Source organism: Coregonus clupeaformis, chromosome 12, assembly GCF_020615455.1.
Source record: "Coregonus clupeaformis isolate EN_2021a chromosome 12, ASM2061545v1, whole genome shotgun sequence".
Classification (NCBI taxonomy): Eukaryota; Metazoa; Chordata; class Actinopteri; order Salmoniformes; family Salmonidae; genus Coregonus; species Coregonus clupeaformis.
The window spans coordinates 40815687-40959865 of NC_059203.1; the positions used below are offsets into that span (position 1 = coordinate 40815687).

A 144179-nucleotide genomic window follows, 5' to 3' on the forward strand; every position below is an offset into this window, starting at 1 on the left:
TATGCATCTATTTCATGTTGCACTGTATGTGCTCCGTCCACAAGTAAATCAGTCAATTTATGAGGTTGAGTAGTGGTTGACATTGTACACGCCGTTCCATAGACCTTTAAACCTAATATTGCGGTGATCATTAATGGCTGGGGTCATTTTTGTTTGTTTTTGCTGTTCTCCAAATAGCATTTTAGAGTTTTTTAATTGTGAATAAATGCAGTAAATGAGCTTCAACTTCCAAAAAATTCCATTCCCCCTCCCACACCCCACTTTGCCATACCCTAGGTTTAGCTGAACTGACGCCACTGCTGTGGCAGGTGGGGAGGTGCAAGTTACCTGAATGTCTTGTATGGTATTTATATTGTATTGGCTTTTGAATATGACATACTTTTTTTTTTTTTTACCTTCTTATTATATTTCATCCTTCAATGTTCATCTCAAAGTCCACCATATTGATGCATTTAGCTGTTGAATTATATATTTTTTTCTTCCAGGGGAGACCCCCAGACCCCACTACTAGGGTTCAACCTCTGGCTTTGGGCTAAGCCCCCAATGTCCTCAAATCGTAGCAACGCCCCTGCTTTTGACAGTAGGTTACAATAGGTTGACTACCCTGCCATCTAGCGGCCATGTGCTACAATGACTATTCGTCTCCTCATTGTCCGAGCCTTCGAGGCCGACGACATTCCTGCAGTGCGCACGGCAACTGTCCTCTTGAGTCCGCTCCCTTCGTCTCTGCCTGTCATCACATAGGCTCACTGCACTAACCAACGATGGTTGAAAAGTTGCATCATTGGGACATCTGCCAAGTTTACAAGCCCTCAGAAGGCTCATAAAGCCTGCATAAATTAAGATTAGCTCATGTTATGGTTGCATATTATTATATTCCTTGCAGCTCGGACACCATTGACATCTGAGGCTTATATTAGGAATATAAATCCCCGTCCTTGGTTTTTCTCCAAAATAAAACCGCATAGGCCCATGTCATGACTCAAAATCATACTAGGCCTATTTCCCCTTTGATTTATTGATGATTATCATATCTGCAGCTACTTCTTGTTGGGAAAAAAATATTTAAGAAAGATCAAATCGAGTTTGTAAAATTGGAAAGAAATAGGCAAAAAATTGTTGTTGTTTTAATGTTCAAGCCATTCATACATGTTCATTCTAGCGAATGGATTATTGTTATGCCACATTAATTGAATATTAGTTATGCCATTTCCATTCTCAACAACTGTGAGACATCTCAGACATTCTTTTTTTTACCAAATGGATTGGTATTTGTGGGGATTAAGCTTTAGCCTATAGAGTCCAAAGCGTACTGGGAACCTGCTTTTAACAAACGGGGCTCTTTATAACGATTTTCAAATCTAGAACACATTGGGTTCGCCATGAAAGCATATTTCTAAAAGCTCTACACCCAAACATTTAATAAACACCTTATCACGCCCAGGTCCGCCCCCCCTCCCCCCAAAAAATAAACCCTTAAATGCCCTGTCATTAGTGTCTCTCTTCAATTTCATAATCTGCTGATATTATTGTGCATTCGGTTGTTAATTAATAAGAGGACAAATATTTTTCTCAATTATAGCCTAATAGATCAATATGTATTTATGTGCCGAACAATGGAGCAAAATTAAGCAACATCGAGTTCTTTTATGCGGTTTCAGGCAAAAGTCGATATCACCTTTACAGTTTTGGGGAGAAAAAAATGCCATTCAACGAAAGTGGCTCGATTATATAGGCCTATGCAATCCATATTCTAAATTAGTTCAACGATTAACTAAGTGTTGAATCCATAAGGGAACTTGCCAAACGTAGGCTAAAGGTTCCGTCTAAATCAACGTTCAAGAAGATAAACATTATTTCCCTCCTCTGAAATAGTATATTTCTGAATAAAAAAGAAAACATTGTTTTCTGTTTCTTTGCATCTGTTAATTCTGGTGTTGGATATTAGATTTTTATTGTGTTTGAAGATGGAAGTCATGTTTTTATTCTCAACGCCGACAATATCAGCTACTCGGGTTTAGAACGTAGATATAGGCGGCAGAACATGCGCAGTGGCAGTTTGTGCCATATTGGAATGAGGTCGTGAACGACTAGGCGGAAAGAGACGGCATCTAAAACCGACTTGAAAAACTATTTACTGGTAAGAATCAGATTTTGTGACCAAATACTCACATACAATATTTTGTTTATTAAGATCTTAATATGATATAATACATTTTGGTGCTGTCTGCGTCTTTTTTCCCGTCTCTATAAAAGATGACTCGGGCTCGGTCGAGTGCAAGCGCCGGTATTGCTTAGTATAGCCTATCGCTCAAGCCATGACGTTCAGTAACTTGACTTAGTCACAGGCGTTTTTAGCATGTGCGGAATCAGCCGCATTCTACTGCGGTGCGGTTGGCATCTGAACTGACCTATATGGCATAAACACAGAGAGGCTATGAAATACATGTTCTTTATTGCGTTCGGTGTTCTTCTCTTTAGTGCACGTTCCAGTGTGAAAGTTGGATCATCGGTGCTCGTGCGTTCAAAGCTATTGCGTTAACATCCATATTGCGCTAAGTAACCTATTGAGCTTCTATTGGAAATTCCCTCAAATTTTGTTAATGTACTTAATGCATTTATTTAGTTGGATATCGCTCCTATATAATAAAGGTTGCACAAGCTTGATGGACATCTGCGGGTGTATTTTACAAATAGCCTAGCGATCTTTTTTTTTTTTTTTTTTTATTGTAGTTGATTGAATAAGCCTAACAGATAGGGCCTAAATTATCCTATACACATTGCCATTTCCACGTAGGCTACCCTAAGCACTAAGCTGCCTATTTCTCTACAGCTCCAACTTCCCAGTTATGCAACTTGAGTGATCGCAGCAACATTGTTTCAATTGACCTGCCGCAATAAACCGCAACATTGTTTCAATTGACGTGCATCTATAGCCTAAAATGCTAAATTGTTTCTTCTGACTTGTCGATGAAATAGCAATACGAAGTGTTTTTTCCTTAACTTTTATATTTACATCTGCCATTGGTTAATTAAGTTGGAACTATTTATGGTCAGGCTCTTCTATGGCCATTTACACGAAAAATCCAGTTCAAATAACAGTTTAAACACTGCAACAACACTGGGGCAACAACATTGGGACACCAACACTGCCCTCTGACGTGCGAGGCCCCTACTTGACATAGGCAACATGTAACCCTGAAATACAATCTCTCAAATAACAAGTAGCCTATGTGAAGGCGAATTGCTGACAATAAGGAATCATAAACACACAGGCTAATATTATTGTAATTGTGTTACACTTGATGAAAATACTCCCAATAGTCTAACTTTATTCTTGACATAAACCCATGTCATCAAGACTTCACTTTAATTTAAAGTACATTTCTCAAACCCTTGTGTGTCCAATTAATGCATTTATTTTGCTTGCATTTCCTGCCCAGAGATCACTCAGGACTTCATTCAGTCAGTGGCATGTTAAAAATCTGCTTGTGTTTGTGTATGCATTCTAGTTTCTCTTTCAGGGCGAGTCAGGGTATTTCTGCTGGTGTATCTTCTGGTGGAGAGAGTCAAACAGGCAGGCATCCTGGTGGTGTGTGTGGGTACTGGCTAGGTCTCTTTAAAACGATAGGGGAAGTTGTTGGTCTTCCTGTTCACTTTGGTGATGAAGTGACAGTTTGTTAAACAGAATGAGCTATGAAGTCCCAGAAATGTCAGCATAATAAAATAATATTTCATCAACCCCCTCATCCTTCCCTTCTCAGCTTCATTCTAATTTGTCTATATCATATTAAAATAAACTTGCTGACATTTTCAATCTTTATCAACAACTTTTAGAATACTTTTTTGGGCTCATCGGGTATTAGAATACACCTCAACACTGAGGGCTGGCTCTTTGAAAATGGCTAAATGGCTCTGCTGCTCTTTTTATCCTCCCTAGTGTGAGACCAGAGTATGACCTCCAGCACAATGAGGCCCTTTACGCTGTCTGTGAATGTCCAAAGATTCAGTTGGGCTTGGTTGGATAGCTCTGTGTGTGTGTGTGTGTACTCTGAGGGCAGCAGGGTTGTGGGTGAAAGGATGGGCTGATCCTGGGTCGCGGTGTCCGGGCGGTGGTCAGAAGGACCCTGTCTGACGGCTGTCTCTACTTTAATAGAGACATCAGATTTGACAAAGACTGGTCTGACAGCCCTGCTGAATGGAGCAGCAGTGACAGAGCAGCTATCCTCCGCATCCTTTACACAAACCTATCAGCTATTGTCATCTCCAATGCTCTCTCATGCTCAGTATATAAATGCCATTTCTCTTTTATGTTAAATGATTTAATCTGCTTTGTTGTCACTCTGGCTATAAGCCTACAGCTCAACTTTGGTTCAAAGTTGTTGTCTCTTTAAGAGGCCTCACTCATGCTTTTAGAAATTTAGCAAGAGGGATAATTAGTATTTTCAAAACCCTTATCTAAATATTCTCAGTTTCACTTCTCTCTCACACATTAACTAAACTTTGTTTATGCTTTTATTTCGCAAGCCCCCTCACCTTTCACAAAAATTAAATGTAATCACTGGACAAATTACATCCCTTTCACCAGCTATACCACTTTTAACAACCACCTACTATTCTTACTTGCTCTCCTGATTTTTGCTGTCAAACACAAATAATAATCCAGCTCTCCTTTCTTCCCCAGAGCTTCTAGACTTGGCTTGTAGGAGGAGCCGACATGAGTCATGAGTCGCTGGAGTCTGGTGAGAAACAACATGGACCTACAGCTTTGTTACTGGTGAAGAGGGCTTTCAACATAACACAATTAACTGAACTGGTGTGTGTGTGTGTGTTGCAGATGGGGACTCTAGTCAGCATGTGTCTGACTTTAACTGGGATGACTATCTGGAGGAAAATGGGACAGTGTCTGTGCCCCACCATGCCTTCAAACACGTAAGTATTGAGACTGCTCACACTCCTCTCATAACCACACACAATATTCACACTCTTAATCCCAAATTCACCTTATAAGATATTTTCCTATTTAATTCTCCCCAGGTGGATCAGGGCATGCAGACAGGTCTGACTCCAGGTATGAAGCTGGAGGTGTGTGTGCGTTCGGAGCCCGACCAACCCTACTGGCTGGCGACCATCATCACCACCTGTGGCCAGCTGCTCCTCCTGCGCTATGAGGGTTACCACGATGACCGCCGCGCTGACTTCTGGTGTGACATCATGACGGCGGACCTCCACCCCCTGGGCTGGAGCCGGCAGCAGGGCAAACCCATGAGACCCCCCGAGGGTAAGAGAACTATGGCCGGGGAGGGAACTCAGTTGGACGGGTGTTGTTAAAAAATTAATAAAGTTCATCTGAAGAAGTTGTATAATTATCTTTCCACTCCCTGTTATTACAGTGAAATCTAAAACGTGGTTTTCTAAAGAAATTCCGGAGGCTTCTTTCCATATTCTGTAACCGTGCCTCTCCATCGCCCCCCTCAGGTGTGAGAGAGAAGCAGCCAGACTGGCAGGGTGTCCTGGAGAAAGCCCTGGCTGAGAAGTGCAGTGCACCTGCCAACCTTCTGGAAGGGGTAAGGGGGTGCTCAGTTATAAACTGGAACAACTGGGAAGGTATGACAGATAAGCATGGGTTTTGAACTCCTTACGTGAGTTCTTACACGTCTGTGTGTGTGTGTGTGTGTGTATGTAGCCCCAGCGTGGTAAGGACCCGGTGGACCTGCTGTCTCCAGGCTGCAGTGTGGAGCTGCAGGACCGTGTTGACCCTGGGGTGGCGTGGGGTGCTGAGGTGGAGGAGAATGTGGGTGGCAGGCTGAGACTACGCCTAGTGGGCACAGAGGGGCTCCCTGAAACACACTCCACCCTCTGGCTCTACTACCTGCACCCCCACCTCCACCCACCTGGCTGGGCCAAGGAGCATGGCTGCACCCTCAGGCCTCCTTCAGGTAAGCTGATCATCTTTTCAAAAAGACCTTGGGGAAATTCAATTTTAACCTTTTCACGCGTGAGTTCCAGAAATCTCTAACGGTCGCCCCAGCGTGAGTTTTTTATGCGCGTGATGTCAGAATGCACTCACTGTTCCAAAATGTGATTGTTACGCAACAGGACAGTTAACCCGCGCTGTCCTCAAACCAAAGCACGCTGCCTGCTAATTATCTATAGGCTATGTTTCAACTTGTCAATTTCAAATGATTTTCTAACAAGTGTTTCTTTTGAACAACAGTTTGAATTGAGGTGTGTTCTGCCTCCTCATTAATTCACATAGGAGTAGCCCGTTTCACTGTTGCGGACAATTTATGTTTGAGGCTTTACTGAACTGGACAAACTTCTCCCTTGGAGGAGAGCCCAAGCACTTCCCCAGTGTTTCCAGATCAAGTATGCAGACATTTGCGCATCTCCAGTCATCTCCTGGGACATTATCCAGCTTGCGGCCACATTGCCTTGATTGTTGTTTTCCTTACAAATAATAACTTTGGACGTGTGCGTTCCTATCAAAGTAAGTTCCTTATTACTTTATCATTATAGTTTCTGTATCGTCTTGTCATTTCTACTGTAGCACACTGTATGTATGTATGGAGCATAATGTATTTACTGTTTTATTCACGTTTTCAAGTACTGGTGACAAATCATGCATTCCGATTCTTGCATAGATTGTAATGGAGACACACTATATATACAAAAGTATATGGACACCCCTTCAAATTAGTGGATTTGGCTATTTCAGCCACACCCGTTGCTGACAGGCGTATAAAATCGAGCACACCACCATGCAATCTCTATAGACAAACATTGGCAATATAATGGCCTTACTGAAGAGCTCATTGACTTTCAACGTGGCACCGTCATAGGATGCCACCTTTCCAACAAGTCAGTTCGTGTTATTGTGAAGTGGAAACGTCTTGGAGCAACAACGACTCAGCCGTGAAGTGGTAGGCCACACAAGCTCACAGAACAGGACCACCGAGTGCTGAAGCGCGTATTGCGAAAACATCGTCTGTCGTTCGTTGGGAGCTTCATGAAATGGGTTTCCATGGCCGAGCAGCCGCACACAAGCCTAAGATCACCATGCGTAATGCCAAGTGTTGGCTGGAGTGATGTAAAGCTCGCTGCCATTGGACTCTGGAGCAGTGGAAACGCGTTCTCTGGAGTGATGAATCACACTTCACCATCTGGCAGTCCAACGGACGAATCTGAGTTTGTCAGATGCCAAGAGAACGCCACTTGCCCTAATGCATAGTGCCAACTGTAAAGTGTGGTGGAGGAGGAATAATGGTCTGGGGCTGTTTTTCATGGTGTGGGCTAGGCCCCTTAGTTCCAGTGAAGGGAAATCTTAGCGCTACAGCATACAGTGACATTCTAGACGATTCTGTGCTTCCAACTTTGTGGCAACAGTTTGGGGAAGGCCCTTTCCTGTTTCAGCATGACAATGCCCCAGTGCACAAAGCGAGGTCCATACAGAAATGGTTTGTCAAGATCGATGTGGAAGAACTTGACTGGCCTGCACAGAGCCCTGACCTCAACCCCATCGAACACCTTTGGGATGAATTGGAATGCTGATTCCGAGCCAGGCCTAATTGTCCAGGCCTAATTGTCCAACATCAATGCTCAACCTCACTAATGCTCTTGTGGCTGAATGGAAGCAAGTCCCCGCAGCAATGTTCCAACATCTAGTGGAAAGCCTTCCCAGAAGAGTGGAGGCTGTTATAGCAGCAAAGGGGGACCAACTCCATATTAATGCCCATGATTTTAGAATGAGATGTTCGACGAGCAGGTGTCCACATACTTTTGGTCATGTAGTGTATGATGTGTGTAAAATACTTTCTGGAAGGTTGTACTGATTTATGATGAGCTAATGCTATCGTTACTCCAGGTTGCCAGCTCATACCCCCCTTAAAGAGTTTAAGTTTATTTAGCTGATAAACTTATCCTGTGTTTGCCCCCCATTTATTGATATATCCCCCCTCATAGTAATATTTCCTGCATCATTTCCCCCCACGATACCATGAACCCCACCACAAACCATCCTAAAATGGTTTCAACTATATCTGGCAACCCTGTTTAGCTTTCGCACTATGGTTAGGCTAGGCAGTAGGCTTGTATTTGGGGTGATGATCTGTGAGGTGATAACATTTTATTTGCTTTGTGATTTGTCAAACACTGTAAACGACTTACCAGGTCATGTGCTCCGGTTCTTGTATACACTGTAACAACTACATCGAATATTTATAATATGCTGAAAGTGGCCAAACTAAGTTCATATTTGGCGCAGCCATCTTTCACTTTGACTTTATTTATTTGTGTCTTATAGTGAATGGCATTCTGGGATTACGGAGTTTTCACTTGTCAAACATAAACAAACATGGCTGCCATCATAAAGAATTTAGCCGCTGTTAGCTTAGCTGACACGCATCTCTTTTCTAAACAATATTACGTTTCTGCATGTGCTCACCAGAGATGTGGTACATTGTAAACAATTCTAGCTGTTAGGTCGCTAACCGGTTGTTGTTGTTTTTGTCAGCGCAACCTGTTATTTAGACTGGTTTATGGAATGAGTTTGGCTGTGGATGCGTTCCGTGTGACGCTTGGATGATGAAGTTCGCATTTATCTTTTACAATAAAAGGTGAAATTGAGGAATAAAGTTGTGAATACCTTTATTTCCCATCAGTACAAAACAATGTTTAGATGCTTTTCAGACAACAATGCCGTTTAGGCACGTTTGTGGCATCATGCGTTCTGTTGCTACTGTTCCAACCACATATTTGCAATGGTACGCTGCAGGGACCACTCAACAATGATCACAAATATGTCATTTTACGCATCAAAGGGTTACGATGCAGAAAGCAAAATATGATTTTTGAATAAATCGGAGGTTGCGGTTTTTACTGTTTAACATGATAATTTGTGTGTGTGCTTGCTTTTTTCAGCCCTGGTCCCCCTGCACACAGAGGAGAAGTGGGAGGAGGTCAGACAGAGGATGATTGATCAGCCTCATGGTGAAGCCCTCTTTGAGGAGTTCTATAAGGTGAAGGCACTACCAAGCATTATGTACTAACATTACAAGTCTGTGGAATACCTGTGCAATATTGATATAACAAGCCATCACTGTGTGGTGTGTGCATGCTTCAGGACCGGCCTCCCATCGCTGCCCACTGCTTCACTGAGGGGATGAAACTGGAGGCTGTTGACCCTGCATCCCCTTTCTGCATCAGTCCTGCCACCGTTACCAAGGTAACAACCTCTTTACTGTCCTCCTCTCTCCTCAGGCTCCTGGATTTGTCTGAATACGTCCTTCCCAGACCAGAATTAATATGACTGGGTTGGATGATGGTTGTACAGTAGTGAAGGCACTCCACCCAACAGTTTCCACCATATTGTTGCTGCCTATTCGGTCCACTCAGATCAGTGTTCATCTCAGGGCTAGGAGAGTAGAGATGAATCCTGACATAGTACCCATGTACACTCTGGGAGTCTATCCACTCCAAGCAGAAGTGTGTTGTCAGTGAGATACAGTATGGTAGTGTATGTAAGGCTAGCTTTGGTTGTGATATGGTCATGGAGGAAGGGTAGAGTAACTACTGCATAGTGCCAACATGAGTATGATGTGATACCCGACCTCTCCTCTTCAGGTGTTCAATGACCAGTACTTCCTGGTAAAGATGGACAATCTCTGTGGTAATGATTTGGTGTCAGATGGCGGTCGGAATTCCTTCCTGTGTCACAGGGACAGTCCTAGGATCTTTCCCGTCCAGTGGAGCCTGAAGAACGGCCTCCCGCTCAGCCCCCCACCAGGTCGGGAAACACTAACATTTACAGAGCTACTTTTAAAACTGTGCTCAACTTTCTTTTAAAACGTTAAGCTAATTGTATTGTGGTATCTCTCCTATCTCTCTCTCTCTCTCTCTCTCTCTCTCTGTCTCTCTGTCTCTCTCTCTCTCTGTCTCTCTGTCTCTCTGTCTCTCTCTCTCGCTCTCTCTCTCAGGGTACCAGGGGCAGGACTTTGACTGGGCAGACTACCTGAAACAGTGTGAGGCTGAGGCAGCACCCCAAAACTGCTTCCCCACAGTGAGTCAAGCGCTGTCTGAAAAATGGCCTCATAGAACAATGCATGTTATAACATGAATTGTGGGGGGAAAAAAGTATTTAGTCAGCCACCAATTGTGCAAGTTCTCCCACTTAAAAAGATGAGAGAGGCCTGTAATTTTCACCATAGGTACACGTCAACTATGACAGACAAAATGAGACAAATTTTTTCAAGACAATCACATTGTAGGATTTTTAATGTATTTATTTGCAAATGATGGTGGAAAATAAGTATTTGGTCAATAACAAAAGTTTCTCAATAGTTTGTTATATACCCTTTGTTGGCAATGACACAGGTCAAACGTTTCTTCAAAAGGTTTTCACACACTGTTGCTGGTATTTTGGCCCATTCCTCCATGCCGATCTCCTCTAGAGCAGTGATGTTTTGGGGCTGTCGCTGGGCAACACGGACTTTCAACTCCCTCCAAAGATTTTCTATGGGGTTGAGATCTGGAGACTGGCTAGGCCACTCCAGGACCTTGAAATGCTTCTTACGAAGCCACTCCTTCGTTGCCCGGGCGGTGTGTTTGGGATCATTGTCATGCTGAAAGACCCAGCCACGTTTCATCTTCAATGCCCTTGCTGATGGAAGGAGGTTTTCACTCAAAATCTCACGATACATGGCCCCATTCATTCTTTCCTTTACACGGATCAGTCGTCCTAGTCCCTTTGCAGAAAAACAGCCCCAAAGCATGATGTTTCCACCCCCATGCTTCACAGTAGGTATGGTGTTCTTTGGATGCAACTCAGCATTCTTTGTCCTCCAAACACGACGAGTTGAGTTTTTACCAAAAAGTTCTATTTTGGTTTCATCTGACCATATGACATTCTCCCAATCCTCTTCTGGATCATCCAAATGCACTCTAGCAAACTTCAGACGGGCCTGGACATGTACTGGCTTAAGCAGGGGGACACGTCTGGCACTGCAGGATTTGAGTCCCTGGCGGCGTAGTATGTTACTGATGGTAGGCTTTGTTACTTTGGTCCCAGCTCTCTGCAGGTCATTCACTAGGTCCCCCCGTGTGGTTCTGGGATTTTTGCTCACCGTTCTTGTGATCATTTTGACCCCACGGGGTGAGATCTTGCGTGGAGCCCCAGATCGAGGGAGATTATCAGTGGTCTTCCATTTCCTAATAATTGCTCCCACAGTTGATTTCTTCAAACCAAGCTGCTTACCTATTGCAGATTCAGTCTTCCCAGCCTGGTGCAGGTCTACAATTTTGTTTCTGGTGTCCTTTGACAGCTCCTTGGTCTTGGCCATAGTGGAGTTTGGAGTGTGACTGTTTGAGGCTGTGGACAGGTGTCTTTTATACTGATAACAAGTTCAAACAGGTGCCATTAATACAGGTAACGAGTGGAGGACAGAGGAGCCTCTTAAAGAAGAAGTTACAGGTCTGTGAGAGCCAGAAATCTTGCTTGTTTGTAGGTGACCAAATACTTATTTTCCACCATAATTTGCAAATAAATTCATAAAAAATCCTACAATGTGATTTTCTGGATTTTTTTCCCCTCAATTTGTCTGTCATAGTTGACGTGTACCTAGGATGAAAATTACAGGCCTCTCTCATCTTTTTAAGTGGGAGAACTTGCACAATTGGTGGCTGACTAAATACTTTTTCCCCCCACTGTATAGCATGGGTGAACCGGGACAATGAATAATCTCTCTCTCCTGATGTCTCTCTATCTCAGGAACAGTCTGATCACAGCTTTAAAGAGGCCATGAAGCTGGAAGCGGTCAACCCACTCTCACCTGAGCACATTCACGTGGCATCAGTAACCAAGGTCAAAGGGCAACATATCTGGCTTGGCCTGGAAGGTGAGAACCTGTAGCTATGCCTCATATCTGGGCCCTGCATTTTTAAAGCTTAGTTTGAGACCATTTAATTGTGAGCTTGTTCACAATGATGGTATTGATATTAGATCATTAATAAGTCATGTGTGTCTACATCATTTTTCTCTCTGTGTGTCCAGGGCTGAAACAGGCTATGCCAGAGCTTATAGCTCATGTGGACTCGTTGGACATCTTCCCTGTCAGCTGGTGTGAGACCAACGGTTACCCTCTGCTGTACCCCATCAAGCCCGAAGGTGGGCGTCCCAAAATAGTATCCCTCTGTGTTCCTCTCTAATCTGAAGGGGTGCCATGCCACAATATGCATGGAAGTGTTAATATTGCAGTCACCATATTTGACAGTACCGTGTATAGTTTTAGTAGTTTTATTCATGGTGATTATACATTGTCTTACAGTTGAGAAGCAGAGGAGGATTGCTGTGGTGCAGCCTGAGAAACAGTAAGTAGGCCTATGGGAAAGGAAGGACTCTATCATTGGCTGTTTGTCCACTTTTGATTGGTTAACATTCTAATTCCATGCACTTTGACCCCTAACCTGTATCTTTGTCCCTAAAGCCGAGCACCACCCAAATCCTCAACACCTGACTCACTCAAGCAGCAGATGACCAGCCAATCAGCAACTGGTGAGAGTTCTCTTTCTCATCTAGACATCCTGGAGAAATACATTAGGATTGTTTCTAAGGTGAGGCACAGCTCTTACATTGTGTGTGTTGTTTTGTGTACAGGACAGGGGAACGGGAAGTACTGCTGTCCCAAGATCTACTTCAACCACCGCTGCTTCTCTGGCCCCTACCTGAACAAGGGCCGCATCGCTGAGCTTCCCCAGTTTGTCGGCCCTGGCAACTGTGTTCTGGTGCTCAAAGAGGTGAGGAGCACCTGAGTGGGATTGGAACAACTATACTATACAGTGTTATAACTATATATTACAATATACTCCAAAGTAAACTAAAATCTCCTAAGGGCAGTTGGTAATAGGGCGAAATTGTAGTATGCCAAAAGATCCCTTCTCACGTCCCACTTAGACTGGGAATAGTATCCATGCTAACCCCTTCATGTCTCTCTCCGTCTCCCTGTGTGCTGTCCAGGTGTTGACTCTGCTGATCAACTCTGCCTACAAGCCCAGCCGGGTGCTCAGGGAACTGCAGCTGGACCAGGAGGGCCGCTGGCACGGCCATGGAGAGACGCTCAAAGCCAAGTGAGGAACACATTCTCTATCATAACGCCATTAAGATCACCTCATGCACTTTGTAACTTTTCTGCTCATATTTGTGATTGAGTTGATGATTAAAGTGTGTACTTGGCCTGGCTAAGCGTTCCTAGCGTTGCTAACCTGAAGATCTGTTTTTGACCGGCAGGTACAAGGGAAAGAGTTACCGGGCTACAGTGGAGATAGTGCGTACAGCAGACTGCGTGGCTGAGTTTTGTAGGAAGACCTGCATCAAGCTGGAGTGTTGCCCAAACCTGTTTGGACCTCGCATGGTTCTGGAGCGCTGCACAGAGAACTGTTCTGTGCTCACCAAGACCAAATACAGTATGTGTCACCAGTGCTTGACTTGGACTGAAATACAGTACCAGTCAAAGTTTGGACACACCTACTCATTCAAGGGTTTTTCTTTCTTTTTAGTATTTTCTATATTGTATAATAATAATGAAGACATCAAAACTATGAAATAACACATATGGAATCATTTAGTAACCAAAAAAGTGTTAAACAAATCAAAATATATTTTAGATTCTTCAAAGTATCCACCCTTTGCCTTGATGACAGCTTTGCACACTCTTGGCATTCTCTCAACCAGCTTCATGAGGAATGCTTTTCCAACAGTCTTGAAGGAGTTCCCACATATCCCAAACCATCTCAATTGGGTTGAGGTCGGGTGATTGTGGAGGCCAGATCATCTGATGCAGCACTCCATCACTCTCCTTGGTCAAATAGCCCTTACACAGCCTGGAGGTGTGTTTTGGGTCATTGTCCTGTAGAAAAACAAATGACAGTCCCACTAAGCGCAAACAAGATGGGATGGCGTATCGCTGCAGAATGCTGTGGTAGCCATGCTGGTTAAGTGTGCCTTGAATTCTAAATAAATCACAGACAGTGTCACCAGCAAAGCACCCTCTCACCACCTCCTCCATGCTTCACGGTGGGAACTACACATGCAATGATCATCCGTTCACCTACTCTGCGTCTCACAAAGACACGGCGGTTGGAATCAACATTCTCAAATTTGGACTCAGACCAAAGGACAGATTTTCACCGGTCTAATGTCCATTGCTCGTGTTTCTTGGCCCAAGCAAGTCTCTTCTTCTTATTGGTGTCCTTTAGTAGTGGTTTCTTTGCAGCAATTCGACCATGAAGGCCTGATTCACACAGTCTCCTCTGAACAGTTGATGTTGAGATGTCTGTTACTTGAACTCTGTGAAGCATGTATTTGGGCTGCAATCTGAGATGCAGTTAACTCTAACTTATCATCTGCAGCAGAGGGAACTCTGGGTCTTCCTTTCCTGTGGAGGTTCTCATGACAGCCAGTTTCATCATAGCGCTTGATAGATTTTGCGACTGCACTCGAAGAAACTAAAAGTTATTGAAATTTTCCGGATTGACTGACCTTCATGTCTTAAAGTAATGATGGACTGTCATTTCTCTTTGCTTATTTGAGCTGTTCTTGCCATAATCTGGACTTGGTCTTTTACCAAATAGGGCTATCTTCTGTATACCACCCCTACCTTGTCACAACACAACTGATTGGGTCAAACGCATTAATAAGGATATAAATTCCACAAATTAACTTTTAACAAGGCACACCTGTTAATTGAAATGCATTCCATGAAGCTGGTTGTGAGAATTCCAAGAGTGTGCAACGGGTGGCTACTTTGAAAAATCTCAAATATATTTTGATTTGTTCAACACTTTTTTGGGTTACTACATGTTTCCATATGTGTTATTTCATAGTTTTGATGTCTTCACTATTATTCTACAATGTAGAAAATAATCAAAAGAAAGAAAAACCCTGGAATGAGTAGGTGTGTCCAAACTTTTGACTGGTACAGTAGGTGCCGGTACTCATTTTGGGTACTGTTTATATTTAGATGCAGGTGCTCCACAATACTTTTGAGCTAATATTCTAGAAGCGGGACAGGAGCTCAAGCAGTAGAACATTTGAGGTGCCTTACTCAGCTCCGGTGAGCCCCTGCCCAAGTCAAGCACCTAATCAGTCACTCTAGATCAAATGCATATCTGTGAAAACTGGTATTAAAACATCTGGTGTTATTGAGATAAAGGGGAACCAGTGTCTGTTTTTATGTGTACTTCGTTATGCATCTGTCTATGGTAAAGTATTGGATGCATAATGCTCAGGAGGACTAAGATTGTAATATTGATTTGTTCTCTGCAGCTTATTACTATGGTAAGAAGAAGAGTAGGCGAGTTGGCCGCCCACCAGGGGGGCACTCTAACCTGGAAGGGGGGGTGAAGATGAGAGGTAGGAGGAGGAAGAGGAGGAAGCAACTCTTCGTCCATAAGAAGAGACGCTCCTCAGCCTCACTTGACAACACACCTGCCGGTTCACCACAGGTAACACACACACACACACACACACACACACACACAGACATCTTTAAACTGAACCATCCCTTTTCTCTAACACAGGGGAGTGGAGAGGAGGAGGATCTGGATGATGACTCTCTGAGTGACGATACTGGCTCTGAACTCCAGGATGATCAGGATGATTCAGAATATTCCATTGGGAAGTCACAACCACCCACCCCGTCCCCGTCTCCTCCCACAACGCCCAGGCCAACCCGAAAGCGCAGGAAACCTCGCTCCCCATCCTACTCTGATGATGAAAATCACCCACCTTCACCAAAGGTAAACTACTGTGCTTTGACTTCTTGTTTGTTCACTGTTAATATATAGTACGTTGCATTGTCTAGACCTTATTGTCCCTGTTAAAGATAAACACCATAATTAACTGCATCTTTGTGTCTTGCATGTGTTTTGCAGCACTCGAGAGGTGAGGCTCCCCAGAAGCTGTGTTTGGACACCAGTCCCCTGGAGTGGAGTGTGACTGATGTGGTGCGTTTCATCAGGACCACCGACTGTGCTCCCCTGGCTCGCATTTTCCTGGATCAGGTAATAATTGTATATATATATATATAGACAGACAGAGAGACAGACAGAGAGACAGACAGAGAGACAGAGCAGAGCGAAGGCGACAGTACCAGTCAAAGGTTTGGACACACCAACTCATTCCAGGGTTTATTTTCTACATTGTACAATAATAGTGAAGACATCAAAACTATGAAATAACACATATGAAATAATGTAGTAACCAAAAAAGTGATAAACAAATCAAAATATATTTGAGATTCTTCAAAGTAGCCACCCTTTGCCTTGATGACAGCTTTGCACACTCTTGGCATTCTCTCAACCAGCTTCATGAGATAGTCACCTGGAATTCATTTCAAATAACAGGTGTGCCTTGTTAAAAGTTAATTTGCGGAATCTATATCCTTATTAATGCGTTTGACCCAATCAGTTGTGTTGTGACAAGGTAGGGGTGGTATACAGAAGATAGCCCTATTTGGTAAAAGACCAAGTCTATATTATGGTAAGAACAGCTCAAATAAGCAAAGCGAAACGACAGTCCATCATTACTTTAAGACGTGAAGGTCAGTCAATCTGGAAAATGTCAAGAACTTTTCATGTTTCTTCAAGTGCAGTCGCAAAAACCATCAAGCTTTATGATGAAAGTGGCTCTCATGAGGACTGTCACAGGAAAGGAAGACCCAGAGTTACCTCTGCTGCAGAGGATAAGTTAGAGTTAACTGCACCTCAGATTGCAGCCCAAATACATATTTCACAGAGTTCAAGTAACAGACACATCTCAACATGAACTGTTCAGAGGAGACTGCGTGAATCAGGCCTTCATGATCGAATTGCTGCAAAGAAACCATTACTAAAGGACACCAATAATAAGAAGAGACTTGCTTGGGCCAAGAAACACGAGCAATGGACATTAGACCGGTGGAAATCTTTTCTTTGGTCTCGATGAGTCCAAATTTGAGATTTTTGGTTCCAACCGCCGTGTCTTTGTGAGACGCAGAGTAGGTGAACGGATTATCTACACAAGCGTGGTTCCCACCGTGAAGCATGGAGGAGGAGGTGTGATGGTGCTTTGCTGGTGACACTGTCTGTAATTTAAAACCCTGGAATGAGTAGGTGTTCTAAAACTTTTGACTGGTACTGTATATTCACACACACACACACACACACAAACAATTATCTTGACTGTGTAACTGTGTTTACACCGTGGTCTAAATCCATGACCATTGTTGTCTAACCCCATGGCTGTGCTTGTGTTTTCAGGAGATTGATGGACAGGCTCTGCTCCTTCTCAACCTGCCCACGGTGCAGGAGTGTATGGACCTGAAACTGGGACCAGCCATAAAGCTGTGTCACCATATCGAAAGGGTCAAACTGGCATTCTACCAGCAATTTGCTACGTAGCTGAGGGTTCTAAACTAAGAGAAACATTACGTAGTCAGTAACCTGAAATGATTCCATAACTGATTTACTGGACATCCTTTGGACCCTGCACCCAGGCCCAGCTCAACAGCAGCAGTCAGGCATGGACATCAGATGAGTCAAGACTTCCATTGTTTCCTGTTTCTTTGCTATTTCTACTGTATGGTCAGAGAGGGTTTTGCCCCGCTTTATTCTAGGTAAAGACACCTCACATGGAAATTCATATTCAGGTTTATTTCGCCCACAGTCTCAAAATGACTCCTGGTTTCATTTAATCAACTTGCAAACATGGACAATGCAAGGATCTAAGCACAAAGACAAATAAACCACTGGACTAAATTGTGGTATGCAATGTGTATCTAGCAGGGTGTATTTGTGTATAGTGTACATATTTAAAAGTTATTCTAGTACAACAGGGTGATTAATGGTTATAGCTTGATTTTCTACAAAACATATTTGCTTTGAAAGTATCTGTGAAGGCCTTCTTTCAAAAGAGCCTTTCATCTTCTCTGAGAAAGATTTGAACTTATCATATTGAAGACATTAGGGCATGTGGTAAAAGCATTTGGATGTAGGTGTTTTTAGAGCAGAATTCAAATTTGATAGTTTTACCTTTTTACTACAACCCTTGGTAGACTACTGGATATTGTGTGGTATTTTATTTTTGTGAGCCAACTAACTCTTTGCTGTTTTAGTTTTTAGTTTCCCTCATTTATCCATCTCTGCCACTGAGATCAAATATATTTTACAGGAGATAAAATAGTGGAATTGATTCATTTGATTGTATCTATATGTTTGTGGAATATGATATTTAAGAGAATATGGAATAAAAACCTGACTCTCATCCCCATGAGTTTCAAGATCTTTACTACACTTCCCATGATCCCGTTGGCACGTCGAGCACATTAACCTTTACGTCATATCAACATGAGTGGGCAGTATGGGAACAGAAGGGATGCAGCTTGGAATTCTAGTGGTAGCTAGCTATGCAACGAATGGACTGGATACTCTGGTCATCGAGCGAAGTATTCATAGTTATTTTATGCTAAACAGCTTTTTCAAAGAAACAAGTAGAACGTCTGAAGTCGTGAGAAGATCAATATCATGCATTTCATACATGCAGGAGGGAGGGATCAATTGCAAGTACTTGGACTGAACCAGACTAGGTAGCTAGCGCTCTAGCTAGGTAACTAGCCAGCCTAGCTAAATTACCGGCGTTAGCAACGACTTGCATCACCCTGGTAACATTAGGCTAGCTAAAATGATAACTGGTGGTTTGTACCTGACGCGATATTAGAGCGAAACAGTTGTATTTACTCAAGAAGCTTGATAACATAGCTAGCTAATTGGTACAGACAGCCGAAATTAGCCAACAGTAGCTAGCTAGCTTCATTTGTTAGCTAACGTTAACCCTCTCGCGCACTGCTAAAATGACATGAAGAACATCTATTGGTAATGAATCCTCATTTTTTGCACGACTGATGTTAAATGCAACTTTGTTGCTAATGTTTCCGTTAGTAAAACATTGCGTCGCTACATGCATGTTAGTGTGGTATATGCGTGAAGCATAGCTAAACCTTGTCCATGCTTGCCTGTGTATCTGGCTAACTAGTTAACGTTAGGTAGCCACAGTTTGGGTTTTAATTTGTCATAAAACCAAGAAGACGCTGACGCATGGTATGTAACTCGTTCTTTTGTGGCTATTCGAGATTAATATGGATTATCAGTAATGACATGTGTTTGCTGACACTGGCTACATAGGCAACGAGAAGATATTGATCCGCAGTTAAAGGGAGAATATTTCATTACTAGTGGCTAGTTAAGTTAACGTTCTGTTTTTTTTTTTACCGATATTGTCTGCATAACTAGCTAATCGATTGCTAGCTAACAACAACTGGATAACGAAGAAACCCATTCTATGTGGATGAGACATTTAAATTGAAGTTATTGCTTGGCTATCTACCTATATGCCATCACCCCAACAACCCATTTGTTTTATCTGGTCATCTATGGCTGTTAGCGGGGTGAGTCTTATTTCTCAGGCCGGGGACGTGGATGCCCCGGGAGCGGCTCTGGCTGCTATGTCCTCTTCCAATACGTCATTGTCCGCCAACCCCACGCCAGATGCGGACACCCGTGGCTGCGAGAACGGTGCCTTGATGGACTCTTTCGGCATCTTCCTGCAAGGCCTGCTAGCGATGGTGGCCTTCAGTACGCTGATGTGTGAGTACATCCAGCCAGACGCCCACTCTGACTGTGGAAATGTGACTTCTTTATTGTAGTTTGTTCAGTATAGGCTTAATGTAAAATTGAATTTCACTGTGCAGTGTTGAAATTGGATAACCTGCTTAGGCTACTTGTTTTTAATTGATGTCTGTCTGTTTTCGATCGGCAAGAATCACTGGCAGTCATGGCATTCACTGTGTCTCAAAAGACTGGATTGGACAGTTGCCTGTTCTGTCCAAAGTATCTATGTTGTCCCATCCCTGTAGTGTTCCTTTTTGGCAATGTAGTTTGTCCTCCTCTTTGACCTTTGAGTCATTGTCAGTGTTGCCCTGGTAAAGAGGAACTTCAGTCACAGCAGCAAGAGTTGAGGAATGTTCAGCTCTCAGAGCAGTGTTGATGCCTGATGCAGCTTTCTTAGCAGGAATTGATTGGGCCTAGGCTTGCATCAGTCACACAGCCCAGCTTACATGCAGGGTGTGTCAGTAGTTACACACTCCATACAAATAACAGAGTAGTATGAGGGAGCCTGAAGTCACAGCATACCCATATTAACATTCCACTGTAAACATTTGTTTGGGCATCACACTAGGAAAACCAGCTCCCATTTTGACAGGCGACATAGACACATACTTTACACACATGCACGCACACAGTAAAGTGCTTAACACACACTAGGAGATTGTTGTCTAGTGGTACCATAGCTGAAACACAAATTGAGGATTAGGGAATGTCCGGTAGATTAGTGACTAGTTGAGTCATATAGCATTGAACCACTTCTCACCCAGCAATCAATCGTGTGTAATGGAGGTTAGGAGAAGGGGGGGGCATGGAAACAAGATGACTATTGTTGGGAACAGCCAGAGCTTTATTTGTCAGCCATTACGTCACGTTGAGAAAATACACACACTCACACAGGGATTAATTAAAGTGTAGGCCTAGATTTTAAAAGAACCCAGTGGCTTGTGCGTCTTGTACACATAGGGGCCTAAACCCCAGAGTAGCAGTCAGGCAGTTTGTCTTTCATGTAGGCTATTGTGTCTGTAGGGAACAATGTTTGAACACACTCTCCAACCTACAGTATCTCATCCCCATTCTTCCATAGCCAGGTTGGTAATCCAGGTGATAATGCTGAAAGATTCAGGTCACTGATATACCAGTCACGTGGTCAGGACAGTGTGATATGTAATATGACAATGGCTGGTGTCACATACTCTTAGCAATAGCAGGCCCTCTTGATTAGTGCTAAAGGCACTAGATGGCACATTTCTTTTAGCTCATAAGAAATAACCCAAGTATTTCCTCAGATCACAGGACGAGCGAGATTTGGCTGATAATGATAGGCACAGTGACATCAGCTTGACTACAATTTTAGTACATAATATACAGTATAGTAGTGTGCCATTTCCTCTTTTACCATTCACCCTTCGTCTATAGTCTCACCTTGTGTAAACATGGCATCTCAATAGCTGACTTGTTAAGAGAATATAGCCTAATGAACATTGTTTGCTTCAGTCTTAAGTGTATTAGTTAGGCTATGGTGTCAGGTGTAGCCTATTTAAAAGCGAACACTGAACTGCATTTCCCATCACACTGGCCAATACTCATAGAAATAGGCCCCTTACATTTTGTGCTGATATGTTGACCATCATACTAAACTTGATGATGAAAGTATAAAGCCTATTTAAGTTCAGACTTGAGCTGTCCTAAATTAATTTACATGAATAGGATGATTGAGTTTGCTCCTTGATATAATTAGGTACACAAAGAGGTACTGATTCATCCTACTGCTGTCGTGTGTGTCTGTGTGAGAAAGACTACGACAGGCCTATATATGACTCTCTGTCTCTCTCCTGTCCACAGTAAAGCGCTTCAGGGAGCCCAAGCATGAGAGAAGACCCTGGAGGATCTGGTAAGACAGCAGCCATCTCACACCCACTCCCAACCAGCGTATTCAAGCTTATCCTCTTCAATATTGCTTATGTCCTAGTTACAATGTGTATACTGAAATGCAACTAAGATAAACACAAGACTGGTGCATGTTTGTAATGTTATGTTCAGCTTTTGAAGTAACTTGAATGCTCAAGAGTTTTTAAAATATCTTCCTGTCCCGGCCAACTCTTCCAGGTTCCTGGACACCTCCAAACAGGCCATTGGGATGCTGTTCATTCACTTTGCCAATGTCTACCTGTCTGACCTCACAGAGGAGGACCCCTGCTCACTGTGAGTGTGTCTGTCTATATTTGTATGTGTCCATCAGTCATTGTGTTTGTCTGTCTTTGTGCGTATGACTATGCCTCTGTATTTGTGTGTATGTAGTATAGTCTCTTTATAACATTATGTCCACCTCAACTTTGAAGTGGATAATGTCTCATCTCTCTTCCTCAGTTACCTTATTAACTTCCTCCTGGATGCGTCTCTGGGCATGCTGCTGATCTATGCCGGGGTGAGGGCTGTCAGTGCCATTGTAGAGTGGAGGCAGTGGGACGCTCTACGCTTTGGAGAATACGGTGAGGATCATGAGTGTGTGTGTGTGGATGAGAGATCCTTTCACCCTGTAGTACACATGATGTCCAGAAGAGGGCAGAGGCTACCTCGTGCACTGCAGTGCTGCAATGTCATCCAGATCAAACACAGTCGATCACTGTTAACTTGTTCAACTCGGGCAGAGTTGGTTTATGGATGCCACATTAAGCGAAAACTTTCCCTGGTTCTTTGATTTAGAGGCGCAATCTGCAGTTGAAATAATAACAAGGCATTCGCCCTGCTTCTGTTTTAGTAAAAGGCTGAGATGGACCTGGAGAAATGTAACCATTCTCAACAAAAATTCAGAGAAGTGAGGACATTTTTGCCAGTCCTCACTTGTAAAATACTATTTTAGAGTTAGGGTTAGAATTGGGGTAAGGGAAAACAGGATTTTGAATGGGAATCAATTGTTGGTCTCCAAAAAGTCCTCAAAGGTATAGTAAGACGTGTGTGTGTGTGTGTGTGTGTGTGTGTGTGTGTGTGTGTGTGTGTGTGTAGGAGAGCCGGTGCAGTGCACTGCGTGGGCGGGCCAGTGTGCTCTCTACATCCTCATCATGATGTTTGAGAAGGTCCTCATCATCCTGGTCCTACTCATCCCACAGTGGAAGAAGGTGAGTAGGGGGCATAATGGGCAGGGTCCTGACCTATGACCATTTGTATCAGTTTAGTTATTATGCCTGTGGAAAATGTATGAATAATAACAGTACTGTAAACTGTCTGTCGTTTTAACTCATCTGTGTTAATGTTTGTATTTCCTGTCTTGTTTGTGTGCTTGTTGTGCTCATATTTGTGTGTCTGTGTGTCACAGCTGGCTCTCCTGAACCCCATAAACAATCCTCAGTTGGAGCTGGCCATCGTCATGCTCATCGTCCCGTTCTTCGTTAACGTAAGTTAAGTGTGCAGTGCCTCTGTGAGGCAGGGCTCAATTAAGAACATAGTATCATATGTAATGGTATTACTTCATGGGTTGTTGTTTGCTACAACTATGTGTATTTTATGTTTGTTGACAGATTTTAGCCAATTAGGCTTGTGTGTGTGTGTGTGATCAAACTGTCTGTCATGTGTGTGTCTGGTGGTGTTCTTGCTCAATGGGCTGTGTATCATATGTTGTCCTCAGGCCCTGATGTTTTGGGTGGTAGATAACTTCCTGATGAAGAAGGGGCGGACAAAAGCCAAGCTGGAGGAGCGGGAGGTGGGGGAGGACGTGCGGGGCAACCGTAAGGTGCGCTACAGACGGGCACTCTCCCACGACGACTCAGAGTCTGAGGTAAGACCTTACCCCACCACTAACACAGGGTCATTTATAAAGTCATGGACACAAAATGCTTAACGCACAATCATACACTCATTCACATACATTACACACACAAAAGCAGGTTTAGGGAAAGAGCTCGGGAAAATCCTTAGGAGGAATATAGACTAAAGTCCTTGATTTGATTCTGAGACTTGTCCACCTCTCCTACTTACCCCAAAAGCCCTCTCCTTGCAAACCCTGTGTTGGCCTCGCTCTCCTCCATTGCCTCAGGCTGACGTAGCCACTGGGCTAAGCTACGTCCTCCTTGACCTCCACTGGCTATGTAGACAAACTCTGCCCAGCACCAGCAGGAGCCTGTCTCTGGGCTGTGGATCGTTCCACCCGGTGCCCATGGCCAGTCACTTTACTGGCCTGTAAACCTGGTGGGCCTGGCCCTGCAATCTGCTCCACAGACCAGAGACAACAACCACACTCACAAACATTCATACATTAAGTAATTTAACAGTCTGCCTCAAGCAGGGGGAATTCTTATGAATCAGAAACTGTAAAAACAAACTGTCCATCCGTTATAAGGAGTGTTTTTTCAAGTCCAGAGTTGTGAGTTGCTTTGGTATCAAAGGTTGAGCTTATTGTGATACCTAGGTGATTGGTTTCTTCAGTAACAGAGGGTAACTCATGAGTCATCCATAGCACTTAGAGATGGGACGATAAACCGAAAATTACAGACACCGACATTTCCTCCTCTTATTGAAGCAATTTTGCTTACATCTGTAATTTTCGGTGATTAGGCTACACAACTTTTCTGCAGATTTATTGGTTCCAAAACAATTATTTGTTAAACAGTAATATGCATTTACCTGCTTCCTGCAATGAAAGTATCTGCCCTGTCCCTGTTTCACTGCCAGCTCTCACTCTCTCTCCCCCCTTTGTGCACAGAGTGAAGGGAGAGATGCATTCTGATAAGCGCAAGAACATGACCGTTGAGCAACAATTTAAAATATAATTGCGGGAAAAACACATTCTTTAAAACAACTACTGTTAGGGTAAGCGTACCTATTATGCCCACTTACACATTAAGCCCACTTCCGTCTTTGGATAGAGATATTTTTCTTATAAAAAATCTCTGCTGTTTAATGTTTTAACCAATTCATCTGGTTGTTATATCCATACGTTTTTATTCCAAGCCAATCAGATGTTTTGTTATTGACAGTTGTGTAAGTTCCCACTAGTAGCCAAAGCTGCAAAAAGTGTGGACTAACAGTGAAATGCTTACTTACGGACCTTTCCCAACAATGCAGAGAGAAACAAAATAATAAAAAAGTAAAACACATAATAATAGATACACTATGAGTAACAATAATTTATACAAGGGCTACCAGTGCTGAGGTAATTGAGGTAGATATGTACATATAACTAGGAATAAAGTGACAGATAGTAAACAGTAGCAGCAGTGTATGAGATGAGTCAAAAAAAGTTAGTGCAAAAAGGTCAAAGCAGATAGTCCAGGTAGCCATCTGGTTAACTATTTAGTCTGGGGTTCTGCTAAGCTTACATATGGAATTGTTTTAAGATAGCTAAATGATCCTTCGCATTTTAGGACCCCTATGATTTGATGAAACATTAAAGTTGTCCTCACTGCTATTAGCACATAGAAACACATTGAATAACAGATTAAAACATGGAAAAACTGTCAAATAATAAATCAAAAGGAAGTTTGTTTTAAAGTCTGTCCTATATCTGAGAGATATGACAGATCATAATTATATATTTTTCTGACAGTACTTAACCCAACATTTTTGCCACTTAACCACTACCATATATACACTACCGTTCAAAAGTTAGGGGTCACTTAGAAATGTCCTTGTTTTTGAAAAGAAAAGCATTTTTTTGTCCATTTTAAAATAACATCAAATTGATCAGAAATACAGTGTAGACATTGTTAATGTTGTAAATTGCTATTGTAGCTGGAAACGGCTGATTAGAGTCCCATAATCAGCAACCATCAGTCCTGTGTTCCAATGGCAAGTTGTTTGCTAATCCAAGTTTATAATTTTAAAAGGCTAATTGATCATTAGAAAACCCTTTTGCAATTATGTTAGCACAGCTGAAAACTGTTGTGCTGATTAAAGAAGCAATAAAACTGGCCTTCTTGAGACTAGTTGAGTATCTGGAGCATCAGCAATTGTGGGTTCGATTACAGGCTCAAAATGGCCAGAAACAAATAACTTTCTTCTGAAACTCGTCAGTCTATTTTTGTTTTGAGAAATGAAGGCTATTCCATGGAGAAATTACCAAGAAACTGAAGTTCTCGTACAATGCTGTGTACTACTTCCTTCACAGAACAGCGCAAACTGATTACACTTGATTAATATTTTGTTATTTGTATTTTTCCCAAAAACAAATCTAACCTTTGAGACCATGTTTGTGTAAATATTTGAGAAAGTCCTTCGCTCTTTGCCCAGGTTACCCTACTCTCTATTTCAGTAAATACAACAGTATCATTGGCACCTAGAAGTTTCAGCCACTTGAAAAGTTAAAAATGTCTAAGTCGTACAGTGTACTCTGTAAAAAAAGAAATTAATAATACTGTGTCTAAATGTTTTTCTTTTTTTACAGAAAAGAAGTACTGTAATTTTCGGACTATAAGCGCGCCTTTTTCCCAATTTTCGACCCTGCGGCTTATATAACGGTGCGCTAATCTATGGATTTTTACAGCTAACGGCCACTAGAAGACCTCCTAAATCTATGGATTTTACAGGTTACAGTCCACCAACTTTAACTCTATGGGCTCTATGACCGGTCCCGCGCCCCCACCTTTAAGCGCCGGGCTCCAGCAGGAAAGCTGGAGGCCAAAAAGAGTGAGACAGGTAGCGCGTAAAAGTGGAACCGAGAGTGGTACAGAGACAGAACGGGAGAGCAAGACAGACAGACATTACGAGAGCGAGACAGTTTGTCTCTTTCCCGACAATCCCCTCTGTGCACGAACCCTTACATATGGTAATTAAACATTAAAACACCTGCGCTTATAGTCCAGTGCGGCTTATATATGTACACATCATTCAATTTAGCTGCTGCGGCTTATACTCAGAAGCGCCTTATAGTGCGGGAAAATACGGTACAGATAATGTGGAGGTAAGGAAATGCACTATATTTACATTCTATGTGTGAGGATGATGATAATGATGATGCACTGCCACCACCATCTTCATCACTAGAAATCTGTACCTTTGCTCACCCAGATTGACTCATCTAGTCTTTTTACTGGAACCACTGAGTTAATGTTTTTCACAAGAGGACAGCGGTAATAATTTGTTTTGGCAGTAATCCTGTAGTCAATGCAGCATATTCCACACTATTCAGCTGTAACAGGAAAATATTTTTTGAGAAAGTGTGTGAATGTTTTACAGGCACATTAGACAATCATTACTCACACAAACAAACATTTCAAAACACTTCAGTTTCTGTTGCTATTTCTCTTTCTCTCTTCTTTCTTTCACTCTCTCTCTCTCATTCTCTCTCATTCTCTCTCTCTCTCTCTCAATTCAATAAAATGTAAGGGCTTTATTGGAATGGGAAACACACTACCGTTCAAAAGTTTGGGGTCACTTAGAAATGTCCTTGTTTTCGAAAGAAAAGCATTTTTTTTGTCCATTAAAATAACATCAAATTGATCAGAAATACAGTGTAGACATTGTTCATGTTGTAAATGGCTATTGTAACTGGAAACGGCTGATTTTTTAAAATGGAATATCTACATAGGCGTACAGAGGTCCATTATCAGCAACCATTAGTCCTGTGTTCCAATGGCACGTTGTGTTTGCTAATCCAAGTTTATCATTTTAAAAGGCTAATTGATCATTAGAAAACACTTTTGCAATTATGTTAGCAAAGCTGAAAACTGTTGTGCTGATTAAAGAAGCAATAAAACTGGCCTTCTTGAGACTAGTTGAGTATCTGGAGCATCAGCAATTGTGGGTTCGATTACAGGCTCAAAATGGCCAGAAACAAATAACTTTCTTCTGAAACTCGTCAGTCTATTTTTGTTTTGAGAAATGAAGGCTATTCCATGCGAGAAATTACCAAGAAACTGAAGTTCTCGTACAATGCTGTGTACTACTTCCTTCACAGAACAGCGCAAACTGGCTCTAACCAGAATATTAAGATTGGCAGTCTGAGATATGGCTTTTTCTTTGCAACTCTGCCTAGAAGGTCAGCATCCTGGAGTCGCCTCTTCACTGTTGACGTTGAGACTGGTGTTTTGCGGGTACTATTTAATGAAGCTGCCAGTTGAGGACCTGTGAGGTGACTGTTTCTCAAACTAAACACTCTAATGTATTTGTCCTCTTGCTCAGTTGTGCACTGGGCCTCCCCACCCCTCTTTCTATTCTGGTTAGAGCCAGTTTGCACTGTTCTGTGAAGTTAATTTGTGGAATTTCTTTCCTCAATGCCTTTGAGCCAATCAGTTGTGTTGTGACAAGGTAGGGGGGGTATACAGAATATATCCCTATTTGGTAAAAGACCAAGTCCATATTATGGCAAGAACACCTCAAATAAGCAAAGCGAAATGACAGTCCATTACTTTAAGAGATGAATGTAAGTCAATACGGAAAATTTCAAGGACTTTGAAAGTTTCTTCAAGTGCAGTCGCAAAAACCACCAAGCACTATGATGAACTATATTTTATATTTGAGATTCTTCAAATAGCCACCGTTTGCCTTGATGATAGCTTTGCACACTCTTGGCATTCTCTCAACCAGCTTCACCTGGAATGCTTTTCCAACAGTCTTGAAGGAGTTCCCACATATGCTGAGCACTTGTTGGCTGCTTTTCCTTCTCTCTGCGGTCCGACTCATCCCAAAACATCTCAATTGGGTTGAGGTCAGGGGATTGTGGAGGCCAGGTCATCTGATGCAGCACTACATCACTCTCCTTCTTGGTAAAATAGCCCTTACACAGCCTGGAGGTGTGTTGGGTCATTGTGTGGTCCTCTGTAGCTCAACTGGTAGAGCATGGCGCTTGTAACGCCAAGGTAGTGGGTTCGATCCCCGGGACCACCCATACACAAAAATTTATGCACACATGACTGTAAGTCGCTTTGGATAAAAGCGTCTGCTAAATGGCATATTATTGTCCTGTTGAAACACAAATGATAGTCCCACTAAGCACAAACCAGATGGGATCGCGTATTGCTGTAGAATGCTGTGGTAGCCATGCTGGTTGTGTGCCTTGAATTCTAAATAAATCACAGACCGTGTCACCAGCAAAGCACCATAACACCACCACCTCCGTGCTTTATGGTGGGATATACACATGTAGAGATCATCCGTTCACCCACACCGCGTCTCAGAAAGACAAGGCGGTTGGAAACAAAAATCTCCAATTTGGACTCCAGACCAGAGGACAAATTTCCACCTGTCTAATGTCCAGTTGCTTGTGTTTCTTGGCCCAAGCAGGTCTGTTCTTCTTATTGGTGTCCTTTAGTAGTGGTTTCTTTGCAGCAATTCGACCATGAAGGCCTGATTCACACAGTCCCCTCTGAACAGTTGATGTTGAGATGTGTCTGTTACTTGAACTCTGTGAAGCATTTATTTGGGCTGCAATTTCTGAGGCTGGTAACTCTAATGAACTTATCCTCTGCAGCAGAGGCGGTCCTCATGAGAGCCAGTTTCATGATAGCGCTTGATGGTTTTTGCGACTGCACTTGAAGAAACTTTGAAAGTTCTTGAAATGTTCCTTATTGACTGACCTTCATGTCTTAAAGTAATGATGGACTGTTGTTTATCTTCACTTATTTGAGCTGTTCTTGCCATAATATGGACTTGGTCTTTTACCAAATAGGGCTATCTTCTGTATACCCCCCCCACCTTGTCACAACAAAACTGATTGTCTCAAACGCATTAAGAAGGAAAGAAATTCACAAATGCACTTTTAAGGCACAACTGTTAATTGAAATGCATTCCAGGTGAAGCTGGTTGAGAGAGTGCCAAGAGTGTGCAAAGCTTTCATCAAGGCAAAGGGTAGCTATTTGAAGAATCTCAAATATAAAATATATTTTTGATTTGTTTAACTCTTTTTGGGTTACTACATGATTCCATATGTGTTATTTCATAGTTTTGATGTCTACACTATTATTCTACAATGTAGAAAATAGTAAAAATAAAGAAAAACCCTGGAATGAGTTGGTGTGTCCAAACTTTTGACTGGTACTGTATGTATGTGTGTATATTAGTTGTATTTATCGTTATCAAGCAAAATGGGTCAATTTATATTGATATTACTTTTTGTCCATATCACCCAGCTCTAATAGCACTATTGACATTGTTGAGTCACTAAAGTCGCTCTGGATAAGAGCGTCTGTTAAATAACTCAAATGTATACATTGTAGGAGTTATTAAAATAGCGGTGAGAGCGTTGAATCCTAACCTATAGACCACCAGGAAGCTGTATCTAATATTAGGAATGCATGTCCTATGGAATTTCCATTACATAGAATTTGTAGCACTATACACGACTGGCCGTGGCATGTGTGACGGGTGTCGTTTCTCATAGACATCTGGATGTAGTGTAGCAGACTGCCAACTGGTTGAGCACTTCCTCCAATCAGAGGAACTATCTGCAATCCACCAGTGGGCCTAAACCCACTATTAAATAAACCTTCCTGTACAGGTGTACACAGAGCATATATAGCTTTGGGAATCTGCCACAAGCAGAAAACATTTAGTCTGTTTGTCTACATAGAGATTAAGAGCAGTGATCTTACAGAAGATGGCAAATAGCAGGCTAGTTTTTTAGTGATGAGTTGGACCTAGTTGTTGCTTAAGTTACAGATGCTGACATATTGGTTTACACTGCAAACAAGACTGATGGCTACCTTCTATACTACACCCATATCCCACTCAGACAGACCTCTCCCCTGTATGACATTGTCAAGTGATATTTGTTCCTGCTGCTTTCACACCTCCCTGGTGGTCTAGTGGTTAGGGTTTGGCGCTCTCACCGCCATGGCCTGGGTTCGATTCCCTGTCAGGGAACACACTTTTTATTCATTTTTTTTTTTTAGGGGGTGGATCAGCTTTAATATTGTAGATAGATTGTAACTTCCATCAATGTAATTGTCTGCATCACTTCCAATCCCCCATATATATACACTGCTCAAAAAAATAAAGGGAACACTTAAACAACACAATGTAACTCCAAGTCAATCACACCTCTGTGAAATCAAACTGTCCACTTAGGAAGCAACACTGATTGACAATAAATGTCACATGCTGTTGTGCAAATGGAATAGACAACAGGTGGAAATTATAGGCAATTAGCAAGACACCCCCAATCAAGGAGTGGTTCTTCAGGTGGTGACCACAGAACACTTCTCAGTTCCTATGCTTCCTGGTTGATGTTTTGGTCACGTTTGAATGCTGGCGGTGCTTTCACTCTAGTGGTAGCATGAGACGGAGTCTACAACCCACACAAGTGGCTCAGGTAGTGCAACTCATCCAGGATGGCACATCAATGCGAGCTGTGGCAAGAAGGTATGCTGTGTCTGTCAGCATAGTGTCCAGAGCATGGAGGCGATACCAGGAGACAGGCCAGTACATCAGGAGACGTGGAGGAGGCCGTAGGAGGGCAAAACCCCAGCAGCAGGACCGCTACCTCCGCCTTTGTGCAAGGAGGAGCATGAGGAGCACTGCCAGAGCCCTGCAAAATGACCTCCAGCAGGCCACAAATGTGCATGTGTCTGCTCAAACGGTCAGAAACAGACTCCATGAGGGTGGTATGAGGGCCCGACGTCCACAGGTGGGGGTTGTGCTTACAGCCCAACACCGTGAAGGACGTTTGGCATTTGCCAGAGAACACCAAGATTGGCAAATTCGCCACTGGCGCCCTGTGCTCTTCACAGATGAAAGCAGGTTCACACTGAGCACGTGACAGACGTGACAGAGTCTGGAGATGCAACATCCTCCAGCATGACCGGTTTGGCGGTGGGTCAGTCATGGTGTGGGGTGGCATTTCTTAGGGGGGCCGCACAGCCCTCCATGTGCTCGCCAGAGGTAGCCTGACTGCCATTAGGTACCGAGATGAGATCCTCAGACCCCTTGTGAGACCATATGCTGGTGCGGTTGGCCCTGGGTTCCTCCTAATGCAAGACAATTCTAGACCTCATGCGGCTGGAGTGTGTCAGCAGTTCCTGCAAGAGGAAGGCATTGATGCTATGGACTGGCTCGCCCATTCCCCAGACCTGAATCCAATTGAGCACATCTGGGACATCATGTCTCGCTCCATCCACCAACGCCACGTTGCACCACAGACTGTCCAGGAGTTGGCGGATGCTTTAGTCCAGGTCTGGGAGGAGATCCCTAAGGAGACCATCAGCCACCTCATCAGGAGCATGCCCAGGCGTTGTAGGGAGGTCATACAGGCACGTGGAGGCCACACACACTACTGAGCACCATTTTGACTTGTTTTAAGGACATTATATCAAAGTTGGATCAGCCTGTAGTGTGGTTTTCCACTTTAATTTTGAGGGTGACTCCAAATCCAGACCTCCATGGGTTGATACATTTGATTTCCATTGATAATTTTTGTGTGATTGTGTTGTCAGCACATTCAACTATGTAAAGAAAAAAAGTATTTAATAAGATTATTTCATTCATTCAGATCTAGGATGTGTTGTTTAAGTGTTCCCTTTATTTTTTTGAGCAGTGTATATTTTTTTTCTCTCCCATATATATATATATATATATATATATATCCTTTAAAAATATATATATTTCCCTTTATTACTTTCCAACCCCACCATCCCCTCCCGAATTGGAGTAAACTAGTGGACAACAATGCTTAGGCCTCTACTTCATGCTTATACATACTATATACATTTTATGGACACAGTCAATAATTATATTTGGTTTGTTTTTACTCCTGAACTTCCTCCGATCATTTTCGCATGTCTTACACTAGTTATCTTGTTGTTATTAGTTGTTGTTATTAGTCCCATCCTTCAGCTCCATTCAACACATCCTATCTATATCTTAACACCATCCATATAGGATTTCTATTTGCCATATATTTTTCAACTGTGATGTTTTACAAAAGTTCTGAACCTTTCTATTCTCATACTTTCTACAGTTTGTGAATTGAAAATAAACATATTTTCTAAAAGTATTATTATATTATTGATTGATTGACTATGACTTTTCAGATCACCCAGTAGTGCTATCTGCAGGGTTAGCTCCAGGTAAATATTGCAATCCTTCAGCCATTCCTGGACCTGTGTCCAAAAACAAGCTACAAATGGACAGTACCAAAACAAATGATCTAATGATTGTCTCTTCACAGCCAAATCTGCAGAACTGGGAAGATTGTATCCCCCATACTAATAACATTCTATTGGTAGCAATAATTTTATATAATAATTTAAATTGAAAAATTCTAAGTTTTGAATCCGGCGTCGTTTTGCGTATCAGTTCATAAACACTATGCCCTGGAATCGGTACGTCAAAAATCTCTTCCCAACTCTTTTCTCTTCCCAACACTTTTTATTCTTTCCAAGAATGACTGAAAACCGTAGCCTAGTCAGCACAACTATTTTTTTATTTACACTCTTGAGTACCTCTCCTTTTACCCATTCATTCAGATCTTGAAATAAACATGCATACAGTGCATTAGGAACGTATTCAGACCCCTTGACCTTTTCCACATTTTATGTTACAGCCTTATTCTAAAATGGATTAAATTGTTTTTTTCCCACATCAATCTACACACAATACCCCATAATGACAAAGCCAAAACAGGTTTTTAGACAATTTTAAAAATGTATAACACATTTAACTGAAATATCACATTTACATAAGTATTCAGATCCTTTACTCAGTACTTTGTTGAAGCACCTTTGGCAGCTATTACAGCCTCGAGTCTTCTTGGGTATGACGCTACAAACTTGGCACACCTGTATTTGGAGTTTCTCCCATTTTTCTCTTCAGATCCTCTCAAGCTCTGTCAGGTTGGATGGGAAGCGTCGCTGCACAGCAATTTTCAGTTCTCTCCAGAGATGTTCGATCGGGCTCTGGCTGGGCCACTCAAGGACATAAAGAGACTTGTCCCGTAGCCACTCCTGCATTGTCTTGGCTGTGTGCTTAGGGTTGTTGTCCTGTTGGAAGGTGAACATTCGCCCCCAGTCTGAGGTCCTGAGTGCTCTGGAGCAGGTTTTCATCAATCCAGAGCGACTTACAAATTGGTGCATTCACCTTATGATAGCCAGTGGGACAACCACTTTACAATTTATTTTTTGGGGGGTGGGTTAAGGGGGATAGAAGGATTACTTTATCCTATCCCAGGTATTCCTTAAAGAGGTGGGGTTTCAAGTGTCTCCGGAAGGTGGTGAGTGACTCCGCTGTCCTGGCGTCGTGAAGGAGCTTGTTCCACCATTGTGGTGCCAGAGCAGCGAACAGTTTTGACTGGGCTGAGCGGGAACTGTGCTTCCGCAGAGGTAGGGGGGCCAGCAGGCCAGAGGTGGATGAACGCAATGCCCTCGTTTTGGGTGTAGGAACTGATCAGAGCCTGAAGGTAGATGGATGAAGAATGATACATTTCTTCTGACACAGGCTTTCTTTGGTCTCATTTCCTCTCTCTTGCTCTCTCGCTCTCTCTCTCTCTCTCTCTCAGATCCTGTTCTCGGCTGACGATGAGATGGACGACTCAGACGAGGAGGATGTGCGCCGGCTCACCGGCCTCAAGACGGTCAAGAAAAAGAAGCACCGTATGGGGATCCCTGTTTAACCTGGGCCTACCCAGGCTGACCTGGTCTAACCCACTCGTGTCCACTCGCCTCACGTCCCCACTCTCTCCCTCTCCAGGCCCCGCTGCCCTGACTGGAGCCTCCTGGGAACATGTCTAGATTCCTCTAACAGCAGGCTTGTATTGGTCTCTTTGTGGAGTGAGTAGGGTGCCTCTGTAGGGAGGTGGGATCATGGAGGACTGCAGATCATGGAGACTATTGGACTGCATTTACTACACATTCACATGGGACTCCTGCAGCCTCTACACTGGGAATATAAACACTTGGAAAAGTATTTTGCTGCAGCTAACAACATACCATGTCTGAGATTTCACCATAGATCTATCACTCGTGGTTGTGACACTCATTGGGGAAATTAATTATTATGATTGGGAAAACCGTTAACACTGGTGTATAGTAGGAACATTTGGATGTGGGTGATGCAGTATAATTGCTTGCACCCCTTCACTGTGGTTCCACACTGACTCTTAAGAGGCCCAGGATAATATTAACTGCATCAGGTTAAGCTGTGAATGGTTGTTACTTTTTCTGTGGTTTAGCAGGTGACCCCTGTTGGATGTAGAGGGAGAGAACAGGCACCTGGGATTGCGCTCAGCGTTTTCCCCTGCCTTCAAGCAAACCTCTGTCATTTTAACATTTTAATGCATTTGATACTTATCTTCCAAATCTAAAAGTGATTGTATTCCTCATTTAGATTCCATATATAAAATGTATGTGCTCCTCAGCTAGGCTGACTGCAATGGCCTGTCATAAGAGTTGGTGGAGGTGTGTGTCTGTCTGTGTGAAGTTCCCATTCATGCATGTAAGGTAATGTGGGAAGTTTAGGATGCTCCTATGGAGGCTTTGCTCTGTAAACATGCAGTGTTTTATAATAACCACAGCACTGACGTTTCTAACTCCTTTAAGCCTATATCATGACTGCAGAGGGAGGACAGGTCAGGACAGTGCAGCTTGGCTGTGCGTGTCTCAACCATGCACCACCCAACCTTTAACCCAAGGGACCAAGACCCCTATTCCAGGCGTACCCAGTGATGGTACAGCCAGGGTTTAGGTCTGCAGGCCTGGATCGGACCCTTCTTTCTCTGTGTATGTGTGTATGACTGTTAAATGGGATCTCTTCTGTTACCTATTTATTCCTTGTCTTTGGTGTGTCCTGTTTATAATTTTTTTTTACAGTAAGTAATTTTGGGCCAAAACCATGAGGCTGAACCAACACCATGCGTTCTTAATTCAGAGACGGAGTAGATATGGGACATGAGGGTGTGTCCTCACAACCTACTCTCTGCTCTTGACCACATTACTGGTCTAAGGATGTTCTTTGTTTGTTTTGTATTTATTTTGTGTTGTTCATACTTTGTTTTCGACAATGTGCCTGTGTGAATTTACCGTGTTTGTGGGTGTTTATCTTGTGCCTCAGATCTTCAGACTTGCAGTAGCATTCAGTTGGTTTGGCTCCGATGTTGAGAACTTGACAGAAGCTCTTACCTCTAGACTGGGAGTGACTTTTGGACCGGTGTACAGCCTACAGTACGGTGGAGAGAGCAGAGCGGGTATGTGTCAGTGTGTGCAGTGTTTTAGTACTCGACTGGTCTCTGTCTCGAGTCCAGTCTCGAGACCACATATTGAGTGTCTCGGTCTTGTCTTGGTGTCGGGAACATTTGTACTCTGTCTTGACTCGGTCTCGGACAGTGAGGACCCGTAATTTCTTGCCAAGACCAACAGAGTAAAAAATTTATAATTATCAGCTTCCATTCAGTCAGCGCATAAATCCGCTTCGCCAGGCCAAATATACAGTGCATTCGGAAAGTATGACGTTTTCCACATTTTGTTACGTTACAACCTTATTCTAAAATTGATTACATTTATTTTTTCCTCATCAATCTACACACAATACCCCATAGTGATAAAGCGAAAACAGGTTTTTAGGAAGTATTCAGACCCTTCGCTGAGAGACTCGAAATTGAGCTCAGGTGCATCCTTTTTCCATTGATTATCCTTGAGAAGTTACTACAACTTGATTGGAGTCCACCTGTGGTAAATTCAATTGATTGGACATGATTTGGAAAGGCACACACCTGTCTAAATAAGGGCCCACAGTTGACAGTGCATGTGAGAGCAAAAACCAAGCCATGAGGTTGAAGGAATTGTCCGTAGAGCTCTGAGACAGGATTGTGTCGAGGCACATATCTGGGGAAGGGTACCAAAAAATGTCTGCAGCATTGAAGGTCCCCAAGAACACAGTGGCCTCCATCATTCTTAAATGGAAGAAGTTTGGAACCACCAAGACTCTTCCTAGAGCTGGCCGCCCAGCCAAACTGAGCAATCGGGGGAGAAGGGCCTTGGTCAGGGAGGTGACCAAGGACCCGATGGTCACTGACAGAGCTCCAGAGTTCCGCTGTGGAGATGGGAGAACCTTCCAGAAGGACAACCATCTCTGCAGCACTCTACCAATCAGGCCTTTATGGTAGAGTGGCCAGACGGAAGCCACTCCTCAGTAAAAGGCACATGACAGCCCGCCTGGAGTTAGCTAAAATGCACCTAAAGGACTCTCAGACCAAGATTCTCTGGTCTGATGAAACCAAGATTGAACTCTTTGGCCTGAATGCCAAGCGTCACATCTGGAGAAACCTGGCACCATCCCTACAGTGAAGCATGGTGGTGGCAGCATCATGCTGTGGGGATGTTTTTCAGCGGCAGGGACTGGGAGACTAGTCAGGATCGAGGGAAAGATGAACGGAGCAAAGTACAGAGATCCTTGATGAAAACCTGCTCCAGAGTCTCAGGACCTCAGACTGGGGCGACGGTTACCTTCCAACAGGACAACGACCATAAGCACACTGCCAAGACAATGCAGGAGTGGCTTCGGGACAAATCTCTGAATGTTCTTGAGTGGCCCAGCCAGAGCCCGGACTTGAACCCGAACAAACATCTCTGTAGAGACCTGAAAATAACTGTGCAGCGACGCTCCCCATCCAATCTGACAAAGCTTTAGAGGATCTGCAGAGAAGAATGGGAGAAACTCCCCAAATACAGGTGTGCCAAGCTTGTAGCGTCATGCCCAAGAAGACTCAAGGCTGTAATCGCTGCCTATGGTACTTTTCTTTTTTATTTAACCAGGTAAGCCAGTTGAGAACAAGTTCTCATTTACAACTGCGACCTGGCCAAGATAAAGCAAAGCATTGCGATTAAAAACAACAGAGTTACATATGGAATAAACAAAATGTACAGTCAATAACACAATAGAAAATCTATATACAGTGTGTGCAAATGTAGTAAGTTATGGAGGTAAGGCAATAAATAGGCCCTAGTGCAAAATAATTACAATCTAGTATTAACACTGGAGTGATAGATGTGCAGAAGATGATGTGGAAATAGAGCAAAATAAATAACAATGTAAATAACAATATGGGGATGAGGTAGTTGGGTGGGCTAATTACAGATGGGCTGTGTACAGGTGCAGTGATCTGTAAGCTGCTCTGACAACTGATGCTTAAAGTTAGTGAGGGAGATAAGTGTCTCCAGCTTCAGAGATTTTTGCAGTTCGTTCCAGTCATTTGCAGCAGAGAACTGGAAGGAATGGCGGCCAAAGGAGGTGTTGGCTTTGGGGATGACCAGTGAGATATACCTGCTGGAACACATACTACGGGTGGGTGTTGCTATGGTGACCAATGATCTAAGATAAGGCGGGGATTTGCCTAGACGTGATTTATAGATGACCTGGAGCCAGTGGGTTTGGCGACTAATATGTAATGAGGGCCAGCCAACGAGAGCGTACAGGTCACAATGGTGGGTAGTATATGGGGCTTTGGTGACAAAACGAAGTACTGAGTAAAAAGTCTTAATACTTACGTAAATCTGATATTTCCGTTTTTTTTATTTTTCTAAATTAGCAAAAATATTTAAACCTGTATTTGCTTTGTCATTATGGGGTATTGTGTGGAGATTGATGATTTAAAAAAATGTAGTTTTCCAATTTAGAATAAGGGTGTAACGTAACAAAATGTGTAAATAGTCAAGGGGTCTGAATACTTTCCGAATGCGCTGTATACACTCTTTTCTGGAAACATTAATATCTTAACAGCCTTTATATCTATTATAGACATGTTTGCGCAGTGACAAACCTATAGGCATCCAGTGTGTGACAGGTTCGTGATTCTGTAAGGACAGCAACCGTAATACCAGCGCACTCATGTAGGAGTGCATTTTTTGTAAAACACAAAGGGCCAGTGGTATAGTTGAGGGTATACACAGGTATAAGCCGTATGTGTCTGTGTGAATCAGAAATCTATAGGAAAACCGTTTGGGAACTTTTAGGCAAAATTTGAGTATACCCACTTCACCAGGCACCACTGCATAGGGCCAATGGAAAGACAACAGTCACACACAACATGATGTTAAAGGATAAGCAGTCCATAAACTCGGACATAAAAAGCCAGTAGGTCCCAATCATAAGAATACAAAAACACAACCATTAATCATTTCCCAATCGAAATGTACAACTATTACTTCCCATTGCAACACTTCACGTTTAGCACACAAAGTAACCGGTGACCTAAAGTTTAAAGTGGAACTGACAGCGTTTTAACTACTTTGCAGATATGAAACAAAAACGACAATCATAATATCAGTAAAAAATATCAAATTACCAGTTCATGCTACAAAACCAACTTTTAAGAGTTTTTTAAAATAAGTTATATTTGACTCAAAGTTCCATGATGTACACTAAGGCATTGTTGGCAGAATAGATGGATGCAGTTCAATTCATAATTAATATAATTCACCAATACATTTGTTGGTAGTCCAAAAATATTGCTATCAGGTTGTAAATCACAGCTGGCCTGGTACATTGTTTGCTGCCTCGATTCGGGATGCACTGTTTCAGTTTCAATGACTCAATATTCTGGACAAAAACGGACGAATGTAACTAAGGCTGGGAATGTCAATACAATTAAACTAGCAAGGGCAATGATCACAAGTCAGTCATAACGTGGCTATAATGAACATCGTTATGTTTGGAGGAAAAAGGGGGTGGCTTGCAAGCCGAAGAACACCATCCCAAGCGTGAAGCATGGGGTTGTCAGCATCATGCTGTGGGGGTGCTTTGCTGCAGGAGGGACTGGTGCACTTCACAAAATAGATGGCATCATGAGGAAGGAAAATTATGTGGAAATATCGAAGCAACATCTCAAGACATCAGTGAGGAAGTTAAAGCTTGGTCGCAAATGGGTCTTCCAAATGGATAATGACCCCAAGCATACTTCCAAAGTTGTGGCAAAATGGCTTAAGGACAACAAAGTCAAGGTACTGGAGTGGCCATCACAAAGCCCTGACCTCAATCCTATAGAAAATTTGTGGGCAGAACTGAAAAAGCGTATGCGAGCAAGGAGGCCAACAAACCTGACTCAGTTACACCAACTCTGTCAGGAGGAATGGGACAAAATTCACCCAACTTATTGTGGGAAGCTTGTGGAAGGCTACCCAACACGTTTGACCCAAGTTAAACAATTTAAAGGCAATGCTACCAAATACTAATTGAGTGTATGTAAACTTCTGACCCACTGGGAATGTGATGAAAGAAATAAAAGCTGAAATAAATTATTCTCTCTACTATTATTCTGACATTTCACATTCTTAAAATAAAGTGGTGATCCTAACTGACTTAAGACAGGGAATTTTTACTAGGATTAAATGTCAGGAATTGTGAAAAACTGAGTTTAAATGTATTTGGCTAAGGTGTATGTAAACTTCTGACTTCAACTGTATGTAAGTGTTTTTTTTTAAGTGTCATTCTTCCTGGGGGTGTATATGAACAGATTTTAATCAGATTTAATGTTGCTAAAATGCTTGTCAGTTCCACTTTAAATGCAACAATGTTTCACACTAAGTTATTTTCAAGAGATGGCTAACAGCAAGCACGCTGCAATAAAAAACAGTTCCACTCTCCAGATGATAATTTGAAACTTAACTTCTTGTTGAAAGTTATTATTGAAAGGGGAGGAGCTAGCAAATTAGCAACAACATCCTCTTTCATAACACCTGCTGCAAACTAGCTGACAACAAAAGCTAGCTAGCTAGACCGTGGGAAAACTACTGCTCGCTATTGCGCAGTGTTCTGTTGGCCTTCAAGAAGGCAGAAGTTACCATATGTTTTTGTAAAAATGGCCCCACTCATTAAGTCAAAATGTAATTGGTTGATTCTACTGTCACTACAAAAATGTTCCCTTATACAGCTGAATGGCAGATGCCTTTATCTAGCTTCTAATGGCCTAGCAAATGGCTGACTTAGCTAGCTAGATTTATCTCCCCAGAGACCAACAAAGAAAAATCCTGATTGGATCTTTTTTTCTCTTCAGTGTTAACCCTTTCCTTCCATCAAACCTGATGATTAAATCAGAACATTATTTAAAATATTATTATTATTATAATCATTATTTTATAAATCCTTAGCCCTTCTCTGAAGGCGTGGAAGGCCCATTGTTCCCCAGTGTGTTTGGATTAGTAATAACTTGTAGAGTGGCTCTATTTTCCCTCAGAAGGCATTGTTTAATGATTCTGAATGTCTAAAGTATCCATAAGTTGTTCTGAAATATGAACACAGAAATACTGGACATTTTGAACTCTCATTATGGTGGTGATTTGACAATTGCAATCATGGTCTTGAATTGGACTCACATTTTTCTGGTCTTGTTCTTGACTCGGTCTCAGACCCCTTGTACCCCTCACGGTCTCGGGCTTGACTCGGACTCGATTTGCTCCGGTCTTGGTCTTGAATCGGACTCTATTTGCTCCGGTCTTGGTCTTGAATCGGTCTCGCTTTAACACAACACTGAGTGTGTGTTTGTCTTAATGCTCCTGTAAGTAAGGAGTGGTGATAAAGTAAATGTGATGATGTTGAACGGTTTGAGTAGGATGTTGTTGGCTGATACAAAGTAATAACTGACTGAGGGGTTTGGTAAACGGTGGTACAGGTTGTCCTTAGTTCAACAGAGGGATTTTAGTACTTTACAAAAACTAAAATGACTGGCAAATTATGGACTTACATTACCATTAAAAATGTTTTTACAATAAAGTTTTGTAAAACACTGAAATAACAGATTTTGTCTCTGAACAAAGACCTTTCTGTTTTGTCAATTTAGTAGGGTTGTAATGCGTTGTAGCAGAGTTTAAAAAGGTATGTTCCCTGGAATCGAACCCGGGCCGCGGCGGTGAGAGCACCGAATCCTAACCACTAGACCACCACTGCTGGAGCATAGAATACTTGCACAAATAAGTCTCTTGGAATGGAGGGGGCAGACGATGAGAGTTATGAGGCAGGGGGAGGATTCTCTGAGATCATAGGTCTCGGTAATACTCTAGACTGCCAAAAGGGTACACATTCTCACAGTGACAGTGGGCCCTCAGTAAACATTAACAGGTGCAGTGAGATGTACGTCACTGAGTGAGGACACATTTCTCCCCATAGAGTAGACTGACTCAGAGAGTAATGTCTCAGTACCCGCAAATAGACCCCTCACATAATTCCCTCACTACACTGACTTTTCAAGCATTCAAAATGACTCATAGACTTATCATTGAAACACAAGCCTGGCTCTCAAACACTTTTTGACTCCTGTCCTTACTCGCTTGCCATTATTAAATCTCTAAACCTTTAGGTAATCCATTCAGAAAAGTATTTTTGACCTCAGGGTTAATGTGATGGAAGAGGAACTCTGCAGGGTAGCCTAGAGGTTAGAGAGTAACCGAAGGGTCACTGGTTCGAATACCTGAGCTGACAATGAGTGATAAATCTGCCAATGTGCAATTGAGCAAGGCACTTAACCCTCATTTGCTCCAGGGGTGCCATACTATGACTAAAACAACACATTTTACTGAGTGGTGTGGCTTCCCAGAGTGATTTCTGTTCCTTGAAATCACTCCTAGCAGAATGTTGTGGGGATAGGACTATGTGTTGTCTCGTTCACTCAGCTGTTCGCTGTATCCACATCGTAAACGAAGGAAGACCCGTTCCAGCTGCACAATCACTCACGTCAGACCTAATAATACACCCTGACAACGGACACAGAGCGAGAGAGGGATGGAAACAGAGGAGAGTGGGGGTCCACTGACTCACTCCCAGGGTCAATAAGCGAGAATAGCCCCCTGAGGATCTGGGGACATAAATACAATGGACTGGACAGAGCGGAGCAGTCCAAACACACACACACACACACACAGCTCCACTGACCAGAACTCTGGGATTAAGACACACAACCCACACACCATGTCTCAGGTAAGCAAACTTCCATGTATCCTACTGTGCTGACCTACTGTATCATCTATATGTCGCAGTTTTTGATGACAGCTACATTTACATATATTATTTCCTATGTTAAGGATTCCACAATGTTTACTTTAGAATAGAAATATTGTGAGACAAATCAGAGGGAGAGTTGGAGGATAAGGGGAAATCCAGAAAGGTGTGAGATTTTGCCCTGTCTTTAACCTCCATTCTCTCTCCTGCCCTCCATAGCCCGGTGAGGTAAAGAAGAAGAAGCGTCCTGTGATGAAGGAGGAAGACCTGAAAGGAGCCCGCAGCAAACTGGGGCTAAAGGGCGAGCCCAAGAGTAAGACTTATGAGGTCATGGTAGAGTGTGGTGAGTAGGAGCTTTACCACTCCACAGTGTGTAATCGGCGCAGCGTTTTACACACTGGCACTACTGTAGGTTTCCATTCTGGCTCTACAGACTCAGTATCTATAGTACTGTCGCTTGCCTAACATAATTTTTTCCACTTGTGTGAGCCTGTCAAATACAAGTAATGAATCACTTTCATATGAAAGGCAACTGACCTGCATTCACCCTTTTGATATTGATCAGTTGTAGACACGAGTGTAGGGAACATATCAGGGAGAATAAAGTGAGACGTGAGCTTGGTTATACTTTTTAGAATGTTATCTCTGAACTCTGGCATGTATTCGGCCAGAGCCCAGCTCGGACTGAGTTGGTGACAAATAGTTTCCACTCCTTCTATGACTGAATCTTGTATAATCAGTCTGTAATACTGAGGGTATATACATTTAGTTGGTGGCAAGATTAGAGAACTAGGAAGGAGGATAAAATACAACACAATACAGCATTTCTTCTAAAGATTATAGACACATTTCAGTGTATTGGTTTGTCAGTATGTGTGTATATTGCATCATGTTTCTGTGGTAGTGCTTGGCACGCCCCACTATCTTTGCTGACAGCCTTGTCTCTGTCCATCCACAGAGCGTATGGGGGAAGGTGGCTCCCTCTGTTTTCAGTGGGGTGAAGTCTGGAGGAGAGACAGTACTGGAGAAGCCTAAAGCCCCAGGAGCCAGCATCTTTGGCAAGTAGAGCCATCCAGTGTGGAGGAGTGTTGGCTATCATCACTGCACTAGAGTCTAGAGGAGAGACAGGACAGACATGAATGGACAAACGGCACCGAAGAAGCCAAACCTTGCTGTTATTCAATGGACTGATACCTGTTGTTTTTTTCATTTTCAGCACGGAAATAGGCCCATGTCGTTTTGAGCTAGTTGTTCATAGTAGGGTTTGTTCATACTGTATGATGACTGTTTTTGATTGAGAATTTCAAATTGTATGTCAATTGTCATTTGTAAATGCTGAAATATTGGTTTTATGTTTTTATAAACAAATGAATGACCTCCCTACTTATTGGTTCTGTATCCTGTTGTTTGGAGCATTGAGTCACTTGTCATAGGGACATGGGTAGTGAGTGAAGTGTTTCATTTTTAATATATTTTTTATATTGCAATATCATCACAACATTACTACACTACAATGTTTTTACTACAAGATTAGCGTCTTAAACACATGGACAGGGTCATGTAAAAGTAGGGGTGTCAAACATATGTCCCACGGGCCGGATCCGGTCTGAATCTAGACAGGATTTAGTGAGCTAACTTTGGTCAGCTCTGCGTTCAACTCGGGATAACCGGTCCGGTGACATGAAAGTGGCTCACCTTTTAGCCAGGTACATTTCTGCAGGCTGACGTTTGTTGTCATGAATCTTGCTTTGGAGGCAGAACTGAACGATTTACGCTAGATGGGCCAGCTGCAAAGTCAAAACTGACAATCATAAAAATTCATGAAAACAAAAATTAAATGTTGTCTTAATTTAAGGTTTGCAGTGTGGTGAAGGTTAGGTTTAAAATCAGATTTTACGACTTTGTGGCTTTACGTTTGCCCACTGACAAAGAAATGATCAGTCTATAATTTTAATGGTAGGTTTATTTGAACAGTGAGAGACAGAATAACAACAAAAAAATCCAGGAAAAATGCATGTCAAAAATGTTATATTGATTTGTCTTTTATACAGGTAACGAGCTGAGACTAGGAGCACACTCTTAAAGGGAGTGCTCCTAATCTCAGCTTGTTACCTGTATAAAAGACACCTGTCCACAGAAGCAATCAATCAATCAGATTCCAAACTCTCCACCATGGCCAAGACCAAAGAGCTCTCCAAGGATGTCAGGGACAAGATTGTAGACCTACACAAGGCTGGAAATGGGCTACAAGACCATCGCCAAGCAGCTTGGTGAGAAGGTGACAACAGTTGGTGTTTATATTTGCAAATGGAAGAAACACAAAACAACTGTCAATCTCCCTCGGCCTGGGGCTCCATGCAAGATCTCACCTCGTGGAGTTGCAATGATCATGAGAACGGTGAGGAATCAGCCCAGAACTACACGGGAGGATCTTGTCAATGATCTCAAGGCAGCTGGGACCATAGTCACCAAGAAAACAATTGGTAACACACTACGCCGTGAAGGACTGAAATCCTGCAGCGCCCACAAGGTCCTCCTGCTCATGAAAGCACATATACATGCCTGTCTGAAGTTTGGCAATGAACATCTGAATGATTCAGAGGAGAACTGGGTGAAAGTGTTGTGGTCAGATGAGACCAAAATTGAGCTCTTTGGCATCAACTCAACTCGCCGTGTTTGGAGGAGGAATGCTGCCTATGACCCCAAGAACACCATCCCCACCGTCAAACATGGAGGTGCAAACATTATCCTTTGGGGGTGTTTTTCTGCTAAGGGGACAGGACAACTTCACCGCATCAAAGGGACGATGGACGGGGCCATGTACCGTCAAATCTTGGGTGAGAACCTCCTTCCCTCAGCCAAGGCATTAAAAATGGGTCGTGGATGGGTATTCCAGCATAACAATGACCCAAAACACACGGCCAAGGCAACAAAGGAGTGGCTCAAGAAGAGGCACATTAAGGTCCTGGAGTGGCCTAGCCAGTCTCCAGACCTTAATCCCATAGAAAATCTGTGGAGGGAGCTGAAGGTTCGAGTTGCCAAACGTCAGCCTCAACCTTAATGACTTGGAGAAGATCTGCAAAGAGGAGTGGGACAAAATCCCTCCTGAGATCTGTGCAAACCTGGTGGCCAACTACAAGAAACGTCTGACCTCTGTGATTGCCAACAAGTACTAAGTCATGTTTTGCAGAGGGGTCAAATACTTATTTCCCTCATTAAAATGAAAATCAATTTATAACATTTTTGACATGTGTTTTTCTGGATTTTGTTGTTGTTATTCTGTCTCTCACTGTTCAAATAAACATACCATTACAATTATAGACTGATCATGTCTTTGTCAGTGGGCAAACGTACAAAATCAGCAGGGGATCAAATACTTTTTTCCCTCACTGTATATATATATATACAAACAAAAAAAGTATGTCTGCTCAATATAAAGGATCAAAACTGGCGGAGGAATAAAAATAGCATAAATAAGAAAGTATATCAGTTTCATTTGAGGACCAGGATGTTGACAGCTGTGCCATACAGATTGCAAAATAGTTGGGAAGAGATTTTTGATGTACCGATTCCATGGTACAGGGTGTAAGAGTTGATATATAAAACGACACAAGATTCAAGACTTTGTGCTTTTCAGCTAAAATTATTGTACAGAATTCTTGCCATCAACAACATTTTGAATATTTGGGGCATACAATAATCGAAGCTCTGCAGAGTTTGTTGTGAGGATACAGAATCAATAGACCATTTATTTTGGTATTGCCCTCAGGTAGCCTGTTTCTGGTCTCAGGTTCAGGAATTGAACATTGGCTTAAAATTGACCCTAGAAATAGTACATGTACATGTACATTTACATTTACGTCATTTAGCAGACGCTCTTATCCAGAGCGACTTACAAACTGGTGCATTCACTTTATAGCCAGTGGGATAACCACTTTACAATATGTTTTTTTCTTTTCTTTCTTTCTTTGGGGTGGGGTAAGGGGGGGTAGAAGGATTACTTTATCCTATCCCAGGTATTCCTTAAAGAGGTGGGGTTTCAAGTGTCTCCGGAAGGTGGTGAGTGACTCCACTGTCCTGGCGTCGTGAGGGAGCTTGTTCCACCATTGGGGTGCCAGAGCAGCGAACAGTTTTGACTGGGCTGAGCGGGAACTGTGCTTCCGCAGAGGTAGGGGGGCCAGCAGGCCAGAGGTGGATGAACGCAATGCCCTCGTTTGGGTGTAGGGACTGATCAGAGCCTGAAGGTACGGAGGTGCCATTCCCCTCACAGCTCTGTAGGCAAGCACCATGGTCTTGTAGCAGATGCGAGCTTCAACTGGAAGCCAGTGGAGTGTGCGGAGGAGCGGGGTGACGTGAGAGAACTTGGGAAGGTTGAACACCAGACGGGCTGCAGCATTCTGGATGAGTTGTAGGGGTTTAATGGCACAGGCAGGGAGCCCAGCCAACAGCGAGTTGCAGTAATCCAGACGGGAGATGACAAGTGCCTGGATTCGGACCTGTGCCGCTTCCTGTGTAAGGCAGGGTCGTACTCTCCGAATGTTGTAGAGCATGAACCTACAGGATCGGGTCACCGCCTTGATGTTAGCGGAGAACGACAGGGTGTTGTCCAGGGTCACGCCAAGGCTCTTTGCACTCTGGGAGGAGGACACAACGGAGTTGTCAACCGTGATGGCGAGATCATGGAATGGGCAGTCCTTCCCCGGGAGGAAGAGCAGCTCTGTCTTGCCGAGGTTCAGCTTGAGGTGGTGATCCGTCATCCACACTGATATGTCTGCCAGACATGCAGAGATGCGATTCGCCACCTGGCTATCAGAAGGGGGAAACGAGAAGATTAGTTGTGTGTCGTCTGCGTAGCAATGATAGGAGAGGCCATGTGAGGATATGACAGAGCCAAGTGACTTGGTGTATAGCGAGAATAGGAGAGGCCCTAGAACTGAGCCCTGGGGGACACCAGTGGTGAGAGCACGTGGTGCGGAGACAGATTCTCGCCACGCCACTTGGTAGGAGCGACCTGTCAGGTAGGACGCAATCCAAGAGTGAGCCGTGCCGGAGATGCCCAACTCGGAGAGGGTGGAGAGGAGGATCTGATGGTTCACAGTATCAAGGGCAGCAGACAGGTCTAGAAGGACAAGAGCAGAGGAGAGAGAGTTAGCTTTAGCAGTGCGGAGAGCCTCCGTGACACAGAGAAGAGCAGTCTCAGTTGAATGACCAGTCTTGAAACCTGACTGGTTTGGATCAAGAAGGTCATTCAGAGAGAGATAGCAAGAGAGTTGGCTAAAGACGGCACGCTCAAGAGTTTTGGAGAGAAAAGAAAGAAGGGATACTGGTCTGTAGTTGTTGACATCGGACGGATCGAGTGTAGGTTTTTTGAGAAGGGGTGCAACTCTCGCTCTCTTGAAGACGAAAGGGACATAGCCAGCGGTCAAGGATGAGTTGATGAGCGGGGTGAGGTAAGGGAGAAGGTCACCGGAGATGGTCTGGAGAAGAGAGGAGGAGATAGGGTCAAGCGGGCAGGTTGTTGGGCGGCCGGCCGTCACAAGTTGCAAGATTTCATCTGGAGAGAGAGGGGAGAAAGAAGTCAAAGCATAGGGTAGGGCAGTGTGAGCAGGACCAGCAGTGTCATTTGACTTAACAAACGAGGATCGGATGTCGTCAACCTTCTTTTCAAAATGGTTGACGAAGTCATCCACAGAGAGGGGGGAGGGGGAGGAGGCAAAGAGCTTCCTAGGGTTAGAGGCAGATGCTTGGAATTTAGAGTGGTAGAAAGTGGCTTTAGCAGCAGAAACAGAGGAAGAAAATGTAGAGAGGAGGGAGTGAAAAGATGCCAGGTCCGCAGGGAGTCTAGTTTTCCTCCATTTCCGCTCGGCTGCCCGGAGCCCTGTTCTGTGAGCTCGCAATGAGTCGTCAAGCCACGGAGCAGGAGGGGAGGACCGAGCCGGCCGGGAGGATAGGGGACATAGAGAGTCAAAGGATGCAGAAAGGGAGGAGAGGAGGATTGAGGAGGCAGAATCAGGAGATTGGAGGGAGAAGGATTGAGCAGAGGGAAGAGATGATAGGATGGAAGAGGAGAGAGTAGCGGGAGAGAGAGAGCGAAGGTTGCGACGGCGCATTACCATCTGAGTAGGGGCAGAGTGAGTAGTGTTGGAGGAGAGCGAGAGAGAAAATGATACAAAGTAGTGGTCGGAGACATGGAGGGGAGTTGCGGTGAGATTAGTAGAAGAACAGCATCTAGTAAAGATGAGGTCAAGCGTATTGCCTGCCTTGTGAGTAGGGGGGGACGGTGAGAGGGTGAGGTCAAAAGAAGAGAGGAGTGGAAAGAAGGAGGCAGAGAGAAATGAGTCAAATGTAGACGTAGGGAGGTTAAAGTCACCCAGAACTGTGAGGGGTGAGCCATCCTCAGGAAAGGAACTTATCAAGGCGTCAAGCTCATTGATGAACTCTCCAAGGGAACCTGGAGGGCGATAAATGACAAGGATGTTAAGCTTAAATGGGCTAGTGACTGTGACAGCATGGAATTCAAATGAGGAGATAGACAGATGGGTCAGGGGAAAAAGAGAGAATGTCCACTTGGGAGAGATGAGGATTCCTGTGCCACCACCCCGCTGACCAGATGCTCTCGGAGTATGCGAGAACACATGGTCAGACGAGGAGAGAGCAGTAGGAGTAGCAGTGTTTTCAGTGGTAGTCCATGTTTCCGTCAGCGCCAAGAAGTCGAGGGACTGGAGGGTAGCATAGTACTGTCTGGAGAGACCGGGTCAGTCAATTACAAATACTTTTACTAAGAGTATTAGTATATTAATCTTCAACTCGCAATCTGTGGATTCTATTAGATTAGATACAGTCAAATTGTATGTTAAACATCACAGCATAGTTGAAAGATATATGGTGCGTAGAAATCCGAAGAGGGTGGCCAGCAGAGATGGGTGGAATGGGCTGAGGGAAGCTGAGGGTTGGGATGTGGAATTGGAGACGTGGGAGTGGAGTTGCTGGGCGGGGGATAGAATGACGGTCAAAGATAAAAGTAAAAAATAAAGTACAAATAAAACAGAACAAAAAGTATGTTTGAATGACAGTGTTGTTACAGCTAATGCCTGTTAGCCTGAGGCTGATGCCGTGCAGGTGTTTGTACACATGCATATACACACACTCTCATTCAAATGCACACACACATAGACACATGTAAATAGTGCCATACATGCACTCAAACATATTAAGTTGGCCTTGCTGTTATGATTTTTGTTGTCCTTGATGTCTTTAGTTTTTTGCATTGTTGTTTTCTGTTTTCCTTTGTCTCTCTTTTTTCATTTTTTTCTCTTTTGTTCATTTTGTTGGTGCAATGGGGGACGGGGACGGGGGCTCGGGCTGGGGAATCAAATTATTTAATTTTTCGCGGGGGGGTTCTCGGATGGTTGAGGTGCAGATCTTGGGGAACTGTGGGGTTGATCTTGGAGGGCTGGTGGCCTGGAGGTTGGGAGCTTGGGCCGGTGGCTGATGGGTCGCTGGTTCGGGTCCCCGTTTTTGACCTTATGGGAGATCTGTCGACATGCCCTTGAGCGGGATGTTGACCCTGGTTGCTTCTGTGGGTCGCTCTGGATGGGAGTCTGTTAGATGGCTAATGTGATGTAGATGTTGACAGGCATGTTGTCGGCTTCACTGCAAGGAGATTATATGATTTAAATATTTTAAAAAAATTTAATCATAATATATACCAAAAACTATTTTGTCCAATCAACGTAAGCTAAATATGTTGCTGTCCATGGTTCTGATTTCTATGTGTGTGCGTGCATGTGTAGTGTGGTTCGTTCTGCGTTGTGTACTTTTATTTAGGACACGGCCACAACTGGAGGTCTGCTGGTTGGATTATTTTTATTTGCCCTGCACACGAAGAGACAACACACAATATGTTAGCCCTTGGTGCAGTCACGGCTCTCGGGCACCTGCGTGAGCACATGGAAACTCACTCAAACACTGTCCCAAGTACTCACAAGTTACAATAGGTACCCTAATTAGCGAGCTCGGTGAAACTTGTTAACATAAATCTTTATATTGTCGACATTGTAACAAAACCTATACCATTGTAACAGCACTTTGTGTAACACTACCACAGTTTTATATTGACAAATTACGGAGCCAAGGACAACATACCTTGCTAGTTGAAGGTCAGGCAAAAGAGAACAATAAGAGGGTACGTAAGTACAGATAACCCGCGATGGACCAAACCAAAATATACAAAAACTTTTACAATCAGGTGTATTTACAATATAGATATTTTTAAAAAATTGTACACCAAAAAATAACATTAGCTATGCAGCTGTAATTAGATAAAGAAAACACATTGAATTATTATTATTATTATTAAATTATTAACATCCCCTCTTGACCTGGCCTACTTGAACTGGTCCTTGTGTGCAACTTGGTGCATAATCTAGGGGAACAACATCACACTACTACACGTGCATGCGTTTCGTGCAAGTAGAAAAACATGTTCACTCACCCTACTTGTAGAGAAATGCCAATGCCATCCTCCTCTCTTTATAATAATAATAATATGCCATTTAGCAGACGCTTTTATCCAAAGCGACTTAGTCATGTGCGCATACATTTTTACGTATGGGTGGTCCCGGGGATCGAACCCACTACCCTGGCGTTACAAGCGCCATGCTCTACCAATTGAGCTACAGAGGACCTTCTTTCATGTTGACGAAACGGTCTATGACTGTCATACAGTACATGCTTTTATTTTTTGTTGTCCTAGGCTACCTGGCTAAAATGCTTGCTCGCTAGCCTAACTTCCATTAATGGGAAATGTTCGCTAGTTAACATTAGCCTTCTACATCTAGCTACATATTGAACTTCCATCCTCTCAGGCCAGGGGCACAACAATGTTTGAATTAATGGTTGGATCAGAATCGCTGTTTTTTGGGTGCGCCAGGACCATTCAAAGTTGAGCTCGCTCAGTTTATATTGGCTAATTTTTATACTTTTGTCAAGGGAGGCCAGATGCTCGCTGGCTTCCCTTGCCTTCAATGCTACGGGCGGGAACAATGTCATACTCTTTTGGACCAGACAGCATCAGATAGATGGCCTACACGTAGAGAGACAGAGGGGAACTGTTTCGCTCGCTCGGATGCTTTCTCCGGTGAGATACATTCAGCCTCTTGCGAATTGAAGGAAACACAGAGAGACAAAATATCAATTTCTTTAATTTTTTAATTTTTTGGGGGGTGGGGGTGAAGCCTGGCTTCCCTTGGCATCTGTGAATGCACGGCACTGAGTAGTGGGAAAAAGGGACTTGTGCATTGATAAGCACACTAAATAAACAATATGCGTAAGAAAGACAGCACTTCTAACAGGCCATTTCACACCATAGCCTGCTGAATTTGCATGTTAACTTTTCTTTCTTTTTGATTTCGGCAACAAAATAACATGTGGCACTGACTCGCCCATGGATTGATGTTTTAGCGTTGTCTCAATGAAGAGTTTGGTATTCGACTAGCCATGTGCGACATGCACACGCAGTTACAAGTGCGGCTGGTGCCCGATCAATATCTACCTTCATAACATGGATGAAGCCTGATCTGGAATGTGTAACTAACTAAAACTAGGTCAATTCAGAAAAGCCTGAGTACATCTAGCTAGATTCATAGTATACCCCTCTGGTCTGAATGAGGCTTCAGTATTGGGCACACAGAGCCCTCCTTGATATGGTGGTTCACATATCTGTCTCTCTCTACCCTCCAGGAGTCAGCAAATGTACTCATTTTGTTAGCATTTTGCAATCAACCCTCTGAGGGAACGTATAGCTACCTACTGTACATGTATGTACACACTTCTCTGGTAATGAGTGAGAACAGGAACACACATGCAGTACTGTATGAGTGTACCATGTGTAAGCCAAAGAGAAGGACAGAAATGGGTGGTGAATACAGCACACTCATGTTAGGACTTCGGTGTGGATTGATTTTAGTTTCACTAAATTGCTATGTTTGCTGGGAATAGTCCATTGGCATGCAACGGAATATGCATAGAGTGGAGAGGCTAACCCTAGTCTGGTCAAAGGCCACTCTACTGACCAGTTAGGATAGAGCCTTCTCAGAAACTTGGTTTGTCAACAGAACTAACAAACAATGGACAAGCAGAGGTTGATGGAGCCTGGTAGACGTGTGTTATATTGACCGATGGAATGAAGTCTATACTTGTTGAATACTTATTTACTTATTATCCTTACCAGATTCCAGGCAGTCAGGATAAAAAGCAACCTCAAATTGTTTTACTAGGTAGAGTGAGTAGGCTATGTGGACTGTTAGACTAACAAATATATGTAACCACACCCACACAAACATCCCTGGAGGCATATACAGTGGGGAGAACAAGTATTTGATACACTGCCGATGTCACAAGGCTGATGTGGATGCGGTGTTGGAGTCAGGCTCAGGACACAGAAGCTTAGTTGATCCGACTTTTAATAGTCACCGGAGCAAAATTCTAAATACATCAGGCGAATACGCAAAACAGTGCGTAAAGTGCGCACGGCACTAACAAATAGTAAACTCATACACAAAACCAACCCGACAGGAGAACAACGACACACAACTACAAACAAAAACCAGAGGAAACTTATAGGTGACATAATTAAGACGTGATGTGGAACAGGTGCACTAAACAGACAAAACAAAACAAACATAGATAACATCAAACGGTGGAAGCTAGTACTCCGGGGACGACGAACGCCGAAGCCTACCCGAACAAGGAGGAGGAGCAGCCTCGGCGGAATTCGTGGCAGCCGATTTTGCAGGTTTTCCTACTTACAAAGCATGTAGAGGTCTGTAATTTTTTATCATAGGTACACTTCAACTGTGAGAGACGGAATCTAAAACAAAAATCCAGAAAATCACATTGTATGATTTTTAAGTAAACCATTTGCATTTTATTGCATGACATAAGTATTTGATACATCAGAAAAGCAGAACTTAATATTTGGTACAGAAACCTTTGTTTGCAATTACAGAGATCATACGTTTCCTGTAGGTCTTGACCAGGTTTGCACACACTGCAGCAGGGATTTTGGCCCACTACTCCATACAGACCTTCTCCAGATCCTTCAGGTTTCGGGGCTGTCGCTGGGCAATAGACTTTCAGCTCCCTCCAAAGATTTTCTATTGGGTTCAGGTCTGGAGACTGGCTAGGCCACTCCAGGACCTTGAGATGCTTCTTACGGAGCCACTCCTTAGTTGCCCTGGCTGTGTGTTTTGGGTCGTTGTCATGCTGGAATACCCAGCCACGACCCATCTTCAATGCTCTTACTGAGGGAAGGAGGTTGTTGGCCAAGATCTTGCGATACATGGCCCCATCCATCCTCCCCTCAATACGGTGCAGTCGTCCTGTCCCCTTTGCAGAAAAGCATCCCCAAAGAATGATGTTTCCACCTCCATCCTTCACGGTTGGGATGGTGTTCTTGGGGTTGTACTCATCCTTCTTCTTCCTCCAAACACAGCAAGTGGAGTTTAGACCAAAAAGCTCTATTTTTGTCTCATCAGACCACATGACCTTCTCCCATTCCTCCTCTGGATCATCCAGATGGTCATTGGCAAACTTCAGACGGGCCTGGACATGCGCTGGCTTGAGCAGGGGGACCTTGCGTGCGCTGCAGGATTTTAATCCATGATGGCGTAGTGTGTTACTAATGGTTTTCTTTGAGACTGTGGTCCCAGCTCTCTTCAGGTCATTGACCAGGTCCTGCCGTGTAGTTCTGGGCTGATCCCTCACCTTCCTCATGATCATTGATGCCCCACGAGGTGAGATCTTGCATGGAGCCCCAGACCAAGGGTGATTGACCGTCATCTTGAACTTCTTCCATTGCCTTCTCACCAAGCTGCTTGCCTATTGTCCTGTAGCCCATCTCAGCCTTGTGCAGGTCTACAATTTTATCCCTGATGTCCTTACACAGCTCTCTGGTCTTGGCCATTATGGAGAGGTTGGAGTCTGTTTGATTGAGTGTGTGGACAGGTGTCTTTTATACAGGTAACGAGTTCAAACAGGTGCAGTTAATACAGGTAATGAGTGGAGAACAGGAGGGCTTCTTAAAGAAAAATTAACAGGTCTGTGAGAGCTGGAATTCTTACTGGTTGGTAGGTGATCAAATACTTATGTCATGCAATAAAATGCAAATGAATTACTTAAAAATCATACAATGTGATTTTCAGGATTATTAAAAATTACAGACCTCTACATGCTTTGTAAGTAGGAAAACCTGCAAAATCGGCAGTGTATCAAATACTTGTTCTCCCCACTGTAAGTAGACACACATTCACACACCTCGGGCCTCCTGCCACGCTGAGGTCAGGTCTTCCGGTCGTTGCTCCAGTATAAAGCAGACAAACACACACAGTCTGCCACTCCTCCTGTGAGCGGCGTGGTAGGAAACAGTTGAGTTGTTTTCAAAGCAGTGAAGTCAGTGTTTAGCTGCAGTTTGATCATGTCTGGAGTGTGGACTGTGCTGTTGCTCTGGGGATGTGTCTTTCTCCCGGCTCTGTCGCATGGAGCTCTGGTTATCTCACGGGATGCCTCCACACCACAGGTGACTCTCCATTGTTACTATACAGATGCAGGATTCTTAATTTGATCACCCTGTTGCAGGAGAACTTCCTGCATTGCAGGACATGTAAAACCTGTAGTGTATTTGAGGTTTAAAAAGGCAATTCAATTTCAGACTTGATTTTCCCTCATGAAAAATGTGTCTACACCTACAAAATGTCCATTTTTGTAGGTGTAGGTTGCTGCAGGATTATTTTCCTGCTGTAGCAATATGGTTGAAATTAAGATCCTACATCTGTAGTATCTACTCTCCTGTTACTACATCTCTCCCCTGCTGCCATCTCACCCCGCCTGCTATACTGCTATATACTGTTACTCTATTTACTGTATATGTATCTGTACAGTATCTACTTTTCTGTTAACACATCTCTACTTTGATTCATCTCTGTTCTACTTTTGTGTATGTGGGTGTGGGTGTGTTTGCATGCGTGTGTACATTAATCGATTTATAGTCAAGCCAATATCTATATGCATTACAATGAATTAGGCTATGAGATGTTAAATTAGTTTGGATGACATTCTGACCCTAAATTCAAACTTCTCTCTTGTGCTTTGTATCCCAGGGCTCTGATGGTGCTACAAGGCTACTAAAGGTACCGCTCAGCGTCGACACAAACCGTACTGTCTGACACAAATCCAAACAGGAATCTGTCGCAGAATCAGTCAGACTTCTACTCTTGAACACCCAGTGGTGCATCTGATTACACTTGATTAATATTTTGTTATTTGTGTTTTTCCCAAAAACAAATCTAACCTTTGAGACCATGTTTGTGTAAATATTTGAGAAAGTCCTTCGCTCTTTGCCCAGGTTACCCTACTCTCTATTTCAGTAAATACAACAGTATCATTGGCACCTAGAAGTTTCAGCCACTTGAAAAGTTAAAAATGTCTAAGTCGTACAGTGTACTCTGTAAAAAAAGAAATTAATAATACTGTGTCTAAATGTTTTTCTTTTTTTACAGAAAAGAAGTACAGATAATGTGGAGGTAAGGAAATGCACTATATTTACATTCTATTTGTGAGGATGATGATAATGATGATGCACTGCCACCACCTGTCACGATCGTCTAAATCAGGAGACCAATGCGCAGCGTTGCGAGTGAACATGATGACTTTAATAAGAAAAGCACGTCAATACAAAACAAAAGACGAAAGTGAAGTCCAACAGAAACAATGCCTGAACTTGGAACAAAAACCCACAACCCACATGCGAACACAGACAGTTTAAATATGGCTCCCAATCAGAGATAACGAGCCGACAGCTGACACTCGTTACCTCCGATTGGGAGTCACACACTACAACAATCAACAACCTAGAAATAGACACACAGAACTCCCAACCTAGAAATAAACGTGACAGACATGCAAACATAAAAAATCACCCAAAACCCAACAAAACAACATACACCCTGGCTCAAATACACAAGTCCTGGAGCCAGAGTGTGACAGTACCCCCCCCTAAAGGTGCGAACTCCGGGCGCACCAGCATACAGTCTAGGGGAGGGTCTGGGTGGGCGTCTGTCCACGGTGGCGGTTCTGCCCCTGGTCGTGGTCCCCATCCCACCTTAGTCACCACCCGCTTCCCTAGCCTCCTCCACATTACCACCCCCCAACTACACCCCACTGGGTTAAGGGGCGGCACCGGACTAAGGGGCAGCACCGGACTACGGGGCAGTACCGGACTAAGGGGCAGTACCGGACTAAGGGGCAGTACCAGGCTGAATGGCGGATACTGGCTGGACGGCTCTGGTGGCTCCTGGCTGGTCGGCTCTGGCGGATCCTGGCTGGACGGCTCTGGCGGATCCCGGCTGGACGGCTCTGGCGGATCCCGGCTGGACGGCTCTGGCGGATCCCGGCTGGACAGCTCTGGCGGATCCCGGCTGGACGGCTCTGGCGGATCCCGGCTGGACGGCTCTGGCGGGTCCCGGCTGGACGGCTCTGGCGGGTCCCGGCTGGACGGCTCTGGCGGATCCCGGTTGGACGGCTCTGGCGGATCCTGGCTGGACGGCTCTGGCGGATCCCGGCTGGACGGCTCTGGCGGATCCTGGCTGGACGGCTCTGGCGGATCCTGGCTGGACGGCTCTGGCGGATCCTGGCCGGACGGCTCTGGCGGATCCTGGCTGGACGGCTCATGGCTGGCTGACGGATCTGGCTGCTCATGGCTGGCTGACGGATCTGGCTGCTCATGGCTGGCTGACGGATCTGGCTGCTCATGGCTGGCTGACGGATCTGGCTGCTCATGGCTGGCTGACGGATCTGGCTGCTCATGGCTGGCTGACGGATCTGGCTGCTCATGGCCGGCTGACGGATCTGGCTGCTCATGGCTGGCGGAAGGCTCTAGCTGATCCTGTCTGGCGGAAGGCTCTGGCTGATCCTGTCTGGCAGAAGGCTCTGGCTGATCCTGTCTAGCAGAAGGCTCTGGCTGATCCTGTCTGGCAGAAGGCTCTGGCTGATCCTGTCTGGCAGAAGGCTCTGGCTGATCCTGTCTGGCAGAAGGCTCTGGCTGATCCTGTCTGGCGGAAGGCTCTGGCTGATCCTGTCTGGCAGAAGGCTCTAGCGGCTCCGGTCTGGCGGACGGCTCTGAAGGCTCATGGCAGACGGGCGGCTTAAGCGCCTTTGGGCAGACGGGCAGTTCAGGCCCCGTTGGGCAGACGGCAGACTCTGGCCGTCTGAGGCGCATCGTAGGCCTGGTGCGTGGTGCCGGAACAGGAGGTACCGGGCTGAGGACACGCATCTCAGGGCTAGTGCGGGGAGAAGCAACAGGGCATGCTGGACCCTGGGGACGCACCATAGGCCTGATGCGTGGTGCCGGAACTGGAGGTACCGGGCTGAGGACACGCATCTCAGGGCTAGTGCGGGGAAGCAGCAACAGGGCATGCTTGGCCCTGGGGACGCACCGTAGGCCTGATGCGTGGTGCCGGAACTGGAGGTACCGGGCTGAGGACACGCATCTCAGGGCTAGTGCGGGGAGTAGCAACAGGGCATGCTGGACCCTGGGAACGCACATAAGGGCTAGTGCGGAGAGCCGGAACAGGGCATGCTGGACCCTGGGGACTCACATAACGCCTAGTGCGGAGAGCCGGAACAGGGCATGCTGGACCCTGGGGACTCACATAACGCCTAGTGCGGAGAGCAGCAACAGGACGCACAGGACTCGGGAGACACACAGGAGGCTTGGGGCGTGGTGTAGGCACTGGTGGGAAAGGGCTGGCGACGCGCACCGTATCCCTGGTGCGAGTGGCCGGAACAGGTCGGGCTGGGCTGGCGACGCGCACCGCACACTTGGTGCGGGTGGCAGGAACAGGCCGAACCGGGCTGGCGACGGGCACCGTAGGCTTCCTACGAGGCTCAGGAACAGGCCGGGCTGGGCTGGCGACGCGTACCGTACACTTGGTGCGGGTGGCAGGAACAGGCCGAACCGGGCTGGCGACGCGCACCGTACACTTAGTGCGAGGGGCCGGAACAGGCCGTACCGTACGGGGAACACACACTACTGGCTGTACCTCGGGATTAGGAACGGGCCGGACCGGACTGGTTACACACCCCAGTACCTCTCGCCGAGCCTCTACACCTTCTGGTTAGAGCCAGCGCAAACTGGCTCTAACCAGAATAGAAAGAGGAGTGGGAGGCCCCGGTGCACAACTGAGCAAGAGGACAAATACATTAGAGTGTCTAAATTGAGAAACAGTCACCTCACAGGTCCTCAACTGGCAGCTTCATTAAATAGTACCCTCAAAACACCAGTCTCAACGTCAACAATGAAGAGGCGACTCTTCATATCTCAGACTGGCCAATAAAAATTAAAGATTAAGATGGGCAGTCTGAGATATGGCTTTTTCTTTGCAACTCTGCCTAGAAGGTCAGCATCCCGGAGTCGCCTCTTCACTGTTGACGTTGAGACTGGTGTTTTGCGGGTACTATTTAATGAAGCTGCCAGTTGAGGACCTGTGAGGTGACTGTTTCTCAAACTAAACACTCTAATGTATTTGTCCTCTTGCTCAGTTGTGCACCCGGGCCTCCCACTCCTCTTTCTATTCTGGTTAGAGCCAGTTTGCGCTGTTCTGTGAAGGGAGTCTCAAGAAGGCCAGTTTTATTGCTTCTTTAATCAGCACAACAGTTTTCAGCTGTGCTAACATAATTGCAAAATGGTTTTCTAATGATCAATTAGTCTTTTAAAATGATAAGCTTGGATTAGCAAACACAACATGCCATTGGAACACAGGACTGATGGTTGCTGATAATGGGCCTCTGTACGCCTATGTAGCTATTCCATAAAAAATCTGCAGTTTCAAGCTACAATAGCCATTTACAACATTAACAATGTCTACACTGTATTTCTGATCAGTTTGATGTTATTTTAATGGACAAAAAAAGTGTTTTTCTTTCGAAAACAAGGACATTTCTAAGTGACCCCTAACTTTTGAATGGTAGTGTATATATACAGTGTTGTAACAATGTGCAAATAGTTAAAGTAGAAATGGGAAAATAAATAAACGTAAATATGGGTTGTATTTAAAAAGGTGTTTGTTCTTCACTGGTTGCCCTTTTCTTGTGGCAACAGGTCACAAATCCTGCTGCTGTGATGGCACACTGTGGTATTCCACCCAGTAGGCATGGGAGTTTATCAAAATTGGGTTTGTTTTCTAATTCTTTGTGGATCTGTGTAATCTGAGGGAAATATGTGTCTCTAATATGGTCATACATTTGGCAGGAGGTTAGGAAGTGCAGCTCAGTTTCCACCTCATTTTTCTTCAAATCAAATCAAATCAAATTTTATTTGCCACATGCGCCGAATACAACAGGTGTAGACATTACCGTGAAATGCTTACTTACAGCCCTTAACCAACAATGCATTTAGTTTTTAATAAAAAAGTAAAATAAAACAACAACAAAAAAGAGCTGAAGTAAAATAAAATAACAGTAGGGAGGCTATATACAGGAGGGCACCGGTGCAGAGTCAATGTGCGGGGGCACCGGCTAGTTGAGGTAGTTGAGGTAATATGTACATGTGGGTAGAGTTAAAGTGACTATGCATAAAAAATCAACAGAGTAGCAGCAGCATAAAAAGACGGGGTGGGGGTGGGGGCAATGCAAGTAGCCATGACTAGCTGTTCACAGGAGTCTTATGGCTTGGGGGTGGAAGCTGCCGAGAAGTCCTCTGGACCCAGACTTGGCGCTCCGGCACCACCCGCCGTGCGGTAGCAGAGAAAGTCTATGACTAGGGTGGCTGGAGTCTTTGACAATTTTGAGGGCCTTCCTCTGATACCGCCTGGTATAGAGGTCCTGGATGACAGTGTGCACATAGCCTGTCATTTCTTGAGAGCCAGGTCTGCCTACGGCGGCCTTTCTCAATAGCAAGGCTATGCTCACTGAGTCTGTACGTAGTCAAAGCTTTCCTTAAGTTTGGGTCAGTCACAGTGGTCAGGTATTCTGCCACTGTGTACTCTCTGTTTAGGGCCAAATAGCATTCTAGTTTGCTCTGTTTGTTTGGTTAATTATTTCCAATGTGTCAAGTAATTCTCTTTTTGTTTTCTCATGATTTGGTTGGGTCTAAATGTGTTGTTGTCCTGTGGGTCTGTTTGTGTTTGTGAACAGAGCCCCAGGACCAGCTTGCTTAGGGGACTCTTCTCCACGTTAATGTCTCTGTAGGTGATGGCTTTGTTATGGAAGGTTTGAGAATCACTTCCTTTTAAGTGGTTATAGAATTTAACGGCTCTTTTCTGGATTTTGATCATTAGCGGGTATCGGCCTAATTCTGCTCTGCATGCATTATTTGGTGTTTTTCGTTGTACACTGAGGATATTTTTGCAGAATTCTATATGCAGAGTCTCAATTTGGGGTTTGTCCCATTTGTGAATTCTTGGTTGGTGAGCGGACCCCAGACCTCCCATCCATAAAGGGCAATGGGTTCTATAACTGATTCAAGTATTTCTTTGCCAGATCCTAATTGGTATGTCAAATTGTATGTTCCTTTTATGGTATAGAAGGCCCTTATTGCCTTGTCTCAGATCGTTCACAGCTTTGTGGAAGTTACCTGTGGTGCTGATGTTTAGGCCGAGGTATATATTGTTTTTTTGTGTGCTCTAGGGCAATGGTGTCTAGATGGAATTTGTATTTGTGCTCCTGGCAACTGGACCTTTTTTGGAACACCATTATTTTTGTCTTACTGAGATTTACTGTCGGGGCCCAGGTCTGACAGAATCTGTGCAGAAGATCTAGGTGCTGCTGTAGGCCCTCCTTGGTTGGTGACAGAAGCACCAGATCATTAGCAAACAGTAGACATTTGAATTCAGATTCTAGTAGGGTGAGGCTGGGTGCTGCAGACTGTACTAGTGCCCTCATCAATTCGTTGATATATATGTTGAAGAGGTTTGGGACTTAAACTGCATCCCTGTCTCACCCCAAGGCCCTGTGGAAAGAAATGTGTGTGTTTTTTGCCAATTTTAACTGCACACTTGTTGTTTGTGTGCATGGATTTTATAATGTTGTTTGTTTTTCCCCCAACACCACTTTCCATCAATTTGTATAGCAGACACTCATGCCAAATTGAGTCAAAAGCTTTTTTGAAGTCAACAAAACATGAGAAGACTTTGCCTTTGTTTTGGTTTGTTTGTTTGTCCATTAGGATGTGCAGGGTGAATACGTGGTCTGTCGTACGGTAATTTGGTAAAACGCCAATTTGACATTTGCTCAGTACATTGTTTTCACTGAGGAAATGAACTAGTCTGCTGTTAATGATAATCCAGAGGATCTTCCCAAGGTTGCTGTTGACGCATATCCCACTGTAGTTATTGGGGTCAAATTTGTCTCTACTTTTGTGGATTGGGGTGATCAGTCCTTGGTTCCAAATATTGGGGAAGATGCCAGAGCTAAGGATGATGTTAAAGAGTTTAAGTATAGCCAGTTGGAATTTGTGGTCTGTATATTTTATAATTTCGTTGAGGATACCATCAACTCTCTCTCTCTCTCTCTCTCTCTCTCTCTCTCTCTCTCTCTCTCTCTCTCTCTCTCTCTCTCTCTCTCTCTCTCTCTCTCTCTCTCTCTCTCTCTCTCTCTCTCTCTCTCTCTCTCTCTTCCTCCCTCTCTCTCTTCCTCCCTCCCTCTCTCTCTTCCTCCCTCTCTCTCTCTCTCTCTCTCTCTCTCTCTCTCTCTCTCTCTCTCTCTCTCTCTCTCTCTCTCTCTCTCTCTCTCTCTCTCTCTCTCTCTCTCTCTCTCTCTCTCTCTCTCTCTCTCTCTCTCTCTCTCTCTCTCTCTCTCTCTCTCTCTCTCTCTCTCTCTCTCTCTCTCTCTCTCTCTTACTTTCTCTCTCTCTTACTTTCTCTCTTACTCTCTCAGGTGGAGGTGTACAGTGTAAAGGTGGAGCATAAGGTGGCTTCTCGTTTCGCTCACACGGTCATAACCTCCAGTGCTCTGAACAAGGCCAACTCCTCTCAGGAAGTGTTCTTTGATGTGGATCTGCCCAAGACCGCCTTCATCACCAACTTCAGCATGTCAGTCAGCACCCATGGCATGTGTAGAAGCCACGTTATGTGTAAAAATGATAACATCAATCCATAGGACTGTTACTCTTCGGTGTATGTGTGTGTCTGTGTGTGAGTGCATATGTGTTTATGTTTGTTTGTTTGAATGACTGTGTTTTTGTATCTCAGGGAGATAGAGGGTCAGACATACACAGGTAAGGTGAAGGAGAAGGAGCAAGCCAAGAAGCAATATCAGAAAGCTGTTTCCACAGGGCAGACTGCAGGACTGGTCAAGTGAGTCGAACAGGGTAATGAGGAGGGGGCAAACATGATGTTTCCATTACACCAAGCACTCCTATACTATTTTATCACAGCCTGTGTTTGAGTGTTTTGTTTCAACTGTGATCCTCCTACTGGGCCTGTGTTTGTGTACTCTAGGGCATCAGGGAGGAAGATGGAGAAGTTCTCCGTGTCTGTGAACATCGCGGCCAATAGTAACGTCACCTTCATTTTGACCCACGAGGAGTTGCTTCAGCGTAAACTGGGCCAGTACGAGATCATGACCCATGTCAAACCCAAGCAGCTGGTCCAGCACTTTGAGGTCTGTAGATGTGTACACTCTATACCCCAAAACAAAACTTTTGTCATCATCTTGACTCCTCAGTCCTGTGTCTCATCAGTCCTGTCCATGTCTCTGTGACAGATTGTGGCAGATATCTATGAACCCCAGGGAATTGCCTTCCTGGATGCCTATGGAACCTTCATCTCCAACGAGCTTCTCCCCCTGGTGGAGAAAACAGTCACCGACAAAAAGGTAAATTATGCTGTTCTGTTCTATGAAACAAATGCATGTGGAACATATCCTCCCAAAGAGATTAATACAATTCTGTGTTGTTTTGTGTTTAATTGTGTTGCCCTCCCTCACTCAGGCACACATCTCATTCTGCCCAACACTGGACCAGCAGAGGAAGTGCCCGGGTTGTGACGGCACCCTGATTGACGGGGATTTCTTCATCAAATATGATGTGAACCGAGCTGAGACCATCGGTGACATCCAGGTCAGCTGTGTTGAATATAATATAGGATCAGTATTTGGGTCAATTCCATCAATTCAGGGTGTTCATGTCATAATGATGTTCATTATACATCTTTTTCAGATAGTGAATGGGTACTTTGTGCACTTCTTTGCTCCTCCGGACTTACCCCGAGTTCCAAAGAATGTGGTGTTTGTGATCGATAGGAGTGGGTCAATGGGCGGAATCAAAATGCAGCAGGTAATAGAGAGAAATAGTGTGTCTGAGAGAAAGAAAGAAAGAAAGAGAGAGAGAAGATGAAAGTGAGAGAATATGAGAGAGGGAGAGAAGATGAGAGGGAGAGAGAAGGGTAGAGGAAACATATCACTTGGTTACAGTGCTGTAAAAGTAGTTCATGCTCAGATTGACCTGAGAGCCTTTGATCCCTCATAGACAAAGGAAGCTATGCTGAATATCCTGAATGACTTGGATGAGGACGACTACTTCGGAATTGTCATATTTGACTATCAAATCTCAACATGGAAGGAATCTCTGACCAAGGCCAACACGGAAAATGTGTCTGAAGCCCAAAAATTTGTCAAAGAAATAGATGACAGGGGAGGTGAGCCATTATGTGTTTATTGGGAATGGGGTGACTCATACAAAGAGAAATAATTAATGATGTTTCTGTCACTAGGACTTTAGTAGTGAACAATGGCAGTACAACACTTGGGCAAGCAGTATGATAAAAGTGAGGTGCATTTATGAGGGAACTTGCAAAAGGATATCTATCAAACATTTATTTTTGATAACACCTGGATTGATTTTGTGTGTTGTTCTCCTTTTAGTCACTAATATAAATGATGCTGTGATGAAAGCTGTGGACATGATAATGAAAGACATACAAGACAAGAAGGTCCCGGAGAAGAGTGTGTCTATGGTTATCTTACTGACAGATGGAATGCCCAACTCAGGTGCCATTTTAACATTGAAGTAGCCATCTGATGTATTGCTCTATATTAGATCAAGCCAGTAAGGTCATGGTACATATGTTTACTGGTCCAGCCATGTGTGTTTGTGTACAGGAGAGTCTTCTGTACCACAGATTCAGCAGAATGTCCTTGGTGCTATGGGTGGGAACATGTCTCTGTTCTGTCTGGGCTTTGGGAATGACGTGGACTACTCCTTTCTGGATGTGATGTCTAGACAGAACCAGGGACTGGCCCGGAGGATCTACGAGGGCTCTGATGCCACTGTCCAGCTTCAGGTGTGGACCAGGGCTCTGTCCCAAATCTCACAATAGTAACTTTTCTGTGGTTTTCTGGTTTGACCATATCACTGATAGGGAGCATCACTGGATAGATGAAACTATTTAGGTCCTTGAGAGGTCTTATATAGATCCTACGTTTTGGCATTATTGATAATGTACTGTAAAAAATTATAATAGACAAATGACTAGGTGATGTGTGCATTTGTGTCCCAGGGTTTCTATGATGAAGTGGCCAGCCCCCTCCTCTCCGAGGTGGACCTGCGTTACCCTGACAACCTGGTGAACTCTCTGACCACCAGTCACTACAAGCAGCTGTTCAACGGCTCAGAGATTGTGGTAGCTGGCCGGCTCACTGACAATAGCTTGGATAACTTCCTGGTGGAGGTGTTTGCACAGGGGGTGAGGAACAGGCAGGCACAACACAACACACCACACCACCCTGATACTGAGCTTAGAAAGATGGATCTTTCTTTGCACCTGAAGGGCATTGTGACTCAAGTATTGTACAATGCTCGACCCAACTAATGCTTCTCTCTCACTCCTTCTCTGTGTATAATACCTCTTTCTCTTCTCTCTCACATCGTCACACTCTTTTTAGATCGAGGAGGACTTTATTGTCAAAGGCCAGGCCAGTGCCCAGGAGTGGGACATACTGTACCCTGAGCAGGAGTACATCTTTGGGGACTTCACTGAGCGTCTTTGGGCCTACCTCACCATCCAAGAACTGTTGAGCAAGAGGTCTGTGTGATCAGCTAACTGCTTTTAACTGCAAGTCTGGTGAACTCTCCAGAACTAAATGGTGGTTAAGCATTATCCAAATGCCTAAAACATACTGGTAGTTGAGAGCTTTGGGATCTAATGAATGGAGCTGGGTATATTAAAGTAACTCAATTCGTAAATATTCCATTATTTTCTGCCCCGCGGTGTAAGTTCAACCAAACCTAACCCAAGTTAAACCGAACCTAACCTCTAATCCAAACCTAATGCAATAGCACCACTCATCCTATGTTTCTATTGTCAGAGGGACTGGTACTGCGGAGGAGAAGGGAAATGCCACTGCCCAGGCTCTGGAGATGTCCCTGCAGTACAGCTTCGTCACCCCCCTTACCTCCATGGTGGTCACCAAGCCTGAGACTGACAAGGGGCCAGAGGGCCCCCTCATCGCCGACAAGCTGACCGAGGGTATGAGACCCAGTGGGTTGGGAGTGAAGAGGGGGCAGGGGGAGACAACCAGTACATCTGGCGTGTCTTATCTGACATGTTTATCTCAGTGGTTATGGAAATCCTTGCATCGATTGTCAAAGGTGTGTGTCTGACTGCTTTCTCCTGCTGCTGTTTGACAGATGAAAGGCAGAAAGCCCAGAAATTTGGTAAGCACATGCCATGAATGGACATGACTGTATCCTTCATCTAAATGGGTTTCTATGTCATTATAGTGGATCACCTGAATTTATGACATGGAAAGCTGACACCAAATTATTTGTGGTTAGAAACTGAGGATATTGCATCGTACTATACACCCTGTTATATTCAGAGTAAATCTATTAAATGCATTTTACCACTTTGAACGTGAACTTTATTTGCCATCTGACATCTTTGGTGTGATTTTCAGGTTATGCTGCACCCCAGCTGATGAGCAACACCTGGACGCACAGCAGGATCTCACCCACATACTTTGGTGAGTCCCACTTAATTCAGAGTGACCCTCCTGTCAGACATGGGTTACTTCGGGATTTTCTATCTGGTGGAACTGTCCCAAAAATGGGTTGCTTCACCAACTACAGTAATTTAGTATTTATATTTAGTATGTTCAATGCCCACCATGCTGTCATGCCACGACAAAAAAAAAAAAAAACATTGTAAAGTGGTTATCCCACTGGCTATAAGGTGAATGCACCAATTTGTAAGTCGCTCTGGATAAGATCGTCTGCTAAATGACGTAAATGTAATAAATGTAAATGACTATAATAGAGTGATCCAAAGTTTGGATGGGCTTAGCCTCAACCAAATCAAATTTCAAAACTGTAACAATCTGTTGTTGACTCTGCAGTGGATGGAGACCCTCATTTCATGATTGAGTTGCCAGAGCAGGAGGATGCATTGTGCTTCAACATAGATGACAAGCCTGGTACCATCTTCAACCTAGTGAGAGACCAGCTGGCAGGTGAATATGTAGAAATTAGGCATTATTTGAAATTGACCAACCTTTGACAGCAATGTGTCTTTGAAGGCATGAATTCAAACCATGACACTTGTTTTATAAAATATACACTGCTCAAAAAAAGAAAGGGAACACTTAAACAACACAATGTAACTCCAAGTCAATCACACTTCTGTGAAATCAAACTGTCCACTTAGGAAGTAACACTGATTGACAATAAATGTCACATGCTGTTGTGCAAATGGAATAGACAACAGGTGGAAATTATAGGCAATTAGCAAGACACCCCCAATCAAGGAGTGGTTCTGCAGGTGGTGACCACAGACCACTTCTCAGTTCCTATGTTTCCTGGCTGATGTTTTGGTCACTTTTGAATACTGGCGGTGCTTTCACTCTAATGGTAGCATGAGACGGAGTCTACAACCCACACAAGTGGCTCAGGTAGTGCAGCTCATCCAGGATGGCACATCAATGCGAGCTGTGGCAAGAAGGTTTGCTGTGTCTGTCAGCGTAGTGTCCAGAGCATGGAGGCGCTACCAGGAGACGGGCCAGTACATCAGGAGACGTGGAGGAGGCCGTAGGAGGGCAACAACCCAGCAGCAGGACCGCTACCTTCGCCTTTGTGCAAGGAGGAGCAGGAGGAGCACTGCCAGAGCCTTGCAAAATGACCTCCAGCAGGCCACAAATGTGCATGTGTCTGCTCAAACGGTCAGAAACAGACTCCATGAGGGTGGTATGAGGGCCCGATGTCCACAGGTGGGGGTTGTGCTTACAGCCCAACACTGTGCAGGACGTTTGGCATTTGCCAGAGAACACCAAGATTGGCAAATTCGCCACTGGCGCCCTGTGCTCTTCACAGATGAAAGTAGGTTCACACTGAGCACATGTGACAGACGTGACAGAGTCTGGAGACGCCGTGGAGAACGTTCTGCTGCCTGCAACATCCTCCAGCATGACCGGTTTGGCGGTGGGTCAGTCATGGTGTGGGGTGGCATTTCTTTGGGGGGCCGCACAGCCCTCCATGTGCTTTCCAGAGGTAGCCTGACTGCCATTAGGTACCGAGATGAGATCCTCAGACCCCTTGTGAGACCATATGCTGGTGCGGTTGGCCCTGCGTTCCTCCTAATGCAAGACAATGCTAGACCTCATGTGGCTGGAGTGTGTCAGCAGTTCCTGCAAGAGGAATGCATTGATGCTATGGACTGGCCCGCCCGTTCCTCAGACCTGAATCCAATTGAGCACATCTGGGACATCATGTCTCGCTCCATCCACCAACGCCACGTTGCACCACAGACTGTCCAGGAGTTGGCGGATGCTTTAGTCCAGGTCTGGGAGGAGATCCCTCAGGAGACCATCCGCCACCTCATCAGGAGGATGCCCAGGCGTTGTAGGGAGGTCATACAGGCACGTGGAGGCCACACACACTACTGAGCCTCATTTTGACTTGTTTTAAGGACATTACATCAAAGTTGGATCAGCCTGTAGTGTGGTTTTCCACTTTAATTTTGAGTGTGACTCCAAATCCAGACCTCCATGGGTTGATAAATTTGATTTCCGTTGATAATTTTTGTGATTTTGTTGTCAGCACATTCAACTATGTAAAGAAAAAAGTATTTCATAAGATTATTTCATTCATTCAGATCTAGGATGTGTTATTTTAGTGTTCCCTTAATTTTTTTGAGCAGTGTATAACACATATCAAATCTACACTATACCAACAGCTTGCCTCAATCCCATGCTGCCTTGCAGGTATTTTGGTCAACGGCCAGACCATTGGGGATAAGAAGGTGGCCCCTGATGGCAAAGTGAACACCTACTTTGGTCGCTTTGGCATCGTTCACCAGGGGCTGGGGGTGAGACTGGAGGTGACCACTCATGACATCACTGTGTCCCAGGATGGCAAGCAGGCCAAGCTCTTCTGGTCAGACACCGCCTCTCTCAAGGGAGCCAAGTAAGCACCCTTACCCATTACGGTTTTGCTGTTCTGTCTTCCATATAACTCCTATAACTAATAACTAAGGCTAGATACGTAGAGACCAGAGTTTATATCTGTAATGCAACCTCCCTACCACAGAAGGTTGAAGGGGCATCTAACGTTTCATTCTGTCATCATGGTTAAACTACCTCCATCTCCCTCTCCCCCTCCTATAGTATGGACCTGCAGGTGACCAAAGACCGCAGCTTGACTGTCACCCTCAGGGACTCGGTCCGGTTTGTGGTCATCCTACACAAGGTGTGGAAGCAGCACCCCTACCACCAGGACTACTTGGGCTTCTATACCCTGGACAGCCACCTCCTCTCCCCCAGCGTCCACGGCCTTCTAGGTAAGACAGCCACCTCCTCTCCCCCAGCGTCCACTGGCTCCTAGGTAGGACAGCCACCTCCTCTCCCCCAGCGTCCACTGGCTCCTAGGTAGGACAGCGACCTCCTCTCCTCCATCGTCCACGGCCTGCTAGGTACCACCAGGGGTGCAATCTGTCATTGGCAAGGCCAGATGAAGTCTGCTTAGCTGGCTGGAGGTTTACTCTGCATTATATTTGGAAAATTGTCTGTATATTTGATCAATTAAAATGTATTATATTGTCCCCATACAGGTCAGTTTTACCATGGCGTGCAGTTTGAGGTGAGAGACATGCGTCCAGGAGAGGTGCCAGAGAAACCAGATGCCACCATGCTAGTGAAGGGACAGGAGCTTACAGTGACAAGGTAGATGCCTACACACACACATACATACTTCTTCTTCGGTAATCCCATTGTATTCCGATGATGACTTCCACTTCTGAGTTTATGGTAAATTCTTTGGTGACTGTGGAGTCCAATCTGAGATCCACAAACTGTATTGCAGGTGGGGCATGTGTAGTCTGTGTTGGTGGGGGCAGGCATGGTTGTATGTCTCCTGAGCAGTTTTTGCTGTCTCTTTGTGCTCCTCTCCTCCTCCCAACTCAGTACACCACTCTGGCAGTATCCTCTAGGTCTGTGGGTTTGATGTTGCACTTCTTCAGCAATGTTTTCAGCTGGTCCTTGTAGCGCTTCATCTGCCCCCCTGCAGACAGCCGGCCAAGGTGTAGCTGGCCATACAGGATCTTCCGCGGCAAGTGTTCCTGAGACATCCTAATGACATGCCCAAGCCAGCGTAGTTGATGTTGGGTGACCATGGCCTCCATACTCTTGCAGTTGCGCTGCAGGCATCCTATGTGGAATCACTCTAGCTGCTTGTTGTGGCGGCTGTAAGTGACCCAAGCTTCACTGCTGGAAAGAAGTGTGGTGATGCAGACGGCTTGATAGACGGCGACTTTGGTGTGGAGGTGGAGATCCCTGTTTTGGAAGACCCTGCGTCTGAGTTTCCCAAATGCAGCTGATGCTTACTTGATCCTATTTTGAATTTCGAAGTCGATGCTGCGGTCCTCCGAGAGGACGCTGCCCAGGTATTTGAAGGATGGGACTATTGCCAGTGATTTGTGTTCAATGGTGAAGACAGGCATGGTGGGTGGAGGGCTGGATCTCCATTGGCAGACCACCTCTGTCTTGGTGGTATTGATAGACAGTCCCATCCTACTATAGACCCTCACAGCCGCTACAAGGACGGACTGAAGATCTTCCGGAGTGTGGGCCACAAGGGCACAGTCATCAGCATACTGCAGCTCAAGAACCCGCTCCGTCAAAACCTTGGTGGTTGCTTGGAGCCTTCATGTCGACCGTACTCCTGTTCTTTCTGAAGCCGCATTGTGACTCTGCAGCAGTTCCTCTGTGATGTTGTTCACCATCCTGTGTAGCACCACCTTGGCCAGGACCTTGCCGGCAACAGCCAGGAGGGATATCCCCCGGCTGTTGCCGCAGATGGACTTGTCACTCTTGTTCTTCTAGATGGTGACAATGTTTGCTTCCCACCGCTGTTGGGGGAGGATCTCCCAGTCCCAAACCGCCGTGATGTACTGGTGGAGCGTTCTGGTGCAGAAGTAACCACCCTTCTTATGTAGCTCTGCCGGGATTCTGTCAGTGCCAGGAGCCTTGTTGTTCTTGAGGGAACGGATAGCTGATAACACCTCTTGGAAGGTTGGTGAATGGTTGAGGTCTTGAATGGGTGGACGGACAGGCAGTTCTTCCAGGGTGAAGTGGTCTGTAGGAGAGTGCTGATTGAGTAGTTATTCAAAGTGATCAGCCCACCTCATCAGGATCTGGTTTTGTTCCTTCAAGAGAGTCAGATCATCAGCTGTTTTCAGGGGGGTGATGGAGCGACTTCTAGGGCCATAGATAGCTTAAGTTGAGTTGTAGAAATTGTGCATGTCGTTTTTGTCTGCATAAATTTGGATTTCCTGTGCCTTATTCGTCCACCATTCGTTCTGCAGAGCATGCAAGGTTGTTTGCACTTCCTTGCGTGATGCACGCCATTGCTGGCGGAGGGTAGCAGATGTGGGGCTGTTGAGAATAGCCCTGTGCGCTTTGTGCATATTGTCCAGTAAGGTTGTGATGGTGTCAGAGTTCTCATCAAACCAGTCCTGATGTTTCCTACCTCTGTAGCCAATGGAGTGGGCCACTGCCTAATAGATGCCCACTTCTGGTCCATGGGGTCCTCTGCATTCAAAAGAGGCTCCGTCCCCTTCAGCCTTTCAGCGAGAGAGCGACGGAACTCGTCCCTTACTGCAGCTTTCTCAAGCCCAGGTACAGTGCAGACGCCTCTTACTGGACTTCTGCAGGCATGTGGGGGGACGTATTCTCACCTGGAGTTTAGCCAGTATCATACGGTGATCTATCCAGCATTCTGCACCCCTCATGGCATGTGTCAGCAGGACGTCATTAGTGTCAGAACGTCTCACTATGACGAAGTCGATCAGGTGCAAGTGTTTGGAGCGTGGGTGCATCCATTATGTTTTATATTTGTTCTTCTGCTGGAACAAGGTGTTGGTGACAATGAGATTGTGCACGGCACATAAAGTTAGCAGTCTCATGCCATTCTCATTGACCTGACCAACACCATGCCTACCCAACACTCCATTCCATATCCTGTTGTTCTGTCCCAACCTTGCGTTGAAGTCACCCAGCAGAAAGATCTTCTCATTCCTGGGGATGCGGTGAAGGGCCTCATCTAGGGACTGGTAGAAGCAGTAATTTGCCTCATTTTCAGATGGTAACGTTGGAGCGTATGCACTGAGAAGAGTAGCATAACGCATCTTGGCTAGGGGGATACGGAGAGACATTAGTCTTTCACTTATGCCGACAGGTGTTTCGGTGAGGCTGTGTAAAAGGCTGTTCTTAATTGCCAGTCCCACACCGTGCTGATGTTGTCCACCCGGAGGGTAACCTTTCCAGAAGAAGGTGTAGCCTTCTCTCTCCCTCTTTCAGGGAACCTTCATCCAGGAACCTGGTCTCACTCAGGGCAGCAATGTCAATGTTGTAGCGTCTTAGTTCTGCAGCAATCAGAGCTGTTCTCCGATATGGTCTATCGCTATTATCGTCAGTGTCCAAAAGAGTTCTGATGTACCATGTCGCCAGTTTCAGGGGAATTCTTTTCTTTAGCATTTTTCAACCGCTGAGTGGACCTCCCGATAGGTGCAGTAGCCTATCCAGGATGGAGTGAGTGGGCAATTTGTAGGCCACCTTTTCTAGGCCTCTCCCCAGCTGGGGTGAGCCATGTGGCTCCTAAATAGGGCTGCTCAGTCACACAGGGGTCTGCCGAGAGCAACTGCCACTCAAGTCCTTGCTGCTGCCGACCATAATAGCCCTGTGCTGCTGGCGTGCAGGGGTCTGATTAAGGGCTCCCAGTGCATTCACTTCTGCCCCGTCACCAGACACCCCAACGCCGCCAGACTGTAGTCCGGTTTCCGGTTGATGGCTTCACTGAGGTCAGGAGTGGATACCTGCGCAAAGGAAGTTATTTAAAGTGCCGCTGAGGGTTTGCAATCCCCAACAGCACTACTTCACTGTAGGAAGGTGAATTCCAGTGGCAAGGGGGGAAACCCAGGATGACCAGTATCTTCCACAGCTGCAGGAGGCAGCCGGATCCCCAGTCTGTCGTCGTCCGCCTACCGTGCGCCGCCAGCACGCTGCTTTTCTCTAAGGGTGTGCTCCCCTAGCCTTTGTCGTACCAGACTAACCCACAAGGCAGCGGGACAGTGGTTGATGGCTGCCAGGATGTGTCAACACAAAGGTGGGCCTGCACAGACGCATCTCTGGGGCCCACTGCTGCTCCGAGATCCCCTGCCAGTTAGCCTGGAGTTTCAAAACAACCGGTTAACGTGTGCCGCCGTGAGGAGGCCCGACAGGAGTCTTGGTCATGGAGAGGCTTTGTACCGGCAAGGGGAGACTTTTGCATGAAGCTGCTCCCCAATTCACCACAAGGGCTAGCTGGCGGCAGCGAGCTGTAAGCGAGAGTATGCAAGCACGTGGTAAGCGGGCATGCAACTTACCTCAACTTAGGCACTACTGCACTAGACGCGTCACATACACCCTGCGGTTGCCCGCGGACACACACACATGCATACACACATACATACACACACTTCTCTCATCATTGTCTCTCCTCCTTGCTGTGTTTCCACAGGGGCTGGCAGAGGGACTTCCGCTGGGATGTGAAGAATGGAGAGAACATCCCCTGCTGGTTCATCCATAGCAACGGCAATGGCCTCATCGATGGAAACCACACAGACTACATCATGTCTGGACTCTTCAAGACTGTCTGAGTCTCGTACACTAGCAGTCAACCTCCTCAAACTGTACAATACATCAGTCACACGTTTCACATGGATTCAACACACTGTATGTGCTAAAGATACACTATCATGACATGAGAATAATTATGGGTAACTTTAGATCAAATCTGACTGGAGTACATTTAATTAAAAGATAAGTGGCAAGAAAGGGGACACAAGTGGCTGTCAAAGATTCCATCTTTTTATATATTGATATGGGATAGTGATGAGCAAAACCTGTTGAAATAAATGGACTCACTGCCACCTAACTTGTGTGTATTTATTCCCATTTTGAATGGCCACTGAGAGGGAAAGATGAACGGAGAGAGAAAGATATACAGAGAGATGTAAAAAATCAACACCTCTGTGTGCTTGACGTAGGGGCGTTGGTCAGACCTGACCTCAGCCTGGGTTTGTGTGTGTTTCTTGCTCTGCCCAGTTTAACAAGGCATAGCTCATGCCAGTTACTTCATCTAGATATGAGGTCACTTCCCAACAGCATCACATAAGGCGTCTCTATTAAAAGGCAGTTTGAAGAGTGACTGAGCTAATAAACCAGACAGAGCGTTTTTGTTTTAATACAGTAGGTTCTCTACAGTCATTTAGAAACCACACCTTTGATTCAACGGGACACAAGGATAGTGACACAAAGATAGTGACACAAGGATAGTGACACAGGATAGTGACACAAGGATAGTGACACAAAGAAAGTGACACAAGGATAGCAACAGGCCCCGTGGAAGGCGGAGGGATGGACATGCTGTATGTCTGCCTGCCTGTGTGTGTGTGTGTGTGTGTGTGTGCACTTGTTTTTCTACATTATCAGGACCCCAATGTCCTAACATTTCACCTTAATGTCCTGAAAAGGTAGGGAAATAATAACTTTTTTGAAACGTCAGGACTTTCTTCAGGTCCTGAATTTGTTCAAATGCTATTTTAAGCTTAAGGTTTAGGGTTTTGGGGGTTAGGGTTAGGTTAAGAGTTAGGGTTAGGTTTAGGATTAGGGTGTGCACTAACTTTACTGTAACAGTGTGCTTTGTCTCCCCGGCTCTGATTACATAGCTGGGGTGTGTTTCCTAATGGGTCCTGGGCAGGAGCGCTGACCCAAGTCATGTCGGAAGTTCAGGAGTTGAGAGGGATTTTCTTAAGGGGGTCTTTGGGGGTATGTATTTGGAGGAGGGACATTAACTCACACCAGATGTGGGGGGTGTTGGGGATTGTTTGGGAGGCCTCCAGCCCACTGTACTCCGAGGGCCAAATCCAAACTTGATATACACTGAGTGTACAAAACATTAAGAACACCTGCTCTTTCCATGACATAGGCTGACCAGGTGAAAGCTGTCAGCCTCTGTAGCTCAGCTGGTAGAGCACGGCGCTTGTAACGCCAAGGTAGTGGGTTCGATCCCCGGGACCACCCATACACAAAAATGTATGCACGCATGACTGTAAGTCGCTTTGGATAAAAGCGTCTGCTAAATGGCATATTATATGATCCCTTATTGATTTTTAAGCCTTAAGACACTTGAGACATGGATTGTGTATGTGTGTCATTCAGAGGGTGAATGGGCAAGACAAAAGATTGAAGTGCCTTGGAACAGGGTATGGTAGTAGGTGCCAGGTGCACCGGTTTGTGTCAAGAACTGCAACGCTACTGGGTTTTCACGCTCAACAGTTTCCTGTGTGTATCAAGAATGGTCCACCACCCAAAGGACATCCAGCCAACTTGACACAACTGTGGGAAGCATTGGAGTCAACATGGGCCAGCATCCCTGTGGAATGCTTTTGACACCTTGGGGGGGGGTTGCAACTCAATATTAGGAATGTGTTCCTAATATTTTGTATACTCAGTGTATGTGCGCAACTTCACCTTTCACGCATGTCTAGGTGCGGTCTGTCTGAATGTCTCTCTCTCTCTCTTTGTCCATTTTTCTAGATGTCTGGCTTTCTTTCAATCAAAGACCAGTGGAGCAACTCCATTCTTGAGTCTTGATAATTAAGTCCCTAAAGACATTTCAAAGGCTTGTAGCTATGCTAGCTCAGCCCAGATGCAGAGTGTAGGTGTCCTTATTAACCACAGGATGGCAGCAGAGACCTGTGACAATACTGTAGTGTAGTCTAATCACTGGCTGTCAGGTCTTCAGTCATTATCCATAGAGAATGATACAGGCCTCTGGTGGCCAGAAGGCCATAGCATGGACAGCGCCATTGAGGGCTTCCACCGTTTTAATGTAGTCAACTGGTTGGGACTTCCAACTTCATTGGCTTATCCCTCCTGGTGACCCTGTTGGAGTAATGTCCAACCGGGTCATCAGGAGGGATCAGCAAATCATGAAGAAGAAAATGTTAACTTTCATAGAGAAGCTAGTTCATGTTACTTGTTTCTCATTCCCCTTGTCCCTGGCCTCTACCTCCCTCAACACCCGGCCCTGCCTCACCCCCTTCCTTACCCTTCTTCACCCCTTCCTCACCTCTCAGGACTCACCTCCTACCCACCTCCCTCCCCTGTGGCGTACCTTTGTCCCCATTTGAATTTTTCACATTGCTGTTGCCGCTGGTGCGTGATGCCGGGACTGAGCACTCTTTGTGCATACGCATGTGGGAACTGCAGTATGCAGGCTCTTGGTGTGTAGTGTGCCATGACACGCGTATGGCTGCTGACGCCCGCCCGCCTGTCTGTCTGCCGGTGGCGCTGTTTGGACACACCTGACCGGTGCAGACAATGCCCCTATGCGGGCCTGGTGCCCACTGCTTATCACCCTACAGTATACTACACCACAGCCTCCTCAGTGGGTCTCTTCACAGACCACAGAACAATGGGGCTGAAGCATTGTGACATTGTAGTGTAGTGTTGTGCAGTTTGGTGTAGTGAAGTGTTAGATGATTCAGAGTAGATCAGTGTTGTTTGGTGTAAGGGGATACAGTAATGGTTTAACATAACAGTTGTAACACCAGTACACACCCGAAAAGCATATTGAAGAGCTGCGAAGTGCAGTGCAGTGTGGTGCTGTGTAGAGTAGTGTGATATTGTAATGTTCTGTATGTGGTGCTGTGTAGAGTAGTGTGATATTGTAATGTTCTGTACTGTATGTGGTGCTGTGTAGAGTAGTGTGATATTGTAATGTAATGTATGTGGTGCTGTGTAGAGTAGTGTGATATTGTAATGTAATGTACTGTATGTGGTGCTGTGTAGAGTAGTGTGATATTGTAATGTAATTTTCTGTATGTGGTGCTGTATAGAGTATTGTGATATTGTAATGTACTGTACTGTATGTGGTGCTGTGTAGAGTAGTGTGATATTGTATGTGGTGCTGTGTAGAGTAGTGTGATATTGTAATGTACTGTACTGTATGTGGTGCTGTGTAGAGTAGTGTGATATTGTATGTGGTGCTGTGTAGAGTAGTGTGATATTGTATGTGGTGCTGTGTAGAGTAGTGTGATATTGTATGTGGTGCTGTGTAGAGTAGTGTGATATTGTAATGTACTGTACTGTATGTGGTGCTGTGTAGAGTAGTGTGATATTGTAATGTACTGTACTGTATGTGGTGCTGTGTAGAGTAGTGTGATATTGTAATGTACTCTATGTGGTGCTGTGTAGAGTAGTGTGATATTGTAATGTAATGTACTGTACTGTATGTGGTGCTGTGTAGAGTAGTGTGATATTGTAATGTACTGTACTGTATGTGGTGCTGTGTAGAGTAGTGTGATATTGTAATGTACTGTACTGTATGTGGTGCTGTGTAGAGTAGTGTGATATTGTAATGTACTGTACTGTATGTGGTGCTGTGTAGAGTAGTGTGATATTGTAATGTACTGTATGTGGTGCTGTGTAGAGTAGTGTGATATTGTAATGTACTGTACTGTATGTGGTGCTGTGTAGAGTAGTGTGATATTGTAATGTACTGTACTGTATGTGGTGCTGTGTAGAGTAGTGTGATATTGTAATGTACTGTACTGTATGTGGTGCTGTGTAGAGTAGTGTGATATTGTAATGTACTGTACTGTATGTGGTGCTGTGTAGAGTAGTGTGATATTGTAATGTACTGTATGTGGTGCTGTGTAGAGTAGTGTGATATTGTAATGTACTATACTGTATGTGGTGCTGTGTAGAGTAGTGTGATATTGTAATGTACTGTATGCGGTGCTGTGTAGAGTAGTGATATTGTAATGTAATGTACTGTATGTGGTGCTGTGTAGTGTAGTGTGATATTGTAATGTACTGTACTGTATGTGGTGCTGTGTAGTGTATTGTGATATTGTAATGTACTGTATGTGGTGCTGTGTAGAGTAGTGTAATAGTGTAATGTACTGTACTGTATGTGGTGCTGTGTAGAGTAGTGTGATATAGTAATGTACTGTACTGTATGTGGTTCTGTGTAGAGTAGTGTGATATTGTAATGTAATGTAATGTACTGTATGTGGTGCTGTGTATAGTAGTGTGATATTGTAATGTAATGTAATGTACTGTATGTGGTGCTGTGTAGAGTAGTGTGATATTGTAATGTACTGTACTGTATGTGGTGCTGTGTAGAGTATTGTGATATTGTAATGTACTGTATGTGGTGCTGTGTAGAGTAGTGTGATATTGTAATGTACTGTACTGTATGTGGTGCTGTGTAGAGTAGTGTGATATTGTAATGTAATGTACTGTATGTGGTGCTGTGTAGAGTAGTGTGATATTGTAATGTAATGTACTGTATGTGGTGCTGTGTAGAGTAGTGTGATATTGTAATGTAATGTACTGTACTGTATGTGGTGCTGTGTAGAGTAGTGTGATATTGTAATGTAATGTACTGTATGTGGTGCTGTGTAGAGTAGTGTGATATTGTAATGTACTGTACTGTATGTGGTGCTGTGTAGAGTAGTGTGATATTGTAATGTAATGTACTGTATGTGGTGCTGTGTAGAGTAGTGTGATATTGTAATGTAATGTACTGTATGTGGTGCTGTGTAGAGTAGTGTGATATTGTATTGTAATGTACTGTATGTGGTGCTGTGTAGAGTAGTGTGATATTGTAATGTAATGTACTGTATGTTATGTGGTGCTGTGTAGAGTATTGTGATATTGTAATGTAATGTACTGTATGTGGTGCTGTGTAGAGTAGTGTGATATTGTAATGTACTGTACTGTATGTGGTGCTGTGTAGAGTAGTGTGATATTGTATTGTAATGTTCTGTATGTGGTGCTGTGTAGAGTAGTGTGATATTGTAATGTAATGTACTGTATGTTATGTGGTGCTGTGTAGAGTATTGTGATATTGTAATGTAATGTACTGTATGTGGTGCTGTGTAGAGTAGTGTGATATTGTATTGTAATGTACTGTATGTGGTGCTGTGTAGAGTAGTGTGATATTGTAATGTAATGTACTGTATGTTATGTGGTGCTGTGTAGAGTATTGTGATATTGTAATGTAATGTACTGTATGTGGTGCTGTGTAGAGTAGTGTGGTATTGTAATGTACTGTATGTGGTGCTGTGTAGAGTAGTGTGATATTGTAATGTAATGTACTGTATGTGGTGCTGTGTAGAGTAGTGTGATATTGTAATGTAATGTACTGTATGTGGTGCTGTGTAGAGTAGTCTGATATTGTAATGTACTGTACTGTATGTGGTGCTGTGAAGAGTAGTGTGATATTGTAATGTAATGTACTGTATGTGGTGCTGTGTAGAGTAGTGTGATATTGTAATGTAATGTACTGTATGTGGTGCTGTGTAGAGTAGTGTGATATTGTAATGTAATGTACTGTATGTGGTGCTGTGTAGAGTAGTGTGATATTGTAATGTAATGTACTGTATGTGGTGCTGTGTAGAGTAGTGTGATATTGTAATGTACTGTACTGTATGTGGTGCTGTGAAGAGTAGTGTGATATTGTATTGTAATGTACTGTATGTGGTGCTGTGTAGAGTAGTGTGATATTGTATTGTAATGTACTGTATGTGGTGCTGTGTAGAGTAGTGTGATATTGTAATGTAATGTACTGTATGTTATGTGGTGCTGTGTAGAGTAGTGTGATATTGTAATGTTCTGTATGTGGTGCTGTGTAGAGTAGTGTGATATTGTAATGGTCTGTATGTGGTGCTGTGTAGAGTAGTATGATATTGTAATGTAATGTACTGTATGTTATGTGGTGCTGTGTAGAGTAGTGTGATATTGTAATGTAATGTACTGTATGTGGTGCTGTGTAGAGTAGTGTGATATTGTAATGTTCTGTATGTGGTGCTGTGTAGAGTAGTGTGATATTGTAATGTAATGTACTGTATGTGGTGCTGTGTAGAGTAGTGTGATATTGTAATGTTCTGTATGTGGTGCTGTGTAGAGTAGTGTGATATTGTACTGTACTGTACTGTATATGGTGCTGTGTAGAGTAGTGTGATATTGTACTGTACTGTACTGTATGTGGTGCTGTGTAGAGTAGTGTGATATTGTACTGTACTGTATGTTATGTGGTGGAGGTGGCGGGATATTTAGTGTCTCCATTCAGGCTGAGGAGGTGAAAAGTGTAACCTGCTGTTGACCTCAGAGAGGCTTAACTCTGGAGTCATGAAGAGGCCAGGGAACAAGCCAAGGGAACAGGGAGGATATTCTCAAGTCTACCTTATCCTTACATCTCTGATAACGTGCTGTACATATTTCCACCTCTCTGTTATCTTATTTGTTTGTTTGTTTTCCTCATGACGAAAGTCTTGTGTCGTCACTGTCACGCCTGTTTTAAATCACAATTACATCTACAAGGGAAGGTAATGACAGGACCCACTAGGCAAAAACTGGTTGAATCAACGTTGTTTACACATCATTAAAACAAATATATATATGCAATGTGATGACTTTGAATCAATGTGGAAAACTGATTGGATTTGCAAAAAATTTTCAACGTAAGGGAATTCCGTATTTTTTTTATCCAACTTTTAACATAAATGAATTGACATCGTGAAATGTTTTCTTGATTTCACATTCAATTCAAGTTAGTTGACAACTCAACCAAATGTAAATCAAAACTAGATGTTAAAATGACGTCTGTGCCCAGTGGGGTGGAGAGAGAGAGAGAGACAGACAGACAGAGAGAGGGAGAGAGAGAGAGACTGAGTGGGGCCTGATGTTTATCAGAATCAGGGAGTTGAATTCCAGATGGTGTGATAAGGCAGAAAACAAGCAAACAAAATGCAAAAATAGATAGAACGTAAAAGAGAGGGCAGACAGACGGACGACGTGGGTAAATACATGATGTTGGGGGCAGGCAGACAAACGGACGATTTGAGTGTGTGGTGTTGGGGGCTAGAGAACCTGTGAGCTGCTTCTATGTACCTGAACCTATCAGTAGAGAACAAGTCACTTCCTCTGACATATGAACTAATGTGTGTTTGTGTTCATGCCTGATTTTTTATTTATTTGTTTCACTATAATTTATTTGTTTCATATATATTGTGAGAGGTCAGTGACCAGCCGGAGGAAGACGACACGACAGCACCCTCTTCAGGGGATAGGTACTCACTGTAATGCCAATTAGCACACAGCTGGGCCCACTAATTGCTTGGTGTCTTCCTCTATATAGGTGTGCCAGGAGAGGAGCTGGGGGTGGGGATCAGGACGAGTCTGACGACGCAAGGGCAAGGGCAAGGGCAAGGGCAAGGGCAAGGGCAAGGGCAAGGGCAAGGGCAAGGGCAAGGGCAAGGGCAAGGGCTAGGGCTAGGGCTAGGGCTAGGGCTAGCTAGTTGGTGGCTGAAGGTGGAGGAAAAACAATGTCTAACAGACATCGTGGAAGGAAAAAGAGGAATGGAAGAAAAAAGAGAGGCAATTGTTTGTGTTTCTGTTGGGCAGAGGGAGAAGGCACTCGGAGTTAAACAAATGTGTGAAAGAATTGTGAATTGTTTCGTTTCGCTCTCAAGAAAAGGGTGCCATTGAAAGGAGTGATTACTGGGGTAGCAATAAATGTAAAAGTGGACCAACTGAAGGGGAAGATTCCCGGTGTTTGTGATGCTCGTCGTTTGGTGTGACGCAAACAGGGTGGCGAGAGTGGGGAAACATAAGAGTCATTGTCTGTTCTTTTGAGTTTTGAAGTTGAGTCTTTGCCTGACAAAGTGAAGTTAGGATATATACGTTTTCCTGTACGAGCTTATGTGCTGTAGACATTACGACGTTACAGGTGTCAAACTTATGGGCATGTGGCAGCAGTATGTAGGAGGGAGGTTCCAAGGTGTGAGAAGTGTGCAGAAGGGCATGAAACAAAGGAATGTGTAGCATTGGGGAAAGTAGTGGTATGTGCTAATTGTAGGGGTGGCCATGGGGCTGGGGATCAGAAATGTCCTGTGCGAGAGAAGCAGGTTTAGGTTTCCAGGGTAAGAGTAGTGAAGAAGTTGTCATATGCTGAGGCAGTGAAGCAAGTAGAGGAAGAGGGGTCAAGGGGGGGGTAGTGGTGAGAGTAGTAGATTTGTACCAGTACAGAGGGATAGGCCAACACGTGATATATGTTTCAGTAAGATTGGATTTTTAGCATTTATAGCAATGGTTATTAATTGTACTGCAGGGATGGAACGTAAGTCAAAGAAAATTGAGGTTGTGGTGGCAGCTGCAGAGAGGTATTTGGGTGTGCGAGACTTGACATCAGAAGAGTTACAGGGAGAATTAAGTGGTGATGTCCCATCATTTCAGGGCGGCAGGTAGCTTAGTGGGTAAGAGCGTTGTGCCAGTAACCGAAAGGTCGCTGGTTCTAATCCCCGAGCCGATTAGGTGAAAAATCTGTCGGTGCCCTTGAGCAAGGCACTTAACCCTAATTGCTCCTGTAAGTCGCTCTGGATAAGAGCGTCTGCTAAATGACTAATTATTTATATTATTTATTTATTTATTTCAGGTTGAGGGCATGAGGTAGGAATGAATATATTTAAATAGTGGAGAAGGGTGGTGTTAATTATTAATAATAATTTAGAATTTGTGAGTGTACTGTTAGATGGTAGGGTATTTCTCTATTTTCTTTTCTTATTCAAGCAAAATATAAGGGAGTTGTACTCCAGTCTAGTAGGTGGCGGTAATGCAACAAATTAGATGCCAACCGCCGTTAAACCTCATTGAAGAAGAAGCTGGGGGAGGATTGGGAGTAGAGACCGGGACCTGTGAGGACGTTATATTGTCCTACCTCAGAGAAAGCTTCTTCGTCTGGGGCACCTTGTCTCTCTGTTAACCAAAGCAGACTATAGATAGAGAGAAGCATTCCTCCTGTAACTATTATGTGTAGACGATCGTCTAAAGACAGGAGTAGCCGTTTGTTGTTTTGCTTTCCCTTTTTGGGCCATGGCCTTTTGGTCAACGGCTTAGTTTATGTTAAAAAAATTGTTACGCTGTTGTTTCAGCGTTGGACGTTACCCTGTATTGGAATTATTTTGTTGGGCGAAAGAAAACCCGTTCAGTAACAATACAAAAGAAAAGGAATGGTCTGTTCATTTCATGCCTCCCGCTTGTGTTAGGGTGCTTCGGACAAGCTGATCCGTTCACTACTGGTGGAGAATGCGGGCATTTTGAGGCAAGACCACAACCTTTCCCCTTTCTGTGGCTGTGATTCTTTTTTTTCTTTCGGAAGCCCACTACACCTACTGACAGGCATGAGCGAAGAATTGCTGCGTCAGCTAATGGCCTGCACCATTGCCCAACTGGAGACCCTAGACCGCCCATCTCCCAGGGATCGTAGGATGCCCAACGTCAACGTGCTGATTCCACGTCTGACGGAGGACGAAGATGTGGAGGCCTATCTTCTGGCCTTCGAACGAACGCAGCAGAGAGAGAGATGACCTCAGGATGACTGGGCGGGCCTCCTGGCTCCCCTGCTCACAGGCAAAGCCCAGGCAGCATACCATGACATTGAGGATGGGTCTGCCGCGGATTACGAACGTCTGGAGATTCAGTCCCGCTATCAGCTGAACCCCAGAGACTGGGCCCAAAGGTTTCATGACTGGAAGTACGCCGAAGAGGAGTCACCGAGGGGCCAGCTCTACCAACTTATCCGTCTGGTAAGGGGGTGGCTAGGCCCCACAAAAACCACGGCCAAAGTGTTAGAAACCCTGGTCATAGTGTTTGAGGGAATTACCCATCACCATGCAGAGGATAGTCGATCAGGCAAATCCAGTTACAGTTGACCACCTAGTCCAGTGCATCGAGTTATACTTGTCTACTTAAAGCCTTGCTGCCGTTAGCAGGGGCGAGAAGACCACTCCAGTGGTACGCCCCATGGCTAGCAGGAGGGTCGACAAGGCCAGCACCCAGCCCCATAGTCAAGACTTTTAGTAAGGCCATGCCTCAGGGCCCTATACAGTGTTTCAAGTGCAACACATATGGTCATATGGCTAGACACTGCCCCAGCGTAGACGTCCCTATGCCCACTGAATCAGCAGCCACCCCCCGGGACGAGGGGGAATGTCCTGCGCCACAGGTACAGTGAGGGAAAAAAGTATTTGATCCCCTGCTGATTTTGTACGTTTGCCCACTGACAAAGACATGATCAGTCTATTATTTTAATGGTAGGTTTATTTGAACAGTGAGAGACAGAATAACAACAAGAAAATCCAGAAAAACGCATGTCAAAAATGTTATAAATTGATTTGCATTTTAATGAGGGAAATAAGTATTTGACCCCTCTGCAAAACATGACTTAGTACTTGGTGGCAAAACCCAAAAACTTCACTCTGTCTGAAGAGCTAATGGGCCAATTTGGAAACGCCCAACACCGGGACACCGACCTTCGCCAGGCGATGCAGAAGGTGAAGAGGATAGATGGGAGGAGTATCTGCTCGGAAGGTGAGTTAACCACTCCTTATTACACCATCAAGCGGGGTCTCTTGTACTGGGTGGCCAAACGTAGAGGGGTAGGCATACAGAAGATAGCCCTATTTGGTAAAAGACCAAGTCCATATTATGGCAAGAACAGCTCAAATAAGCAAAGAGAAACGACAGTCCATCATTACTTTAAGACGTGAAGGTCAGTCAATACGGAACATTTCAAGAGCTTTGAAAGTTTCTTCAAGTGCAGTTGCAAAAACCATCAAGCCCTATGATGAAACTGGCTCTTATGAGGACCGCCACAGGAATGGAAGACCCAGAGTTACCTCTGCTGCAGAGGATAAGTTCATTAGAGTTACCAGCCTCAGAAATTGCAGCCCAAATAAATGCTTCACAGAGTTCAAGTCACAGACACATCTCAACATCAACTGTTCAGAGGGGACTGTGTGAATCAGGCCTTCATGGTCGAATTCCTGCAAAGAAACCAGTACTAAAGGACACCAATAAGAAGAAGAGACCTGTTTGGGCCAAGAAACACAAGCAATGGACATTAGACTGGTAAAAATGTGTGACTGGCCAATAAAAAGAAAATATTAAGATGGGCAGTCTGAGATATGGCTTTTTCTTTGCAACTCTGCCTAGAAGTTCAGCATCCCGGAGTCGCCTCTTCACTGTTGACATTGAGACTGGTGTTTTGCGGGTACTATTTAATGAAGCAGCCAGTTGAGGACCTGTGAGGCGTCTGTTTCTCATACTAGACACTAATGTATTTGTCCTCTTGCTCAGTTGAGCACCGGGGCCTCACACTCCTCTTGCTATTCTGGTTAGAGACAGTTTGCGCTGTTCTGTGAAGGGAGTAGTGCACAGCGTTGTACGAGATCTTCAGTTTCTTGGTAATTTCTCGCATGGAATAGCCTTCATTTCTCAAAACAAAAATAGACTGACGAGTTTCAGAAGAAAGTTATTTGTTTCTGGCCATTTTGAGCCTGTAATCGAACCCACAATTGCTGATGCTCCAGATACTCAACTAGTCTCAAGAAGGCCAGTTTTATTGCTTCTTTAATCAGCACAACAGTTTTCAGCTGTGCTAACATAATTGCAAAAGGGTTTTCTAATGATCAATTAGCCTTTTAACATGATAAACTTGGATTAGCAAACACAACGTGCCATTGGAACACAGGACTGATGGTTGCTGATAATGGGCCTCTGTAGATATTCCATAAAAAATCAGCCGTTTCCAGCTACAATAGCCATTTACAACATTAACAATGTCTACACTGTATTTCTGATCAATTTTATGTTATATTAATGGACCAAAAAATTGCTTTTCTTTCGAAAACAAGGACATTTCTAAGTGACCCCAAACTTTGAACGGTAGTGTATATACGAGAGGAAAGCATTGGTGTTTAATGTCTAATCCAGACTCATATCACATCACAGAGTAATCAGCATTCTATTTGACAAAAACAACATGACCCAGCTTTTTAACTAAAGCTAAAGCTAACATTGTCCCACCCCATATGAGATGGAAAATACATGGCGCTAAAGATATGGAACTGACAGTAGATGTTGAGTAGTTCAGGGCTCTCCATCTGTTTTAGTTTTGGAATGGTTGTGATAACCTTAGCTTGACCTCTGATTGGTCTAATCACACCCTCTGAGGTCAGCTGACAGAGTACTGCACTGTGATTGGACAATACTCAGCTACAGGAAGTGAAAATGTTTAGCACTGTGTTGTGTTAACAGTTGAGTGTGTCCCATTAGCAGTTACCCTGCAGTATCAACCAAAATAAAACAGTGAAAGAATTTCCAACACAGGAATTAACAGAAAATCCTCAATACAACTCACCCTGTGTTGTCATATACAGTTATGTACAGTAAGTTTGAAACTCCCTATCCCTTTTTGTGTGTGCAAGTGGATGTGTTTGTGGATGTACTGTACATGTACACTGAGTGTACAAAACATTAGGAACACCTGCTCTTTCCATGACATAGACTGACCAGGGGAAAGCTATGATCCCTTATTGATGTCACCTGTTAAATCCACTTCAATCAGTGTAAATGAAAGGGAGGAGACAGGTTAATGAAACATGTTTAAGCCTTGAGACAATTGAGACATGGATTGTGTATGTGTGCCGTTCAGAGGGTAAATGGGCAAGACAAAATATTTAAGTGCCTTTGAATGAGGTATGGTAGTAGATGACAGGCGCACTGGTTTGAGTGTGTCACGATCTGCAATGTTGCTGGGCTTTTCATGCTCAACAGTTTCCCGTGTGTATCAAGAATGGTCCACCACCCAAAGGACATCCAGCCAACATGGGCCAGCATCTCTGTGGAACGCTTTCGAACCTTGTAGAGTCCAAGCCCTGATGAATTGAGGCTGTTCTGATGGCAAAAGGGAGTGCAACTCAATATTAGGAATGTGTTCCTAATGTTTTGTACACTCAGTGAATATGGGTGTGTGTACTTTTAAGCATTCTTCAGTAACGTGATCTCCCCAGTTCATCTGACAAAGCGATGTCCATTTGTTTTAGATGATGAGTATGGTAAGGCCTAGCTTTAAAGAACCCAAGGGGCTTACAGCTTCCCCCTCTTGGTTTCTCATCTAAACGTATGGACCACAGCTGGCTCCATGTGAACTACAATCCCAATGTTTTATTATAAAGTTTAGAAACGTCAATAATCCTCGCTTGCGATGCGGTTTTGGAAACATAAAGCCCTCTACTTTCACATCACATCAAAATAATTTCACAAATACAAAATATACACTTACTGTTTTAACCTGTTTTATCACAGTTGTATTTTTTAATTACAACACTATTCTAGTGTCCTTCTTCAGTTACACACAGGTGTTCAGAGACGCTTCTATAGCTAATTAGAACAGGTTGTGGCCTCTGTCTTCCGTAAACAAGAGCTGTAACTTAGAAATATTGCTGTGTGGGAGCCTTAACACTATAAATGTGTGTAGTTATTTTACTTTTTTTGTTTTATTATTAAGTTCCAAAGGTTTCCAAAACCGTATGGGGAGCATCGAGCGTCGGGGCATTTTCCTCAGGTGGCAGACAGCTTCGTGCATAGACGTTATATGTGTTAATTAACATTACTGTCTATTGAATGGGCTAGGTATGGCCCTACCTGTTTCCGGTGGCAGAGAGATGCACAACGGAGAAATTAACCTTACGGCTTATAAGACAATAATAAAATACTGTATGCCCAAATGGTCAGGACCGTTTTTGACCCACAACAAATGCAAAAACCCTTTACTAAGTTTGGTTTGGATGCTTTACTGTCCCTGATGATGAGTGTTGTGAATAGAGTTTAGCCTGGCTAGATTAGATCAGAGGATCGCTGTGTTTGTTTGTTTTGATTTGGGAGGTCCTGAGGGATCCCCTCCACCCCCAACCCCATCCCGCAGCAGGATTCACCCTCAGGACACTCTGCCGACTGGAGCCCCCATGACCCCCTCCTCACTCCGGCCACATTACCCAAGGCATCCTGGGGAAAAAAAGAGGAGACTGCCATGGCTTACAGTCCACAAATAAAATCACAACCAGACTCTTGGTCCAGGGAGAACCACCCAGGGAGGCAGCCTCCAGCCCTCTCAGCCCCATAAGGAGCTCATCCCAGTGGGGTGACTTCCCTTTCATCTGCCTATGGGTTTAACAGCTACACTGGCTGTATCAAGCACAAGGTCTCACAACTAGACAGTGAACATGGCTCAGGGCATAGTAACATTGTGACATGTCACATACAGTGTCTTCAGAAAGTATTCATTCCATTTGACTTATTCCACATTTTGTGTACAGTCTGAATTGAAAATGGATTAAATGTATTTTTTCTCTCACCCATCTACACACAATACCCAATAACAATGTAAAAACATGTTTTTAGACATTTTTGCAGCAAATGTATTGAAAATTAAATACAGAAATATCTAATTTACATACGTTTTCACACCCCTAAGTCAATACATGTTAGAATCATCTTTAGCAGCGATTACAGCTGTGAGTCTTTCTGGGTAAGTCTCTAAGAGCTTTGCACACCTGGATTGTACAATATTTGCACATTATTCTTTATAAAATTATTCAATTTCTGTCAAGTCGTTGTTGATCATTGCTACACAGGCATTTTCAAGTCTTGCCAGAGATTTTCAAGCCGATTTAAGTCAAAACTGTAACTAGGCCACTCAGGAACATTCAACGTCATCTTGGTAAGCAACTGAATATACCAAACATTAGGAACACCTTACCCCCCTATAGCGGTTGACATTTTAAAGTAGAAATTGCAAACTTTAGAAGCCTTTTTAAACCTTGAATACACTACAAATTTGCAGTTCCTTAGCAACAAAAGAGTTATCAAATTAAGATCCTATATATGTACATAATTCTGTGGTCTGTGATGCAGAAGCACTGTCCCATAAGATCTGAGGAAATGGCAAATCTATACTAATTGGCCAGTGGAGGTAGGTGGGAGGAGCTATAGGAGGACGGGCTCATTGTAATGGCTGGAATGGAATCAATGGAATGGAGTCAAACGTGGTTTCCATACTGTGTGTTTGATACCATTCCATTTATTCCGTGCCCATCCTCCTATAGCTCCTCCCACCAGCCTCCTCTGATGCTGGCCCATGTTGACTCCAATGCATGCAACAGTTGTGTTAAGTTGGCTGGATGTCTTTTGGGTGGTGGAACATTCTTGATACACACTGTTGAGCGTTAAAAACCCAGCAGCGTTGTAGTGCTTGACACACTCAAACCGGTGCGCCTGGCACGTTCAACCATACCCCATGTTAAAATCCTTCTTTAACATGTCTCCTCCCTTTGATCTACACTGATTGAAGTAGATTTAACAAGTGACATCAATAAGGGATCATAGCTTTCACCTGGATTCACCTGTTCAGTCAATGTGATGGAAAGAGCAGATGTTATTAATGTTTTGTATACTCAGTGTATATTTGGCCTTGTGTTTTAGGTTATTGTCCTGCTGAAAGGTGAATTTGTCTCCCACTGTCTCTTGGAAAGCAGACTGAACCAGGTTTTCCTTTAGGATTTTTGCTTGTGCTTAGCTCTATTCTGTTTCTTTTTATCTTAAAAAAACTCCCTAGTCCTTGCCGATGACAAGCATACCCATAATATGATGCACCTATGCTTGAAAATATGAAGAGTGGGACTCAGTGATGTATTGTATTTGTCCCAAACATAACGCTTTGTATTCAGGACATAAGGTTAATTTCTTTGCCACATTTTTTGCAGTTTTATTTTAGTGCCTTATTGCAAACAGGATGCATGTTTTGGAATATGTTTATTCTGTACAGGCTTCCTTCTTTTCACTCTGACATTTAGGTTAGTATTGTGGAGTAACTACAATGTTGTTGATCCATCCTCAGTTTTGTCCTTTCACAGCCATTCAACTCTTTAACTGTTTGAAAGTCACCATTGGCCTCATGGTGAAATCCCTGAGCGGTTTCCTTCCTCTCCAGCAACTGAGTTAGGAAGGACGCCTGTATCTTTGTAGTGACTGGGTGTATTGATACACCATTCAAAATGTAATGAATAACTTCACCATGCTCAAAGGAATATTCAATGTCTGCTTTTTAAATGTGTACCCATCTACCAATAGGTGCCCTTCTTTGCGAGGCATTGGAAAACCTCCCTGGTCTTTGTGGTTGAATCTTTATTTGAAATTCACTGCTCGACTGAGAGACCTTACAGATAATTGTATGTGTGGTGTACAGAGAGGAGGTAGTCATTCAAAAATCATGTTAAACACTATTATTGCACACAGAGTCCATGCAACTTATTATGTGACTTGTTAAGCAAATGTTTACTCCTGAACTTATTTAGGCTTTCCATAACAAAAGGGTTGAATACATATTGACTCAAGACATTTCAGCTATTCATTTTTAATTAATTTGAAAAAATGTCTAAAAACATAATTCCACTTTGACATTATGGGGTATTGTGTGTAGGCCAGTGACACAAAATGTAATCCATTTTAAATGCAGGCAGTAACACAACAAAATGTGGAAAAAGTCAATGGGTGTGAATACTTTCTGAAGGAATGAATGAGATTTCAGTTTATTTTTTATGTTTTGTTTTACAGCACGGAGGCTCAATAACTTGAGAACAAAATAACGTTTTATTTGACGCTATCAAGGCAATTCATTTTCCTTCTTTGCAATTAGTTTGCTATCTAGCCTATTATTTTATTTTGGTCTTATGGTTTTTCGTTCTGTCATTCTTTTATTTTTTTGTTATTCGTGAAGAAAATGCTGATCACATGATCAAGGTCATGTAGAGGTCTGGTGGACCCACTGTGCTCAATGCTTTCTATCCCTCTGTCTTGCCATCCCCTCATCCCTCTATCCTTCCATCTCCCTCCTCCCCCTGCCCCCACCTCCTTCACTGACCTATGCTTCATCTCCCACAGCCCCTGTGGCTATGAAGCCTGGCACCAGACAGTTATTCAAACCCTCAGGCACCCTCACAAACTACAGGTCAGAGAGAGAGAAGAGTTAGAGAGAGAATCAGAGGGTATTTGTGTCAATTTGCTCAGTTTGGAGTGCATGGAGATTTGTCAGCAGATGCTGTTGTTATTTGTTAAAGTCAGTCACTCATTACAGGATGTATAGTACATCATGCAAGTAGTCTGCTGTGTCTCAATTCACTAACAAGGTCAGATGTACACTACAGTGGGGTCCAAAATTATTGACACCCTTGAAAAAGATTAGCAATAATGACTGTATAAAATAAATAATTCAAATATTGAGCTATATTCTATACGCAAAATAAATGGGAAATTATTATTTTATGCTAATACAATTGCTCAGATAAAGAGATTTTGTTTAACAAGTAATATTTTTTTTTCTCAAAAAGGTAGGGGTCAAAATTATATTCCTAGCACGCAATGAACACAATAATCCTGAATTAATTGTGAATAATGATGAGTGAGAAAGTTACAGAGGGTCAAAGATCATACCCCCAAGACATGCTAACCTCTCACCATCACCAATAACAGGGTAGGTTAGAATGTCTTGGGGGTATGATCTTTGACCTTCTGACCAAATACTAAACCTTTGACTACTTTATTTATAAGAATATTTTGAGGTGTCAATAATTTTGACCCCTACCTTTTTCAGGAAAAAAAGTATTACTTGTTAAACAAAATCTCTTTCTTTGAGCAATTACTGTGCATTCGGAAGGTTTTCAGACCCCTTTACTTTTTCCACATTTTGTTACGTTACAGCCTTATTGTAAAATGTATTAAATAAAACATTTTCCTCATCAATCTACACACAATACCCCATAATGACAAAGCAAAAATTGGTTTTCATAAATGTTTGAAAATGTATTAAAAATTAAAAACAGAAATACCTTATTTACATAAGTATTCAGACCCTTTGCTATGAGACTCGAAGTTGAGCTCAGGTGCATACTGTTTCCATTGATCATCCTTGAGATGTTTCTACAACTTGATTGGAGTCCACCTGTGGTAAATTCAGTTGATTGGACATGATTTGGAAAGGCACACACCTGTCTATATAAGGTCCCACAGTTGACAGCGCATGTCAGAGCAAAAATCAAGCCGTGATGTCAAAGCAATTGTTTGAAAAACTCTGAGAGCATTGTGTTGAGGCACAGATCTGGGCAAGGGTACCAAAACATGTCTGCAGCATTGAAGGTCCCCAAGAACAAAGTGGCCTCCATCATTCTTAAATGGAAAAAGTTTGGAACCACCAAGACTCTTACTAGAGCTGGCCGCCCGGCCAAACTGAGCAATCGGGGGAGAAGGGCCTTGCTCAGGGAGGTGTACCAAGAACCCGATGGTCACTCTGACAGAGCTCCAGAGGTCCTCTGTGGAGATGGGAGAATCTTCCAGAAGGACAACCGTCTCTGCAGCACTCTACCACTCAGGCCTTTATGGTAGAATGGCCAGACGGAAGCCACTCCTCAGTAAAAGGCACATGACAGCCCGCTTGGATTTAGCTAAAATGCACCTAAAGGACTCTCAGACCATGAAAAACAAGATTCTCTGGTCTGATGAAACCAAGATTGAACTCTTTGACCTGAATGCCAAGCGTCACATCTGGAGGAAACCTGGCACCTTCCCTAAAGTGAAGCATGGTGGTGGCAGCATCATGCTGTGGGAATGTTTTTCAGTGGCAGGGACTGGGAGACTAGTCAGGATCGAGGGAAAGATGAACTGAGCAAAGTACAGAGAGATCCTTGATGAAAACATGCTTCAGAGCGCTCAGGACCTCAGACTGGGGTGAAGGTTCACCTTCCACGACCCTAAGCACACTGCCAACACAACGCAGGAGTGGCTTCGGGACAAGTCTCTGAATGTCCTTGAGTGGCCCAGCCAGAGCCCGGACTTGCACACGATCGAACATCTCTGGAGAGACCTGAAAATAGCTGTGCAGCGACGCTCCCCATCCAACCTGACAGAGCTTGAGAGGATCTGCAGAGAAGAATGGGAGAAACTCCCCAAATACAGGTGTGCCAAGCTTGTAGCGTCATACCCAAGAAGACTCGAGGCTGTAATCGCTGCCAAAGGTGCTTCAACAAAGTACTAAGTAAAGGGTCTGAATACTTATGTAAATGTAATATTTCATAAAACCTGTTTTTGCTTTGTCATTATGGGGTATTGTGTGTAGATTGATGAGGGGGGAAAAAACTATTTAATCAATTTTAGAATAAGGCTGTAACGTAACAAAATGTGTAAAAGGTCAAGGGGTCTGAATACTTTCCGAATGCACTGTATATTATTCCTAGTCTTTATCAAGGGTGTCAATCATTTCAGACCCCTGTGTCTAGAGTGTTTGTAATTGCTTTTGGAACCACATTGCAATATTGAGCTTGGATGCTTGTTATAATTATATTTTTTTGTTTGGTGGATTTGCATATAAAAATTTAATGAAATAAAATACATATTTTAAAGCCCACAAAAACTAATTCTCTGTTCTAAAGTTACTTAAAATAATTTATTTGTGTTCTTTCTTTTAACCAATTCCTTTGCTTTAAAATTTAGAAAAATATTTAAGGATGAATTCATTTGTTTTTTATTACTTTTCATTTTAAGCACATGAAAAGAGAAATAAAAGCAGTGATTGGATAAAAATTGGTCTTTGTAAACATTGTGACCCGAGTTTGACGGTCCCCCTTTCCTCCTTTTACAAGAAGTCTCTTGCTGACAGGAGCTCAGAGAGATGAAGGCCTCTTTTAAAGAGGACACGAGTTGGGGAAGCAGTCTTTGGAGTCTTTGTGTGGGCTTATGTTTTTTAGTCTGTTTTGTTCTTCTAAATCCTGCTTGGCTTGTGTTTGTCTTAAAGCTCTGCTTTTAACGATTAAGGAATAGAGGTTGAACCGTCATGTGAATATGTATTTTAGCTCTGTAGAGAAGGTTAGTATGTTCCTCCTGAATATCAATCAATTACATGAATGCGTTATTTCAATGTGTACCGGTGTGATTGCTGTATGTTGGTTCACTCACAATAAAACCAAATTGGTGGACTCTGGTAGATATCAGAGGAGGCATCAATGGAAATCTGAGTGAGTGAGAGAGCAGAAGGGATTGTTCATAAACAGGTTGACTGCCTTTTTAGCCTTATCTTGCTGAGCTACTCTTACAGAAAACCGAGCAGAGAAGGAAAAATAATGCCTCACTCTTTCTCTCCCTCCTATTTCCCTTTTTCTTTAATTTCTCCTGTCTCCAGGTCGGTCCCCCTAATTCTTTCTTCTCTGTCTTCTGTCCATCACTCTCTACACGCTTAGAAAAAAAGGTGCAATCTAGAACCAATAAGGGTTCTTCAGCTGTCCCCATAGGAGAACCCTTTTAAGAACACTTTTTGGTTCCAGGTAGAACCCTTTTGGGTTCCATACAGAACCCTTTCCACAGAGCGTTCTACGTGGAACCCAAAATAGTTCTACCTGGAACCAAAAAGGGTTCTCCTGTGGGGACAGCCGAAGAGCCCTTTTGGAACCGTTTTTTTTCTAAGAGTGTACTAGCCACTCGCTAAACCCTCTTAACTCTTAAACTCCTCCTGTTGTTCCTCCTCTCAATATCTCACGTTAATGTTGTAATGTCATGTATAATGTACGCCCAGTAGCATCTACAGTATTTCAACACAAGTTGCCTTACAGTAGTGACATCTGCTCTTCACCCCAGTCTGTAAGTATGTTGATTCTAAAGCTTGGTAGGAGAGATTGTATGTATGCAGACTCAAAATCCATGCAAATGACAGCACAACATCCAAACTGTTCCAATATCGTTTTCCCCCAGTCTACAGCGTGACAGCTTTTTTAGGAGGGGTGTAATGCTTCCTTTTACCAGAACCTCCATTTTCAGTTTCATTTGTTTGTATGTGCCAGTCTCTGCACATTTGGATGTTCTACATGTCACAGTGATATGTTAGTGTACCCCCGTGCCAATGACATGCAGGCGTCGATGTGTGTTTGTGTGTATGGTATTACGCGCCGCCGTAGCCCTGTCCTCTCTCTCTGCCAGAATGAAACGGATGGATAATTAGATATCAAAGGGAGGCAGGCAGGGTGTGGTGAACTGTGCGGGCCTCTCCGATGGTAAAGGACTTATTAATGAGATAGGCCTTATCTGCGCTCCTCCTAGGAATTCTGCCTTTGATCGGCCCCGACTCCGGACTTAATACATTTTTGATTGATAGGCTGAGATGACAGAGAGAAGCGGCATACAGGGAGCGGACTGACGGGAGGGGGCGTGGGGGCGTAGGGGAGGGGGCGTAGGGGAGGGGGCGTAGGGGTGGAGACTGATGCAACTGGAACGATGCCCTTCATGTGATCAAATATCTCTAGACAATAACACCTTAGAAGATGAACCCTCCATACATGGACGTGCAGACACTCACAAAGGCACGCATACTGTAGTGTGCATACAACACACACATGATGCACACACACGTAAACACACTCACACACACACACACCCCTACACATATAAGCAGTGATACATTTGCATACATTCCCAACAGACACCCCTATTCATTCACCTTAAACCCAACTCTAACTCACATACACCCGGGCACAAAAAAATTTCTTCCCTGAGACAGAGCTAGTAGAGGAACAGAAGAGAGGACTCGTTTTCATACACATTTTTACCCTTGAGAAATACTGCACCAAATATCTTAGATGTAAAATTGTGCGACTAAGACCTCCTAGAAAAAAAAAACGTCAAAATGAGTTACAGATTCATGAGGAAGTGGCTACGGTGTCTCAAGAGGGACAAACAGTACTATTCAAGTGAAGGTCTTTTAAGGGGTTATGCAAGGCATAGACGTTCACTTTGCCTAGCCGAGTTCTGCTAGGAGCAAACTGAACCTAGTATGCAGACGCCTTAACACTCCCCCACTAGGCCCAGAGGGACAGAGATAACACCCAGCCTCTCAATAACACCTTGACCACAGGGAGGAGAGGAAACATCAAATCAGCGATTCCCCACCTCCTCTTTCTCCACCCTCCCTCACCCCCCAGCCCTCTGACTTGAAGTGACTGAACTTGACCGTTACAGCGACGCGTTCCCTTGTTATGAGTCTCTGCTAGTGCGGTGCGCATGGTAAATTAAAGAAGCCATAACTGCAGCTCTGTCAGCGCCCGTTACCCACCATTCATCACGGTGGCAGCGGGCGTGTGGATAAATCCCCCATCAGGTGGGCAGATCGATCAATGTGACAGGCACATTTCAGGGGTCCAAATCAATCACGCTAACAAAGGGAGAGGAGTCTGGTGCTATATCTGTTTCTGGATGAGTCAGGAGAAAATGCATGTATGTGTGCAACCTCTGTTGCCCTGCATCAATGAGAGAACTCACTTTATTTGATTTGTGGAACAATACAATGTAGTGTATAAGGATGAACGAACCAAGTTAATGATCACAATTACAGTGTCCTCTAGGCCCACACCATTCTGGTGACCCATGGAATAGTTTTTAATGAAACCATTTGTGAACAGCTTTGCTGTTGCTTAAACAAATCTTTACTGGTATTGTCACAGAGTTGTTGTACGTACAGTGTAAACAGTTCAGATATCTTTGAAGTATATTATAAGTATTGTAGTAGGACTACATCCATGACCATAGATTCCATGAACTAACTGCACTGACCCAGGCCAGGGAGAAAGATCAGACGCGCTAGTGGCGTTACACACACAGTACATACTGAATACCACAGTACAGACTGAATACCACAGTACAGACTGAGAACATCACACTACAACCAGAACATGAACATGAAATAAAGCAAATGTAAAACTGAGGGGTTGGAAAGAGTGAGGGATGGGAGGAGGGCGGTTAGATGATAAGAGCGGGAAGAACTGATAGAAGAGAAGAAGAAACAGCAGAGAAATGATTCAAAAGAGGAATCAGCAGCTCGAGACTGATAAACCAACGGCTCATTAATTAGAAGTGTACAGCTCAGTGGGATAGGGTTGGGTTATGCTCACAAATTTCTCTCTCCTTTTCCATCTTCCTCTCTCTCTATTTCTCGCTCCCTCTCTTCCTCCATTTATGGACTGAAATGTCTTTAAGATCCTGATTCCATTTACAATAGTTGGTCTCATTGTCCATTTTAATACACAAAATGGCCTACACACCTGCATATTATTAGAACAGCTAAGTACTGATGCTTGTGCTGTCACAGCGACTCGAGAACTACCTTTAGAACACATATCAAATGTAATTTATTAGAAGTGTGGTTGAGAGAGGAAAAAATTATAAATGAATGAGCTTTAGATAGAGAGACAAAGAGGCAGAGAGGTAGTATGTAGCCATATTTAAGAGATCCAGGAGCAGGCTTAGGGCTGTGAGATGAGCCGTGCCCCATAAACAATGAGCGGACAGCTCACCCATCACAGAGACAGGCCTGCCTTCTGCTGCCCAGATAAAGCAGGGCACCCACTCCTGTATCAACACCATCCATCATCCATCTCCGCCCGTATGCAGGCACCCCCGGCTCTCCGGCTCCTCATCCACTCCATACACCTGCCCATCTATACAGTTGCTATCCCATCAGACCCTACTCTCTCCCTACACCTGCCCATCTATACACCCACTGTCTCATCAGACCCTACTCTACTCATGGCTGCCTTTCCATGAGCCCCTACATTAGTAGTCACCAACCCTGGTCATGAGGTGTTAAATCATTGTGTCTACCATTCTCTGTGCCCTTATCTTATCCTTACCTCTGGTGTTTGGACACACAACAAAGAGAGTGAATGATATTGTTCAGGGCCGGCTCCGGGCATATGCGACATAAACAGTCGCTCAGGACCCCAGGCCGCTCTCATCAAGGCAAAGGGTGGCTACTTTGAAAAATCTCAAATATGAAATATATTTTGATTTGTTTAACACTTTTTAGTTACTACATGATTCCATATGTGTTATTTCATAGTTTTGATGTCTTCACTATTATTCTACAATGTAGAAAATAGTACAAATAAAGAAAATCCTGGAATGAGTAGGTACAGTGCCTTGCAAAAGTATTCATCCCCCTTGGCGTTTTTCCTATTTTGTTGCATTACAACCTGTAATTTAAATGGATTTTTATTTGGATTTCATGTATTGGACATACACAACATAGTCCAAATTGGTGAAGTGAAATGAAAAAAAATTCTAAAAAATAAATAACGGAACAGTGGTGTGTGCATATGTATTCACCCCCTTTGCTATGAAGCCCCTAAATAAGATCTGGTGCAACCAATTACCTTCAGAAGTCACATAATTAGTTAAATAAAGTCCACCTGTGTGCAATCTAAGTGTCACATGATCTGTCACATGAAAGGCCCCAGAGTCTGTAACACTACTAAGCAAGGGGCACCACCAAGCAAGCGGCACCATAAAGACCAAGGAGCTCTCCAAACAGGTCAGGGACAAAGTTGTGGAGAAGTACAGATAAGGGTTGGCTTATAAAAAAAAATCCGAAACTTTGAACATCCCACGGAGCACCATTAAATCCATTATTAAAAAATTGAAAGAATATAGGACCACAACAAACCTGCCAAGATAGAGCCACCCACCAAAACTCACAGACCAGGCAAGGAGGGCATTAATCAGAGAGACAACAAAGAGACCAAAGATAACCCTGAAGGAGCTGCAAAGCTCCACAGCGGAGATTGGAGTATCTGTCCATAGGACCACTTTAAGCCGTACACTCCACAGAGCTGGGCTTTACGAAAGAGTGGCCAGAAAAAAGCCATTGCTTAAAGAAAAAAATAAGCAAACACGTTTGGTGTTCGCCGAAAGCCATGTGGGAGACTCCCCAAACATATGGAAGAAGGTACTTTCGTCAGATGAGACTAAAATTGAGCTTTTTGGCCATCAAGGAAAACGCTATGTCTGGCGCAAACCCAACACCTCTCATCACCCCGAGAACACCATCCCCACAGTGAAGCATGGTGGTGGCAGCATCATGCTGTGGGGATGTTTTTCATCAGCAGGGACTGGGAAACTGGTCAGAATTGAAGGAATGATGGATGGCGCTAAATACAGGGAAATTCTTGAGGGAAACCTGTTTCCGTCTTCCAGAGATTTGAGACTGGGACGGAGGTTCACCTTCCAGCAGGACAATGACCCTAAGTATACTGCTAAAGCAACACTCGAGTGGTTTAAGGGGAAACATTTAAATGTCTTGGAATGGCCTAGTCAAAGCCCAGACCTCAATCCAATTGAGAATCTGTGGTATGACTTAAAGATTGCTGTACACCAGCGGAACCCATCCTGCTTGAAGGAGCTGGAGCAGTTTTGCCTTGAAGAATGGGCAAAAATCCCAGTGGCTAGATGTGCCAAGCTTATAGAGACATACCCCAAGAGACTTGTAGCTGTAATTGCTGCAAAAGGTGGCTCTACAAAGTATTGACTTTGGGGGGGGGTGAACAGTTATGCACGCTCAAGTTTTCAGTTTTTTTGTCTTATTTCTTGTTTGTTTCACAAGAAAAAATGTTTTGCATCTTCAAAGTGGTAGGCATGTTGTGTAAATCAAATGATACAAACCCCCCCCCCAAAAAAATATTTTAATTACAGGTTGTAAGGCAACAAAATGGGAAAAATGCCAAGGGGGGTGAATACTTTCGCAAGCCACTGTATGTCAGTCACTGACAGTCACTCAATTAGCCATGTCAACTAAAAATCTTTAGATATGTAAATTAGTCTAGCCAGCTATCTAAACTTGTAGTAATCATGGCCGAATACTGACTGGTCACGCAGGGCACGTTCCAAGGGGCCCTGATCTTCAAGGGGGCCCCATTGATTTTGTTAGTCACTGTCACTCAGATATCATTAACAAGGCATAAGTCATGGCAGAATGTGTTGAATTGCAAGAAATAAATTTGCTTTAAAACTGAAAACAATTCTCGCCACCCCATGGCAAAATGGGTAGAATTGCAGGAAATGTGTTATAAAAGTTAAAAGATTGCTCTCCACCCCATGGCAAAATGTGTAGAATTGCAGGAAATTCACTTTAAAACGTAACATTTTCTCCACCTTCAAGAAGGGGGGTCACAAAAATGTTTTGCCCGTGTGGTGTGGAGGGGCCCCCAACCATATCTCACTTAGGGCCCCCAAAAGGCTAGAGCCGGCCCTGGTATTGTTTCTTATGAAAGCTGCTAACCACAGTACAGTTGGCTTGTCAAAGCAGTTGTCGAAGGGGTTTACCACTCAAGAGCTTTGCCAAATTATTACTGGAATTTGGCCTGCCCCATATTAAACAGTGATTCTGGAAAATGTAGCTCCCCAAATGACCCTTCAGGGCCACCATTGTTCCCTCATCACTTGTGGTTTTGTTTGCGTATCTCTCCCCTTCCTCACTTCTCTTTGTTGCTCATGGGGAATTAAATTATGCAAATTAAGAATGGCACCCAATGTTGACACCTCCATCCTCGCTGCCCCCTATATATGTACAGAGACACTCACTCTCTTTGGCCCAGTTTCTTGGTCCTGTCTGTCTCTCTCACACACATTCTCACAATGGTCTCAACCCCATCACACCTCTCACGCTAAGTCTGTCGCACCTGAGTCAGACTGGATAGCCATGGAGACAGGAAGACTGAGGAGAAGTGGTGAAAGCTCCAGAGTAATCGACAGCCATTATGACCGATTGATATTATGCCTTACTTGGCATTTGAGAGTAGGAAGAGGGAGAAAGGAAAATTCACAAATATGTATGGAAAGAGGGACACATACTTTTGTGTGCTTTATTCAAACTGTCTTCTCCACTCCATACTTGCCACAAGTGCATGTACGTGCACACACACACCATTCTATTATTCCTCTCTCTGTATGGAATGGAGCATCCCCATATTCTGTCAGGCAGAGGTTATGGAGTTTCAGTGGGCCTCCAATCACAGCTCTGACAGTAGAGGAGAAGAGTGTTGGTGTGTTGAGTGAGGCTTGACATGTGTGTTTGTGCTTCCCTGCACTGATTTGGAATCAGGGCCTCTTCTTCACTGGTGTACTGATGGAATGTCTACCGGGATTGCAGCAATACAGAACTGTCATGGTCCAAACACACCAAGACAGTTGTGAAGACGGCACGACAACACCTTTTCCCTCTAAGGAGACTGAAAAGATTTGGCATGGGTCCCCAGATCCTCAAAAGGTTCTACAGCTGCACCATCGAGAGCATCCTGACTGGTTGCATCACGGCCTGGTATGGCAACTGCTCGGCATCTGACCATAAGGCCCAGTACATCACTGTGGCCAAGCTTCCTGACATCCAGGACCTATATACTAGGCGTGTCAGAGGAAGGCCTAAAGAATTGTCAAAGACTCCAGTCACCCAAGTCATAGACTGTTCTCTCTGCTACCGCACGGCAAGCGGTACCAGAGCATGAAGTCTAGGACCAAAAGGCTCCTTAACAGCTTCTACCCCCAAGCCATAATCAAATGGCCACCCTGACTATTTACATTGACCCCCCCCTTCGTTTTTACACTGCTACTACTCGCTGTTTATTATCTATGCATAGTCACTTTACAAATTACCTCCTGTAAGTCGCTCTGGATAAGAGCGTCTGCTAAATGACTAAAATGTAAATGTAAAAATGTACCCCCTGCACATTGACTCAGTACAGGGTACCCCCTGTATATAGCCTCGTTATTGTTATGTAATTTTATTGTGTTACCTTTTGATTGTATTTTATTTTTTACTTTAGTTCATTTAGTAAATATTTTCTTAACTCTATTTCTTGAACTGCGTTGTTGGTTAAGGGCTTTTAAGTAAGCTTTTTACGGTAAGGTCTACACCTGTTGTATTCGGTGCTTGTGACAAATACAATTTGATTTGATTTGATTTGGATACACCCTTTCTGCATAGAGGCAGGGGAACGAAGGATGGATCAGTGAGAGGTGTGGCAGGGTGATGCAAATTAAACACTGAAAACTGTAATACTCTTTCTAATGGAGAGGAGCTCCACTACTCCACCACTCCACCAACAATGAGAGAAGGATTGAGAGATACAGAGCAGAGGGAGAGCAGGGGGCTGAAATAGAGGATGAATTAAAGAGAATAAAAGGAAATAAATATCACTTTAGCAGGGTAATGAGCTGAGCAGTGACATCAAAGCATCTCTCAATGAGGGGGCCACAGGGTATACGTGAAGACCAGAAGAGTACTTGTAATGATTGCCCATTAGTCTGAAAGTCCCTAAACTCTCCTTGCTGTCCTGTGGTAGTTTGAGAAGTGATGGCAGTGAGATACTCTAACTGTGGGAACCCCCTAGTGACCTTTTCACCACTGAGTTTGGCCTAATGGGCCTAGACACAACACTGTGTCTCTGTGTGTTCACAAGCTGCTGGTCTGAATTCAGCGACATACATGTCTTTACATGTACTTACATCTGCTTATACCTTTGTAATTACACTGTAACATTTACATTTTAGTCATTTAGCAGATGCTCTTATCCAGAGCGACTTACAGTTAGTGAGTGCATACATTTTTTATAATAATAATAAATAAATAACATTTTTCATACTTGCCCCCCGTGGGAATCGGACCCACAACCCTGGCGTTGCAAGCGCCATGCTCTACCAACTGAGCTACCGGAGGCTTATACATCATTGTAACAGATTTCACTGTACTAATGTGCCTTTGGGCCTCCCGAGTGGTGCAGCGGTCTAAGGCACTGCATCGCAGTACTTGAGGCGTCATTACAGACCCGGGTTCGATCCCAGCCTGTATCACTGCCGGCTGTGACCGGGAGACCCATGAGGCGGCGCACAATTCGCCCAGTGTTGTCCCGGTTAGGGGAGGGTTTGGACAGATTTCCTTGTCCCATCGCGCTCTAGAGACTCCTTGTGGCGGGCCGGGCGCCTGCAAGCTGACCTCAGTCGCCAGCTGGACGGTGTTTCCTCCGACACATTGGTGTGGCTGGCTTCCGGGTTAAGCGAGCAGTGTGTCAAGAAGCAGCGATGGGACAAGACTGTAACTACCAATTGGATTTCACGAAATTGGGGAGAAAAAGAGGTAAAAGTACAAAATAAATATTATAATAATGTGCTGTTACATAGCAATTGGTTTGTAATTACATAATTGGTAAATGCTTTGGTATAATACATTGTACTAGCTCCAGTGATCAATGAAAATAAACCTTTCCTCATGGATACACTACGTTCATCCACCTCTGGCCTGCTAGCCCCCCTACCTCTACAGAAGCACAGTTCCCGCTCAGCCCAGTCAAAGCTATTCGCTGCTCTGGCACCCCAAACACGACGCCAGGACAGCGGATTCACTGACCACCTTCCAGAGACACGTGGCTTCCGTCTTGAAACCACAGTGAGCTCATAACCAGGGCGTTTTTTTGTTGGTGATTTCCCCCAGCTAGTTGTGTTGCTGATGAGTGTTAGTCACGCGTGGCCTAAGAAGGGATGTGCTGTGTTCCAAACTCCTGCACCATCCATAATCATCACTGACCCCATGACTCAGCTAGTGACATGGCTCTCTCTAATGCTCTGACTGAGATCAAACAGCCACACCATGACGTGATGGGCCCAGTGTGTGTCATTAAGCTGACATGACGGGATGTGACATCACTGAGGTTGGGTGGGGTGTGTTTGGGGGTAGTTGGGGGATGTGATGTTTACATATGAATAAGGAGGTTGAGACAGTGAACATGGGTGTGGGATAGAGATTTCTGGAACGTGATCTGTCTGGTGTCGTGTGAAACACCCCTGGCACTCTGAAGAACCTTACTAATGTCTACTACTGTGTGACGCGGAAGTGCTGATGTCAAGGGTCAGGGTAAAAGGGTTGTCTCTGTTGGCAACTTCCTCCTGTAGCTGTATACAATATACCTCTCACCCCACGGCCGCACTCCACTGGGAATCTACCCCCAGGCTCATTAAGCCTTTTCTACACAGGCAATGGCATGTATACATATTGCCATTGTCTAGAATAGTGAGTGTGAGTGGAGAAAAAACATCCCCACGTTTAGCTTTTTGCTGTGTTTGATAAATCAAAACCACTTCTCACCATATCTCCCATATCAATCCCAGTCGTTTATGATCTTAAACCTTGGTCTAACCAGGCTAGGTGTCCCCCACATGAACTACTAGTGATCAGTGTTGAGGGGGTTAGGGAGGGGGGTGGGGGGTTTAAGTCGCAGAGTTCGGGTTCCATGTTAAACAAACAGACGTGCCTTTTGAATGACGAGCACCAGAGATTTGAGTAAGTTAAGTAAATTAGTGTAAATTTGCAGAAGTAACCTAATTTTGAGTGAAAACAAATGCCGGAATTGTAATTGGGCACACTAGTCTGTGGTGGGACTGAGGGAAATGAGGCGAGACCGATGGAAAGACTAATGGTTTGTGTAGGCTGCTGCCACAGCTATTATCACTCCTCTATGTCTAGGAAGACGGAAGAGAGGATGAGAGGAAAGAGGGTAGGATAGAGTGACAGGTAAGTCGAAAAAGAGGGGACAGGAGAGAGAGCATTGGAGGATGGAGTGAATTGGAGGGATAGATAGACGTTAAAATAGGCAGGGAAGGGGAGAGATGGGTACATCATCTTTTTTTATTTGTTTGCTTGGAAATAACTGCCTTTCTAAATATCCTTTGAAGTTTAACTTAACTGGATAATTGTGTGAACATGTTCAGCATATTGTCAAAATCAGACAACCAGGGTATTGCAGTTAAGGATCGAGGCAAGAGAATTATGAACCGTATCATTAGGATTTATTTGCAGAGTTGATTTGACTTACTTTCATTTATACTATCAAGTACACCCTGGACTATAATCTGTGATGCTCTGTGAGAATATGTGTGTCTGTGTCTATGTGTATGTGTCTGTGTTTATAAATCGTCTATAAAAAGGGAGAGACCTTGTTTAAACAAACCCGCAGCGTGTCCGTCGCCAGGCTTTTTAGCGGGTTCATATCAACACAGCTTTTGGTGTGTGTGTGTGTGTGTGTGTGTGTGTGTGTGTGTGTGTGTGTGTGTGTGTGTGTGTGTGTGCGTGCGTGCATTGGGCAGGGTTAGTTTGAATGTACATATGCAACCCCTTAAAAACAGTGTTTTATGAAAACAGTGGCAGGGCTCCCATCAGATAAGGCCACAGAATGGGAGTGAGACTGCCTTGTGAGGAGAAAATTAGAGGGGGAGAGAGGGGAAGAAGGCCAGAGAAAGTGGGGGTGAGGGGAAGAAAATAAGGGGGAGGGTAATGTAAGAAACTAGCCAGAAATAAAACCACAAATCAACTTATTACATTTGACATTTTTTTATCAAATAAATGCTAACACATTTATATAAAATAATTTGTTTTTGTTTATACTATATTTAACCTTTAACTACCTCTGCAATTTGTACCCTTCATACTATAGGTCAGGGTTCTCCAATAGGCGACCCGAGGTTTGGCCCCCCCAAGTTTTCTGCGCCAAAAAATTACAAATAAAATAATTGTTGTTGTTGGACATAAAAGTGTATTTGCAGTGTACAAAATTATTTATAATTATGTTCCGGCCCCCCGACCATCCACTCAAAAAAAATTGGCCCACGGCTGAATGTAATTGAGGACCCTTGCTATAGGTGTATAAGATAAAAATGAAACTGATAGGTCAATAAATTAAAAGTACCATTTGTTGAATTACAAGCTGCCTCCATGGCTGGTACAGTTCAAACTGAACACCTTCCCTTCCAAACAGTGTGTTTTGTTGAGAGAAGTTATTTCATTTGTTCCGATATGAAGTGTTGGATGCCACATATTGTCCTCTGAGGACTGAGTGTCTCTGTATTGGGTGGTTTAGGTCTAATCTGCTGTGCTGTTTTTGTGTTATGTATCAAATAGCCAGCCACAGTGTAGTTTGGGTCACTTTGTCATTGCTTATGTAATCTCGTCCACCCCTGCAACCATCTACACACACAACACTGAAAGAGCTGGGACCGATAGAGAATTACAACACAGAACACACCACCATGTCCCGCTCTCCCGTCTCTCTCTCTCTCAGGGAAAGAGAAATGTATCTACTGTTCCTCTGAGTTTGATGTGCCTTTTTAACTTCTCAGCATTTCTTCTCTCTGTATTATGATTTCTCTCTGTTTTTGAAGATTGAGGAAGCACCGCAGTGTTGACTCGACTACTGCTCTGCCCTAGATCAGCTACATCTCTCATTTTGAACACCCCCCCCCAATTTCTGTCACTCCGGGTGATAAATGTGCATCACCGAGCTGGTTCCCCCATCTCCCTCTGCCCACTGGCTGCCTGAAACTCAGTTCCTCTGCCTTTGAAGTGGTGCGTGCAGAATGGAGATTCTTTGCATGGTGAATTCACCCCGTTGCCCGCAGCGTATCCATTACACAAGTTTAAAGAATGCTGGGGAGTCGTTTGGAAGGTCCCTTTTTTCTCACTTCACAACCAATTTCTCTGTGTTTTGAACTTGGGCAGTCATGAGCCATGTAATCTGTAAATTGGGCCCTTTCTTCAGAGTACGTGCTCCACCAGCGTACAGCGTTTTGATGTGCAATTATTTAGCACATTACAAGTTAATTTTATTGTTATAATTTGCAAATGTTTCTCAGAGTCACGATGTTAAACGTTTCTGAAGAGGTGAGAAAGGGGCAGTGCAGGTCGAAATAACACTCTGAAATTGTGAACATTATGATAATGCCCTTTTTGTGTAAGAGCTGTTTGAAAAAAAAATCTGGAATTTCAGCCTGTTCAGGTGGGAAAGGTACTTTTGGCCCACATCATTGCGTCACAATGTGATCTGATTATATTAAACCATTGACTGTTCATCTGGGTAAGTGGCTGGGCCATAGACCATGCTATCAGCCAATCAGGACTGTGTATGTTAATATCTTCACATTTGTTTCGTAACACCCACATGATCAGACTGAGCATTTCAAAGGCCAAAGGAGGCTCAGTGAAATAAAATATACAAAATATATTTTGGAGTTGTTTTCATTAAATAAACATTTAACATATCATATGAATGATTTATTAGGCATACAGTGATGATTTAAAAATAAAATTACAAAGACTGCATGGGGGCTTTAATCTGATTCAGTTGCCGAAATATAATATAATATTTCTGCTATATTTTAATAACTGTTCAATAAATTATAATGTGCAAACAATGGTTTTACTACTCTGGGACTGCACATCCATCATATTTCCAAATGTCATCTAGAATATCAATGTTTTTCAATACAGTCTGTTATTGTTTCACTTCATTGGTTAGAGCAAATGTATTCAGCCTGGCTTTGTTTTTTACCAGTTGCTCTGTGCTGGCCGTTCATCTTAATTACCCTATAGCAGTAGAAACACACACACACACAAACATACATACAAACACACCAGCCCCAATGCTTTTTGGACCTTTCCTTTTCATCTGAGGCAGAGATACGCTGAGTTTCTCTTCTCTCTTTTCATTTTCTTCCTCTCATGGTTATGGAAGGCAATAAACGTTGTTGACAATAATAGCTTCTGGTGAAGCACCCACATGAACAAAAGGGAGACAACCGGTTCAAAGGCAATGCATCACCCTGCTTTTTACTCCCCATTATTCATCCCTCTGTCTTTACCGCTCATCCTCTGTCTTCTCCTCCACCACTCGCCTGCGTCATTTTTCTGAAGCTCTTTGTCTGTTAAACTGCTACATGGTTGGGATACAGAGACGTATTAGCTGCTCAGTTTAATTAAAAAAGGCCATTCATATGAAAATGGGAGGCTGATAACGATTGCTGTCCCCAGCAGCTTCTTCCTGCTACTTTTAATTAGAAGCCCACTTGATTGACATCAAGCCTGCTGGCTGGCTGGCTGGCTGACTGACTGGCTGGCTGAGATCTTGCTTATACGTGTGTATATAACACACACACATGCACACACACACACACACACACACACACACACACACACACACACACACACACACACACACACACACACACACACACACACACACACACACACACAGGCACTAGCACAAAGGTCATTAAGGCATAAACTGTACATCAAAGTTGTTGGCCTCATTTTGTCATCATGAGGTGATTATACACATGGACAGAGAGGGCTGACCAGCCTGACTGCCTTGTCTGTCATGTACTGAGCCTGGTTTAACAATGAACAACAACCCAGTGATCATGAACAATCCCTACAATGCACTTGTCTTTAGTCAGACCAAGACAATCTACTCCACTTCTATGAGAGTTAGTGATTGTAATGCTCTATCCCTCACTAAGTCTCCGTTTCACCTTTTTTTATTATTCTCTGTCTCTACGGCTTCTCTCTCTCTCTCTCTCTCTCTCTCTCTCTCTCTCTCTGCTCCCTCTATCAGGGGAGAGCTCTTCATCTGTTTTCACCACACGCTCCTGCTTTCGCCACCTTATTATTATACTGTCAGCCGCACGTGCCTGGCTGATAGATTTACCCCTCGGCTGTTTACTACAAGCAGATGATTTACTGAAGGGTTTCAGTTAAACTTGACCTCTCTTCTCTTTTTCTTCCTCTTTGCTGCGATGACCTCATCTGTTGTTTACGACTTCATTTTATGGGAGCAGGCAGAGGGATGAGCCAGATAGGGGCTTGATGGGGTGTGTTTGTATGTGTCTCCCTCATGTTAACCACAGTATACCAGCAACAGTAGTTGAAATCCCTGCATGTTGTGGTCCAGACTGTTTCTATGAATTCACTCTGAAACACAACAGCCATTAGATGAGAAGGAAATTCAGCCCCTGAGTGCACCCTGTTCCTCTGTACAGGATTAGAGCGAGTGTTAGCCTGCAGTACAGTATCATCCTCCATGCTACAGGGGCACTAGGGCCCACCACGATGCAGACTCCAGGAGAAGGCTCCAGGAGTGGGCTGGCCCTTCAGAAATGGCCCATCAGATGTCAGTGCTGTGTTTTCCCTCTTTTGTTTTAATTTGCGGGATATTGGGGAATGATTTTGGAGACAGGCAGTCCAAACGGGGCCAGGGATGTCGGAGCAAGACGTGGAAATGTTGTTCCAATTACCGCCTTCAATACAGGTTTGTCATCCGACTGCCGTTTGAGCGTACCTCGGCCTGTATTTCATGGTATGGTATGAGAGCCATGTTGTTGTTTTTTCATATAGTCTGATTTCCTCTGGAAGCAGCCTAATGTATGACAGAGAGGCTGGAATATCATCCAGTAGGAGGCAGACATCTCATGTATTCCCCTCAGATTCAACTGGCTTCTGGGGGGAATAATGGCAGATTTTATGCTCTTCTCTTCTGTTAGCATAAACCACATAATAACATCTGCTTTCTGTCATTTTCTTTGCTTCATCAATATGATTATTGTATTACTCTCCCAATCCCTCATTAGAGCAAACTGTTCTGTCTCTCATCTTTAGACTGCGTTCTAATCTGCATCCACCATAAACGACTGGATTGTACTGTGCTGCGTATGTTCACTGAGGGGTTTACATAAATGTAATTTCTGTCACACTACCGCTCTTACACAATCCGTCTTTCTCTCCCTCAAATCACTAATGTTACTCAAAACTGCCTGGGGCAATAACTGGAAAGCAGAATGGAGAAGACACAACAGAGGGTAGAGCCAGAGAGAGAGAGAGAGAGAGAGAGAGAGAGAGAGAGGGGGGAGAAAGGAGTGTTTTGATATAATGCTAATATCTGGAGAGGGCACAGAGTTCACCTCAGGGCCCATGCAGGGAGGCAGCTGCTTCCTCAGGTGAGTTACCTACCTGGCCTGCCTTACCTGGGCTGGCCCCTCCAAAGCCCCAGGATACAGTGTCCTGGACAGGCAGTGTCCTCTCCTCCTCTCCTGTCCACAGCACTTAACAGTGATTAACCCTGGGCTCAGGCCTCCCACCAGCCCACCTGCCATCTGACAACCATTAGAGTGCTCCTAATCTTCTCCTCCATCTGTCTACAATAGGGTCTGGGCCTGGCCGGACAGGGGGAGCTGTTTAATAATAAATCATTAGCTAAATACTTTTGTCCATTTGTGTCATGTTACATGTACTTCAATTTTCTGCTCTGCTCAGTCCCTGTCGCTTCTCTGTGTTGATCTGTCTCTCTCTCGCCCATCTCACTTTTTCTCTCTCTCTCCCTTCTCTCTCTCTCTTTCTGCCACAATTTCTCTCTCTCTATTTCTCTGTCTGTCAGAGAACGAAATCAGAGCCATAAAAAGAGTTGGAGGAAATTATGTTTGCATTAGTTATTTGTGTTTGTTATATTGTAGCCCTTATTATGTTTCTTATTAGAAATACTCCTCCGCTAAGATTTGCACTTCAAGTTCAGTAGATGACATTTGTTATCACACTTGTATGGTAGCAATAGTAGTCACTTCCTGTGGCAGAACGTATATAGAGAACAAAGATGGTTGAATCCTTGTGTCATCTCACTGACACACATGGAAATCTTCCACACCAATCAGTCAGAGTTTACATTGCTTTGTTCAGCTACCTCTGACTCTACTGTAAATCATCAATGTGGATATCACAATTTGGTTCTTACACTTTTAATGTGGTTTTCATGGGTCACAAGGATACAGAGGTAAGAGGTAAGGTCAGAAGGGGATTAGTAAAGGTTATATAACATACACTGATAACACACACACACACACACACACGCATAACACACACAGACACATAACACATAACACACACACATAACACGTCCTCTCCCCTGTAACTATTCCCAAGATCATTGCTGTAAATGAGAATGTGTTCTCAGTCAACTTACCTCGTAAAATAAAGGTTAAATAAAAATAAACATAACACACATGCACACACACACAAACAACACAAAATCATTGAGGCTGGACAGCAGACTATAGATAAGTATTTCTGTTGGGGCAGACAGTATAAATTGATTATGGCCAATCTCAGCCCTCCATATTTAGACTTCTTGACGCCCCATCCTTGGCTCGGTCGACTCTTATAATAACATTTTCTAGGTCACTGTGCGACACCACCCCCCCCCCCCACCCCACAGCCCTCACACTCTGACTAGGAAGATGCCATGTCGGAGACAGGCCACATTAGACCTGTCTACTGCTCCGCTACGGAACGGCCATGCCACCTTTCCACCAGCCAGAGAGGAGGAGAAAGAAAAGGAAGTAGAGAAAGAGAGGGGGCTGGGCAAATAGACTTGTGTTACATGTTATGGTGTTACCATTGATCAGTGGTTTTCATTAAATAATAAGTAATTTCTTATAAGTAGATTGCTAAGTAATTTCGTAATAACTAAATAATTATTCATTGATAACAACATAATTATAATGTCATGTAAATGAAAATAAGAGATGGGTAGATAATACAAGAGGATATAACAGAGCAACCTGGACTCAGGGGTAGACGTAAAATAGTAAACAAAAATCCAGGACACTCAAAATGATATGACATGTTTCATTTGGTATGGTATGTATTAATTTGTGGCTGTCCATAATCCATTTTGTATGATATGTTACGAATTACAATTAATATGATATGTTATGAATGACAATTTGTATGATACATTCCGAATTGCAATTTGTATGATGTATTACGAATTGCAATTCGTATAATACAGTATGTTACAAATTTGCAATACGTATGATATGTTACAAGTCCAATTTGTTGTGGCTCACGTTAGTTAGCTGTCCAGGTGGCTAATGCTAACGTTAGCTAGGTGATAACGTTAGCTAGGTTAGGGTTAGGGGTTAAGGTTAGGGTTAAGGTTAGGGTTGGGAGTTAGGTTAAGGGGTTAGGGTTAGGGAAAGGGTTAGCTAACATGCTAAAATAACCTTCTGTCTTATTTAACCATACTACGCTATGTTACGTCTCTGAGACCAGCAAGAACAGAGGGATGAAAAGAGAGAAGATAATAATAATATATGTGCCATTTAGCAGAGGCTTTTATCCAAAACGACTTACAGTCATGAATACATACATTTCATATGGGTGGCCCTAGTGGGAAGCAAACCCACGATCCTTGGCGTTGCAAGCGCCATGCTCTACCAACTGAGCCACACAGGACCACATGTGAGTAGTAGCAGTAGGGGTTGTGTGTATACTGTATACTCTTTCTGTCAGGGAGCCGTGAGAACAGTGGCCACACCTGGAGAAGGCATGACCCCTGTTGACCTCCAACGTGACCTCCACTGACCTGATCACTCAGCAGCTCAGTACAGATCACTCCGCCTGTCACCAAATCAAATCAAATCAAATCAAATTGTACTTACAAGCCCTTAACCAACAATGTAGTTCAAGAAAGAGTTAAGAAAACAATAAAATAATAAAGTAAAACAATTAAATAACAATAACGAGGCTATGTACAGGGGGTACCGGTACCGAGTCAATGTGCAGGGGTACAGGTTAGTCGAGGTAATTTGTACATGTAGGTAGGGGTAAAATGACTATGCATAGATAATAAACAGCGAGTTGCAGCAGTGTAAAAACAAAGAGAGGGGGGAGGTGTCAATGTAAATAGTCCAGGTGGCCATTTGATTAATTGCTCAGCAGTCTTATGGCTTGGGGGTAGGAGCTGTTAAGGAGCCTTTTGGTTCTTGACTTGGAGCTCCGGTACCGCTTGCCGTGCGGTAGAAGAGAGAACAGTCTATGACTTTGGTGACTGGATTCTTTGACAATTTTTTGGGCCTTCCTCTGACACCACCTAGTATATAGGTCCTGGATGTCAGGAAGCTTGGCCGTACGCATTACCCTCTACCCTCTGTAGCGCCTTAAGGACAGATGCCGAGCAGTTTCCATAACAGGCGGTGATGCAATCTGTCAGGATGCTCTCGATGGTGCAGCTGTAGAACCCATGCCAAATCTTTTCAGTCTCCTGAAGGGGAAAAGGTGTTGTAGTGCCCTCTTCACAACTTTCTTGGTGTGTTTGGACCATGTTAGTTTGCTGGTGATGTGGACACCAAGGAACTTGAAGCTCTCAACCTGCTCCACTACAGCCCCATCGGTGAGAATGGGGGTGTGCTCTTCTTTTTCCTGTAGTCCACAATCATCTCCTTTGTCTTGATCATGTTGAGGGAGAGGTTGTTGTCCTGGCACCACACGGCCAGGTCTCTGACCTCCTCCCTATAGGCTGTCTCGTCATTTTCGGTGATCAGGCCTACCACTGTTGTGTCATCGGCAAACTTAATGATGGTGTTGGAGTCGTGCCTGGCCATGCAGTCATGAGTGAACAGGGAGTACAGGAGGGGACTGAGCACGCACCTCTGAGGGGCCCCCGTGTTGAGGATCAGCGTGGCGGATGTGTTGTTACCTACCCTTACCACCTGGGGGCGGCCCGTCAGGAAGTCCAGGATCCAGTTGCAGAGGGAGGTGTTTAGTCCCAGGGTCCTTAGCATAGTGATGAGCTTTGAGGGCACTATGGTGTTGAACACTAAGCTGTAGTCAATGCATAGCATTCTCACATAGGTGTTCCTTTTGTCCAGGAATGAAAGAACAGTGTGGAGCGCAATAGAGATTGCATAATCTGTGGATCTGTTGGGGCGGTATGCAAATTGGAGTGGGTCTAGGGTTTCTGGAATAATGGTGTTGATGTGAGCCATGACCAGCCATTCAATGCACTTCATAGCTACAGACGTGACTGCTATGGGTCGGTAGTCATTTAGGCAGGTTACCTTAGTGTTCTTGGGCACAGGGACTATGGTGGTCTGCTTGAAACATGTTGGTATTACAGACTCAGACAGGGAGAGGTTGAAAATGTCAGTGAAGACACTTGCCAGTTGGTCAGCGCAATGTTGGAGTACACGACCTGGTAATCCGTCTGGCCCTGCAGCCTTGTGAATGTTGACCTGTTTAAAGGTCTTACTCACATCAGCTACGGAGTGCGTGATCACACAGTCGTCCGGAATAGCTGATGCTCTCATGCATGTTTCAGTGTTACTTGCCTCGAAGCGAGCATAGAAGTAATTTAGCTCGTCTGGTAGGCTCGTGTCACTGGGCAGCTCGCGGCTGTGCTTCCCTTTGTAATCTGTAATAGTTTGCAAACCCTGCCACATCCGATGAGCGTTGGAGCCGGTGTAGTATGATTCGATCTTAGTCCTGTATTGACGCTTTGCCTGTTTGATGGTTCATCGGAGGTTATAGCGGGATTTCTTATAAGCATCCGGGTTAGAGTCCCGCTCCTTGAAAGCGGAAGCTCTACCCTTTAGCTCAGTGCGGATGTTGCCTGTAATCCATGGCTTCTGGTTGGGGTATGTACGTACAGTCACTGTGGGGACGATGTCATCGATGCACTTATTGATGAAGCCAGTGACTGATGTGGTGTACTCCTCAATGCCATCGGAAGAATCCCGGAAAATATTCCAGTCTGTGCTAGCAAAACAGTCCTGTAGCTTAGCATCTGCTTCATCTGACCACTTTTCTTTGACCGAGTCACTGGTGCTTCCTGCTTTAGTTTTTGCTTGTAAGCAGGAATCAGGAGGATAGAATTATGGTCAGATTTGCCAAATGGAGGGCAAGGGAGAGCTTTGTACACGTCTCTGTGTGTGGAGTAAAGGTGGTCTAGAGTTTTTTCCCCTCTGGTTGCACATTTAACATGTTGGTAGAAATGAGGTAAAACGGATTGAAGTTTCTCTGCATTAAAGTCCCCGGCCACTAGGAGCGCCGCCTCTGGCTGAGCGTTTTCCTGTTTGCTTATGGCTGTATACAGTTCATTGAGTGCGGTCTTGGTGCCAGCATCGGTTTGTGGTGGTAAATAGACAGCTACGAAGAATATAGATGAAAACTCTCTTGGTAGATAGCGTGGTCTACAGCTTATCATGAGATAATCTACCTCAGGCGAGCAAAACCTCGAGACTTCCTTAGATATCGTGCACCAGCTGTTGTTTACAAGTATACATAGACCGCCACCCCTTGCCTTACCAGAGGCTGCTGTTCTATTCTGCCGATACAGTGTATAACCCGCCAGCTGTATGTTATTCATGTCTTCATTCAGCCACGACTCTGTGAAACATAAGATATTACAGTTTTGAAATGTCCCGTTGGTAGGATATACGTGCCTGTAGTTAGTCCACTTTATTATCAAGCGATTGTAAGTTGGCCAATAGTGTCGATGGCAAAGGCAGATTAGCCAACTCGTCGCCGGCTCTTTACCAAGCACCCCGATCTCTTTCCACGATATCTCCTTTTCTTTCTACTGCGAATGACGGGGATGAGGGCCCTGTCGGGTGTCTGGAGCAAATCCCTCTCATCCGACTCATTAAAGAAACATTCTTTATCCAGTTCAAGCGGAGTAATCGCTGTTCTGATGTCCAGAAGCTCTTTTCGGTAGCAGCAACGTAATGTACGAAATAAGTTACAAACAATGTGAAAAAACACAGAAAATAGCACGGTTGGTTTAGTGTCCATAAAACGGCAGCCATCCCCTAAACCCAAACCAGATGGGATGGCGTATCGCTGCAGAATGCTGTGGTAGCCATGCTGGTTAAGTGTGCCTTAAATTCTAAATAAATCACAGACAGTGTCACCAGCAAAGCACCCCCACACCATCACACCTCCTCCATGCTTCACGGTGGGAACCACACATGCGGAGAAAATCCGTTCACCTACTCTGCGTCTCACAAAGACACGGCGGTTAGAACCAAAAATCTCAAATTTGGACTCATCAGACCAAAGGACAGATTTCCACCGGTCTAATGCACATTGCTCGTGTTTCTTGGCCCAAGCAAGTCTCTTCTTCTTACAGGTGTCCTTTAGTAGTGGTTTCTTTGCAGCAATTCGACCATGAAGGCCTGATTCACGCAGTCTCCTCTGAACAGTTCATGTTGAGATGTGTCTGTTACTTGAACTCTGTGAATAATTTATTTGGGCTGCAATCTGAGGTGCAGTTAACTCTAATGAACTTATCCTCTGCAGCAGAGATAACTCTGGGTCTTCCTTTCCTGTGGCGGTCCTCATGAGAGCCAGTTTCATCATAGCACTTGATGGTTTTTGCGACTGCACTTGAAGAAACTTTTAAAGTTCTTAAAATTTTCGGGATTAACTGACCTTCACGTCTTTAAGTAATGATGGAATGTCGTTTCTCTTTGCTTATTTGAGCTGTTCTTGCCATAATATGGACTTGGTCTTTTACCAAATAGGGCTATCTTCTGTATAACACCCCTACCTTATCACAACACAACTGATTGGCTCAAAAGCATTAAGAAGGAAATAAATTCCTCAAATTAACTTTTAAGAAGGCACACCTGTTAATTGAAATGCATTCCAGGTGACTACCTCATGAAACTGGTTGAGAGAATGCCAAGAGTGTGCAAAGCTGTCATCAAGGCAAAGGGTGGCTACTTTGAAGAATCTCAAATATTAAATACATTTTGATTTGTTTAACACTTTTTTGGTTACTACATGATTCCATATGTGTTATTTCATAGTTTTGATGTCTTCACTATTATTCTACAATGTAGAAAATAGTAAAAATAAAGAAAAACCCTGGAATGAGTAGGTGTGTCCAAACATACACAGTGGCTTGCGAAAGTATTCACCCCCCTTGGCATTTTCCATATTTTGTTGCCTTACAACCTGGAATTAATATGGATTTTTTTGGGGTTTGTATCATTTGATTTACACAACATGCCTACCACTTTGAAGATGCAACAAAAACAGAAAACTTGAGCGTGCGTAACTATTCAACCCCCCCCCCAAAGTCAATACTGTTGCAGCAGTTACAGCTGCAAGTCTCTTGGGGTATGTCTCTATAAGCTTGGCACATCTAGCCACTGGGATTTTCTCCCAATCTTCAAGGAAAAACTGCTCCAGCTCCTTCAAGTTGGATGGGTTCCGCTGGTGTACAGCAATCTTTAAGTCACACCACAGATTCTCAATTGGATTGAGGTCTGGGCTTTGACTAGGCCATTCTACGACATTTAAATATTTCCCCTTAAACTACTCGAGTGTTGCTTTAGCAGTATGCTTAGGGTCATTGTCCTGCTGGAAGGTGAACCTCCATCCCAGTCTCAAATCTCTGGAAGACGGAAACAGGTTTCCCTCAAGAATTTCCTGTATTTAGCGCCGTCCATCATTACTTCAATTCTGACCATTTTCCCATCCCCACAGCATGATGTTGCCACCACCATGCTTCACTGTGGGGATGGTGTTCTTGGGTGATGAGAGGGGTTGGGTTAGAGCCAGACATTTTCCTTGATGGCCAAAAAGCAAAATTTTAGTCTCATCTGACCAGAGTACCTTCTTACATATGTTTGGGGAGTCTTCCACATGCCTTTTGGCGAACATCAAACGTGTTTGCTTATTTGTTTCTTTAAGCAATGGCTTTTTTTCTGGCCACTCTTCCGTAAAGCCCAGCTCTGTGGAGTGTACGGCTTAAAGTGGTCCTATGGACAAATACTCCAATCTCCTCTGTGGAGCTTTGCAGCTCCTTCAGGGTTATCTTTGGTCTCTTTGTTGCCTCTCTGATTAATGCCCTCCTTGCCTGGTCCGTGAGTTTTGGTGGGCGGCCCTCTCTTGGCAGGTTTGTTGTGGTGCCATATTCTTTCAATTATTTAATAATGGATTTAATGGTGCTCCGTGGGAAGTTCTAAGTTTCTGATATTTTTTTATAACCCAACCCTGATCTGTACTTCTCCAAAACTTTGTCCCTGACCTGCTTGCTTGGTGGTGCCCCTTTCTTAGTGGTGTTGCAGACTCTGGGGCATTTCAGAACAGGTGAATATATGCTGATATCATGTGACAGATCATGTGACACTTAGATTGCACTAATTATGTGACTTCTGAAGGTAATTGGTTGCACCATATCTTATTTAGGGGCTTCATAGCAAAGGGGGTGAATACATATGCACACACCGCTATTCCGTTATTTATTTTTTAGAATTTTTTGAAAAAGGTTTATTTATTTTTTTCACTTCACCAATTTGGACTATTTTGTGTATGTCCATTACATGAAATCCAAATAAAAATCAATTTAAATTACAGTTTGTAATGCAACAAAATAGGAAGAACATGACCCCATTGATACTGCTATCATCAGAGACATAGCACACACTACATTTCAAACTGTATCACTCAGTTTGGTATATTATGTTGCCACTAACAATCAGTCAATTTGGTTTCACATTAGGAACCTTGTACTGTAAGCCTCTTTCGATTCCTCCCCAATTTTCTCTCTCGCGCTCTCTTTTCTCTCTCTCTCTCTCTCTCTCTCTCTCTCTCTCTCTCTCTCTCTCTCTCTCTCTCTCTCTCTCTCTCTCTCTCTCTCTCTCTCTCTCTCTCTCTCTCTTCTTCTTCTCTCTCTCTCTCTCTCTCTCTCTCTCTCTCTCTCTCTCTTCTTCCTTCCTTCTCTCGCTCTCTCTCTCTCTCTCTCTCTCTCTCTCTCTCTCTCTCTCTCTCTCTCTCTCTCTCTCTCTCTCTCTCTCTCTCTCTCTCTCTCTCTCTCTCTCTCTCTCTTTCCCTCTCCTCCAGGCCGTAGCGTAGCCGGGTGCTGATAGGCATCTCTCCTGGAGTCTGCTGCAGTCTGCCCCTGCTTCTGCAGACAAAGTGCCTCCATGAGACCAGTGTGGCTCCCTGGGAATCTACTCCGGACCCCCTGGCCCCACCAGCACCAGCACCACCACTGTGTGTGTGTGGGATGGCGGGGGACTTGACCGAGTGCTCAGAGTGGAAGCTTTGTGTTTGACTCCCTTTGTGTGTAAATGGTTTTTGTAAACTCAGACGTGGAATAACCATGTACAGCATGCATTCATCTGGAAATAGCATACTGTTGTAGCATTCATTACATATGCTTGTTTCATGATGTTGTGTGGTGATGCATGGGAAGCATTCATATCAAGATCTACTCTTTCTCAGAGCTCAGAGCTCAGACGCACACACACACAGTCCCACTCCCAATCCAAATCTGTCCGTGGCATCGGAGAACACTCAAAAGTATGCTTGGCTATTTTACTTTCATCATAACTAAAAAGAGAAGGAGCAAATGGACAAAAACAAAAAACGAAAGGAGGAAATCAGAAGGGTGTGCTTTTATCAGGGGCCCAGAGCTTATAGCCTACAACACACACACACAGCCCCCTCCTGTACCTGACCCCTGGGTGACCTCCAGAACCTTCCAACATTTAAACATAGTCAAGGAGGCCATTCTCCTGCCGGGACCCTGGTGTGTGTGTGTCTGTGTGTGTGTATGTGTGTGTGTATACATTCTTCTCAGGCTATCACCCCCATCACTTGACAATAATTATATAATTGCAGTCTGTGATCTCATTTTCCTCAAAGAGCATTTAAAAGTTTCCTTTCCTCTTTTTCCCTTATAGTTTCCTCTCCCACTCTTTTTAATGTTAAAATTACACACATTAAATCACCCTGCACCCCCCCTCCTTGTCCTCAAGTTCTCTTCAACTTGGTCCTTGTATCTTTCCTTCTTCCGTTCTCCTCAAACTGTTTGTGAGACGCTTATCACTTAATTGTGTGCATATGTTTGTGTTTTTGAGTGAACATTCATACATGCATATACATTATGTGGACAGCACATTTACAGTCAATTATACATGTTGGCTGGGTGGGGTTGGGAATTTATTATTACTTAAACTCTGTATGTATTTCTTACTTTTGTTTTTCTTTTGAGTGGCAGCCCATGGGTAAATTATCATATAAACGGAATATATTCATTGAAATGGATATTGTACCTGTAACCCCCCGTATGTGATATATGTATTTATAGAAAATATAGAAAATATCAACAGTTTACAGAGTCTAGTATTTCCTTATGGGAAATCAATATCCAACACAGTAATTTGAACCCGTCGATGTACAGTTTTTTTTTATCAGTATGATGAATTATTGTAAATGTTAAGGTTTGTAATGTTTGTAAACATCGCAGAGTTGTTTCTCCAACTCACAATCTGCCTCTTTCTTACTGCTTCTCTTCCCCAGCTGCAATTACTGGCATGGCCATTAGAAGGCAGTAGTGATCTGCAAAAAACAGAGATGCCATTGCTTTATAAAGGGGGAATGTGTGTGCGTGTGTGTGCATGCATGCGTGTGTTTGTATGTTTGTTTGTGTTTGCATAGGGACTGCTTGCACTGAATGGTACATTTATTTATTGTATAGAGACAACGGCTACTTTTATTATGTACCCTCCTCTCCTGTTCTGGAGACGAAAACATTTATTTTCAGACCACCGTCTGCTTAGTGTTGAGCTGAACACAACATCTTTCATTCCCCTTTCCCTGCAGTTTAATGGAAAGAGGAGAAGCCTTTCTGCTTTTATGTAACTCTACTGTATCTTTCAAGTGCTCCTTTTTTGCCTGTAAAAGGCTGGCTGTATCCCCCGAGGTTTGGTCCGCTTTGTTGTCACTGAGCCTTATCTCAGATTGACACCTCTGAAAATGTCCCATGAGAGAGACAGATTTGCTCCAGGATTAAACTAATTTACCAGATGATTGGATCTGATTCCAAAGCCACTCTATTGGAAATAATGCAAGCGGTCGACAAATCCAGACTGCTCGGCCAATCATGATACATGATGCAAAGGATACTTTGGAGGCCTGTAGTTTTCAGTTAAAAGTAACACAGCCATTGGACGTTTCACGTATCCTATATAAACTATGTCTTGTGTTTTTTCTCATTGTTGACTCTTTTTAGATGAACACTGTGCTGGAGCTTTCTGGATTTTTTAATATTTCTAGCATGTTCTAAAAGGTTTTACAGATATATGGGGAGCCACAGGGAATATTTCTAGTTGGAATTCATTGAAGAGAATCCAGTTACAGTTTACTCTCAGTGGTGAACAAAATGTTCAGCTACTTATTGTGCAAGGCAGACACACTCACACACACACAGACACACACGCACATGCACTCAAAGCAGACCGGCAAAGATTTCAGACAGTAGAAAACAGACACAGACAAAAGGGAAAGAAAATAAAAGAATAGGAGGGAAATTTGCTCGAATTTAGCTGTAAGCCTTCGAAGATTTATTACATAGGCGACTGATAACAATCTCAGCTGGAATAATACTTAGCACATGCTGCCCTTTTAATTAAGCAGTAGTATCTGCAGAGAGAGGGAAAACAAAGTGTTGCTCTCTGTTCAATCGCAGCTCCTCATCTTCACCCCCTGCCTCTCGCTCTCTCCTAATAATCTCTCATGAAAGGGATGGGCAGGGGTGCGGAATGGGGGAGGGACAGGAGGAGGAACAGGGGGAGGGACAGGGGACACTTCTCTCTGATATGTCTTCTTTAAGGCGTCACACGTGTTTCTCCTTCTCTATGTCTGTCTGTGCACCCTGCCGATGGCCCTCGGGCCTTCACTTTGAGGTGTGTGTGTGTGTGTGTGTGTGTGTGTGTGTGTGTGTGTGTGTGTGTGTGTGTGTGTGTGTGTGTGTGTGTGTGTGTGTGTGTGTGTGTGTGTGTGTGTGTGTGTGTGTGTGTGTGTGTGTGTGTGTGTGTGTGTGTGTGTGTGTGTGTGTGTGTGTGTGTGTGTGTGTGTGTGTGTGCAGGCACGTGTTTGCATATGTGTACAGTGTACATTAGTGTGTGTGCATGTGTTTGAATATAAGTTTTATATGCATAAAGACATTCTAGGATACATTAATAAGATGGCCATGCGGTTTTGTGGTAGTCTAGTATTGAGCCCTCAGCCCCAGTCAGCCCTCAGGCTGCAGTAGAAGGAGCCATCCTCCTGTGTGATGCCTCATGTCTGGGATTGAAACCACTTGTACAAACAGGGCCAGCCAGCATGCTGTGGTCCTATGAGGGTGAACATTGGACTCTGACCATGGGAAGGCTGTCATTGAAGTTAATAGGCATCAGATATGAAAACTGTTCTATCACTCTGTTATTATGTCACTATGCTGTTATTCATGTATCTTATGGTGTTTTTCCTTTATTTTCTTACATTTGTAAGTCGGATAATTCAGTTTAGATAGATAAATACAATTTATTATATTTTAATTACAGCATTTCTTTTATATATATATACACTACCGGTCAAAAGTTTTAGAACACCTACTCATTCAAGGGTTTTTCTTTATTTTTACTAATTTCTACATTGTAGAATAATAGTGAAGACATCAAAACTATGGAATAACACATATGGAATCATGTAGTAACCCAAAAAATATTTTCAGTCTCCTGAAGGGGAAAGGGTGTTGTCGTTCCCTCTTCACAACTTTCTTGGTGTGTGTGGACCATGATAGTTTGTTGGTGATGTGGACCCCAAGGAACTTGAAACTCTTGACCCGCTCCACTACAGCCCTGTCGATGTTAATGGGGGCCTGTTCGACCCGCCTTTTCCGGTAGTCCACGATCAGCTCCTTTGTCTTGCTCACATACAGTACCACTCAAAAGTTTGGACACACCTACTCATTCAAGGGTTTTTCTTAATTTTTACTATGTTCTACATTGTAGAAAAACTATGAAATAACACATATGGAATTATGTAGTAAACAAAAAAGTGTTAAACAAATCAAAATATATTTTATATTTGAGATTCTTCAAACAGTCACCGTTTGCCTTGATGACAGCTTTGCACACTCTTGGCATTCTGTCAACCAGCTTCACCTGGAATGCTTTTCCAACAGTCTTGAAGGAGTTCCCACATATCCTGAGCACTTGTTGGCTGCTTTTCCTTCACTCTGCAGTCCAACTCATCCCAAACCATCTCAATTTGGTTGAGGTCGGGGGATTGCGGAGGCCAGGTCATCTGATGCAGCACTCCATCACTCTCCTTCTTGGTAAAATAGCCCTTACACAGCCTGGAGGTGTGTTGGGTCATTGTTCTGTTGAAAAACAAATGATAGTTCCACTAAGCCCAAACCAGATGGGATGGCGTATCGCTGAAGAATGCTGTGGTAGCCATGCTGGTTAAGTGTGCCTTGAATTCTAAATAAATCACAGACAGCGTCACCAGCAAAGCACCGCCACACCATCACACCTCCTCCTCCATGCTTTACGGTGGGAAATACACATGCAGAGATCATCCGTTCACCCACACCCCGTCTCACAAAGACACGGCGATTGGAACCAAAAATCTCCAATTTGGACTCCAGACCAAAGGACAAAATGGGCTGCATTTTCTGAGGCTGGTAACTCTAATGAACTTATCCTCTGCAGCAGAGGTAACTCTGGGTCTTCCATTCCTGTGGCAGTTCTCATGAGAGCCAGTTTCATCGTAGCGCTTGATGGTTTTTGCGATTGCACTTGAAGAAACATTCAAAGTTATTGACATTTTCAGGATTGACTGACCTTCATGTCTTAAAGTAATGGTGGATTGTCATTTCTCTTTACATATTTGAGCTGTTATTGCCATAATATGGACTTGGTCTTTTACCAAATAGGGCTATCTTCTGTATACCACCCCTATCTTGTCACAACACAGCTGATTGGCTCAAACGCATTAAGAAGGAAATAAATTCCACAAATTAACTTTTAACAAGGCACACCTGTTATTTTTCTTTTAGTCTGTCATAGAATGGTGCTGCTTCTGGGATTATGATGGTGTGATGTTATTGTATGAGTGCACCTTTTCCTTTTGCAGAATGTGATTCATTTCAAAATGTACTGAAGGAGGCTGATAGAGGTGTGTGGGAAGTAGAGGCTGTAAGGTAATTGGAATCATATTGTTATATTAGGAAAATGTGTGCACTCACTAACTGTAAGTCGCTCTGGATAAGAGCGTCTGCAAAATTACTAAAATGTAAATGTAAATGTAATTTAAATGCATTCCAGGTTACTACTTCATGAAGCTGGTTGAGAGAATGCCAAGAGTGTGCAAAGCTGTCATCAAGGCAAAGGGTGGCTATTTGAAGAATCTCAAATATAAAATATATTTTGATTTGTTTAACACTTTTTTGGTTACTACATGATTCCATATGTGTTATTTCATAGTTTTGTTGTCTTCACTATTATTCTACAATATAGAAAATAGTAAAAATAAAGAAAAACCCTTGAATGAGTAGGTGTTCTAAAACTTTTGACCGGTAGTGTATATGTAGTTCCTAAAGTAAGATATGACGTCTGGTGGTTCACTGACGTATGTGTATTCACTGTCAATTCTAGGTCATGTTTCACATAATGCATTTATTCAAATAGGTGTTAAACATCCGTCCTCCATACAAGTGCAAATCAAGTTAACACTCGCTGTTTGCTTGTGCCTGCACATCACCGTTGTCATGTCATTACTCTCTGAATAGACACAGAGAGCTCCAGCACATGCACACACGATCTCTCTCTCTCTCTCTCTCTCTCTCTCTCTCTCTCACACACACACACACACACACACACACACACACACACACACACACACACACACACACACACACACACACACACACACACACACTCTCTTACTCAGTAGCTGCGAAAGGCCACATGTTAATCAGCTGAGAGTTAAACTTGCAGTGGAGAAAAGACAACAGATCAGCTCAATTAATACAAAAAAGAAAGGACACACACACACGGCCTGAGCCCCTGCACCTGCAACTGAAGGGGCATTGTTCCAGCAGCTCCCCCCTTTCTCTCTAGAGGACAGCTTTGTGGCTGCTCTTTTCTCTTCTCTCCAGGCCTTGGCCTTTCTACCGTGCACCTCTCCTCTCTCCCCTCCCGCCTCCCACTCTCTGCTCTCGCTCTTGATTCTTTTGGAGGCACAGGGCGCCCCTCGCCTGCCTCAACGCAAACACAGCTGACAGAGGGCCGCTCACGTGACGCTCCACAGGGCCCCACAATTCCTTTCAGTGTGTGTTGTGGGTGCGTGTTGTGTGTCTGTGTGCGTGTGTCTTGACAGTTTGTGTCTGTGTCTATTTTTCTTGGCATTTACAATTCTTGAATAATCATTTTTGGGGTTTAGAAATGTGAACTGTTTTAAATTGTTGAGACCAATGTTATTATAGTTTTGTGATTTAATATTCGTTTTTAGATTTTTATTGAAAATTCAGTTTAGTTTCAGTTAGTTTTCAGACTTGATTTACTAGTTTTTATTTATTTTCAGTTTGATAAACATTTCTATTTCTATTTTATAATATTTCGTTTTAGTTTTAGTTTTAGTGTTAGGGACAGAAAGTAGCCTATGCGTGCGTGGGAGGCTAGGAGCCATTTATGTGTTGTAGGCCTATAGTTTGTTTTTTGGGGATGCCACTTCTTGCCACTGAGGGGCAGTAATACATAAGGTGATGGGCCAGGACCATAGAATTGGATAGACATAACATCTCTGTATCTGTGTCATGATGGCGTCTGTGAGACCATGGGCAATCCATTGAAGCCATTTCAATCTTGAAATAGTCAATTTTCTTCTTCACAAGTAAAATTCATTGGCTGATCCCTCCTGATGACCCGGCTGTCACGACTCCTACTGGGTTGTCAGGTCATGCCAACCGGGTCATCAGGAGGGATCAGCCAATGAAGTTGGAAGTCCTGCCCAGTTGACTAAATCAAAATGGTGAAAGTCCTCAATGCCATGCTAACACAGGCTTTTGGCCACAAGAGGACTCCATACAACTCCATGGCCAGGACATAGGTTTGGTTAGGTTTAAATTATAATTATATCCTAATGTGACTTGGATTGAAGGAATAAGCTCCTAGACTGGGGAAATAAATATGGTGGAAGGAAACTCTCTTGCCCATGTTTACACCAATCTAATGCCTTTTTAACTTTAGTAGTAGATGTTAGAAGAATCAAGTACCTTTAACTTTATCTGACAGAAACTCAATTGAAGTCATGGCACATTTGACATCTTATGTTTATGAAATATTAAACACACTGACTAACCCCTTCAAACAGGGTTAATGAAAACAGCTGCAACAACAGCAAAAACATAAGCAATACAACACTTCTTCACAAATCTATCAGTTCACAGCCAGCCAGCTTGTGTGTGTGTTTCTATTCAACCAAACAAGATTTTCTGGTTTATCTTCAAGAAGACTCTGTGTTCCAGAGAGTTGGTCTTTCAGTTTCTGAAGCCTGATGACAGTTGTCCACAGACAGAGAATATTCTCTCTACAAAGGCTTGGGATGCTGGGGCAGAAACCAGATCCAGTTCCACAGGGAACTGCTTTGGATAAACAGCCATCCTTGCATGCTAGAACTGGAGAGGTGACTCTGTAAACATGCCCCCCCCTTACCTCTTCCAGGTATTTCTACAGCTCACACAGGGCACATAATGCCCTGCCAGGTTGACCCTCTGGCTGGACAGTGACCTCAGACGCAATCTTCGATGCGAGGAAGCTATATTTCTGAAGCACTGTGGTCGAGATGCTTGCTGGATTCATTGTGCTGGCATCTTACTGGGGTCTTGCAGCTCCATGGATAATACTCTCTGATTTGCTGAAGTACAAAAGACTGCTTCACTCATCAGTGGCTCCATCTCTGTTGAGCGAAGTGCCAGAGACACACTTGGGTCCATCAGGCAAGCTGCTACAGGGATTGGATCGAAGTTGGCTGCCAGAGGATTCAGTATACATGCATGCAAAGCGCTCACGCAGTGACTTCAAGAGGACCTGGCCAACTGTTTTGCAAAAGTAGTTGACTGCAAGTGTGCCTCAAGGTTGAGAAGGCACGGCACCACATCAGACAGCGACTGGCTGTCATTTTGAAGTTGGTCGGTGTGGATTGCGAATGGCTCCAGCAACTTCACAAGCTGTTCTAGCTTGGCCAAGTCCCACTAGCTTGGCCAAGTCCCACCCTCAGTTGTCTTCCCTGTTAGCTAGTGATAGCTAGTGATAGTGATGCACAAGCTAGGACTATTTGAAACATCGCCATCTACTGGCAGCATTTACCTCAAACTAAAACTAATTATAATTTATGAAGTTTTTTCTTTTATTTTAGTTAGTTTTGCAGTCAAAGATAATAGTTTCAGTATAGTTTTAGTTTTTCAAAAGTTTTTCCAATTTTAGTTTTTATTTTAGTTTCAGTTTTCGTTTACTATAATAACTTTGGTTGAGACCATATATTTGTGTTACCTCATTTCCTCCCAATATGATCTCGCTCTGCTTGTGTCTGATGGGCTTCTACATCAGCTCCTCCGACAGACTGTAATACCCATTTTCATACAGTCCTATTGTTGATATTTTTCATATCCGATCCCCTTATCTTCTCTCTGTGCCTTGGCTAGACATGCATAGTTAACACAGGCAGACCCTGAAAACGTGCACAGACTGCAATGTCTATGAACTACATATATTCTTTGTTTGCTTGCCTAAATGATAGTGTAATATTATATGTATGTAGGCTATGTACTGTGTCTATCGGTATATGCATGTCCACTTTTGTGTTTCTTAGTGAGTGCGAGGACAATAAATTCCCAATGGTCACAGCCTGTCCGTCCCTTTTTGCCTCAATGTTACTGTCCTGTCTCTGTCTGTCTGGCCCATGCTGGAGGGCTCACAGTGTAGGTCTGGGTGTGTGTTCTCTGAGCCAGGTCTCAAGCCGCCAACCGGTTCTGTGATGGCTGAGCTGCTGTACTGCCTGGTGGAGTGGAGGATGGTATTCTAACCATGCTGCCTTTTACAGCCCTGGCGTTTCCTTTCAAAGGGCCAGGCTGCATCTATCTCTCCAGGTTAAAACAAACACAAACGCCCCTACCCACCCTCCCTGGGCAGGCCCTCCTCCCTGGCTCCAGCAGCCCCGTCCAGGGGGCAATAAACTCGTTATCTCCCCCTCTCAGATCCTAATCTGACGGCTCGCTGTGCCGCACGCTGCCAGGTGACCCAGGGTGGGGGCCCACTCCACTCTGCTCTGCTCCGCTCATCATTTAAATCCCCCCAGCTTTCCCTGCCTGTCAGCACCATCCTACCTCCCCTCCTTTACCCTCATACTCCCCCCTTCCCAAAAACCCTCCCCTGCCTGGGGCTCTGACAACCCCTACCACCCCCACGCTCTCAGCAATTAATCCACCTATTGATCAGAGAGTGGAACTCTACAGGCTGTGGAACGTCCAGGCACACCACACCAGACCACACCAGACCAGACCTGGGCAGCATCCAGGGCAGCTCTGCTGTGGTTGGTGGTGCCATTGGTCATATTGGTGCCATGTTGCCTTGCCTCATATGAGCTGTGATTTGATGCTTGTTCGTGTGTGTGATCAAACATAGCTTTTTACCTACCCATTACTTAAGAAATGTATGTGTGCATTGTGTAGGCCATTGTCGTGTGGGTTGTGAGAGATTCTGGCAGAATTCGAATCATTCTTTGGCTCTTTTAAGGAATGCTAAAAATACAGTTCCAGCTTTTTATATTGCTTGTAGTCTAATTCTGATCATTGCTAGAAGAGCTTGGTTGCTATTATCTAAGTATTGGGAAATTCCACACAACTCTCTATTAAGTCATCGTATAGGAGCTTAGCTATCTTTCCAACCCCACTCATACCCTGTCGGATGGTATGTGTGCGTCAACTCCTACACACCTCAAAACCGCCAATGACGTGGTACAAATTGGGAACATTGCCCTATAGCTAGAGATGTGTACATGCATTACATTTACGTCATTTAGCAGACGCTCTTATCCAGAGCAACTTACAGTTAGTGCATACATTATCTTTTTATTTTTTTCATACTGGCCCCCCGTAGGAATCGAACCCACATCCCTGGCGTTGCAAACTGGCTCTACCAACTGAGCTACATCCCTGCCGGCCATTCCCTCCCCTACCCTGGACGACGCTGGGCCAATTGTGCGCCGCCCCATGGGTCTCCCGGTCACGGCCGGCTACGACAGAGCCTGGATTCGAACCAGGATCTCTAGTGGCACAGCTGCAGTGCCTTAGACCATTGTGCCACTCAGGAGGTTATGCATCTCAGACTGTATTGTCCAGCAGGCCTGTGAGCTCCCCAAGGTTCTGACAGAGGCCTGCTCTGTGCTGGGATGCTGGTCTGTGGTCTGGCCTGGCTTTGATGTTGGGAGTGCGACTGGGTGTTTGGATGTTTGGGCTGGGCCGGGACAGACGGGGGCAGGCTGTGATGGAGTGATTGCTCTCCTCTCTTGCTCCTGTCTGCCGTGGCGTGAATGCCCCTCTTCATCCGCCCTAAAAGGCACATTATGGAGCAGGGGAGAGTGGGATATCCTGGGCACTGACCCCAGAGCAGGGGTCAAGGGGAACAGGGGGGCAGATGAAAGATCCAGTAATTATGGGCAAAGACAAAAAGAAACCTTGTCTCCAAACAACTATTTTGGTGGGAAGGGAGGGTGGGGTTGGAGGGGATACAATTGAGATCAAGACATTTTCCCTGGCAAGTTATGTCGTTATCGCGGTTGGTGCCCTGTCATGTGAATCTGAGGCCCAGCTCTGATTGGCAGAGGGTTGACTCTTATCTGATGGCAATTGGCTGAGGCCCGCGGGCACAGGAAGTGACAGCGTGGTTCCCACAGTCCAACCCATGTGAGAAACACAGGCTGTAAACTGTGGAACAGTGTAAATATGTGTGTGTGTACGTGCACGAGCGTATGCATGTCAGATGTTAAAAAAGTAATGCTGCAGAACTGAGGGGTACTGTGCATACGCCCACTGGACTGGCTTGCGGCACACAGTCTACGTGTGTATGTCTGCATGTGTGTATGTCTGCATGTGTGTATGTCTGCATGTGTATGTCTGTGTATTTGTGTGCATTTCTGTGTGGGAAGGGATAGGTGCCTTTGTGACTCTCAGGCTTTGCCCTCTGACCCTATGGTGGTCTCTCTCTTTTTGTCTGACCTAACAGACAAACTGACCAAATGACTGGCTGCTCTCTTGGGTTTGAGTTAAAGTATTTAACTGGGCTGAGGTAGAATAGAGGCATTGAGCTGTTTAAATGTCAAAAGTGTTTGATAAACAGGCCTGTTTAAAAGGTGTATGATACGATGGGACCAAATGATTCTGTGAGTTACAAAAAAGTCCCTTCAGTACATCAATGCTCAGTATTTCATGATAGTGATTGAAGGATTTCATGCCTGAGGGTGGTTCTGTGGTTTGATTGGTTTTTGGTTTGTTGTGGCACCTGCGGGCCTTGGGTGAATTAGGTGGTGCTGGGGGGCATGTTTACTGTATGATGGTGCTGCTGTGTCCTGGCAGGCTGATTTAGGGCCCTGGCAGGACTGAGCACTGAATACTCCCCTCTGGCTGATGGATGGAGGTCAGGGGCCGCGCAGGTCCCTCCTGCCCACCCAGGGCTGACTTTATGGGGGATAAGGGGAGTCCTGCCACAGGCCACCTCACCAGCTCAGGGCTCGGATTCCAGGGGGAGATTCACGATCGCCCTTTGCTGGAATGTGGTCAAGTACAGAGCAGTGTGTGTGTGGGCGGTGTGTGTGTAAGTACTTTATCAGTAAGAAAGTGTGGTCACTAGAGAGAAGACCTGTGTCACCTCAGTCATAACACTGGATAGAGAACCGACACCCTTCAGAATAAGTCAATAAAAATTGTTTAAATAAGTCAGTTAGAGATATCCAGTAAAACGCACCAATTTGTGACAGAAGAAGAAAAGAACCAGAAACATGAAGGAACATTGGATTTAGCAGCTTTATTTCTGTTGGAGATTTAGAGAGTACTTTATTTTAAGCTGTCAGTCGTAAAACTAAAGCAGAGGAGAGGGAGGTAGTGATATACTAGCATGGCAGTATATGATTATCACACCGCAACAGAAAATAAGTTAGAGAGTCTTGTCTTGCAGACAGAGAGGAGCGCAGGGAGTGCCAGTGGTGTGTCACTTCACAGCTGGACATAGGGACGGCGAGTGTTCTTCTACCGCTCTCTCCCTCATCCTCTCTCTCTTTCTAGGACTGATCCTCCCTGTACTTCCTTCTACCTTGTCTTTCTGTCCGTCTCTGTCCCCCACTATTTTGGAAAATAACTGTCAAGTTCTCTTTCTCTTGTACACATACACGCATGCAAACATGCACCCATGCACATGCATGCACACACACGCACACATCCTACACTAGTCATGCAGTTTTGTTCTCTTCAGTTAAGTCCCCAACTGAAGAGGACACCACACTATATCCTCTTAGTGATCTTGCTAAAAAAAACACTTGCTGACTTCATGAGGAATTTGCACAAATGTTGCAGTGTGTTTCTATGACGGCAGATAAGATAAACTGATAGATCAATTTAAATGAGGCCTGTAGAGATGAGCCTTCTAGACAGACTGACAGATAGAAGGAAAGACAGGCCAGGGACTGTATGTGGTAGCTAGCTACATTCTGGCTTTGCGGATTCTGGAGATGCGGTCGTTAGGCTTGTGTATAAGATTGTTGTTAGATTTGTATTAATTTCCTGCATGTTTATGCTTTAGAGAGATGAAGGGGAATTGGGTTCCCACAGTGTTGTGGTGGTTGGGTATCTGTATGTGGTAGCTGCAGCGCCTACACTGGCCCTTCTCTTTGGCTGTATTGTAAAATCACATTGATCTGGCCTGACAAGGCGTTGAGTCTTATCCCTGCAGCACAAGCTTAGGGGTTGATGCCACTAGCTGAGCGGGATAGCTGCTGTGGATAAGATGAGGACGAGGCGAAGATCCTCTCCGCATCAGCTGAATTAAGAGATGGGAGGAATATAAAGTGTAAAATCTTCCTCTTTTGCGATCAGTTGGGATTTAGCGTTGGGTTGTGGCAGTCGGCTGCCTGGCTGAGTTCTTCCCCCTGACAGGGTAATCGCCCAGGGCTTAGCGCCACAGGAAGAACAATACCTCCCACTTCCTCTCATCTCACGGCTGATCTGGACAAAGTACACGTCCACATCGACCACATCTGGGGAGCGAGTGAAGCGAGGAGAAGAGACAGGGAGATGACAAACCAAGGGCTAAGAACTGAAGAGTAGTAGTTACACAGACACAGTGAAGGGAAGTGATGAACAAGTGTTTGTGTTTACAGAGTGTATTTAGCCTGATATCTGCATGTGTGTGTGTGTGTGCGCGTGTGTGTGCGTTTGTGAGTATTGTAAGGGCGATGAGAGGGAGAAGGAGATCCAGGGGGTCAGTGCTAATCTGGCTCAGGTTTTAGCATCCAGAATCCTCCCTGTTTAGATTAATAAGTTCACTAAATAAAGCTGTATCTCTGACACATGCAAACGAACGAACACAGAAGTAAAAATATCAAAAGATGAAAACGCTTCCATTACAGTAACGGAAGGAGAGGGCTTTATTTGGCCTAAATGAACTGGCTGATCCTGATCCAGGGCCCATCAGAAGCAGGATCAGAAGATGGCAGGTACCACAGTACTGCACAGTATGGCAGAGAATGAGATGTTACCACAGTACTGCACAGTATGGCAGAGAATGAGATGTTACCACAGTACTGCACAGTATGGCAGAGAATGAGATGTTACCACAGTACTGCACAGTATGGCAGAGAATGAGATGTTACCACAGTACTGCACAGTATGGCAGAGAATGAGATGTTACCACAGTACTGCACAGTATGGCAGAGAATGAGATGTTACCACAGTACTGCACAGTATGGCAGAGAATGAGATGTTACCACAGTACTGCACAGTATGGCACAGAACAGTGAATGGGATATGGAACACAAAACACATGGTGGTCTCTTCAGTCACCTCAAACTCTGATGGTGAGGTTGAGCCTTCATTTCCACTTCCCTCAAAAACATTTTGGAGCACGCCTTGAAAATCATTTTCCAATAAAGCATACTGGGGTTGAGTTCTAATTCAAAGAAAAAAACAAAGCCTTGTTTCAGAATCCCAACTAAGCTGCCTCCAGTTGGATGGTTTGAGAGCGCTCTTCACATGCAACGCTGACCTGACCCATCCATCTCTATCTCAGTGCATCACTCTGTGAGGTTTGAGCATTGCACTGCTGACCATCCCTTTTCTATTCCTCTCTCTGCATCTCTCTGTGAGGCTGGGCTGGCCTTATTGACCCCCTCTGGTAACCTGAGACACTGCACTGCTCTCCCCCAGTCACACTCTCCCTCTCCCCATCCCTCTCCCCGTCCTGTACTGGGCTTTTACTTCACTTTATTAACCCTTCTGTGCCTGTAAACCGCAGCCACCCTCACTCTTCCTATCTGGTATCTGATAAAGAACAGAACACACTGAAACTCTATCTGTCATCGCCCCACAAATCCTACACAATGTTATCACTTATCACTGACCTTTATTTAAACAGGTACGTTTTATGTAACAATGACCCAAGGGAAGAGTTGAGGAGAGGCGAGGATATAGATTTTAGTGGCTTTTGAGTTACTGTCTGAGGTATGACAACTATTTTGATGACACTGTTCATAGCTCTTAGCAGCTAGTTGTCAAGCCATTGTGTTGGCACATGTGGTTGCTTCTTTGGAATTACTTTATTATTTACATACATCCAATCATAGGAAATGACTTTGGTCCAGCTAATCATTAGGACATTATTACAGAGACTGAAGCAACTATGACGGTGTCTAAATCAGACCAGTTTTTGTACGTTAATATCGTGGCAGTACGAACTCAAATGGACACTTGCCCACACACATCCAGCTTTGACCTCTGCTCATGTAAGAGCTGCTAATACGATCTAATGACTGGCAAACTACTTTGAAACATCAAGTACCTGACGGCTCAACAATAACGACATACATGTATGCCTTGGAATATCCAATTAGCACCACAAACGGTCACAAGAGGTCCTGTCAGGGGTGTGTGCGTGTGTACCATGTGTTTGCCTTTGTGTGTGGTACCTGCCTATTTGGCTGGAAACTGTCAATGTCTCTGACTAATGGGATTGGTAGAACCCCAGCAGCTAATGCAGGCTGCTGCCATCAAGTCCCCCATTTAAAGCAGCACTGATCTGATTGCTGGAGTTTATTGGAAAATGGAGAGAGCCGGGCTGGCCTCACAGTGTCTCTCTCAGTACCTCACTCACTGAGTGGACCGGGAAATGCTCCAGTCTTTACCTAGTTAGCACCCTTATCAGTTGGAACAAGTTGGGGGTCACTTTGTATAAAGGGGATGTTTTAATTTCATTTCATTGTGGAGACTGACAGGAAATAGCTCAGTCAATAACTCCCTACATGATTAGATCCATGTGGGAAAGGTAGGGGAGTACAAGCCTATTGTCTGGGCTTGTTTTAGAAGCTATAGGGAAGTACTGGACTGAATATTGTTTCCCAGCCGTTCCCAGGCCTTATAACACCTACAGGGGAACTTTGTTCATAATGCAGAGCCGCATGCTGTAGGTCATTTAATGTAAGCGTCTCTGTGGGAATGCTATGCTATATTTGGTATATGTTGTTCCTACTGTATGCTGTACTCTCCCTGGGTAACAGTTAGAAAGGTGCTCTATTGTCATCCCCCATAAATGGACAAGACACATCCTCACTTAGAAAATAAAAAGAATGGATTGTTTGGTTTTCAATGAGTGAAAGATATGTTCCATTTTTACATTTTGAGTGGCTATGTCATTACTGTGAGGGTAAAGAAAGATTGCCTGGTTGAGAAAATAGACGTTTTGGATGACAAAATATAACTCTCAAATGAATAACATCAGGAAGTGTGTGTGTGGGGGGGGTGCATGAATGAGTGTGTGCGCTGTCTCATTTCTCTCTCCTCTCTTCTCTCTCTCTCCCCCTCTCTCTAGCTTGCGGCCAGCCTTCCCCCGTCCCCTGATGCCCCCCCCCCGATCTTATCACCCCCTCTGATTTCATTTGGCCGTCGCCAGCTAATCAGGGGCCAACATCTGGATGGTTTCCATGGCAACTGGCCCTACCACATTAAAATGTGGGTTGAGGTCTGGGAAAAAGCAATGAGAAATGGGCAGAGATTGACAGGCGTGATGGACAGAGTGGAGGTCTGAATGGTGCTCCACTCCCACAGCCACACAGAGAAAGACCTGGTGAGTGTGTATGTATTAGCTCATACCCCATGGGTCCACTGCCCATCCCAGAGACCCATTGGGACAGGGTGGATTGGAGGGACGGGTGTGTGTGTGTGTATGTTTAGGGAGGTGGGGATGGAGCCATTTTCTAACTGCACCCAGAGGCTGCATCCAGCGTTTTATATTTTTATTATTGGCCCATCCAGTTTTTACACTTCTGCTACTCGCTGTTTATTATTTATGCATAGTCACTTTACCCCTACCTACATGTGCAAATTACCTCGACTAACCTGTACCCCCGCACATTGACTCGGTACCCCCTGTTTATAGCCTCATTATATAAACAGTGGGGAGAACAAGTATTTGATACACTGCCGATTTTGCAGGTTTTCCTACTTACAAAGCATGTAGAGGTCTGTAATATTTATCATAGGTACACTTCAACTGTGAGAGACGGAATCTAAAACAAAAATCCAGAAAATCACATTGTATGATTTTTAAGTAATTAATTTGCATTTTATTGCATGACATAAGTATTTGATCACCTACCAACCAGTAAGAATTCCGGCTCTCACAGACCTGTTAGTTTTTCTTTAAGAAGCCCTCCTGTTCTCCACTCATTACCTGTATTAACTGCACCTGTTTGAACTCGTTACCTGTATAAAAGACACCTGTCCACACACTCAATCAAACAGACTCCAACCTCTCCACAATGGCCAAGACCAGAGAGCTGTGTAAAGACATCAGGGATAAAATTGTAGACCTGCACAAGGCTGGGATGGGCTACAGGACAATAGGCAAGCAGCTTGGTGAGAAGGCAACAACTGTTGGCGCAATTATTAGAAAATAGAAGAAGTTCAAGATGATGGTCAATCAACCTCGGTCTGGGGCTCCATGCAAGATCTCACCTCGTGGGGCATCAATGATCATGAGGAAGGTGAGGGATCAGTCCAGAACTACACGGCAGGACCTGGTCAATGACCTGAAGAGAGCTGGGACCACAGTCTCAAAGAAAACCATTAGTAACACACTACGCCGTCATGAATTAAAATCCTGCAGTGCACGCAAGGTCCACCTGCTCAAGCCAGCGCATGTCCAGGCCCGTCTGAAGTTTGCCAATGACCATCTGGATGATCCAGAGGAGGAATGGGAGAAGGTCATGTGGTCTGATAAGACAAAAATATAGCTTTTTGGTCTAAACTCCACTCGCCGTGTTTGGAGGAAGAAGAAGGATGAGTACAACCCCAAGAACACCATCCCAACCGTGAAGCATGGAGGTGGAAACATCATTCTTTGGGGATGCTTTTCTGCAAAGGGGACAGGACGACTGCACCGTATTGAGGGGAGGATGGATGGGGCCATGTATCGCAAGATCTTGGCCAACAACCTCCTTCCCTCAGTAAGAGCATTGAAGATGGGTTGTAGCTGGGTCTTCCAGCATGACAACGACCTGAAACACACAGCCAGGGCAACTAAGGAGTGGCTCCGTAAGAAGCATCTCAAGGTCCTGGAGTGGCCTAGCCAGTCTCCAGACCTGAACCCAATAGAAAATCTTTGGAGGGAGCTGACAGTCCGTATTGCCCAGCGACAGCCCCAAAATCTGGAGAAGGTCTGTATGGAGGAGTGGGCCAAAATCCCTGCTGCAGTGTGTGCAAACCTGGTCAAGACTTACAGGAATAGTATGATCTCTGTAATTGCAAACAAAGGTTTCTGTACCAAATATTAAGTTCTGCTTTTCTGATGTATCAAATACTTATGTCATGCATTAAAATGCATATTAATTACTTAAAAATAATACAATGTGATTTTCTGGATTTTTGATTTTAGATTCCGTCTCTCACAGTTGATGTGTGCCTATGATAAAAATTACAGACCTCTACATGCTTTGTAAGTAGGAAAACCTGCAAAATCGGCAGTGTATCAAATACTTGTTCTCCCCACTGTGTATATATATATATATATATATATATATATATATATATATTTTACTTTAGTTTATTTCGTAAATATTTTCTTAACGCTGTTTTCTTAAAACTGCATTGTTGGTCAAGGGCTTGTAAGTAAGCATTTCACGGTAAGGTTCACCTGTTGTATTTGGCCCATGAGACAAATAAAATTAAATTTAAATGTTTTATTTGATCCATCACCCCCCTCTTTTCAGAGGACAGAAATATATATATATATATATACACATCTTATTAGAGTGGTTATTATTGGAATGTGGTGTGGTCGTGGGCAGTCATGGTAAGTGTCAGTGCAATTATCAATTTTCATGAGATAATCAAGAGCCATCAAAATGTGATTGATTGATTGATTGACTGAGTAATTGATTGATTGGTGATTCTAACTGCTAATCAGTATCAGTGTCCCTCCCTCTTTAACGTGACATACTGTAGGTAACATCAGATACAGTGTGTCCCCTTCTCCTCCATGATTCTCCCTCATATTATTCATGCACACAGTTAATAAAGTCCATTACACTTGGCTCACCCAGGCCAGTAAAACCTCATTTAGCACTGCCTGCTCAGCCAAGACGGGAAACGCCAGAGCCCCTCCCCTAACAATTTTAGGAAGTGGTCAACGGATGGGCCGTAGGACAGGACTCAGTGGTCCCACCACTTAAGACCACTCCACACTCCACACCACCGGGACTGGAGACAGAGGAAGGGATGGAGGACACAAAACAGTATAATGTAGCATTTTAACTGATTTCAGTTGAAGGATTGGAAACATTTGTTGGTCTAGTATCTTTCCATTGTATCATGGACCAACATGCCTTCCCCAACCCTTCAACTGCAATTGTCAACCACATTGACAATTATATGTCTTCTTAAAAATGTAAATAAAAAGGGGTTAACTTCATCGGCAGGTTTTCCTTTTCACCACGAGCACAATTTACTCTTAGCTTGTTGCGCTACAAATGAACTACATTTCAAAAGCATGTAACAGTAAAGCCAAAAAAGTTGATAAATCATGTGAATTGTACATCATTCTGAATTACACTACAGTCATTTATAGAGTGGTATGTACCTGGTTGTCTCTTCTCTTCTCCTCTCCCATTCCCTTCCTCCCTCAGTCCTCTCTGGCCGTCCATTACATCCTTGGTTGGCCAGGGTCAGAGTCAGGGTGAGGTTCAGACAGCCCAGCTGAAGGTTATAGGGCTGTACTCATGTGATTTACACCTCCATCTCCTCTCAGAGGAGGTAAGAAAACACACTCCACTCTCTACCACACCCACCAACCACCTCCTCTATCATTTATTTGCATTGATTTTCAATAAATATTTGTTCTTTAAGACCAACCTTTGAAATGAAAGTGTTTCGATTTATACTTTCAGTTGTTTTCACGAATAATTCATTTTTATACTGTATATTGAAAATGCTTTGGGGTTATTTTCTATCTGTGTTAGAGTGGTATCAAAGCTGTTCTGTCCTCGCTGTTAAAGTGGATCTTCCTTTCTCCACATATTCTCCCTAACCCTAACCTTAGCTTCATGTCTACACCCTGGATAAACCCTAGCCATAACCCTAACCCTAGCATAATGTCCACACCCCGGTTCAACCGTAACCCTAGACATAACCCTAACCCTAACCCTAACTTCACCAGTGTCCACAGAGGACCATGTTTATTAAAGAACAATCAAGGCCAGAGAGACTGGAGAGGTAGATCGAGATATGTTGGTTGGGGTTGGGTTGCAGACTGAGACTGAGATCAGAGAGCAGAAAGAGGGAGATGAGGAGGCCAGGAGAGAGGGATGACACGATTTAGTTTAGCACTAACAATAACCACCTTTGATCTGGCTAAGGCAGTAATTCACATGACAATAAAAGAAAACACTGTTTCATCTCCTCTCCCTCCCTTTTCCTTTTAGCTTTATCCCTAAATCTATCTCTCCATTCTCTCTCCCAGCAACTGTAGTGCCGTTCTTTTGGAGGTCATTGGAGAGATAGAACAGCCCTACATACAGACACACACACACACACACACACACACTGAAAGCAAAGTAGTATTCCAAGCATATAGACATAAAACAACACTTTTAGAAAATACTCTTCCTCCTCCCCCATGGAGTGTTATAATATCTTTCACATGGCATCATTTGAAATAGCTTTTTGTTAAAGCAGTGATGCCAATAGATAGTAGAGATCTTCCCCAAACTCTTGTATCATTGGTCCATTTGAATCTTTTTTTAAATGTAAACATCGTCCCCTCCTGAACCAGACTGACAGACACCCCTGAGTACCGTTACAAACAATACCCCAGGGAGAAGGGGGAGAGGAAAGAGGTGGAACAAGGCAGGGGTGGGGAGTGGAGTAGATTTAAAGATAGGGAGATTGAGGGAAAGGGAGATGTACGGTGGAGAGAGAGACAGGAAAGGGAGGAATAGATCTCTTATGGTAAACTTATAATGAAGTGGGACAAACAGCACGCTGAGAGAGAGGGAGAGAGAGAGAGAGAGAGAGAGAGAGAGAGAGAGAGAGAGAGAGAGAGAGAGAGAGAGAGAGAGAGAGAGGAGAGGGAGAGAGAGGGAGAGGGAGAGGGAGAGGAGAGGGAGAGAGAGAGAGAGAGAGAGAGAGAGAGAGAGAGAGAGAGAGAGAGAGAGAGAGAGAGAGAGAGAGAGAGAGAGGGAGAGAGAATGTGAGAGAGAGAGAGAGAGAGAGAGAGAGAGAGAGAGAATGAGAGAGAGAGAGAGAGAGAGAGAGAGAATGTACCTGCAGTTCAGTCTGTTGGGATCAATACATCTCCATTCACATCAGGCTGGACAGACAGGACAGGAGCTGTCCAACACGCTGAGCTTCACTCACTCCCCATCTCTCTCTCTCTAAACTAGGCAATGAAAAAAAGTCATTTAGGCATCTTGCCACTTTTAGTGAATCAGTTGGAAGATGTTGAAATGTCCAATGATACAGTTCAATGAAACGGTTTTAGGAGGGGGGTGCACAGCCCAAAGATTTCTAGGAATTTTAAGACAAACCACACTTCCTTGGAACAAAAGAAAAGTGTGACGTGAGCAGGGGTGGGGAAGTAAGGAGAAGGTGACTAGAGTGGAATCAGAGGGAGAGAGACAGGGACTGAGCAGAGTGGAGAGAAAGTAAGACAGTGGTCACAGAGGAGAGCATGAGAGCCGTGTTGTGGAGAGAGATGACAGGCAGAGAGCGGTAGGGCCTTTCATAATCAAATCAATCCAATCAAATGTTATTTGTCACATGCTTCGTAAACAACAGGTGTTGACTAACAGTGAAATGCTTACTTACTAACCTTGCTGGCTTAAAAGCTTCCTCTTGCGGTTAATCAGGCCTCCCAATTACAGTGACAGGCTCCTGTCCCTCACCCCAGTGCCTGATGTCCCCAATGATAAATATAATTATTATTTAAAGCAGACAATTTCATCTGTGTCTGACGGACGAGTCAGCAGACGATTATGGCCTGGGATACCTTCCTCCCCCTGATGGAATCTAGCTAGGAGTGAGTCAGTGCATTCTGTATATCACACACACATATACACACATGTTCACACACACACACACACGCCAGATGTACACACACATGCACATGACAACACATACATACATGCAAATGAAAATACACACAGACTACCCTATGACACCAAGTAGTCACACACACACCTTTACAGCTGCAGTCATTGGACAGTTTGTCCACAAGTTGTAGCATTAAACACAAGACAATGCAGGTAGCTGTGATGTAATGTTTAGGTTCTGGAGGAGTAAGGTCAGTAACCTCTAGGGGAATGTTTGGAGCTGATGTTTAGGGGGTAGGTAGAGTGGTGTGTGTATGGAGAGTCAGGAGGCATGTAGAAGCATGGCGTGGCTTGGCTTGGCTTGGCTGGGATGCCCCAACCCCAGGGGAGTCCTGAGGGATCAGATAAGACACTGTTCCCAGATCAGGGCCATATTGACAGTTTGGGTGGCTAAAGAGTGATGAGCTTGGGATTGGAGCTGGGAGGGTAGGGTACCCTTACTGGAAGCCTGTGGGAGAACCAGTGGCCTCTAAACATTAGGATGACCCTGATGATCCTGATGATTGCTTGATTGAAGCTGAATTGCCCCTTGTGGTTGGGAGGAATACATTTGGGAGATGCATTGCACATTGGTAGATTGGTTCATTGAATTGGGTTGGGTGCGGTGGAGTGAGATGTACTTAACACAATTATGCTGGTTGGGTTGTGCTGGGCTGGTCTGGGCTATACAGAACTGAATGTTGGCTGGGTTTAGGCTGGGCTGGTCTGGGCTATACAGAACTGAATGTTGGCTGGGTTTAGGCTGGGCTGCCTGGTTGGGCTTTACTAGTCTCTACTTAGCTGGGCTAAACTTTCGCAATATGGCAGTAGATAGGGGTGAAGAGGTTGGCTCTAGGGAAGCGGATGGGAACAGGTTGTTATGAAGGTCTCCTGAGACCCCCCTGCATCGGACAGTACAGGGGATCCTGTGGGAGATAAGGACATGGTCTATTCCCAAATACCCAGCCATAGACACATTTTACATTTTAGTCATTTAGCAGACGCTTTTATCCAGGACAGAGGAGAGCTTTGACTGGGCTGAGAGAACAGAGAATTAGGGGCTCTATTCAATCCCTATCGAGGAAGTTCAGTATTACAGTGTGATAGAAATTGAAGGCATTGTTCCTGCGTTAGCAGAGACGGCAATCACGCTAAACGCTACATATGTCGGCTCAATCTGTAATGCTTCAGCGATACAGATTGAATAGAGCCCTAGGACTTTTTTCACGTAAGGCTCTGGTGCCTGTAAGATTCTTTGAGACCCAATTGTGGGTCGTTTTTTGTTGATGCCTCCTTGCTCTGAGCTGAAACTTTGGTTTGTCTATGTGTTTTTGTAATTGGTCACAGTAAAATGGCAAGAGATTATGTGAGGTAGGTTGTATGTGTTTGGAGATCTCTTATCTAAGAGATCATTATCATAGCTGTTGTGATTTTGCTTCTGTTTTCTGTGGGCAGTATGGTCACATCTCTGCAGGAGCCATAGAGGGGTCTTTGAGGAGTTCTTTTTTCCTCAGAGAGAAATAATGTTGCTGCATACAGCGTCTGTATTATTGTCCTTAGCCTGCAGACAACCTCTCACAGTTCTCTGTGTTTGTTGATGTGTCTTTGTCTGCAAGTGCAGAAACGCACACACACATAGACATACACACACATAGACATACACACAGACACACACATACTCTCACACGCTCCTTTTCACCGTGACCTAACCTATTAACCCAATATACACCACCATGTATATTCAAACACACACATGCATTCACACAGCATTACAAATCCTGATCTTACACACCACCATGCACACACAGTCTCACAAACGCAAATGCACTCTCTCTTCTCTCACCCCCCCCACCCACCCACCCACCCCCCTTCTCTCTCTTTCTCTCTCTCTCTAACACACACAGTATTGGTGGGACAGACTAACTGGCTCTCAGGCTAATTGAGTTGGGTGTGTGGCCCCGCGTGGCCCCAGTCTGACCCTGCTATAGCCAGGGACGCTACTGAGCCCCGGCTTTGATACATTTGATACAGTTTAAGTGTGGAATGAAGACCTAAGCCTGTTTACATTTGAACTGGTTTAGTGTTGGGGTGACAGTGCAGTCACGAGAGTGAGAAGGAAGAAGAATGGGTACAGGGAAAGAACAGTTATGTTTAATTCTACATTGCACTTTGTTGGCTTTGTACAAGACTGCCTGAGGGTGTAATGTTTTCAGTTTGTCTATATTTGAAAATTGGTAATTATTAGATTCCTTTTTATTTTGTCTGTTTGTGAGCTTGAGTGTCCTTGACATGATATTGCTACAGTGATAGATGTACAGGTGAATTAATGTGGATGGATACCTAATCTCCAAGTGCAACAAGTAAATGGTCAGAGAGAGAGGCTAGAAAGATGGGTAGGGAGGAGAGAGTATTTGTGTGCGTGCATGTGTAATGAGATGATTTTGAAGGAGTCAGGCACAGGAGGGTAAATCACAGAATAACAGGATTTATTCTGAACCACAGAGTTACGCAGTAATGCGTAAAAACACTCCAGTGCGCAAAACAGGCGCACTGGAAAATACAAGGCACACGGGGAATATTCCCGGCGATACAAAATACACAGAGCTCCACCGAGCTTCCCTCTCCTCCACAATAAACAATCACACACAAAGACAAGGGAGCAGACGGAACACTTATACAGGTACTGATGAGGGGATATGAACCAGGTGTGTGTAATAAACAAGACAGAACAAATTGAATGATGAGATGAGGAGCGGCAGTGGCTAGAAGGCCGGTGACGACGAATGCCGAAGCCTGCCCGAACAAGGAGAGGAGGCAGCCTCGGAGGAAGTCGCGACAGTACCCCCCCTTGACCCGCAGCTCCAGCAGCGCGCCGACACCGGCCTTGGGGATGACCAGGAGGACGCGGAGCAGGGTGAGCCAGATGGCGACGGTGGAAATCCCGCAAACAAGAAGGGATCGAGGAATCCCTCACCGGGACCCAGCACCACTCCTCCGGACTGTACCCCTCCCACTCCACAAAGTACTGAAGGCCCCCCACCCGACGCCTCGAATCCAGGATGGAACAGACGGAGTACGCCGGGGCCCCCTCGATGTCCAGAGGGGCGAAGGTACCTCCCGCACCTCAGACTCCTAGAGCAGAACAACCAAAACCGGCCTGAGGAGAGACACATAGAACGAGGGGTTAATGCGGTAATCTGGAGTGAGCAGTAACCTATAAGTAACCTTGTTTATTCTCCTCAGGACTTTGAACGGCCCCACAAACCACGGGCTCAGCTTCTGGCAGGGCAGGCAGAAGGGCAGATTCTGGTTCGAGAGCCAGACCCGATCACCCGGTACAAAGACCGGGGCCACACTGTGGTGGCGGTCAGCATCGGCCTTCTGGCGACGCATGGCGCATTGGAGGTGGACGTGAGCAGCGTTCCACGTCTCCTCCGCGTGCCGAAACCAGTCACCCACCGCAGGAGCCTCGGTCTGGCTCTGATGCAACGTGCCAGAACTGGCTGATTACCTAAAACACATTGAAATGGCGTTAGGTTAGTGGAGGAGTGAGAGCGTTCTGGGCTCACCCGGCCGGTCCTGGCAGTAGGACCGCAGGAACCTACCCACATCCTGATTCACCCGTACCACCTGCCCATTAGACTTGGGGTGAAAACCAGGGGACCCCCAGACGTTCCATGAACGCCTTTCCAGACCCTGGATGTGAACTGGGGACCCCGGTCTGACACTATGTCCTCTGGCACCCCGTAGTGCTGGAAGACATGTGTAAACAGGGCCTCCGCAGTCTGCAGGGCTGTGGGGAGACCGGGCAGAGGAAGGAGGTGGCAGGCTTTGGAAAAGCGGTCCACAACGACCAGGATGGTGGTGTTACCTTGAGAGAGGGGAAGATCAGTAAGGAAGTCAATACACAAGTGGGATCATGGCCGTTGTGGAACTGGTAAGGGCTGTAACTTACCCGCTGGGAGGTGCCTAGGTGCCTTACTCTGGGCGCACACCGAGCAAGAGGAGACATACAACCTCATGTCCTTAGCCAAGG

The 144179-nt window shown here is 44.3% G+C and overlaps 4 protein-coding genes and 1 non-coding gene across 5 annotated transcripts; all 5 read left to right on the forward strand.

Annotated features, from left to right (window-relative positions):
• Positions 1-2057: 2057 nt before the first annotated feature.
• Positions 2058-18296, forward strand: LOC121578204 (scm-like with four MBT domains protein 1). The gene is made up of 21 exons (XM_041892402.2): positions 2058-2140; positions 4685-4742; positions 4838-4932; positions 5038-5281; positions 5479-5567; positions 5687-5939; positions 8920-9017; positions 9122-9223; positions 9622-9784; positions 9975-10057; positions 11765-11891; positions 12047-12160; positions 12321-12363; positions 12480-12547; positions 12650-12789; positions 13010-13119; positions 13280-13455; positions 15317-15495; positions 15571-15789; positions 15925-16053; positions 17290-18296. Exons 2-21 carry the CDS (start codon positions 4718-4720, stop codon positions 17428-17430), a joined length of 2598 nt encoding a protein of 865 aa, XP_041748336.1. The 5' UTR covers positions 2058-2140; positions 4685-4717; the 3' UTR covers positions 17431-18296.
• Positions 18297-18397: 101 nt separating this feature from the next.
• Positions 18398-36043, forward strand: LOC121578205 (store-operated calcium entry regulator STIMATE). Its single transcript, XM_041892404.2, has 8 exons — positions 18398-19671; positions 21535-21583; positions 21799-21894; positions 22060-22181; positions 22696-22808; positions 23006-23083; positions 23315-23464; positions 34112-36043. The coding sequence occupies exons 1-8, from the start codon at positions 19416-19418 to the stop codon at positions 34223-34225; spliced, it is 978 nt and encodes a 325-aa protein (XP_041748338.1). The 5' UTR covers positions 18398-19415; the 3' UTR covers positions 34226-36043.
• Positions 30412-30483, forward strand: trnae-cuc. The gene has a single exon. It is a non-coding gene; the product is annotated as a tRNA-Glu (tRNA).
• A 6198-nt stretch (positions 36044-42241) lies between the features above and the next one.
• On the forward strand, positions 42242-43917 carry LOC123492049 (musculoskeletal embryonic nuclear protein 1-like). The gene is made up of 3 exons (XM_045223857.1): positions 42242-42513; positions 42754-42877; positions 43493-43917. Exons 1-3 carry the CDS (start codon positions 42409-42411, stop codon positions 43567-43569), a joined length of 306 nt encoding a protein of 101 aa, XP_045079792.1. The 5' UTR covers positions 42242-42408; the 3' UTR covers positions 43570-43917.
• Positions 43918-54920: 11003 nt separating this feature from the next.
• On the forward strand, positions 54921-73982 carry LOC121578207 (inter-alpha-trypsin inhibitor heavy chain H3). Its single transcript, XM_041892406.2, has 22 exons — positions 54921-55111; positions 55692-55721; positions 56091-56114; positions 62464-62618; positions 62778-62882; positions 63027-63189; positions 63292-63402; positions 63518-63646; positions 63746-63862; positions 64055-64223; positions 64450-64575; positions 64687-64868; positions 65085-65270; positions 65470-65609; positions 65893-66053; positions 66215-66241; positions 66484-66549; positions 66922-67035; positions 68782-68983; positions 69184-69356; positions 69627-69738; positions 73571-73982. The coding sequence occupies exons 1-22, from the start codon at positions 55010-55012 to the stop codon at positions 73707-73709; spliced, it is 2733 nt and encodes a 910-aa protein (XP_041748340.2). The 5' UTR covers positions 54921-55009; the 3' UTR covers positions 73710-73982.
• Positions 73983-144179: the final 70197 nt, after the last annotated feature.

Excerpts from the sequence above, each read along its gene's own strand:
- LOC121578204 (XM_041892402.2), top strand. The coding sequence starts at position 4,718 with ATGAGTCATGAGTCGCTGGAGTCTG. Across the intron at positions 5,940-8,919 it reads CACCCTCAGGCCTCCTTCAG|CCCTGGTCCCCCTGCACACA; the intron begins GTAAGCTGATCA and ends TGCTTTTTTCAG. Across the intron at positions 12,548-12,649 it reads GACCAGCCAATCAGCAACTG|GACAGGGGAACGGGAAGTAC; the intron begins GTGAGAGTTCTC and ends TTTTGTGTACAG.
- LOC121578205 (XM_041892404.2), top strand. The coding sequence starts at position 19,416 with ATGCCATCACCCCAACAACCCATTTGTTTTATCTGGTCATCTATGGCT. Across the intron at positions 19,672-21,534 it reads GGCCTTCAGTACGCTGATGT|TAAAGCGCTTCAGGGAGCCC; the intron begins GTGAGTACATCC and ends TCCTGTCCACAG. Across the intron at positions 23,465-34,111 it reads ACGACGACTCAGAGTCTGAG|ATCCTGTTCTCGGCTGACGA; the intron begins GTAAGACCTTAC and ends TCTCTCTCTCAG.
- LOC121578207 (XM_041892406.2), top strand. The coding sequence starts at position 55,010 with ATGTCTGGAGTGTGGACTGTGCTGTTGCTCTGGGGATGTGTCTTTCTC. Across the intron at positions 55,722-56,090 it reads GTGCTACAAGGCTACTAAAG|AAAAGAAGTACAGATAATGT; the intron begins GTACCGCTCAGC and ends CTTTTTTTACAG. Across the intron at positions 66,550-66,921 it reads GATCTCACCCACATACTTTG|TGGATGGAGACCCTCATTTC; the intron begins GTGAGTCCCACT and ends TTGACTCTGCAG.
- LOC123492049 (XM_045223857.1), top strand. The coding sequence starts at position 42,409 with ATGGACTGGACAGAGCGGAGCAGTCCAAACACACACACACACACACAC. Across the intron at positions 42,514-42,753 it reads ACCCACACACCATGTCTCAG|CCCGGTGAGGTAAAGAAGAA; the intron begins GTAAGCAAACTT and ends TGCCCTCCATAG. Across the intron at positions 42,878-43,492 it reads TGAGGTCATGGTAGAGTGTG|AGCGTATGGGGGAAGGTGGC; the intron begins GTGAGTAGGAGC and ends GTCCATCCACAG.